We start from the raw sequence: 144,179 nt of genomic DNA, 5'->3' as shown, positions 1-144,179 counted from the left end.
GAAGACATGTACTTGGGGGAACTGATATCTGGGTAAATTGGACTCCCAAAGGCCAATGTCATCTAAATGGTTCAGGTAGTTGTCTCTGCTCAAGCAATGAATTTTGAGCAGGAGCTTTGATGCACTGGTATCTTTTATTTGGAAGTCCCTGTCAGCCAGGGGAAGGTGGTCCAGGTCTAAATGTGGAGTCGTCACAGGTTGGACATCCATGGCAACAGGGGAAACCATTATTCAATTCTTATGGATTTGAATTAGGCGTTGGGGGTTTATTCAAAGGTTTTCAATGGAAAGTGGAAACTTATCAGAGGGTTTGGCTGCAGGTTTCTTTAAATTTAAGGTAATTTTCAATTAATTTGACTTAATGAAAATACTTAACAGGCTAAATTTTTCCAAATGTGAATAGGGAGTGGTATTCTATGGTGAAATACCTGGAATTGGGCGAATTGGATTCAAATTGATGGTTCACGGTAGCTACAAAGGTTTGTATGGTTCTGGTACAAACTGGGAGGTCAATTGAGTTCTCTGTAGCATCTTCTGGAGCGAATTTGGAGGTTTGTTGGTCAATTTGGCATTTGCAGGAGTCACACAAGTTTTCATAGTTTTACAGAGAAAATGAGTGAAAAGGGCGAAAAGAGGGCTTTTTGGCCTTTTGTAGAAAAATGATTGCTTTTGGCAGGTTCATTTACAAATGAAAAGTTGGCGGGTTTTCGATTAAGCGAGGAAGTGGTATTGGAGGGTCGTCGCACCACTTTGTGGCGCAAGTGGTATTCAGGAGGGGTCACCCAATCTATCTTAGAGTGCGACACATAGCATTTGGGGGGTCAGGGAAAACTATTGGGTGTGGAGCCTGATTATCTTCTGTATTAAAAGGTTTTGGCTGGATGTATACCCCAAGAAGACTATACACCCCTCCACGTGAGGGGGGGGGGTAAATCCCCCCCAATTGGGGGGTCCGGGGGCCAGCGGTCCTCGACAGGGGTTCAGGGGCAGCGCCCCTGAAGCTAAAAATAGATGTAAAATGACCTTGTAAATGTCTAGTAATTTCTAGTCAATCTGGGCCATTCATTAGGAGGATGATCTAACGGTAGAAGTTATGTTTAATTTAGGGTTTTTTTCCCTAGAAGGCAACCCCTTACTATATATGAGGGAATTGTATTGCATCTACATCACATCTGTATTCTGAGTGAGCAAGAAAGAGGAGATTGAGAGCGAAGAGGGTGTTACAACAGATCTGCTGTATGTTGTATCTCTTTAGTTTGCTAGATAATATAAAAGGAAGGACTGGTTGTTTCTCTGTGGATGTAGCCCAAACTGGGTGAAGCACGTATATTTGTGTCTCTCTTGTTTTATGCGTTTTCTGTGTTTATATTTCTGCAATATTTTATGTGTTCCATTGCTCTGTAATATATAATTTTCTAACAAAAACCACCTTATCGGGTGGGTAAAGGTCGGCGATTGGTTTCGACCGATATGGATGTAGGCCGTCGGATGAGGGGGCCAATGATCAAATGGGAGTCGGGTGAGGGAATTGCACGGGGGATAAAGGAAAGGCTTTGGGGGGGACCCATAGGTTTAATCTTCAGCGGTATGGGATTAGTTTAGGAATTAATCCTGGGTTAAGTGATCGGGCAAGGCTTAATCGCTGGATTAGGGAATCAAGTGAGGTTAGTGACAGGATTAATAACTTTTGTCGAGATATGGGGTAATGTGTATTGTTTATAACTAAACTAGAGGTTGGATTTTTTACATAAAGGAATTAATTAATACGGGAAAAAGGTAATTATAGGGGATTTATACAATAAAATTAGAAATTAATATGAAATGAGTAGAGTGGGTAATATCCTTTAAGCATAATGTAACATGTAACATTTGCGCGCTTTACATACAATCAATACTTAGTATAATATTCTTTTGTGTGTTTTTGGATGAAATATGTTTAATTGTGGGGGGGGGTTTTACTTTTCATAGGTAAATGAAGTTTAACCTTAAGGGGTTTTATTATAATAATGAGGGGAAATTAAGGGAGATGAATTTTATGAAGGAGATTCTAACACTTTTTGTCCATAAGTCATCAAGCCGAGGGTCTGTCCCTCCAAAAGTCAAAGAAATGCTCTGAGCCTCTTTGACTTGTAGGATTTAAAGTACTAGAACATATTTGTGGGAAATTAGTAAGTAAAGGGGTGAAATGACTGAGGGGATGTTAAATAAACCAAGTTGTAATCCATTGTCCTTGCTTTGTTTATTGCTAATGCATATTTGAAATATGTATTTAAACATGACATAAGTTCTTTTATGTAATCACTTGATATTTATCCAACCTTTCTTCTACTTACCCATTTACTCACCCTACCATTTTTTTTTCATTTTATTTCGGTGCATTTAGGCTAGCAAACCCTTATCAATTCTTTTTCTTTTACAAAGTAGACTATATAATTCGAGCCTTATATCATCCAAGGGCTTAGATTAAACTGATGAGCTCCTTTTATTTTCTCTACCTATCTAATGATCTGCCACTGTTTGGTTAGATTTTATTCTCTAACTATAAACATAAAATTCAAAGCATGGTATAATCAAGATTGAATAGTTTGATTACCATGGATTGTGGCATGAATAACAAGCTGCACACAATCATTATTATGCATAAAATTAAATAATAGTGGCATTTTGACTTGAACACTTTCATGGTCTCTTTTGTTTTTGGGGTTCATATATTTTCATTTTTTGACCTTTTCTTATTCTTTTTGTCCTTTGATTACTCTTTTAGGACATACCCTCTTTACATTTTTAAAATTTTTAATATGGAAAACATTTGCAGAAAGCAAAGGTATGTACAATATTACAAGGCTTAACCTTAGTCATTCAAAATTATGACTCCTATTGGTATAGGAACCTAACAGTCAACATAATGGCGGAATAACTAAATATTAGCTTAAATAAATGTTATATAATTAATTTACATGTTATTGGATGACATGGCAGGGCCAGGGCCAGGGCCAGGTGGCCCTAATAGGGCACCATCCCCATGATTTCATATGGATAAGGGATACCAAATCATCTACCACATGGAAATTACACAGTGATGTTGACATGGTGCCATGGGTGAAAATACTCAAATGGTCATATCCCAATGATCCAAACTTTAATTTTAATAGATTTTATATTGTTGGAAAGGTATTAGTGAGTAATAGGAGATTGTGATCTCAAAAAAGGCTTTCAAGTTGAATTAGAAAAGTAGAAATTTGGTACCCTCTATCCTTAATCAAGTAATAAGGGATTGGGTAGTTTGTAATATGTGGTATCAAAACATAGTTACAATACTACCATATTATAGGATAAAAAAGTTTTTAAAGGTTAAAATATGTTATTGATTTTGTTATGATGGTGACCTATAGCTAATAACTGAATTACCTTCCATATAGCATTGAAGAGAATATATAAGTAGGTGTCAAGAGAGTAGGAAAAGTTGTAGTAATTACAAGATGGTATAATGCGCTCTGGTAGGAACCTCACATATTAGATATGAGAAATTTGAAATGAGGAAGGTGGAGACACTTCCAAATCTAGTAGAAATGGTGAGATGCCTAAATGTAGGGATCCAAAGATGAAAAAAAGATAATGAAAGATTAATTATGGAATAGGAAAAATGCGTAGAATTGAATTTCATGTTATTGCAAAGTTTGTCTAAAATCCAAAAGCATTTATCGCAAGGAATAACTTCCAACAACATAGAGATAAATCCCTCCCAAAAACTTTAAATCATGTTAGATATGCAGGAACCCGGAACATCTACTAATGACATACGAAGAATTATAGAAGAAAAGCGTTAGGTACATCCAATGATAACTCATCCACAAATTCTTCCAGTAAATGGACAACTAGCTCAAATGAACTATTAGGTACTAGTTCTAGGTCTACATCACATAAGAAGAAGAGGAGAAATAATTCTCAAAATACAAGGCATGAAGAACTCAAGAAGGAGAAGAAGCAAAAGCCTTTCTATTGGGAGTAAAGAAGTATTTTTGTGTGCACAACTAATCAAGGAACATGGAAACCTAAGTGGTTATTCAACATGAGTATAAGGGATTCCATATGGTGGGAAGACCATAAGACTATAAAAAGAATCATTGAGAGAATGCCACATAGAAACAATTTGAGAAATACTTTTGGAGGAAGTGCTTGTAAAAAAGACTCTATGATTGGAAGATCACAAAGTTCCATGACTTAGAGCTTCAACAACTGACTATGGATGAGTATGTCAATAGTTTTCTAGAATTTTTCACTAAGTGTCATATATCAAGGAGAAGAAAGTAAAAATTCAATTATTTCTTAGCAGGTTTCCTCAGTCCTACTAGGATTGGATAGAGTTTGATTAGCCCAATACTCTTGATGATACAATGAGAAAGACAAAGTATTTTTATGAGCGATCAAGGCACTAACCAAATCTGTAGAATCATTGGAAGAAGAAAGTCAAAACTAATTTGAAGGAGAAGAGATACAAATCACAAAAATAAAATAATTTTGAAAAGGGTATGAAGGTGAGTTACCTACCCAAAATAAAATTCCAAAAGAGATATCCCATGCAAAGTGGGAGTAATATGATAAATTCCGTGGAAGAAGAGATAAGGGATTAGAAAAGGGAACCCTTGAAGTGTTTGGGCTATGGAGAAAATCATTTTCTTTGAGATTATCCCCCGGAGCAAGGGGATAGCAAGACGATTTACCAAGTGCAAGAAGCTACTACTTTAAATGATGTAGCATGAGCAATGCCTTGAATCCATGTACCTATAGAGAACCGAAAGGCATATGGCCAAGCATTAGTGGTTGAAGTAGAAGGTATAATCACTCACTAGCATATTCTATTTTGATTGACCCTAGAGCTAATCTTAGTTGTGTTGCAACCCAAGTTGTTGATGCATGTGTCCTTTAGATAAATAAGCATAAGAAACCATGATTAGTCTAGTTAGCTATAGGGATAAAAGGAAAGGTGTACAAGTTAGTGGAAACATGTCTAACTAAGATAAGTGGGTTATACACATGAATGATATTGAAAATATTTCCCTTTAGTTCATATGATTCCTTGATCAACATGGATTGGCTGGAAGCACAATAGTTCAAGATGGACTACTAGAAGAAGACTTTAGAATGTGTGGATGACAATGGACATCCTAATACCCTAAGAGGCATATCAAAACCTATGGTTGTAATATGTATCAATGATGAAACCAAATAAATTCTATAGTAAGGGATGTTAGTGGTCTTCCATTCCAGTACTAAAATTAATATATAGAGGTAATGCTTCAAGCCTATCCCATATTCGAATAGCTCAAGGACGTATCTCCAAAAGAGACACTAGGATTTATACCTAAGCAAGATATGTAGTTATCAATATATCTCATGCCAGGAGAAATACCAATATCTTAAGTACCTTACAAGATGAGCACACTTGAGCTAGTGGAAGTTAAAGTTGTAGTTAGAGAGAGATGATGGACAAGGGACATATTATGCCAAATGTGTCCCCTTAGGGAGAACTAGCCTTGTTTGTGAAGAAGAAATATGACACTCGGGTTGTGCATTAATTATAAACAACTAAATAAGGTAAGTATCAAGAACAAGTAACCATTTTCATGGATCAATGATTTATTCAATAAATTGAGGGTGACCATAGTGTTCTCCAAGATAGAATTAAGATTGGGATATCACCAATTTAGGAAAAAATATGAAGATATTCATAAGAAAACATTTCGTACCCAATATGGGCACATGAGTTTGTGGTCATGTTGTTTTGGCTTATCAATATTGTAGCTACATTCATGTTCTCAATGAACAACATTCTTTGATCCAAAATGGATGTTATAGGTTAAGTCGAAATTTGCTTAACGACCAAGATGATCCCATGTAGCAATTTGTTTTGGACTTGTATGGAAAATGGGCAGTCCCAGATCAACCCAAAAACAACATCAAGTTGAAGTTTTCGTCGCTTTGAATTCGATGCTTCTTACGGTTTCTCATTTGGACTCCGGATGATGGATAAATCATCCGTCAAAGTTTATGAAGCACAGACGTAAAAGAGGCCTGGCTGGTCATATGGAGTTTCCATCACTCGACATGGTATTTCCATCATTTGACATGTGGCATCAAGTTGAATCCTATCTCAAGTGCACATCTGCAGATTGAAAGGTAAAATTTGGGTTTATACTTCATAGCATGGGCACATGATATTTAAATGTTGTGGCACAAAACTTTGTCACAAAACCATATCATAAAGTGTGAAGTCAGAATTATTTCAAAAAACCTTAGTGCAAAGGTTGAAATGATAATAGTGCGCATATATAGAACCATGGTGGCAAAGGTTATGTCGCATTTAAAATGTCATATTCAAGTTTATGTGGCAAAACTAAATCATTTTTCTATCTAACTGTATTAGATGTATTCGGATCTTGTTGTAACTTTTGAATGAGTGCCCACACTTGTTCGTCATTCTTCCATTCATCTGTTGCTTCATTTATCCAATCTGGTTGGATAATAGAAATGGCGCAAAGAAATGCTTACACATCCTCATCCTTTCTTGAGAGTGCATCTGCCACAACATTTTGCTTCCCTTTTTTGTAGATGATTTCAAAGTCATAACCCAACATCTTTGTGACCCATTTTTGCTGATGTTCTGAAGATAATCTTTGTTCTAAAAAGTATTTAAGACTATCATGATATGTTTTTACCTTGAAGTGTCTTCCCATTAGGTAGGGTTTCCATTTCTTAAGTGCATGTAGTTTTGCCAACATTTCCTTCTCATAAATATATTTGTGTAAATACTTTCCTTTGATTGGACGACTTTCAAAGGCAATGGGTCTTTCTTCTTGCATTAAAACAACACCAATTCCATTTTATGAGGTGTCACATTCCATAATAAAGGTTTTTGTGAAGTCTGGTGTAGCTAAGACGGGTGCTTGGCACATTGCCTCTTTAAGATGTTCAAAGGCCTTTGTTGCTTCTGGAGTCCATGGAAATGCATCTTTCTTCAATAATGTTGTTAAAGGTGTTTCTATTCTACCATAATTCTTAACAAACTTGCGATAATACCCTATCAACCTAAGAAATCCTCGTAGATGCTTTATGAATGTGGGGATTTTCCATTCCTTAATGGTTTTAATTTTTCTAGGGTCTCCCTTAACACCTTCATGAGATACAATATGACCCAGATATTCCACCTCTTGTACTCCAAAGAAACATTTGGAGCTTTTTGCATATAATTGTTTCTTCTCCAATAGTTTGAGCACCCTATCAACATGTTGAACATGATCCTTCCAAGACTTGTTGTAGATTATTTTATCATCAAAAAATACTAACACAAATTTTCTAAGGAAGGGTTTGAAAATGGAATTCATCAAACCTTGAAATGTAGAAGGTGCATTGGTAAGGTCAAAAGGCATGACCAAAAATTCATAATGACCCTCATGAGTTCTAAATGTTGTTTTTGGAATGTCTTCAGTCTCCATTTTGATTTTATGATATCCTAAATGAAGATCCAACTTGGTGAAGTAAATTGATCCATGCAATTCATCCAATAATTCATCAATGACAGGAATGGGAAATTTACCTTTAATAGTGAGTTTGTTGAGCTCCCTATAATATAGACACATGCACCATGATTCATCCTTCTTATGAACCAATACTATTGGAGCAAAGAAAGAACTTTGACTAGGTTGAATTATACCAGCCTCTAGCATTTTTGGAACCATACGTTCAATTTCACTCTTTTGGGAATAGGGATATCTGCAAGGCCTGATATTTGGAGGAGCACTTCCTGAAATGAAATGAATAGCATGATCATCATCACAAATAGGTGGTAGGTCTATGGGAGTCTCAAATACCTTGTAATGGTTGTCCAATACTTTTTGGAGATCTAGAGAAAAAGATGATTTCAATGTGGGAACCTCTAGTGAACATAATTGTGCAATTATGCCTCGTTGTTCTTTCTTTAGAAGATTTTTCATTCCATTACATCTAATTATCTTTCTTGGTTTCCATGCAATACCCATTAATTCAACTTCCTTTCCTTCTGAAGAAAATTTCATTAAAATTTCTTGAAAATTAAAAGCTATTGTACCCAAGGATTGTAACCATTGGCCTCCTAGTACAACATCAGCACCACCCATTGGAATGGAAAGCATTGGGATATTCAATACATATTCTCCCATGGATAGCTTGATATTATGGCACTTTCCTGAGTAATTTACGGTTCCTCCACTTGCAACCACCACTTGATACTTTGGTGTTGGATATAGGAAGTAATTCAATTCCTTGGCTATCTTATAATGAATAAAATTATGGGTACTGACCGAATCAGTCAACACTATTACATTTTTCTTCTTGAAATTCCCTTCTCTCTTGATAGTTTGAGGAGTGGTAATTCCAGCCAATGCATTACAAGATATGGCCAGATTCATTTCTTATTTCTCTAGGGTTTGTTCCTGGTGTATATCCCCTTCTTTTGACGTTTCTTGTTCCTTTTCTTCCTGCTCTTTACAAGCTATGTAAAATAATTTCTTCTCAGCACACTTATGACCTTTAGTGTATTTGTTATCACAACTGTAATAAATCCCTTTTGCTCTTTCTTCTTCCAATTGTTGTGGTGTCAACCTTGTAGGTTGTGTATGGCTAGGGGAAACAACACTTCCATATTTATGATTATGAGTGGTAGGCTTCCTTGTTGCCATAATTTTTCTTTCCATTTTTCTTGCCAACCTGAATGCCTTCTCTAATGAATCAGGTTCCCAAAGGCGAACCTCATGTTGGATGTTATCCTTTAAAGTCCCTATGAACACATCAATCCTATGCTCCTCTGGAATATCTTTTACCCTTATATTCAATTTTTGGAAGTCCTCAATGTGCTCCATCATTGAACCCTTTTGTTTGAGATTTATCATTTGGCTAAAAAAAGTGTTGCTTTTTGTATCCTCATAATGTGCTATCATTTCATCCATAAAAATAGCCCAAGTGACAATTTGCTTATAAGAGCAAAGCCATCGATACCGTACAAATTGATTTGGTTCCAAATATAAAGTTGCAATGCATACCTTTTGTGTGTTTTGGACATTATGGAGATCGAAAAATTGCTCCATCTATAGTACTCATGTTTTGGGATCCTTGCCATCAAACTTCTTCATATCGATCTTTGTGTAGGTTTTAACCCCGTACATAAATTACCTGCATACGAATTCTAAGAAACAAAAAATAAACAAAGGCGAGAGCATAACACATAAAACACATATACACAGAGATTTTCCCCTGGATCCCAAAACTGGGACTACCAGCTTGATTTCTCATTATGTTCCTCTCATATGTTACAATACATATATATACATGTCGAAGCATCCAATACAATGGACCGAAAACCATCTCGCCCATAACCATGTGCGAAAACCATGCACAAAACCATAGGTAGGTTCGCCCACCTAATATAGGGTCTAAAACAATTTTCCCCGGGGCACTTCCCAGTACCCCATAGAGGGGGGCTACTGACCCCCCTCAAATCGCCTAGATGGGGGGGTTTTCGCCCCCTCTATGACCCACCTTCTGTGTAATCGGCGTAATGAGGGGGGGATCTACCCCCCCTCTAACCCACCGGTTAACTAGGCAGGCTAGTCGTGGAAAGAATATAACACAACCCAACACTTTGGAACATGGTGGTTCTTTGGTCCATTGTTAGAGTCTATGAAATCATGATTAAAATTTATTTTGTTCTCATCATGAGTTTCATTTACTACCCTTTCACCATTAGTAAGCATTTCTTGTAGAAACTTTGTCAAATCTATCTTCAAATCTTCCATCTTATCTTCCACGCCTTTCTTTAAATCATCCATCTTAGCTTCCACGCCATCCATCTTAGCTTCTACACCTTTCTTTAAACCATCCATCTTAGCTTCTGTTACTTTTTGTGTGAGTGAAATTTGTTGCACTTGGTCTCGTAATTTTGATATACCATGTTGCATTTCTTCATCTCTTTCATGAGTCATGCTAAAGCTATTAGGTTGCTTACTAGGTGTTTCCATTTTATTTCATCGGGGCATAAATTACTTATAATAATGCTTCACTATGCCCTTTGAATTCCTTCAAACTAATTTTTCAAACCAAAACTTATGCAAAAATTTAAAAAAACTACACACATTTTTTCACTTTGTAGGAGCTTGATATTGAATTTGATGTATCTCTATAATTTGGGATCTCCAAGGTCTGAAATTGCTTCCTACATTAACCCTCTGAGTACTCTTTCTAACCCCACATGTCTGATCAAGATTGGATTCTCCAATGAAGAGTTATGCCAAATCTTCCACGATGACCTGATTATAGACTGGTTCAGTAGAGAGAGCTTGTAAAAAGTGCCACATGTCATGTTTTGACCTTCAGATCTGAAACTTATACACAGAAAACTAAATTCTGTCCTCTTTCTTTAACTTCTGATGAAATTTCAATCTAATGCTCAGAAAAAAAGAAGAAGTTATGATGCTTTTCTCCAGGTCACCTGTTTGAGATATAATTCGGGATCATGCAAAAACACTAACTTCCTTGGATCATATCTCCGAAAATATAGTGAGACAAGATCTAAAATTTGGACCCGTGGTTCAGAGAGATTTTCGCTCAAATGGGTTTTTTTTTCCGCTTCTGAAACATCGCAAAAAAAAGGTATAGTGAAAATGCCATGATGATCTGTTTGGAGCAAAGAAAACCCTAGAATCCAAGCTCTGATACCAAATGTTATGAAACCACCTCACAAAAATATTGAAAAGAGAGATAAACGCCTTAGAATTTAGCCTCTCCAAGGAGGAAACCTCCTTTACATTACACAAATGAACAATTCTTGGATGATACAAATGGAAAAACCTCCTTTCTATAAATAGGAGTCTAAGGGGTCACAATATAACCAAAGCTGACCTAACAATAATAATATAAGGGCATAAAATTAACAATAGTGGGCTTCTATGGGACACAATAATAACAATATGGGGACAATAGGGCCACAACAATAAAAGTAAGGGATACAATGACAATAGTAATAGGGGAATCACTAGCATTATAGGGACCTAACATATTGAAAATGCATATGACGAAATGTAATATGGAAATGTCAAATACTCATTAGATCATTGATGACATACTCATTTATTCAAAAAACATAAGTGTTAAAGTGTTATATCACCTTAATAATATGAGTAAAGTGTTGAGGGATGATTAGTTATATCCTAGGTTCAATAAGTGTGAATTCTACAAGATGAAAATTCACTATCTAGGTCACATGATCTACAAACAAGGGATCACAATGGATCTTGACAAGATGAAGGCTATCATGTATTGACCCACCCTAAGGAATGTTACTAAAGTGAGATCATTCATGGGATTGGTAGTATATTATTGTAGATTCATCCAAGATTCTCCAATATCAACCACTTGATAACTTCATTAGAAAATAAAGGAGTGAAATTTTTCTGGTCGAAGGAATGTGAAGACATATTTCTGTAGGTAAAGCATCTCCTTACCAATGTGTTAACACCCAGGTTGTTCCCTTTGACTCCTGAGGGAATACGGCCGGGGTAACCACTAACCAAGCTTTGGATTACAGGTTCTAGCCAACCTGTAATCAGAGAGGGCTCTCTCTTTTAACTTTTTAACTTTGTTCTTGAGGATCTTAGGCTAGCTATGAGGTGAAGGTTTGGTTTGAAATTTTGGTTGAGTGATGTCTTTCAGTACCTAAGATGAGATATTTAGACAGTTTTAGTCCATTGGGCAATGGAGTCTGTAGTTGTAGGCTGCTTGAAATGTTGAGTGGGATTGTTTAAACTGCAGGGCCATTTAGATATTTCATGAAACAAACTCGGAATAGTGATGATGACATATGATTAGCCAGTGGAAGGCAATTAAGAGTTTTCCACTAAACTGGTGGTGTGAGAATGAGATGTATTGCCCAGGAGCAGGCTTGAATTCCTGAACAATAATCACTGTGAAAATTATAGTTTGAAGGTGCAGCAATTAAGAATTACACTATCCTAACTATAACTGAGGAAAACATTCATAACAGCATAGATTGAGCTCAGGGTATTCAATGAATAAATCCTGAAGCTATTCTTTTTCCTTGCTATCAAACTATGAAACATAGAACATGAATGGATTATGAAAGAATGAAATACATAACGAAGAGGTTAAAGAAACTTATTGTGTCATGAAATATACAGGAATCCTGTAGCATTCAGCAAACACACCACAACGCATCAAACAACACAGAACTTTCGAAATTCCATCAGCTCTTTGTATTAAACTCTGAACATTTACAGCATAGGATGTCTTGAAGAGAAAATCAACAACCCCTGCAAGCTTATGCGAGGGGGAATATATACAATCGGTTTTACAAAAATATCTGAACCGCTGAGTCATTTGATTAATAAATATGTCCACCAACTTTCAGAAAAGCAGATAAAGAAGTTATTACTGCTCTAAATACAAAATAAATACTCTTTAGTTCTGTCAGAAGTCTTTTTGATCTTTAGAGGCCATTGAGTCGGTTGAGCGTTTCTGCATTAATGCTGAATGATACGTCTTTATGGCTCTGTCATGCTGTAGCTTTCTCGGACCTGTCATCTGTAGCTGTCAGTGTTGCTTTAGTGGCCGAATTGGTTTGCTGAGTTGGCTCAGTCCATTCTTCTCCAGTCATACTGAATGCATTAACTTTCTGAACCTGCTGATTATATATTTTTATGCAAAAACTTGATGGATACCTGTTGGTTCACAGCAATAGTTGTATCGTGCTGGTCCACCATTCCTGTGTAGGCAATTGATGCCTCAAAATTGAGCCTAATGTTTCATCCGCCTCTGTATATTTGAAGTAATTTGGAGGTACTTCAAACAAATGTCTGATTTCATTCATAATAAAAAACAAGTTTTCCACTTTCTCATAGAGGCTCTGCCCAGATGCAGGCCCTGCTTCCTCTGGAGTGCTTGATCCTGCAGTGATCTGATTGGTGGCAAATGTGTTTACCCTTTTTGCATAGTTTTCATGTGATAGTAGCCTTCTTGCGCTATTCAGTAAGCTGGGAAGGCCTCGGGTGTGCAATGCTGTGAACTTAACAGTGAATTTGTTTACTTCTGTTTGCATCTCCTGGCACCTTCTATCTAATGTCTGCACCAGATTTCTCAATGTAAGGACCCTCTTTATCATCAGGATGGTTTCAGTTCTATTGGGGATTCCTATTGCTGCTAGCTGAGGACCTGTGCGGTTATTTAGAACATTGATCATTCTATTGGCTATCTCAGGCATAGTGCCTAGAGATGCCCTTGCTCTTTGGCTTTCCTTGTGTGCCTTGCCTATGAGCTCCATGTGCTCATGAATAGTCTCTATATACTGCCATTGATCTGTTATTGATTGGCCAATGTTGGCCCATAAAACTTTCTTGACCTCAGCCACCACCTTGTCAAGGGTGAGCTCTTTCTCCAGCTCCTTTATCTTCTCCTTAAGGGCCTTCACTTCTCTCCCCTTTTCAGCTACACTTTGCTTAGACTTGTCATATTTTTCATTCAGAGTAGCTAATTTCTCCTTGGCTTCATTCAGCTCTGCCATCTGGGCTTCTAGGACTTGAATCTCATTCATCAACTTCTGCATATCAAGGCTTGGAGCCTGCTCTGATGTTGGTGCTGGTGCTGGTGCTGATGGAGCTGTCTCCACTGTCTGCCCTGTGGGAGGAGTGACAATTTGAGGGGGATCCTCAAGGTTGATTACTTGTTGAGGGGGCTGAGATGTTTGGCCTCCTTCTTTCTGCTGTAGGGCTGCCTGTAATGCAGCCTCTGTCTCTACCAATTTTCCCTCTGTCTGTACCAGTTGCTTATGCAGTGATAGCAGCATGGCTGCTACATCCTGGTCCTTCCTTTGCTGGGCAATGTCTTCTGTTTGAGGGTGAAGGGTTGCTGGGAGCTTCACCATCTTTCTTAAGGCTGCAATATCTGCATCTCTTTCTTTTAGCAACGCTTGTATAGCTTTGGGATCCTTTGGGTCATGCCCAAGCTCTATGATTATATCCTCCAAAGACCTGATCCTGTTGTCTTTGGCCTGAGAGGATGCCTTCTCCAACTCAAGTTGGGTAGTTGTATTGTTCAGGCTATTTTCCAACTTATGTGCCAAGAAGGTCTTGTCTACAAGTGTCGAGTAGACCATCTCACCCGTTTGCTTGTGAAGTTCTATCTGGTCCATAGGGTGGATGTCTTTTGCAAGAACCTCCAGGTTGGTTCTTATATAGTCTGTAGCTGACTGTGGCTGCAACATGGTGGGCATGAAATGACTCATGGTCATTTTCCCCTCTGTTATGTCATAAGCTGACATAAGCCTCTGCTGGTTGGTAGGGGCCATCTTAAGCAAGTGATTGTAGAGCTGGAGCCTGACTGGCTCATTTCTCTTTTTGATGTCAATGAATTGTTGCTTGATGCCTGTTTCAGCTCTCCTTTGCTGACTTGAGGAGCTGACCTCTCCTCCAAGGGTTCTTTCTTGTTCCTGCTGAAAGGAACTGGCAGATTCCTCCATGCTTGGTGGGCCCATACCCAAGGATTGCCCAATAGGCATTTCTTCTTCAGAGAGGGGATTTAATCTCTGCCTTTTCTCCCCTTGGTTTGTGGATGCGGTGAGGGGAGTCTCTTGCTCTCTGTCCCTCTTCTTGCCTCTTTCTTCATTTACTGGTGTTTGGAGCACTGAGGTCTCCACTACTGTTTCCTGCCTTGGAGGCACACTTTGTTGAGCCTACTGCTCAGTAGAAATGGGAGCTTCAGCCGTTTGTTCTTGCTTCTTTGGCTGCTCTTTTTGCTGTTCTGCTGTAGGAGGTGGTTGTTCCTGCTCCATATTCTTTTCTTTACCCTTGCTTGACACCTGATGAACAGTTTTAGCTGCTTGTTGGTGGGCTGTAGAGGATGAGGCAGCTGCTCCAAGTTGCCTTTGATACGAAGTGGAAACCTGCCCACAAGTTTCCAAGTCAGCTTCTTTCTCAAGTTTCTTTGCCTCTCTTTGTAGTATTTCCTCTCTAGTACTTGCCTCTTCTAGAGTGCCTTCTTTCCATCTTAACAGGTTTGCATATTTTTCAATATGAGGCAACCTGACATGATCATAACTAGCCATCTTATATTTGACCCTTCTAAGACTAATGAAGTGATTGGGGTCATAGGGTGACCAGAGGAAACTGGTTTGCAATTGGAGACCCTCTAGGATGCTATCTGCTTCTTTCCATCCTTCTTCCCTTTTGTTATACAGAAAAGGCCCTAGCTGGTTTCTGATTTTGAGCTGTACCTTCTTGTTTTTGCTGTGGAAATGGACCATGTCTGCATTTCCAAACTGCCTGAAGTATTCTAAGGCAAAGAGTCTCATAGGGGCATATCTTGGCAGCCTATATGGGGCCAACTCACAGCCATATATTCTGATTACTGTATGGTTTTGGTAGAAGTACCAATCCCCAATGTTGTAGGCCTTTGAGAGCTGGAGTATTCTCTGCATCTCATCTGTCAATCTTGGAGGGGGGGTGCCCAATAACAATGTCATAGTTGGATGGATGAAGAGGTCTATGAACTCACAGTAGCTGTATGGTGAGTAAGAGGTGCGGTGAAAGACTGAAGTCCAAAATACCACCGACCTTGGGTTTCCCTGAGCATCAAGCTTCTTGAGAGGAATAGGGAAGCCATCAGGTTGATAAAATAGAAACAAATGATAGATGTATGAGGTGTATCTAAACACCTTTTCCCTCTCTAGATTCATCAATTGTTCATGAATCTTGTTGGCAATGTATGCAGCATAATCATAGTGCACAACAGGAGGCATTCCAGGGGAGAAGATAGACATTATTGCCAGTATGGTTTCATCAGCATCCTCAATTGATCTGTAGCCCAAGACATAACTGATCAAATCCACAAGCAACCTGCCCAACTCATTGAAATATACATTTCCTATTGGAGGGGTCCTCAAAGTTTCAGAGCCTGATTCAATGAATAGCTGATTTATCTTTAAGATTTGGGCACTAGATAGCTTGCCTCCTTTCTTTAGTAAGTCCCTCATGGAGAGAGGAGTCAATGGCTTTGTAGAGTGAAAGTTCAGCATCTGATTTATGGCCTCAGGAGTGATATGGAAAAAAAACTGAACCTGAGGGACTGAGAACAGCTCTTTGACATGGGTCATAGCTGGAACAGCATCAATGGATCAAATCTGGAAGGACATTGACTTGGGGGAGGTTATAAATGGGCAAATTGGAGTCCCAAATCCCTAGAATATCAGTTCCACTGAGGTGCTGGGCCTTCAGCTCATTGAGTACATGGATATTATATTTGGTGTTCATTGAGAGTGTCTCTGTCATCTGATAATCTTTATCACCCAGGGCCTTCCACTCTAACTCTCTGTGTGGGGCATTCAAGGGTGGAATGTTCAGCGCTACTGGTGTTTCCATGGCTAATTAGGACTCTGGTTTGTACTAGAACTTGTGTTACTAGGCAGAGCAATGCAGAGGGGTATTTTTGCAAAAGTAAGGCAAATTTCAGGGGAAAACAGGGTAAATTGTGGTGAGAACAATTGAAATGCTCCCCAAGGGAGTTGAAAGAGCAAATGCCGGGACTAGTAAGACTGTTTTCACGGTGAATTAGTGCAGCAAGGTTTAAGTCCACGAATGCGCGAACTAACTGTTAATTGATGGAAACTTGGCTCAATGTGGGTTTCTGTAGGTGGATTTCGCCCTTATAACTGAAGATGAACGCTGGTCACTGGAGAATTGCTGGTAATTACCGTGATTTTTACTCTTTTTATGCTTGCTTGGTAAATTATATTCAAAACCAGGCGCGGAGGGGAAACTCGGATAAATACCTGGTAAAACTTTGGCAATGGTGACCAATGCAGGTGAATTTGCAGGCGCCCACGGTCTTTAAGTCGAATTCTGCAGGTTGGCGGCGAAATGGTCGTAATATGCATGCAGGAGAGAAAAAACAATTCTTATGGTAAAAGTGACAAAAACCGTGAATTTTGGCGAAAATATGGACTTTTTGGGTTATTGGCGCTTTTTTTGGATGACGTCAGCATGACGTCATCGGGTGGGGTCGGGTACAGAAGGGTGACGTGGCGGCCTGTGAGTGGTCCACGGAGACTGGTGAGGTGGCGGACAGGTCGGAGCAGTGGCGGGCCTGGCGCTGACGCGGCGCTGAGTTGACATGACGCGGGCGTGACGTAACGGTGACGTGGGCAGGCGGTATAGGAAGGGCGGTAAGCGGTTCCATCGGACCGCTTATGGTACGGTGGTGGTATTGGCAGGCGGCCTCCCGATAAGATTTGGGAGCGACGCGTGGCAGAGGCCTGACGTCACCCTCTGACACTTTTCGGGAGGTAACGTCCGGTCATCGGGGGCCGCCCGATATTGATATGGGCCATCGGATGGGAAAGCCCAGATCCGACGGTCGACGGGTCGATAAGATGGAAGTACGATACGACAGCGGGGCAGGGAATATTTTATTGTATTCCTTGAAATGCGCGCCCAGGCGGAACTTTAAGCTTTGGCGGTTTTGCGGGTTTTTTCAATGTTTTTTTTTTTTGTAAAAATGCGCATTGCAAATAAACTTTGGACAAAGCGAAAAAATGGGTTTTTAGTGCTTATTGCAAATAGCGCGGGTTAGGGGTAATAGTGGGTTTTTACAAGGCTTTATGTAAGTAAAGTGGGTAAATCATTTCAAAGGTTTGTAAAGGGAAGAAGGGGTAGGGCTTAGGTTATTAAACCAACGTGGGGTCAGTTTAATCCCTGATTTTGAACAAAGCATCTTGTTTCAGACTTGGATTCTGTATGGTTGTCCAATATTTGGACATATGGCTATAATGCCAAGGGGGAGGGAATATACATATTGTTGGGGTTTTATACACCATGGTGTTATAGTAATAGGGAAAGGGAAACATAGGGAATTAAGTGTAGATAGAGTTAGTAGTTAGTATTGGAGGGGAATAGGAATGGGAAGTGATAGATACTAAGTTTTAAAGAAACAAACTTAGTTAGGAAGTAGATCAAAATGAAAAGAATTTTACACAAGAAATGTGGCTCTTAATGCAACAAGAATTAACAAAAGAGTTTGACTTCTTTCATGAACAGAGGTGGTGTTGGGATGTTAGCAAGGAATGTAATGGGGGATGATTGGGAAGTTAGACATGCTTCATTGTATTGCTGCAAAACTACTGAATAAGAGATCTGTACTGGCACCATGTTTTTCCTTTGCTTAGGCCAGTGAACAGTCATAAATCATGCTTCTGCAACCCCATCTACCTACCCACTCTATTGCCTAGCATTTTTTGTTACTTCAAGGAGGGTGCATTTGGACTTGCAAACCCTTATGTGCCTTTTCTTTTCCTTTGGCTTTTTCTTTTGGTTTTCTATCTAAGGCTAGCCTTATCACTTCCAAGGCCCCAGATTAAACAGTTGGGAACCTTCATTCTCTACCTAACTACTTTATTTGCCAAGATTGAACAGTTTGGACAGATTTCTTTCTCTAATCTATAACAAAAAATTGAAACATGGCATGACCCAGCTTAGACTGTTGGATCACCCATTCAAAAGTAGGACATCATCCACCATCTGTAGATATGTGTCTTCCACAAGAATATGAGATCTTTGCATCACCAAAGTAGATCATATTGGCACTTCCCCTGCCAATCATGAAAAATGAAACCTATTGGTATAGGTAGCTAACACAATGCACCAATATTGAATATTATAAATCCATATAAAGAATTCCTAGTGTGCACTCATGCATGCAAAGAATGACTAGGATGATTCCTTATGTCATTAGCAACAAGTCCATGAAGCCGAATTAACAAAAGAAGCATTATGTCACACGTGACTTGGAACTTGCAACTATTATCAACACCCTTAAGATGTGGTGATATTACTTGCTTGGTAGTAGATTTGTATTGATGGCTAACCACAATAGGTTGAAGTATTTGTGTGACCAAACTCAGCTGAATACTAAGAAGGCTAGGTGGTTGGCACTCATAATGAATATGCCTTTGAAATTCAACACATAAAAGACAAAAATATGTCATATGGTAGATGCATTAAGTTGTAGTGTGTAGTTAATACACATGGTAGTGATCAACACCTATGATATTGGTTTAAGAATTCAAATAAAATATGCTTTATAAAATGATGCACAGTTTAAGCATGCCAAAAAATTCTTCATTAGAGAAATTTTGAGGTCTAAAATGAGCCTCCTAAGGAATATTATAAATAATAGTGGAAATAATAAAATAAGATTAGATTACCTCATCAAGTTTTTGAGGGAAAAAAAGAAAAAAACTACTTTTTCAGCTCATATTTTCAACTTATCTCCCTATGATTTTAGTCAAATTTTGAGTCAAGGCACTAGTTTGATGTTGACTTTAATTTTGAATCCAAGGAGTACCCATGCTTCATACTTTCAATGGACCCTACTACACGAAAAATGTGAAATACATGAAAAAACATGATTGCAATAATATTTTTTCATGTATTTCACATTTTTCATGTAGTGGGGTCCATTAAAAGTATGGAACATTGGATGCAAAATTAAATTATGCATCTAATGTGTGCTCCTACTCGAAATTTGAGTAATATTGTAGGGAGATAAGTTGAACATACTAGTTGAAAAACTGGTTTTTTTTTAACCTTTTTACCATTTTACTCCAAAAATGGTGAATCATTTCCCATGGTCAACATCATCATATTGAATCCTATTGGTTCTTATAAAGTTGATTTTTGTTGTACATTTTGTTTCAAGGCCCATATTTGACCTCAAAATTTCTCTAATTTCAATAGCAAATTGATGGACTAAGGTTTGAAGGATATGAGTTGATTGGAGATGGATGACTAATGTACCAAGGAAGGTTGTACACACCAAATGTTGTTGAATTGAAAAACTTCATTGCGGATGAGATACATAAAAATCCTTATGCTAGGTACCCTCATTATTAGAAGATGATTACAGCCACGAGGAAGTTATACTATTGCCTTGGAGAAAGAACATGTAGAATACATTGCTAGATGTTTGCAACTAAGCATATGGTTGGGAGGAAAAGGCTCCTTCCCAAATCAATAAATAGCTTAAATTTTCAAATAAGTGTTAAATATGGTTTCTATTTTTGTTGTTCATTTTCTCTCCGAAGTGTCAATTCCCATCCATGATTTTGGTTAAAATTGTAAATTTGGTGACCCTAGTATTCTATAGTTTCTTCCAAGATGTAACCAAAAATAAATACTACATGCTCATGTAGGAAGAGGGCAATATTATTGCAAAAATTACCAAGTTCTTTCAAATATTCTTCAACATGCCAACATGCCAACATTGCATGTGCTACATCCATAGAAAATTTGTTCTAATCATTTATCCAAGGCCCTCGGTTGATATTTGTATTCTTTGAAGAAAAAGAAGCATTACCAACCCATACAATGGAATTATAAATTATGAAACCTTAAGACATTAGAGGATTACAATATATGGACTTGATAGTAGAGAAAAAAACTCTAGCGTGGCCATGTCTATTCCATGATCAGTGAGGCTTTGAACCCATGGGATCAATACTAAAATAACCAATAAAAATTGTCGATTATAATAAAAATATTATGCTCCATGTCTCACTAAAAAATGGAGTTGCGAGGAAAGGGAATCTGACAATGGGAATTGATGATGAAGGGTGAATGGTTGAAACCCTTGGGATTAGATGAGTGATAAACATGTAGGAATGAAAGGAATCAATACAAGCATATAGTGTTAGTACATTGTAATTGTGATGGTATATGTGTTGCAACTCACATTTAGGGTCTCAACCTCAAATGCTTAGAGTATTTCCTTCACTGCAAGTTTAAATATGTGCATCTTGTTCACACCATTGTTCTATAGCATGGTGACCAATGTCATTCTTAGAAATATATATTTCTCATCTATATTGCACCTTCTCAAATGAGCACCTTAGTTAAGGGTTTTATTTAGTCTCACAAAAATTCCTCCATATTTTTCAAAGAATGAAAATTGATCCTCCAAATGACAATAAAAATCTAGAATGATATATTAGAAAAGGAAAAGCTCTGCTCTATCAGTTGTTAACAATGAGCAATGTGTGCTGTAATAGAATTTCATGCATTCAATTCACAAAAATAATGCTAAACTAGTGTGAAGTTCAAGTCAAACTAGTGGAAATAGAAGTAGATATTACAAATTGGAGTGTTAATGATACATGATAATGAAAATTAGGCAATGGAGAGGGGAACAATAATAATTATCCTGTTCTCCAGCATCTAGTGGTAGAATAGTATCCAACCACAATACTCCATGGAATTTAGTATCCAAACTGTATGCAACCATAGAAAGTGTAATGCGTATGCAATATCGTATGTAATAATCCTTCAGTTGCTTCATTTTTTACAATATACTATGTTGAGCTTCAACTTAAAAAATTCTCTTAATACCTTACTCTACAATTGAATTTTGTTAGGTGGCCATTGTGGGAAGCTATAATAGTGGAAAATATAGCATTTTAGAAGCTTTATTTGGCTAAGATTACTCTAAGGAGCTAACATATGCACTTACAACCACAGGGATTTGATTCTATAGGTCATGGAATAGGAAAGTGTTATGTCAAAGTATTTCAATAATAGTAAATGAAATCATTACTTTTTTTATATAGTTGGTGGAATAGGCCAAATGTTACAACAAGACAATGGAGAATGGATATAGTTTCTAGCAACTAAGATTAGGGTCATTCCTATAAAGCTTAGGCAGATTAGGGATGGAAGCACTAATGGCACAAAATTAACTGAAAGGTGTGGTAAAACTAGATGAGCTTAACAAGATCTGATACCACTATTAGAACTCACACACTGTTATGCTCTTGACCTGCGAGAAGATACCAGAATACCAAATATATGAAGAAATATACCCAGAACACAGAACAATAAGAAATAACAACATGTATTTTATTATTCAGAAAGGAGCGTCGTGTCTTATTTTCTAATTAAGCCCAGCTCTATTGGAGGTTTGTGGTCCCTTCTTTAAATGTGGGTCAACCACTTACAATTATTAATATGGGCTTTATTAACTCTCTAACTAACTATAACTATGACTCGACCCTATTACATAAATAAGGGGGTTATGGTTGGACCCTAACATGCCCTTCCCCATAAAAATAGTCTTGTCCTCAAGGCTGAAGCTCCGGAAACTGCTGAAGGACAGTGGCTGGTTCCCAAGTTGCATCTTCTGCAGAGGTGTCTTTCCACTTGATGAGGACTTCCTTGGTTGTGTGGCTACACAGGTACCATTCTTGCGTGTCAAGAACCTGTTCAGGTTGGAGCCAGATTGAACCTTCTTCATCCAATTTTGGTAGACTGGTTTGAATTCAGCAATGGTTCCCAACCACTTTCTTGAGGCATGAGACATGGAAGACTGGATGGATTTTTGCAGTGGGGGGAAAGCTAGCTTGTAGGCTACTTCTCCGATGCGCTGAAGTACTTGATACGGTCCATAGAATTTTGGAGATAATTTCTGACAACCCTTGTCTTTGAGTGATGTTTGCTTATATGGTTGTAGCCTTAAGAATACCTGATCCCCTTCTTGAAATTTGTGTTTTGAAAGATGTTTGTCTACCTGTTGCTTCATGCGGTTTTGAGCTTGATGGAGATTCTCTTTAAGGTGGGCTAGCATGGTTGCGCGGTTCTGTAGGAGTTGATCTAATGCTTTTACCTTCGAGCATCCCTAGATATAAGAAGTAGGTGAAGGAGGGAGTTGACCATAAAATGCTTCATATGGAGTCATTTTGGTGGTGACGTGATAGTTAGTGTTATACCACCATTCGGCTAGAGGTAACTACTGTACCCATAGATGTTGCTTTTCTAAAGCGAAACACCTAAGGTATTTCTCCAGACATTTATTGACTACTTCCATTTGACCATCCATTTGGGGATGATAGGAAGTGCTGAGTTGTAGTTGGGTACCTTGTAGCCAGAAGAGTTCCTGCCAAAAGTTACTGGTGAATATCGGGTCACGATCAGACACAATGGAAGTGGGCATGCCATGCAATTTGAAGATCTGGTCCATGAAAGATTGAGCCACCAAAGCTGGTGTAAAATGGTGGGGTAGGGCACAAAAATGAGCATACTTAGAAAGTCTGTTCACAACCACCATGATGACTAACTTGTTGCCTGACTTCGGAAGACCCATAATGAAGTTCATAGAAACCTCTATCCATATTGAGGCCGGAATGGGCAATGGATGTAATGTGCCGGGGGATTTGACTGTTTCTCCTTTGTGGCACTGACACACGTCACACTCAGCTACAAAAGTAAGAATGTCCTTTTTCATGCCTGTCCAAAAGAATGAATGTTGAGTGCGAGCATAAGTCTTCTAAAATCCTGAATGCCCTGCGGTGGGAGATGAGTGTAACTCCGCCAAAATGTGACTTTTGAGGGTGGATGTTGGTGATATCACTACTCTATCCTTGTAGCGAAGAATATCATCCTGCCAAGAGTAGCTCACTGTGGAATTTGGATCCGCCCACAATTTATGAATGAGTTGGGAGAGCAAAGGATATGAAACCATTCCTTGCGAACCTCTTCAATCCATTTTGGAATGGGAAGGGAGATTGTGAGTAGGGTGCTTTCCTCCTCAAATTTGCGTGAAAAAGCATATTCTACAACATTTTCGCGCCCTTTCTTGTAAATTATCTCATAATCATATCCCAAAATTTTGGCGAGCCATTTATTTTGTTGTGGCAAGGATAGGTGTTGCTCCAAAAAATATTTAAGGCTTTGATGGTCTATGTGGATTTGGAAATGCCGCCCCAATAAGTATGGTCGCCAGGTGTCCACTGCATGTAAGATGGCCATCATCTCCTTCTCATAGGTAGATTGTCCTAGATTTGTCCCACTTAGTTGTTGGCTAGTGAAGGCCAAGGTTTGACCTTCCTGCATTAAGACCGCCCCAATACCCGTACCTGAAGCATCACATTCAATCACAAAAGATTTGGTGAAGTCAGGTAGTGCTAATATGGGAGTGGAACACATGGCCTGTGTGAGAGCTATAAATGCCTATTGCGCGTCATCATTCCAGAGAAATGATTTTTTCTTGAGAAGGTGAGTGAGGGGTCTAGCAATGTGACCATAATTGCGGACAAATTTGTGATAGTAGCCTATGAGACCCAAAAATCCTCTCAAGCTCTTTGAGGTCTTTGGTTGAGGCCAATCCTGCATTGCCTGGATTGTTTTAGGGTCCACCCTAACACCTTCATGCCCCAGAATGTGGCCCAAATACTCAACTTATTCCATGCCAAAAGAGCACTTGGACATCTTGACAAATAATTTATGCTTTCGGATCAGTTGCAAGAGCAGATCTACATGTTGAAGATGTTTTTCCCAGGTGCAGCTGTAGATCGGGATGTCATCAAAGAAAACAAGGAAAATTTTTCTGAGATATGGTTTAAGCAGGTGGTTCATGAGGCTCTGAAAAGTGGATGGGGCATTACAGAGACAAAATGGCATGACCAGGAATTCATAATGGCCTTCATGAGTTCGGAAAGAAGTATTTGGAATGTCTACTTCTTTCATGCGAATTTGGTGATAGCCCGAGCGAAGGTCGAGCTTGGTAAAGAATTAAGCCTCATTTAGTTCATCTAGCAAATCATCAACAACTAGGATGGGAAATTTATCTTTGACTGTCAGCTTGTTGAGGGCCTTGAAATCTTGACACCTACACAATTCCCCATCTTTCTTGAGCACCATGACCACAGGCGGTGAATAAGGACTAATGCTAGGATGAATGATGCTTGCTTCCAGGAGTTCCTTGATGATTTTTTCAATTTCATTCTTTCGGGTGAAAGGATATCTATATAGGCACACATTTGGTGGTTTTTCCCCTGGGACCAAAGTAATGCTATGATCATGTTCCCCTCTCGAAGGTGGAAGCTCATGAGGCTTATCAAAGACCGGCAGATGGTTATTTAAGACCTATTGCATCTCAGGGTGAATATGAAGAGAAGTGGGTTTGAAGGCCTGGATGGCATTAAATTGGGCTATAAATCCATTGTGGCCCTTTTTTAACAATTTTTCCATCCTATGTGAGCTGATGATAGAAGGAACACCCGCTTGGAGTCCACGAAGGGTATGTGTGTGGTTATTCTGCTTAAAGGTCATATATAACTCCTAGAAATCCATTGTGATTGGGCCGAGTGTGTGGAGCCATTCAGCACCCAAGACAATGTCACACCCACCCATGTGTATGGAAAACATGTGATTTTTTAGTTGATAATCCCCCATTTGAATTTTGACATTTTCACAACAGCCTTCACATTTCATTGTCCCCCAAATTAGTAATTTAGACCAGGAAATTAGAGACTGCTCTAACAAAACAATGCATTACTTCAGTGACTCTTTGATGGATAAAGTTATGCGTACTACCACTATCAATCAAGACTATTATAGGGCAATGCTTAATAAAACATCTGATTTTGAGAGTTTGGGGAGAAGAAATCCCTACCAAAGCATGAAGCGAGATAACCGGTTCTTCAGGTGTAGCTGGAAGCGCATTTTCCAGGTGGTTGTCCTCATCTTCCTCCTCTGGTTCCTCAAATAGTGCGTCTTCCTCCAATTAACTGCGATCAGTAGCATCAATTTGAAAGAATTTGGGTTCCTTGCATTTATGCCCCGGGGAGTATTTTTCATCACAATAGTAACACAATCCTTGCTTTCTTCTTTCTGCCATTTCCGCTAGTGACACCTTTTGAACCTTAAGTGTTTAGGTAGTGCTTGGAGCCTGGGTGGGGCGACCCTTGGCTATGAAATCTGGATGAGTTGACTGAGCCGCTAACGCGTGTTCTACTTCACAAGCTATCTTGCAAGCTTCCAGGCATGAGATTGGGTGTTGTAGTTGGACGTAGGCTTGTATGGCGTCTTTGAGACCACTAACAAAACATTCCAAGTAGAACTCATCTCGTAGACCTCCTATGCGGAAGGCCAAGGTTTCAAAGGCTGTAATATATTCTTGCACTGTTCCTGTCTGTTGGAGCTTAGTAAGATGACCCAAAAAGTTAGATTCATGGTCAAAGAGATCAGAAAGAACTTTTGTGAATATCTGCCAAGTCACGGGCCTTCCATAAAAATGTTGATGCCACTGCCACCATTGCCATCTTTCATGGTCCAAGTACATGCTTCCCACACTTAAAGTGATTCAATGTGAAATATTGCTCCATTTGTGCTAGCCATGTGGTCGGATGAGAGCCATCAAATTTATACATGTCCAGCTTGGGTCGTCGTAGCTGGGACTGTTGGTGGTTTCCATAGAAGTGACGAGAATGGCTAAACTTGCCCTCAAGGTTTACATTAAAATCATATGCCTCTGATTGTTCCCCCGACTGGCCCTTTGTGAGAGTTGCCTGTAAGGTCTAGATCTACTTTATTAATTCATCCAACTTGTGTTCAAGGGTGTCTATCTTCTCATTGGCCATAGCTTGAGCTCTGGTTTGTACCATGCACTGATCCGATGCACTTTTCGTTATTGTGAGAAAAAATTTGGGACCACCCGATATTTTTGACACTGACAAGTGAATGGTACCTCCTTTCTTAGCTCGTCGACCTGATTCTTATGGGCTAAGTCTCCTATAAGCATCACAGGAGGAGTTTTACTCCATGCTTAGGAATACTACAGTAGCCGATTCTATGAAAAGTTACTTTCTACCCCATGTCCTGCGAGAATCCTGCCCAGGTATAGGAGCCACACAAATAGTCATATCTGTTGGTGAAACCCTCAACTGTAGAGAGTAGAAATGTGGCAATGATCAAACCCCTGCTGCTAGATCTGAATGGAGGATCCGATTGTTGTGATTACTACAAAACCCAAACTACTGGATCTGAATGGCGGACTTGATAAATCTGATTGGGCGATCTGATAGATCTGAATGGCAGATCTGAGAGATCTAAATGGTAGAACTGACTATTGCGGTTGTGACAGAACCCAACCTACTAGATCTGATCTGGCAAAGATGATGCGTGATCTAGAGAGAGACAAGGGAACTATGGTCTCAAGGAGTGTCAAGTGCTACATATCGCAATATACATAAGGGTTAGACAATAGTACTCGACCCAATATTTCAGGGCACTAAACAAGGAGGATCAACCATACCCTTAGCCATACAACTTGACTACCCTATCGTATGCGCGAGTAATCTCCTTGAGTGCTATTCTCAGTGTACTATAGCAGCAAGACAACCGACAATTTATTTATGGCGAGGTTTCAAGAGAGCCTAGGGGGCTTTCAATATACGCAAAGGGTACTTGTAAGAGATTCCGTGCACGGTTCTGTCTAATGCACTACTAGTCGAAGCGGTACCCACAAGGGTTACAAGGGAGTCCAAAAAGTGTGACCACCTCTTGTATTTCTTGTGTGAATGCCTCCCCAAATCCATAGGTTTATGCGCTCAATGATAGATACCATGGTTTAAAGATGCCAGAACACATCTCTAGCCAAAAAAAAAAAATCTGCTAAAAATGGAGATCCCACCAGCCCTGGAAAGTGCTCTGATACCACTTGTTGTGCTCTTGACTTGCGAGAAGATACCAAAATACCAAATATACAAAGAAATATACCTAAAACACAAAACAATAAGAAATATCAGCATGTATTTTATTATTTAGAAAGGAAAGCAATGTTCACTTGCCTCTTCGAGGGGGCAACCTCCAATTGAGCTGGGCTCAATTACAAAATAAGACATGACGCTCCTCAAGGGGAGTCTCTATCCTTTATATAGGATTCATACATGTAATACCACGTGTCAGTACCATGGTTCTTACTAATACCATCTATCTAATACCATGGCCCATTTGCAACTAATTGTGGCCCCTTCTTTAAATGCGGGTCAACCACTTACAATTATTAATATGGGCTTTATTGACTCTTTAACTAACTATAACTATGACTCGACCCTATTACATAAATAAGGGGGTTAGGGTTGGACCCTAACACACACAAATGAAAGATATATTGATAAGCAAGAGATGCATTATCATTCATATGATACACATAAATATAATGGTTTACAACCCTTTGCTTCATATTCCAAGAGGTCTCTTGTAATCTCAATGGTTTTTCAAGTTCACTTGAGGTTTTTCTTCTTCCTCTCAAGTGAATAATGCAAGCTAATCCCATAAGGATTACATTTCCAAAAAATATTAGTGTCACGTACATATTTCTTAACTAAGGACACATGGTGTACATTATTTTCTTTTATGGTAGAATGTATGTCAATCATGTATGCTATTTGTCCCACTCTTTTCAAGATCTCGAATCATCCACAATAACATGGTGCAAGCTTCACAAAATATCCCATTCTCAAAGAACTTCTCTTGGGTTTTATCATGAGATATACACATTCTCTTGAACACTTTATGAGATCTATTTTGGTCTACATAGATTTTCTATTCATCTTGTGCTACTTTTGCATTTTCCCTAATTTATACCATTTACTATTCCATATCCTTTAGCATATATTTTCCAAGAATTAACTAATACACTAGATTATCCCTTTTTATTACTACATTCTCTTCCACATAGTGTCTCAAACATACTCATTTTTTAAGACTCAAATAGTCATTATTATAAAAAAAATGTACCAAAGGTAGATAATATTCCCACTTCTTAGGTTGATGCATACATGTATTTTGGACCCTATTTACTCTTTCTATTTCCTATTTGTTTGAGGATGGTACGATCTATTGAAATCCAACTACATTGCAAACCTACAAATAAATATTTATAGAACTTTGAAGTGAATTCAGCATCATGATATGATATGATGACCCTTTTCATGCCATGAAATCTAAAATATTATTTCATGAAAATATTGACAATGTTTATTACTTTATAGGTGGATTTCATAGGATTGCAATGATCGTCATTTCTCAACTTTCCATGACTACCATCATTACCTCATGTTTCTTGGTTTTATTTGTAAACTAGTGATGCAGTGAATGGATATGAATTGCCATTTCCATTCTAGAAATTGAATGGGATTCAACAACACTATTGGGTGCTTATTCTCAACTTTAACTCATTGACATTCCAAACATTCAACATTATAGTTAGCAATTTATCTCTTCTGTAGAAATTATGGTGTATATTTTCAACTGCTCATGAACTTTTAATCAAAATCACAAGAAATAAACCTTCCACTACTCTGTGGAATTCAATCCAAAATTTATAACATAAATAAAAAAAATGCAATGATAAACAACACACTTGCACATAGCATTTTTCTAGGGGAAAACAATCTACTAAAAACCGCTATTCCTGCTTGCATTAACTTGATGAATAGAGATGTATTACAATTTATTTTCTCAACTAAGCACAACCTACAAGTGAATAGCCTATCTCTCTACTCACTAAGAAGCTCTGACCTAGACTTAGTCAATTTCTTCCTCTACTTGAGTCCCTATTACCTTGCGTAATTCCTTGAGAAGTTAGGCCCCTTTTATTTAGGAAATTCCTCAAATTGATTGCACAATTCCCAAGGTTGATCATCTAACGACATGCAACACTTGTACACTCCAGACTAGTCTACAACTCATGTTACACTGCCTTGGAATCTCCACCACAGCTGGGGAACTCAAATTCTCTGCATGAACTAGCTACTTTGGGTTGATTGATCAACTAAATGGATGATCACTGTGTTAGGCTAAAGTCTCACTGCACAACTGACCTTCCACAAGTTCCTCCAATAGTTGGAATTAGTTTAACTGAAAGCAACTTGAAATAACTGACCTTGATTGCTACAAATTAGAAATCACACATGCTTAACTAAAATATAACTCCTCCATCTCGAATTTATTGAGTAAACTGGGTGACATAAGCCATGTAACGCAAGTTAAATGCATCCAAGTTGTCTGCTGATGTGGAAATTCAAATTTTCTCAATTTAATCAAGGCAAAATCAAATTGAGAATTTCTTGCTGTATTTTTAAATGCTCCCTCTTAGAAAGAAAGGGATTATCAACCACCCCTATCCTACACCTGTGGAACTCGAACTTCCTTCTTGACAAGGCCTTTGTCAAAATGCCAACATTTTGTTCCTCTGTCAAAGTGTATTTGTAACACCCTCCTCACACAGCTACCCAAGTAACCAACCAATCGAGGTAAACATGCGATGAGAGGCTACTATGAAAAGACTTAGCCTCCTAGGTAACCTTGAGGAAATGGAGTCGATAAAAAAATGCCTTACAGAGCTCCCTTAGGTGCTTCAGGACCCTCTAAGAGCTAATCCACCACTCCAGGTGCCCAACCCTTGAGTTAACCTAGCATTTCAATGAACTAAACCCAAATTCACTTCGATGACAAGGCATGCATATGATTGGAACCCTATTGTCTCTCCCATAATTCCTACAAGGGAGAGACTACAACCCTTTTAAGCCAGTTATGTGCCAGAGACTGTGCGATTTAAGCCACTTTTTTAGGGCTAGTCTCCAAGCCAATGCCTTCAACTTGATGAGACTTTCCAAGACAAGAAATGAGACCAAGGAAAGCCTATAACACAAAACTTGATCAAGGACTTGGCCTAACCAAGCCAAACCATCACAGACATTTTTTCAAACACTCAGTAAATATGCAACCTATAGGTGTAAATAATAGATCTGAGCATAGTGGTCTCATACTTATCTGAGATTCACCATGAAGCATTGTTTCCTTATCAATTTAATTGCCATTCCATCCATTAGGTCATAGATACATTGTTCATTCATTTACAAGTAAAAAAATGATGAGATCCATACATAGTTGTTGTCATAAAACATATACATAACCAACATAATTGGGACAGAAATATCAATGAAATCACAACCATATACCCCACATATAATCCATCATAATAATCATAGAAATAACAAGAGAAATAACCTTTCATTAATGATGCAAAATCCAAACCCGGGGTGGGACTTCCACGTTCCACCTGACCATAAAATGGCTGAGCCGAATCTCTCTTTAGTCATTCACCCCCGTGCTATATTCCAAGCATAAATGTGGAACTCAAACCAAAAGAACCAACCAGGGCATACCGAGGCTAAACCACCTCACCCTCATCAATAGAAACTAGACTTTACTATAATCCATCCCAGATCACTAGGCTAACACGATGAACACATCATAAAATGCTTTACTGTATCTCCACCCAATCACCAGGAAAAAAAAAGCATGGATGCCATTGGATTTATCCACCTACACTGTGAGGAATTTTCCTTTTCCCTATTCTCTCATCCTTTACTGCAATCCAAACTCGAATCACTAGGCCCTAAACTAAGACCCACTCTCCAAGCTTTATCGCATATCCCAAACCTAGGATTACTAGGCCCAATGAAGAGAAAACCACCACTTGGCTTTACCATATATCTTGCCATTCACCGGGAAGGATTCCTATGCCCACCGAGGAAACACAATCCTAGATTTACGCAACCTACATTCTGGCTTAGGGGTCACTAGGCTAGTGGATTTACCATGATCCACAGTCTGGTTCAGGGAACACTAGGCCATGTGCTCTATTATTCGAAGATCCACCCCACTCGGTTTCGACCATCTACAAATCTATCTCAACCAAAACATGAGAACCCCATCACACCATGACTATCCAGAAATGGAAAGACTAGGTTGAAAACACTGTTACACCTAGAAAATCCCATGGCATAATAGAAAGAACCACTTGCAATACCATGCATGCCAAATCTACCAAGGGAAATACACATGCAAATCGATACCTGTGATGAATCTTGTTGTAGCTGCTTGATCCTTCCTTTCCCTACTTGATCTTTGCTTTCTCTTGCCTTATTTTCCTTTCTTGATCCAATGCCAAAATTTCTCCAAGAAAACTCTAAGTGTCCAAGAGTGAGAGAGAGAGAGAGAGAGTAATGAAAGATCTCAAAAACTAAACTGATCAAGATTGCCAACTGATCCTCAGAAGCCTTTTTATCAATGAGGCCTCTAATTTATTCATTTTACATTATTTTCCTTCAATTTCCTCCTCACGTGAAACCTGTGACTTTTCATCTCCTTTTTCTCCTAATTTCCATTATTTTCATAAATAAATGTGCCAAAATGCCATTTTTCCTTTCCAAAGCCTTAGCCATTTCCTTTACCAATTTTCTTAGCCATAAACAACCAAATGAACACCCCCTAGGATGTCCCACCCAACGTTCAACTTGGAATATGTGTCCCATCATCTTTGGTAGTTATATATTTTTACATGGAATTTTTACCAGGGCTGTTACAAAACCCTCCCCCTTGGGGGAACACCATCCTTGGTATTCAATGACACCTATAACCAACAAGACTGCTGAAAACAAAACATGCTGCCCATGGAGCTTTATAACACAACTCATTGCAATATTTACAATGAACACTGTTGAAACATGACAAACATACCGTTTACTAGAGCTTTATAACACGAATCATTACGGTATTTACAAAAACCACATATACACATACACATTTTCTTCAACCAACAAATAACCATACTATCTGCGGATTTTTATAAACTAACTCGATACAATATTTAGAATAATACACATATATGCACATTTTCTCAACTAGAAAATAAAATGATATGATGCTTGCATCTGTAACAAGGGAATCCAGAGGCTCACACCTCCACCCTCAAAGTAATACCAGGATTCACCTCCTTCCTAGGAAGTCTAGAATCCAATGCAAATTCAAATCTTCAACCAATGTCTAGTGGTACAATCCAGCGCCACTTTTCCTCTTAGAGAATAGTTACCGACTCATTGTTATAGGGTGCACTCCCAATGTGCATCTGATTCCATCTAGCAATGCTAATGACTAAAACAAACATATCCATGGCCTTCCATTCTATGCTACACAATGCCTCAGGAAATCCAGTTACCCCCTTCCATGCAGTCACCCACCTTCCAAGTTCCCCGACATCCCCTATCTTGGGTGATCCATCCCTTGGTAAGGCTTCCTCGCATCGGAAGGTCAAACAACCAAGGCATATACCTGCATAAAAACCATCATACCGGTCATAGCATGCTCATGGAAATCAATGGACACTATTGGGTACTAGTGAATGGCCCTACTCTTGAAGCACTTTACCATCATACTACTGCATGTTCCAATTTCTTTCATTGTTGCTACTAATTCTTGTAGTCGATTTCGACCACTCAACTGGGCATGTTCATGCATTCATGTTCCAAGCACATAATTTCCATTAGATTCAAAATAAATTGAAATAACTTCAAATCATACCTCATTTCTAGTTCGTCAATAAGGTACTATTGCAATCTTGTTCGCTTCCTATCACAATAGGTCATACTCACTGTTTGATCAAAACATCATGTATAAACATATCGCATCTAGTTAGCTCAAAACATAACCATCATAAATCAAAATAATAAATCACATGTAAACATCATAAACTAGAATCATAGATCACATATAATCATCATATATCATAGTCATAAATCACATGGATAAATAAAACAGATAATAAAATGTTGATACTTATCCTTTCATTAATCCTTAGCTTCTACCGTTGTCTTTATTCTAGTCACACTCCGAATTGGTTGCCACCCCAGACAAACACCCAATGCCTTCTCCTCAACCATGTGTACATACACATAGTCTGCATCACACACACACAACTACACATGTCATACAACACCATGAAATACATGCAGCAACACAAGTACCATATGTACCACATGTACACAGTACCACCTGTACACTGGAAGAACCTGCACAACGTGTACATAATGGCACACGTACATTGCACCACTGTAAAACGTGTACACAATACCACATGTACAGAGTACCACACGCACGACATATATGTGACACCATATGTACATGGCGCCACATGCGTGACATGTACACAACACCACCTACACATAGCGCCACTTGTACAACATCTACACAACACCACTTGTACAATCATGCACACAGCTCCATATGTACAACATGCATGTAACACCACCTATACATAGCAATGCATATCCAACATGTACATAACATCATCTGTACATAACACCGCATATGCAATATCTGCACAACACTACATGCACATAACATCACATATGCAACATGTGCACAACAATAGTACCACGCATCCAAAACCACATTGTCTTTACCAAGAAACCTTGCTTCCAGTGTCTTATCCATGCTTATCCTAGCATGTCGCAAACCACAATGCTTTCACTTTTCTGATGTATCCCTCGGTATGCCCTGTCCACAACATAAGCATAGGCATAATACAAGCATACAATATAAATTCATATTCACATGATACTAACCTCATATATTTGTCATGACTACTCTTCCCACTTGATTCCTCATAGCTAGGAACTTCTTCATGCCATTTGCCTGCATAAGAAATCATTATGCCACAAGAACAATTTTTGATGATCTGTTAGACAGTGCCATAGATACATGGATACATGCATACATATATGTAAACATTAGCATAAAAAATCATGATCCTGTTAGACAACGATATGCATACATACATATATATACACATAAATTTTAGCATTAATAATTATGAGTCATGTCGACCCTGTAAAACATGACATACATACACACTTACATGTATACATAGATAAACATCAACATAATCATGATCATAAAATAATTACTGGATATCAAGGTCAACGTTTAAGAGAACTTCCTTTATTCATGGAACACATGCGAAACATTAAGAATAGTCATTCCCAACATAGCCAAGGCATATGATGCCTTAGATCCATTAACTTTACCTTTTTCGGTTACCCTTCTCATTTCTGTACTGACACCAACCATTTACCACAATGGATCCAACCAATCCTACCGACTGTCACAGTCTTACCTTCGATTGTCCTTACTCATGCACAAAGCTTCATCTAAGTCTTACATTACCTATTGGGTACCACACAACTCTGCCTGAGCTCCATTAACTTTCCTCTTTCCTAAACAATTCCCAAGACTCAAAACATAAAAGGCAATACCAAGAAACAACCAAGAAGAAAACCATGAAAACCAATACCAACATGACACCGCAATAAAGTGGCATGATCATGCACTAGACATAACAAAATTGAAAATCAAGTGCAAGAAAATCATAAAATACCAAAGGCACAAGACTAACAACAGACACCATGACTCAATCCCCATGGTTCCCAGTGCTCCCAAATGAAAGCTCAACCTGAGCCTTATTCAAGGTTTCAGGGTAATTTCTTTGCCATGCAATCCCCTGCATGATACCGCCATAAACACATATCTGTCAGTGCATAATTAAACATAAAAATACACCTGATACCTTATCCTTTTGTGTCAAGTATGCTCCCTTGCCATTGAACACATCCCTGCCATCTCTCACGGAACTCCAATTCCTTGACAGATCCACCTATAACTAGGGACTAGCTAACATACCTATCAAGTACATGTTCATGAATCTAGCACATTTCCACAATGTCACACAATATTAAGGTCAAGAAGATTTCTTGTATGCGAAGCACTCATTCACTTGGAATTAGGGTTTCCAAACATAGCCAAAGGAATGATTAGCCCAGCCCTTTCTTTTACCATTCATCTTGCTGCAATTGATTCTTATTACATGCTATCACATCATCCAACTGTTAGTTATATATCAACATCAACTATTACCTTGTCATGCTAATACCACACATGTTACCCTACAACTACTCACACATGTCAACCACATGTTCAAAATATCAAGACAATCATATCTATTAATTTGAAATCAACATTTAGCAAGACTAATAATCATGTCATAATCCATAGTCAACTCATAGTCATTAGACATAATGCTACAACTGTCACCTACTACACTCAAGTACATATCAACTGTCTCAACACACATGTTAGTACAATCATCTTAAAACAAGATCATTTGAATGCACACTCATATCATGCAATAAATTAAACATTAAACAAACTTGCAAACATAGCATGTTAACTAAATTAAATTGATGACCTAATCAAACAATCAAGCACCACATATATGACACAAGCAAACTCATACCTTAATGTATCTCAGGGGAGGATATCTTGTTTGCACAATAAATCTAGGTTAGAATGATACAACTTCACAACATATCAACTCAAACATAAATCATGATATCCATAATAGTAAATAACTATCATGTTCACACTATAAGCCCATAAACATTGGTCATTCATACATATCAATCACAAACTCCTTACTCACCTACATTATTGCTCCTCAGAGACTTCACCTTCTTGTCAGTTTCTTTATCAATTAGTGCCTTGAATTCTATGAGCTTGGAGAATGTCTAATCTTTCTTCCGCATGAGGAAAATCCAACACTTCCTTGAGAAGTCATCAATAAAAATGACAAAATATTTGTGTCTAGTAGTGGAGGATATCGAGAAAGGTCTACAAACATTAGAGTGGATCCTTTCTAAGACTGCATGTGATTTGTTGTCTCGATCATGTAATGTGGATTTTGTGTACTTCCCCAAAGTACATCCTTTGCATACATGTTGTTGCTCAAGCACTCCTTTAGGGAGGATGATGATTATTTGTTGCATAATCTTCAAGGTGTCGTGATACAAATGACCAAGTCTTCTATGCCAAATTTCACTGACATCGCAGATCTACAATTTCTCTACCTTAGTGCTTAATGCAACACAATATTCCACATCTAGCTTATATAGGGTCTTTACATGAACCTTGATTTTCTTCACCTATCCCATGGCTATGTAGAAATTACGATGTACATTTGCAAATTCTCATGAAGTTGTAATCAAAATCACAAGACACAATCCTACTCTACTACTTAGCAGACATTAATTCATAGTTTAGAACAAAAATATCAAACATGCAATAAGAAATCGCACACATGCATATAATATTTTTCCTGGGTAAAGAAAACTGCTAAAATCTCTAATGTATGCTTGCATTAATGTGATGAATAGAAATGTATTACAATTACTTTTGTCAATTGAGAACAACCTACAAGTGCATAACCTCTCCTTCTGCTCACTAAGAAGCTCTAACCTAGACTTAGTCAAATTTTGCCTCTTCTTGAGCCCCCATTTCCTTGTTCAATTCCTTGAGAAATCAGACCCTATTATTTAATAATTCCTCCAAAATGGATTGCGCAATTCCCGAGGTTGATCATTTGACTGAACCCAACACCTATACACTCATGACTAGTCTACCACTGATGTTACACTACCTTGGAATCTCCACCACAGCTGGGGAACTCGAATTATCTACATGCACTAGATATTTTTGGCTGATTGATTAGTTAACTAGATGATCATTGAGTTTGACTGAAGTCCCACCGCACAACTAACATTCCACTAGTTCCTCCAACAGTTGGAACTACTTTAACTGAAAACAACTTGAGATAAATGAGCTTTATTACTACAAATTAGCAATCACACATGCTTAAATGAACTCTAACTCCAACTCAAATTTACTAAGTAAACTACATGACACAAGCCATGTCACACAATTAACTGCGTCCAAGTTGTTTGCTGATGTGGAAATTCAAATTTTCTGAATTTAATCAAGGAAAAATCAAATGGATAATTTCTTGTTGCATTTTTCAACACTCCCTCTCAGCAAGAAAGGGATTATCAACCACCCTTATCCTGCACCCTTGGAACTCAAACTTCCCTCTTGATAAGGCCTTTGTCAAAATGTTAGGATCTTGTTCCTTTGTCGAAATGTACTGCAACAACATTATCTAACTCTGCACACATTCCCGTAAATGGTGATACAAAATATATATATACTTGGATCGATCGTGAAAAATAGGATTCTTAGAGAGCTTGATGCAACTCTGATTATAATAGTTGGATCCATCATCTAACCAAATAATCCAATAAGTATCTTTCTCATCCAGATCACCTCACATGTTGCTTGACTTACATCCATGTATTCTTCTTCTACTGATCTGAGCGCCACGCTTCCTATTGTACTAGAAAATCATTGTAGACCCAACACTAAAAATCCACCTGATGTACTCTTTTGGTCTGATGGAATTCGCACCTAATTTACATTTGTGAAGCCACACATCTTCACTCCTTATGTCCATATGTACCATAGACCAAACGGGGTAGAGCCTCTAAGGTATCGTAAAACATGCTTAGCTTCCTTCAAAAATAATTTGGTTGGCCTAACCATAGCCTGGCTCAGTTGGTTGAATGCATAGCACATATCTAATTGTGTGTTCACAAGATACACATGATGAGCATTATTATTGCAACATGAATGATACAACCTGGGGCTACCAACTTTACTTCATCAACCTGGGGTTCATACAAACTTGGAGATGACAATGTTGTATACACAGTAGATGAATGGTCTACTCTTGTCACTTTTCAACTGGGGTGATAGACCACTAGGGTTTTTCAAACCAGTCTTCTATTAACTAGAAGGATTCTGACTACCGAATGGAAAAGGGAAAATTATCCTTAATGAAAGAAAAGGAATGTTGCCTACTCTAGGGAATGGAAGACTGGATTAGAAGGTGCTATAAAGTGACATTAAATCATCTAGCTACACATTTACACATTTTTCTTGCAAAAGAAACCTAGATTAACCTTGTTTATAGAATGTGATGATCTAGACTAACTGATCATGGAATTTGATCTAAGAAGTATTATGACTATTGAATGCATGTGCTAATTTAGAAATTTCAGAAAAAGCCTTTTTGATGTTTAGTTTTATGAATGTGAATGCTAGTTTTCACTTGTTCTTTGGCAAGGGAGATAGCTATGGAGGGAAATGTATGGACTAGTCTCAAGGGTATGGTGTGGAGGCCTGATCTAAGCTTAGATGACATTTTTTGTTGAATTTGGGCTTAAAAAAGGCCGTTACAGGATTTCTTGTAGTACTATTACAGGATGTCCTAGTTCTACTACAGGATACACTGTTTTACTACAGGAAATAGGCCAAAAGCTTAGGAGATGGTAGAATGAATTGTAGGAAAGGTGTTTGATGGTGAAATAAGGCATGGAGGAGGTGAATACTATCCAACGCTCACTCAGATGCTTCAAGATGGTTGGATTTTCTTAATGGAAATGACAACTTTTATTACAAAACAAGAATTTAGATTTTGGGTTTAGTGGACCTTGGCAGCATGGGTGGATAGGACTTGGATGAGGCGAATGAGATGAGGTCTCCCTGCAAATTAGAAGCTTTTGCAAAAAAATACACTCCTGTCTTCATTTATGCACAAACTCATCTATACATGGAAAATATTTTTCGAATGGAGGAAAACAGAGTTATTATTAGCTAATGGCTAAGTTCAAGAGATTAAAATGAAAATTGAGAATAATTCTAAGAAACTCATAGATAGTGATCTATTCAACAAGAAACCCTATATTATGTAGTAATCAATCAAGAAATATGTTTTTAGGTTGTGTGAACGGAACCCTTAAGTCATCATGATCCTATAAGGAAGATGAGGTGAAATCCATTATCACAAGATTTTCTGAAGTGTTTATTGTCACTATGATACCACTGATATAACTATCCACAAATGGAAGAAAACTAATTAATCACCCAAATACTTACAAATTAACAAAACCAAAATCACTTTAGCAGCTAACTAGGAATGTAACCTAAGCATACATGTACAAAAAAAGGAACCTCTATTACTAGGGTTGGGCCCTAACCCAAGAGCTTCAGCCCTCTGAGTCAACTCAGTGCTAGATCAAGGAAATGCTTCTCATTTTCATTAAAATCTCAAAAATACATGAGAGTCATCAATCACAATGTCTTAGCTCGAAAGTTCCTCTTGGATACAACAAAAAAAGTCGAACCCTAATGAGGCTCTAGGCCTTATCATTTATACAAATGAAGCTACCAACAACTTCTTTAAATTTAGGGAGGCTTGGCTCCCAACTCGAGATCAACTGGTCTTGAACTATCATTGGCTTGGCTTCCAATGACCTTAATGGTTCGACTGCTTGAACTTTGAGCTGATGAGATCTGGTGGAGGAATCTTCGTGTGAGTGAGGAGTTAAGGAGGGAGATATAATCTCCTAAAACCCATCTTGCTTGCCTACTTTGAGTTCCTGCACTTTAATTAACCAAAATTTGCTCCAAAACATGCAATTAATGCACATTAGACCACAAGACGTGACATCTCATCTTTATCCTTCTCACTAAGCCAATTATAACAAAATATGTAAAGAAATGTGAGAAAAATTGATTTTAATAAGCTGGAGAGTGGCATTAAGGTCCATAATTTACCTATTGATGAGCCTCATCATCACACCCTACTGAAATTGTTACTTATCCTCTGAGAAACACAATCTTTGTCCATGTCTTTCATTGCTTTGGTTGCCTCCCAAACATTCTAGGCTTCTGTTGTTGTATCCTCCTCTTGTGGATAAAATCTTGCGTGATTCTCTATTTCCTCCCACTTCTTTCTTTCTTCTTCTTCCTTTCTTCCTTCTAACATACCCAAGAGAAATGGTGGACTAAGTTTGAAGCCAATCTAGTTGATTTTGAGCCTCTGCAGGGCCTTCTTATACAGTGGGGTCCTCTCTAGTGCATCCCTCATTATTTAGGGGAATGATACTCCCTGATATTTATGCCATAGGGTAAGGTGCTCCATCTCCTTTGGAATGATTGCTAGTTTTCATCCCCTAGCAATCTCAAAGTTTCCTCAAAATGAGTGACTACTTACTCTTGTGTAGCTAGGTATATTGTTGCAAGTTAGGGGTCATTGGCAATGAGGTTGTGGGTGCTAGTGACAACCATGGAGTTAATCTATTTTTCTCTGATGTAAAGGGGCTTAGTTTCTTCTCTTTCTCATACTCTTTTTATTTCCTTATCCCTAGCCTCGACATGAATCATCCATGATGCCAAGGCCATCAGTTGTAAGTTCCCCAGCTTTGGATTGGGGTCCCACACATTCAAGTCTGTTAAGGCCAAGTTATGTAAGTAGAATTCAGATATATTGGCCCTGTCCTCTAGGGTGCGTTGGTCATGGATCTCAATGAATTTCATATAGCATTAGGAAGGAATAGTCCCTTGTTGTCCTAGGGTTTTTAATGTGAAACAACAACCATTGTTCTTCGAGGTACAAGGCATATTATTTTGCTGGCATCCTGCACTGGAGTGCCTCCATGGAGAGACTTTCCATGGTTTCCATTTGCCTCTCTTTTCCATGTACTTGCCTCCTCAGCCATGCGTTCTTAACCTCTAGTTGATATTTCATTACTCTTTCCTTGTCTCTTATCTCGCTCAAATCTCTTCCCATATCTAGCAACTTCTCTTCCATATGACCCACATCCTATACACTTTTCGATTTAGCAATTTGCATCCAACGATGTGCCCTTGCTCTCCCCTTTTCAAGTTCAATGAATAGAGGGATGGAAAATTTTTGTGCTATCACTCTACCTCCCTCAATGAATCTATAATAGGAGCTGAGATTTGACTATGGGCTACGTTCTCACAACTCTTAGGACTCTCCCTTTACTATCATTGGAGTATATGTCTTCCCTTGTACTTGTGTTGTTTCTTCCTTTCATTCCCTTTATCCCTTCTATCCTTCCTGCTCCTGTTTATGTGTTTCCTGTTGTTTTAATAGAGTTTCTTGTAGGATTTTCTGTGGTTCCTATAGGCGCCCTTTCCCTTTTTGAAAAGGGGGCAAAGGTTCTTTAATTTGTTTTGTTGAGGTTGACCTGGTGATAGACCTCCTAACATAGGTGATTAGCGACCTTGGGGAATCCTATTTTGGTGTGCCCTCTTCACCTCTCATTCCTAGAGAGATTAGCTTTTCTTGTTCTCTTGGTGAGTCTTCAATGATTATAGGAGTCTCGGTAGGTGTTTTAGGTTTCCATTGTTTTATCCTAGTGCTCCTCCTCGTTTTGAAGTATAGGGGAGTCCGCCTTTGCCTCTTTCCTGTTGATTTTATGGGTGTACTTAGAGCAGTCAAGGAAGCAATTTCCTCCTTCTCTGTGGGCTCATGAAACACTCTTGGGGATTCCTCTCCTTCCTTGCTATGTATTTCAGGACTTGATTCTTCCTTTTGTGTTTCTTTCCTACTGTCCTTTTTTTCCTTTGTCTCATTTATCTCTTGCTCCTCTTCTTCCTATGGTTTTTCTTCTTCTTCTCCATGCTCCTCTTATTTAGGCTCTTCCTCCTCTTCTTCAAGTTCATCTTCCTCTTCTTCAGAATCTTCTTGCTCTTCTTCTTTTGGTTCTTCTTCCTATTCCTGACCACTAGAATTTGGGTCTCTTTCATATTCAATAGCATGAATTCCATCTCCTCTGTTCATGTCTGCAAATGTTGACCACATAATAGGAATTCTTAATTGGCTTAGGGCATCTTCTAGTATGACCTTGATCAGTCCATAATGTGCCAACTACTGATGCTTCCCTTCTTGTACCTTGATGCTCATGTCTATCATTTATTGCAACAAAAATTATGGCACTCTAATTCTTCTATGAGGAGGTAACTCTTCTCCAAATCTCAACTCATGGAGGAGTCTAAATTCGTAACCATAGACTGCACTCAGCCTTCCCTCACAAGAAATATACTTTAAAATGTGATAGCTTACTTCATCCCAAGGATATGGAATTCTCTCTCTTCTAATCCCATTTTTGTCCATAATTGGTTCCTCACCTTCCAGAAAAAATTTCTTCTTGGAAAGAGTGCTACTATCTTTATCCTCTTTTCTCCATTGTAAACCTAGAGGAAGTGTAGTGATCCTGCTAATGCTTCTAGGGGTAATTGTTATTAACAATCCCCTCACTACAGCAGTGGCACTGACTCTAGCTTGAGGAATGAGTGACATTTCAAATTCCCTAGCTATATCATCATCAAATCCTCTAAGTAGCTCGAAGAATCCCAACCATTGATGCCTTTTAAAGATCTCTACCATAGGAGGATGTTGATGTATTCTAGTTGTTCTGGTGGGTTCCCTTCTATTGAAACCCCCTGTCATCTTCTCTCTATGTCAATATGATTGTATGAAGTTTGGTGGGTATATCTTAAGAGCTTTCCCAGGTGACTGAGGGTTTAGAGTTTAGGAGGGTGATGACTACAATTCTCCCTTTACTCTACACAATCCTCGACACAATTATTTCTACCTCTGTGCACATTGTAATTACTAAAAGAAATGACAATTTCTTTTCTTTTTCTCTTTACAAATGAAAGCATTTAGGATATGGAACCTACCTTTCTTTGCAATGCCTTGGTTGAGGATAATTCTTGAATAGCTAGGCCAAGGATAGCTCTTGGAGAAGATAAACAGAAAGAGACTGAAGGAAATCTTGAAGAAGAAACTATGTTAGTTGAAAGCATAGTAAAAGATCATCAATTCAGCATGATGATAGGCAAAGTGGAAATAGCCATGAATGTTGTTGAGGAAGAAGGACATCTATTGAGGGATGTTAAGGAAGAGGAAACCTATGCAAAGGATTTAGCAAAGGGAGAAAGAACACTAATAAAAGAGTGTTTTGCAGTGGATAAACAATTTGTGGAAGCTGTCAGAAGTATGGAGAAGTATCTTTTAGAAGATAAAAACTCTGAAGTAAAGGAGGATGAAGAAAGTCTCTTAAATGAGAGAAACAATGATTTATTGCAGTAGAAGGAACTTAACAATGTATGGATGTGTGAAGATGTGACAACAAAGGAACAAGTTCTTGTGGAAGAACGAGATGAAGTTTAGTATGAAGAGCTGATATGTGAAGAAACAGTAGAGACTGTTGAACCTTATGATTCCCAAACTAATAATTTGTGTGTAAATGCAGGAAACATAAGTGATGATGAAATACTAGCAAAATGTCATAGAGAAATTGCATTGCTGGAATATTTGCTGGAGAATTCAGAGTATGACAGTATGATTGCAGAAAAAGGAGTTCACTACAGTGGACAAGAGCAGGAAGATATCATTGAAGAAAATGATGTGGAAGAGAGACTAATGAACAATCTCATGAATTCTTTTGAGAATTCAAATTAGCATACTGATGTGCTGACAGAGGAGAAAGAAATATTGCAGCAAACTGAATTGTTGCCAGAGGAAGATAAGGCATAGTAGCCTTGTGTCTTTAATTTTAGCAAGTGTTTTATGAATGCAGGTTTTGTTGCAAATGCTGAAGGAGATTTGGCACAGCTGAACAATCAAACGATGGTGAAAGAAGAGAATTCTATGGAAGAAATCAATCCATGGAATAGAGAAATTAATTTGCTGGAGAAAGTGCTGAATAGTCATGATTTAATCATGAAAGAGGGTAAGGATGATAGGGAGGCAGTTGACATAACAACCAAAGCAAAAGTCAGCATAAGAGTCAACATAGAAGTCAGCAAAGCAACCAAGACAAAGGTTGGAGCAAGCAAAGTAAAAGTTGGAGAAAGAAAAGTAGAAATCAACAAAGCAAGCAAAGCAAGAGTCAACATAGAAGAAAACAACAACAACCTAAAACAAAATGAAGGAGGCAGAAATACAAAGCAGAACATGAACCAGTTCAAAGATGTACTGGAGACAGAGATTGAAGAAATGTGGGAGCTGATGATGAAGAAGTCGAAATGGAGGAAAATGGTAGCAACAGGAAGCAAGATCAATCAGAACTTGAATTTGATTGACAAGAAGAAGAAGATGGAGCAAAAGATAACAGAATTACAACAACAACAAGGAAACAAAGCATGTTGAAAGTTACAAAACAAAGTGTGGGATCCAAGAAGACAAAGACCATAAGACACATGATCAGGAGATCATGAATACTTTCTACTTTGGGTGTTTGATGTAGAAGCATTCACCCAAGGGAAAATCGTTGTAAATATTAGACATAGGGGGTCATGTATTTTAGGAAATAGTTTTCCTAAGTCTCAAGTTAATGCAATATTTATGCCTTTAAGTGTGATTTAATTAGATAATAGAGAAATCTATAAAAGCTCTCAAATAAATGAGAACATGAGTGGGAATAAATGACAAAAGTCCAAAGTCAATCATAACTCTTAAAACAGTCCATGATTCGAGGGACAAGAGAGGGACTTTAGGAATTAATGGAAGTAGAAGTGGGCAAAAGATCTAGGAGTCGGTTCAATAGATTTAGGAGTTGGTTCAAGATAGTTCAACAGAACCAATCATGGCATATATGTAAGCCTACAGGTAGAGTCGACAGGGAGAGAGGCCACTGATAGCAAAAGATAAGGCCTATGTGAGACTAAGGAGTCTCGAATGTAATCTTGTGTTTTTACATATATATACAGAGTTTTATCCTAACTGTGTTAGTATGTGTTGAAGATTATTTCATAAATGAATTACTTGTGAATTTGTAGGCTCTGTACAAGTACAAGAAGAATTATGAAGGACACAAAGGGAGAGAATCATTTATGGGAATCATAAAGGGATCATTGAATCCAAGTGAAGATTCAGAGTGTAGCTTTGGAGAGAAGTTACGAAGCAAGAGTTCGTTGAGGAGTTCAGCTTAGAAGAATCTAGACAGTGGAAGCAAAAGGCAGAGTTTGAAGAACTGCAGAGGAGAAGAACGATTTGAGGAATCGTAATGGATGGTTGAATCCACTTGAAGGATCAAGAATTGTTTTGAAGCAATAGAAATCAAGGGAGCATGCAAAGCTAAGCCCAAGAGGAAGAGTGAGCAGCAAAACAATAGAAGAACAAGACCTTTAGAAAACCTGAACCACAGAGAAAACTTGAAAAAATGTGAAAGAAACCAAGTAAAAGGGTCATGCAGAGAAGTGAAGTGCTAGATTCTCAACAACCATTAGATCTCATAGATCAACGGCTGAGACTTAATCACATATCAGAGTAATATCAGAAGCCAATCGTAGAGGAGTGGAACACCGATAGGCCGATCAGAAATGCACCAATAGCCGTTGGATCAACAATTGAAATGGACGGCATAGATTAAATATCGGCATATCACATATCAGAGAGGCCAAAGGGTTGGCGACGGTGTATAGTGAAGGGACGATAGCGATATTTCAATATTGCCGAACCCGATATAGCGATCGCCGATTGGAGTTCGAAGGTGTCAGCTTATCAGAGGTCGGAAGAGTTGCGCTGTTAGTGAGTATAGCAAAGACCCAGATCCAACGACATTTATAAGTGGCGGCGACGCATAAGATTTGAGATCCACCTTATATGTGTTCGAGCAGGTTTTCCTGTGTATGCAATATATTTCATGTTAAAGTGTTGCGAGTCCTTTTAGGCTAAAAGGGGATGATTAATGATTCTGATAGTCAGATATCGGAAGTCAGAGGGATGATGAACCACATATGTGGTAAGGCCTGCACTTACCCACAGTACACAAGAATCTGCATAAAACCACTATCCTAGGTATTTGACTTTGCAAAGAAGTCAAATCTTCATACATAAAATGGTCTAGGCCCTCTTATACATAGCTCCTTTGTATCATAACCAATCACCCTGCCTGAACCTTCCTATCAGGACTTATTAACCCATGAACCATAGTTTATGTCTTTAGTCAACTCATCGGCCGCATATATATAACTTTCCCTCTTAACCTTTGGTTAATACGTATTTAGCGTATAACCTTCTCATCGGCGCTTTAATTCCCTTTTAAACCATTTACCAAGGAAAAATATGCATAAACTTACCTTTCTCCGCTTTTATAAAGCCTTCGCACATTTTTCGAGGCTAACCTCATCGCAATCACAATCAGGTTCTTCATGGCCTTACCACATATGTGGTTCATCACCCCTCCAACTTCCGATATCTGACTATCAGAATCATTAATCATCCCCTTTTAGCCTAAAAAGACTCGCAACACTTTAACATGAAATACATCGCATACATGGGAAAACCCGCTCGAACACATATAAGGCGGATCTCAAATCTTATGCACCGGCACTTATAAATGTCATCGGGTCCGGGTCTTCGCTATACTCACTAACAGCGCAACTCTTTCGATCTCCGATAAGCCGACACCTCCGAACTCTGATCGGCTATCGCTATATCGGGTTTGGCAATATCGAAATATCGCTATTGGCCCTTCGCTATACATCATCGCCAACCCTTTGATATGCGATGTACCGATATTTAATCTCTGTTGTCCATTTCAATCGTTGATCCAACGACTATCGGCGCATCGCTGATCGGCCTGTCGGTGTTCCACTCCTCTGTGCTTGGCTTCTGCGATTACTCCGATATGCGATTAAATCTCAGCCGTTGATCTATGAGATCTAACGGCTGCTGAGCATCTAACACTTCACTTCTCCGTGCGACCCTTTTACTTGGTTTTTTCACATTTCTTCAAGTTTTCTCTGTGGTTCGGGTTTTCTAAAGGTCCTATTCTTCTATTCTTTCACTGCTCGCTCTTCCTCCTGGGCTTAACTTCGCCTGCTCCCTTGATTGCTATTACTTCAAAGCAATTCTTGATCCTTCAAGTGGATTCAACCATCCATTACGATTCCTTCGAATCGTTCTTCTCCTCTGCAGTTCTTCAAACTCTGCCTTCTGCTTCCACTGCTCAGCTTCTTCTGAGCTGAACTCCTCAGCAAACTCTTGCTTCACAACTTCTCTCCAAAGCTACACTCTGACTCTTCACTTGGATTCAATGATCCCTTTATGATTCCCTTGAATCATTCTCTCCCTCTGCGTCCTTCAGAATTCTGCCTGTACCTGTACAGAGCCTACGAATTCACAAGTAATTCATTTATGAAATACTCTTCAACACATACTGACACAATCAGGATAAAACTCTATATACATATATATGTAAAAACACAAGATTACATTCGAGACTCCTTGGTCTCGCACAGGCCTAATCTTCTGCTATCAATGGCCTCTCTCCCTCCTTAACGCGTAGGTCCATCACACATATATTTATATGGAAACATTGGATCGAATCACTATGAAGGATCCAATCACATCGTTTCCTTGAATCACTCAACTAAAGTCCTAAAGCTCGCTACAGAATACATATGTGGTAGTATAAATATCCTTGAGACTTTTATCCATTCCATCTTTTTCTCCATTTAATGCCTAAAAACTCTCTCTCGCTCCTAGAATCATGAACTGTTCTAAGAGTCCTAATTGACTTTAGGCTCTTTTGTTATTATTGCCACTCATGTCCTCATTTATTCGAGGTTACTTACAATTTCCTCTCACATATCTAATTAAATCACTTAAAGGCCTAGATATTACATTAATTTGAGACTTAGGAAAACTATTTCCTAAAAATACATAACCCCTCTATGTCTACTTAATTACAATTATTTTCCTTGGGCTGAATGCTCTTGCATTAGACTCCCAAAGTAGAAAATATTAATGATCTCCTGATCATGTGTCTTCTAATCTTTGTCTTCCTAGATCCCACACTCTTTTCTGTAACTATCCACATGCTTTGTTCCCTTGTTGTTGCTGCACTTTTGTTGTCTTTTGCTCAATTTTCTTCTTCTTATCAATCAGGTTCAACTCTAATTGATCTTGTTTCCTTCTGCTACCATTTTCTCCCATTTGAACTGCTTCATCATTAGCTCCCACATTTCTTCAATCTCTGTCTCCAGTACATCTTTGAACTGGTTCATGTTCTGCTTCGTATTTCTGCCTCCTTCTTTTTGTTTCAGGTTGCTGTTGCCGTCTTCTATGCATATTCTTGCATACTGTGGGTATGTGTGGGTTTTTACCCTACACCATTAGTGGTATCAGAGAAGATCTGTAATCACAGCAGATTTGTATCAGAACAGAACTGAGGTTAGAGTAGAATTGTAAGTGAAACAGTTGGGGTTAGACAGAACAAAAAAATTCTATGTGAAAGAATTAAAAGCAGAGTTATGTGTAAAGATGTTTACATAGGCAAGAGGAGGATCAGATTCTAATCTGATAGAAGAAGACACGCAGAGATGATGTGTAGCAGTTCCAGCAGAGGCTTGGAATAGGCAGGAACAGAGAATTCCTTAAAGGAAAGAAAAAGCAAGATTGCTTAATGCAAGTTCTAAAGGAAAGAGGACTTGGAGACAAAATAGAGGAAAATCCATTCAAGTGCAGAAGAATGGGTGAAACAAGATCATGTTGAGGTCTTGAAGGAGAGGTAATATGTTATGTTTTGTTTTAAATTGAGAATGTGTGTTTTATACTAATGCACAGGTGACAGCAAGAGAAGTTGTGAGAGAAGAACCAGATGAGTTCTTGAAGAAAACTTGAAGAATATACTTAATGTTATTGATGAAAACCAAATGCAGGAGAATGATAATACAAATGGTAAGACAAGGATAGCTCTTGGAGAAGATAAACAACAAGAGACTAAAGGCAAGCTTGAAGAAGAAACTATGTTAGCAAAAAACATCGTAAAAGATCATTAATTCACCATGATGATAGGCATAGTGGAAATAGCCATGAAAGTTGTCAAGACAGTCAGTGAAGAAGAAGAACATCTACTGAAAGATGGTAAGGAAGAGGAAGTCCTTCGGGTTCACATTTCTTCAAGTTTTCTCTGTGGTTCAGGTTTTCTAAAAGTCTTGTTCTTCTATTCTTTCGCTGCTCGCTCTTCCTCTTGGGCTTAACCTCGCCAGAATACTTGATTCCTACAATTTTAATCATATTCGTACTTAGGAGAGAGTTTGGATGAGGTGACATACATGTGGCTTCCTTTGATTTGTTGACGCATGCTGGAGGGTGGCTCTGCTATGCTTCTTGTGGTTCAGGTACATCTTCAATTCTACTCTTGTTTTGTTGATTTTATTCTGCTGATAGCTTATCTTCTTGTTGTGATGTGCAAGTGTTGGCCTCTTCTATTGTTGCTAAGCTTTGGATAGGTTCCCTAGTGCCTACAGGTGTGCTGCTACTCTTCCAATGCATGGGTGTTGAAGGATGAGCCTAGAGACTATTGTTGTTTCAAAATAGGTTGTTATAGAGTTTCCTGTAGTACTACATGAAATCCTATAGCTGCCTTTTTTTTTAATTTCATTGGTCTTTCTTTTGCTTGGAGGGTGAATAGATATTGAAGAAGGAATGGAAGGTGTGTCCATGTCGTGGTAGGTGAGGAAGGATGATAGTGTTGTGGCCCTTTGATTTTTCATTGTTTCCTCTCTTTTTGTTTTTGTTTTTGTTTTTTTTTTCTATTTTTTCCTTCTTCTAAGTGGATTTCTTGATGGACATGGAGAGTGACATGGTCATGAAATGGTGTTGGTTAAGATGTGGTGAAGTCAATGGCCTTCATTTTCAACCCAAAACAGTTCTGCATCATGATTTTTCAATCGAAATTTCTTTCATGTAGATTTTCAAGACTTCCTATGGTACTACAGGAAACTCATGTAGTAGCTACAAGAAATCTCATAGAAGTCAGAGAATTGCCTGAAAATTGGATTTTTGATGGTTGGAAATGAGTATGGATGGATGAAACATGGGGGTCATGGAGGACATGAAATGAATGAAGGAAAAATGGGTTTTGCATGGATTTCTGCCCGTTGAACTTGGTGTCCCTTATCTTCTTGAAAACCTGCAAAAACTAGAACTGTTATGAGTGGTCAGGTTTGAGGTTCTTCCCATTATTTTTGTGCTATTATTTTTTTATTTTTTTTTAAGACAACCAGGTTTCCTCAAAGGAGGTTTTCATCCTAGTTGCCTACACTAGGCTCCTCAAAGGAGATTTTCACCGAGGGGTCTTTTATTTTTCTCTTTTCCTTTTCTTCACTCTTGGTTTTCAACCCAACAGTGGGCCTCAGGTGCCTCATGGAGGTTTTCACCTAGGTTTCTTATTGTTTTTTCTTTTTTCTTTTTTTCCAAAAATTCAACAGTCTTAAAGAATTTGGTGAGGTGGTAGCCGAGACTCCTTTAATCACCATTACTTCCTTATTGATACTACCGATGAACTCCTACTTTGACAAAGGATTTTTGTAGGCTTTCAATCTATACCCATTGAAAATCAAGGGGACACCTTCTTCATCAATGGTTCTTATCTGAACAACATCGTTGTCATGGAACGTTTCTGTCACATATGGGCCTAGTCATTTGGTCATAAACTTGCCTCTGAAATCCTTGAACCTGGAGTCATACAACAAAGCCAAATAGCCTTCTTGAAACAATTTTTCTTTGACATTTTTGTCATGCCAGACCTTTCATGGTACTTGAGTCACCTCTTTGTGCAAGAGGGCCTACATCTTGAATTCATCTAACCCATTGACATCTAGGTCCAAATGTGTTGCCATCCTTAAAGTGTTATGCTCAAACTCAATGGAGAGTAGATCCTTCTTCCCATAGACCAAATCATAAGGGGTGAAGCCAGTGGTTGTATTCCAAGTTGCATTATAGGTCCAAGTGGCCTCCACTAGTCTGTCAGTCCAATCCTTCCCACTGCTCCTCACCACCTTGGTTAGAATGCTTTCTAATGCTCTGTTGGTAACTTCTACTTGTCCATTGGCCTAAGGTTTGTAAGGAGTGGACTTCCCATGCTTGATCTTATGCTGGCTTAATAGATTCTGAATCTTGTGTGAGGTGAATTGAGTGCCCTGATTAATCACTAGCTCTCTAGGGTATCCAAACTTTTAAAACTCATTTTCCCTCAAGAATTAAACCATTTTCTCCTCTTTGGCTACCTTGAAAGCTTTGGTTTCAGCCCACTTTGTTAAGTAGTTAGTGCACACAATCATGTACTTTTTTTGTCCTGATGGAGGATCAATGGGCCCAATGAAATCCATGCCCCACTTGTCAAATGGCTCAAAAGTCACTTGAGATTGCAAAGGCATTTCATCCCTGGGAGTAGATTTCCCAATTCTTTGGCACCAGTCACCTTGGATGGTATATATTCTTACATCTTGGTGGAGAGTGGGCCAATAGTATCCAGCTTGTAGTACCTTGAAGGTTGTCCTTTTCACTACAAAGTCACATCCATAAGGCCCATCATGACAAGCTAGAAGGATGTCAAAAACTTCCTCCTTCCTGACACATATTATCAGAATTTGATCTGGGCCCAACTTGAGGAGATCGCCCCCAATCCAAGTGAATGGGGCACTTTTCCTTATAATTATTCTCTTTTCCTTGGAGGACAGATTTGGAGGGAACTATGCAGCTACTAAGTAGTTGGATATGTTAGCAAACCACATAGAGAGAACTGAAATTATGAATAAATGCTCATCTGGTAGCTGATCATCAACCATTCCTTCCTCACCTACTAGTAAAGCCAATCTGGACAAAAGATATGCAACTACATTTTCTCTGCCAAGCTTATCCATGATAGTTAGATCAAACTGTTGTAACAAAATAAACCATCTAATAATTTGGGCATTCACATTAGGTTTGTTCATTGAATATTTAATAGTAGCATGGTTAGTATGTACAAAGGTCTGGTAACCAATAATATAATGTCTAAATTTATTCAAGGGATGGACAACAACTAGGAGCTCCTTTTTAGTCACAGTGTAGTTAAACTCGGCTTTGGACAGATTTTTGTTGATGAAGTAAATGATATAAGGTAGGTTGTCATCTATCTAGCCCAAATATTCTCCTATAGCTTTGTCATAGGAATCAACAAGGATGTGGAAAGGAAGATCCCAATTTGGTCCTCGGAGTATAGGTGCAGTAGTCAACTTGTCCTTTAGGGTTTCTAGGGCCTCTTGGTAGCTTTCAGACCATAAAAATTTGGAGTCCTTGGCCAATAGTCCAAAGAAAGATGAGGCTACCTTGTTGAAGTCTTTTATGAATCTCCTGTAGTATCCAACTAAGCCTAAGAAAATTATGACATCCCTCTGCTTTTGAGGACTAGGGACCCTCTTTATGATAGCTATCTTATTTGGGTCTACTTGCAATCCTTCCTAGGATATTGAGTGACCTATAATAGTCCCTGCAGTCGTCAAGGACTCACACTTCTTAGGACAAAGGGGTAAATTCATGTTAATGCATTATTTTAATACCTTTCCCAAGTTAGAGAGAGCCTCCAGGAAATCACACCCATAAGGGGTGAAATCATCCATATAAATTTCCATAGAGTCATGGACTAGCTTTGCAAAGATGCATGGGACTGCCCTTTGAAAAGTGGCAGGGGCATTACATAACCCAAAAGGAAGGACCCTATAAGTAAAGGTACCCCAGGGATAGGTGACAGTGGTTTTATCCTAGTCCTCTAGGCTGATCTAGATCTGATTGTAACCACTGAATCCACCCAGGAAAGAGAATAACTTCATTCCTGCCAGTCCATCTCATACTTGCTCAATGAAAGGTAGAGGGAAATAGTCTTTTCTTGTGGCTTTGTTTATATTGTTTTAATCCACACAAATCCTCCACTACCCATTTGTATTTGGAACCAGAACCAAAGGAGACGCCCACTCACAATTTGAGATGGGGTAAATGAACCCTGCATCCAACAACTTATGTAGTTCTTATTTGACTATATCCTTGAGGGTTCAGTTCATTCTCCTCTGAGGTTGGTGTAATGGATTGTAGCCTTCCTTGATGTAAATGTGGTGAGTACACACCGAAGGGTGCACTCCCTTCATTTCCTTGTAACTCCAGGCAAAGGCATCCATATGCTTTCTTAGCATGTCACATAACTCCTCTTCCTGATGTATAGAGAGAGGGGTTGATTTTCAATGTTCTTTCTGGGCCAAATTCTATCATCTTGACATGAGTAGGGCTTGAGTCAATTAGGCACATATCAATCCAAGGGTTATCTTCATCTTTCTTCACTAACTCCTCAAGAGACATGGTGTTGGGGGGTTGATTCTGGAGGATTTTCTCAATCATGTCATCTTCATCAGGTTGCCCCCCTCCTATAGTAGCATCTAGGGTACAGATTGGGGAAGAGTAGACTTCATCTTATTCTTCTTATTCTAACCATAAAGGTAATTCATGCTCTAGAGATGGTTGAGTAGGAGGGTACAAGACCAATCATTTGGAAAAATGCCCATTTTTAATGGTCATATTCCTGGCCCTGCAACTTATGTAAGCATCAACAGTGGCCAACCATGGCCTCCCAAGGATGAGAGGATAATCATTGAACTTGGGCTTAGGTTGGAGAAATAAGAAGTTAGTAGGGTATTCCCATGAATCAATGGAGACCATCACATCCTCAACAACTCCCTCAGGAGCTACTTTGGACCTGTCCGCGAGCTACAAGACTATTGTGGTCTTTCTTAATGATCCCTGGAGATTCAATTTAAGCATGGTATCCTTAGTCATCACATTGATGGCAACCCCAATATTGATCAAAATATGGGGGAAAATGATTCCATCAATGTGTACATCTACCACAGGACTTCTAGGATCTAGATACCTTGGGAAAATCAGTCGCCCCAACATTAAGTTGGATATTTGTCCAATGACATTAATGGTAGGGGTATCTTTCTTTTGTCTCCTAGGATGTTTGAAAAATTTCTCCTTGATTAACTTGTTGTAGATGGGGACATCCTTGATAGCATGGAGAAGTAGGATTTACACAAGTTTTTCAATTCACCCAGAAGTTCAGTCTCTTCTGGGGTGTGTTGCACAAGATGGATTAATCTCTCAGGAAAAGGAGGTGGATTTTCTTGAGGGACACTCTCATATTTTTTCTCTTCAAGCTCCTCAGGTGGAGATGGAGGTTGATTATCTGGAAGCACTCTCCAAGACCTCAGGTTAATGTGCTGAACTTCCACCGCATAGGCAGGGTAAGATGCTTCTCCACTGTAGACCTGTTGTGTTGGTTTATTGTTCAGGTTCAAATTTAGTTAAGCAGACATCTGAGGTTTCTTAGGTGGAGCAGGGTGTAGGAGTTGTGGCTGAGATGTAGGTGGAGGTAGTAAAGCTGGAGCTTGGTTGTATGGGGGCCTCCACCCCTAGGATGGTGCATTTCACTGAGGTTGTGCAGGAGCATATGGCTGAAATGGTTGGTCTGCAGACTGGGAATGGTATTGATGTGGAAAAGACCAGGGAGAAGGTGTGGACCATGAAGGATGAGAAGGAGGGCACCAAGGAGGAATGGATGTATTCTGGTTAGGGTTGTAATATGAATAGGATTCCCCCTGTATGCCTTGTTGGTATGGTCTAGATCCTTGGGGCCTCCTTTGGTTGACATAGCATAGTTTTTCAGTCACCCCTTAAGTTCCTTGATACACAACTTTTAATCTAGGCAGTGAAGGGCACTTGTTTGTGGAGTGGTTTTCCTCATAGCCTAAGCAGATTTCTATAAGATTTAATGGACATTCGTTCCTAGGGTGCCTCCTGGTGCATCTAGGAAGAAAGATAACAAAGGTTCTCTCTGCTTGCTCGTGCTTCCTATTGATCTGCATGGTGTCCATTTGTAGAGCAAGGGCATGCAAAATTTCACTCTTAAAGTCTTCCAAGATGTTCCCAATTTCACATTTTATGGATGTGTTGGAGGAGGATGAACTGGCCAAAGCTTGAATAGCCCTACCCTTCTTTCTAGTTGTCCTAGAATTATTTTTGAAAACTATCTTGATATCATCATAGGGTAACTAATAGATGTCCCCTCCTGACAATAGGTTTAGGGTTTCTAGGAGATCTTCCCTGATCCCTCTAAGATAGACTAGCTTAAGAAATTCAGGATCAATGGTGCGCCTAACCCTTTTGTAGCTGAGTTGGAATATTTCCTCATAATCTTCTAAAGATTCATCATGTCCCGAGGTCATTCTAAAAATCTCCTCCTTGGTATCTTTGGACCTACAGTAGTCCTTATACTTACTGTTGAAGGATTTTTGCATCTGAGCCCAGGTGGTGATGTTGTCCCCAGGTAAACCCATGAACCACCGCATGGTTGCATCGTTGAGAGTGGATGTGAATAATTTCAACTTTTGGTCATCATAGGTGTAATCATAAGTTCTGCATATGACAACAAATTCAAACAAGAAGGTATCTGGGTCCTCTGAGGTTAGGCCATGATGGTGAGGAAGGGTAGAGGGGCTTATGTTTTTCATCTTATCACCCCCATTAGTTTCTCTGATGGGAAAAGCACCTCCAACTCTATTCTCATCTCCTTCTTTGTCTCCAATCCCATTTCTATTTTCAGCCATGGTGTAAGTTGGTGGAATGGTCTCTTCTTCTTCCCCGATAGGCTCTTCAAAAATATCTGGTTGTTTGCCTAGTGGGTCCTCTAGCTCATAACCACCAAAGAAGAGGGAAGGCTAGTTGTTTGATGCAGTGGGGGTATTTGGAAAAAATTTCCCTAAGTTTTCTCTACTCCTACGAGGCATGAAAGGAGTTTGTTTTTTCCTTTTTAGGTTTTTTTCAACACTACTTGCAGAATTGGAAAGAAAACAAAAGATTGCGACTATTTACTGAATGGAACTACTTGCATAATTAGAAATAAATAAATAAATAAAGAATTCGTAAATCACATATACTTAGACACCTCCCTAGAAAGGACACTAAAAACTGATGAGCACCAGTATTGTAGCAAGAATGTTGCAACTCCTAAGGCCACCAACTTTACTTCATCAACCTAGGGTTTGCACAAACTTGGAGGTGATAGTGTTGTATACATATCAGATGTGATGGTATAATCTTACCACTTTTCAACTCGGGCAACAAACCACTAGGGTTTTTCAAACCAATCTTCTATTGACTAGAAGGAATCTGACTACAAATTAGAAAAGGTAAAATTATGCTTAATGGAAGAAAAGGAATGTTGCCTACTCTAGGGAATGAAAGATTGAATTTGAAGATGTTATAAAGTGACATGAAATCATCTAACTACACATTTACACATTTTTCTTGAAAAATAAACCTAGTTTAACCTTGTTTATAGCCTGTGATGATCTAGACTAACTGAGCATGGAATCTGATCTAAGAAGTATTATGACTGTTGCATGTATGTGCTCATTTAGAAATTTTAGAAAAATCCTTTTTGATGTTTAGTTTTATGAATGAAAATGCTAATTTTCACTTGTTCTTTGGCAGGGGAGATAGAGATGGAGGGAAAGGTATGGACCGTCTCAAGGGTATCGAAGCCAAGTGTAGGCTTTCTCTAAGCTCAGATGAAATTTCTTGCTAAATTCGGGCTTTAAAAAGGCTGCTACAGGATTTCCTGTAGTACCACTACAGGATGTCCTAGTTCTACTACAGGATGCCCTGTTTTACTACAGGAAATAGGATGAAATATTAAGATATGGTAGGAAAGGTAGAATGAAGTGTGGGGAATGTGTCTAATGGGGAAATAAGGCATCAAGGAGGTGAACACTATCCAAGGCTTATTTAGATGCATCAAGATGCCTGGATTTGCTAAGTGGAAATGAAAACTTTTCTTAAAAATACAGAATTCGAATTTAGGGTTAGTGGACCTTGGTAGCATGGGTGGATAGGACTTGGATGAGGTGAATGAGATGACTTCTCCCTACAAATTAGAAGCTCCTACAACAACATTGTTATGAAACCAGCTCAAGAAAAGATAGAAACGATAGATCAACGCCTTAGAATTCAGCCTCTTCGAGGGGGCAACCTCCTTTACATTACATAAATGAACAATTCTTGGATGATACAAATGAAAAGACCTCCTTTATATATATAGGAGTCTAAGGGGTCATAACATAATCAAAGCCGACATAACAATAATAATGTAAGGGCACAATAATAACAATAGTGGGCTTCTATGGGGCACATTAGTAACAATATGGGCACTACATGGGTACATCAATATAATAATTGGGTTGTACTAATAACAATAAGGGGTTATATTAGTAGTATAGGGGCCTAACATGCCCCTCTCCTTCAAAAAGTGTTGTCCTCAACGCTTGAGTAGTTCTTTATGCTTCTGTATAAAATTCTTGTCCTCCCATGTGGAATCTTCAGTGGGTAAGTTCTTCCACTTGATGAGATACTCTGAAATTGATCGATTTCATAGTTGTCAGGTTCTTGTTTCTGTGACTGCTCCAGGTTCCAGTATGATTTTTCCTTCCTTTTCAATATCTGGCAATATTGTTTGAATTGGGATCTTTTGAAACTTTTTAATAAGTGGCCATACTTCTTTGTCCTTCTTCCATTCATCCCTTGCTTTGTTTATCCAATCTGGTTGGATAATAGAAATAGCACAAAACAATGCTTCCACATCCTCATCCTTGAAGAGTCTTCCCCTTCGGTAAGGTCGCCATTTTTTAAGTGCATGTAGTATTGCCAACATTTCCTTCTCATAAGTAGCTTGCTTTAGATGTAGCAGTAAAAATACCCAATCACCTACGTCAAAACATTTTTCACTATGATGTTGATATACATGTTGTTTCATTTGATTTTGCATCGAAGTGGCGTTATCCTTTAAAAGTTGGAGAACTTGTTGTTGATGCTCGATGTGATCTTTCACTGCTTGAACCTTTTTCTTCTTGATATGTCCTTCTATCTTTAGAGTTTGAGGAGTGGTAATTTCTTCCAATCCTTTACAAGATATGGTCAGATTCATTTCTTGACGCTCGATGTGATCTTTCACTTCTTGAACATTTTTCTTCTTGATATGTCCTTCTATCTTGATAGTTTGAGGAGTGGTAATTTTGACCCGTGAATTACAAGATATGGCTGGATTCATTTCTTCTTTCTTGATGTGATCTTTCACTTCTTGCACCTTTTTCTTCTTGATATGTCCTTCTATCTTGAGAGTTTGAGGAGTGGTCATTCTTGCCAATAGTTTACAAGATATGTTCTGATTCATTTCTTCTTTCTCTGGGGTTGGGTCTTGGCATATGTCCTCTTCTTTTGATGTTTCTTGATCCTTTTCTTCCTCCTCTTCATACTCTATGTAAAATAATTTCTTCTCAGCACACTTATGACCTTTAGTGCATTTGCTATCACAATTGTAACAAAGCCCTTTTTCTCTTTTTTCTTCCAATTGTTGTGGTGTAACCCTTGTAGGTTGTGGAAGGCTAGGAGAAACAACACGTCCATCTTTAAAGTTGTGAGGGGTAGACTTCCTTGTTGCCATAATTTTACTTTCAAATATGTCACAAAGCCCTTTTATTCTTTCCAATTGTTGTGGTGTTGCTCTAAAGAAGGTGTTGCTCTTTGTATCCTCATAATGTGCTATCATTTCCTCCGTGAGAATTGACCACGTAACAAGTTGTTTACAAGAACAAAGCCCTTTATACCATAAAAATTGATCTGGTTCTAAATATGAAGATGCAATACATACCTTTTGTAACAGTGGTACACCATGTAGATCAAAATATTGCTCCATCTGAAGTATCCAATTTACCAGATCCTTGCCATCAAACTTTCTCATCTTGCTTTTTCTTGATTTTAGGACCTCGATCTTGAAACGATTGTAACTATGTACTTGTGGATATTTAACTTCTAAAATTGCTACCTGTAGTAGCTCTCTATGTCCTCTTTCTAATGACACCAGTCTGATCCAAACTGGATTCTCCAAAGAAGAGTTATGCACAATCTCCCAAGATGACCTGATTATAGACCTTTCCAGAAGAGCGAACTTGTATGAAGTGCCACGTGTCAATTTTTCTACCTATGGATCTGAAAAATGCATACAAGAAACTACAGTCCGTCCTCTTTCTGTATATTCTTACGAAATTTCAATCAGATCCTCAGACATAAAGTTATGACGATTTTACCAAGGTCACCTGTTTTGAATGTAATTCAGGAGTCTGCAAAAAGACCAACTTCCTCAGATCATATCTCCGCAAGTATCCTGTGAAAAGCTCTGAAATTCGGACCCAAGGTTTAGCACGATTTCTTCTCAAATGGGTTTTTTTGCGACTTTTGAAACATCACAAAAAAAAAGTTATAGCGAAAATGCCACGATGACCTGTTTGGCGCAGCGAAACCCTAGAATCCAAAGCTCTGATACCAAATGTTGTGAAACCAGCTCAAGAAAAGATAGAAAAGATAGATCAACGCCTTAGAATTCAGCCTCTTCGAGGGGGAAACCTCCTTTACATTACATAAATGAACAATTCTTGGATGATACAAATGAAAAGACCTCCTTTATATATATAGGAGTCTAAGGGGTCATAACATAATCAGAGCCGACATAACTATAATAATGTAAGGGCACAATAATAACAATAGTGGGCTTCTATGGGGCACATTAGTAACAATATGGGCACTACATGGGTACATCAATATAATAAGTGGGTTGTACTAATAACAATAAGGGGTTATATTAGTAGTATAGGGGCCTAACAAACATACACTCTTTTCTTCATTTATGCACAAACTCATCTATACATGGAAAAGATTTGTTCAATGGAGGAAAACAAAGTTATTATTAGCTAATGGCTAAGTTCATGAATGGAACTAATTTTAAACCATAACAGAACTCAAGAGATCAAAGTGACAATTGAGAATAATTCTAAGAAACTCAAAGGCAGTGATCTATTCAACAAGAAACCCTAGACTATGTAGTAATCAACCAAGAAATCTATTTTTTGGTTGTGTGAATGGAACCCTCAAGTCATCATGATCCTATAAGGAAGATGAGGTGAAAGCCACTATCATAAGATTTTATGAAGTGTTTACTATCACTATGATACCACTGATCTAACTATCCACAAATGGAAAAAAACTAATTAATCACCCAAATACTTACAGATTAACAAAACCAAAATCACTTCAGCAACTAACTAGGAATTTAATCTAAGTGTACATGTACAAAAAGAGGAAAATCTATTGCTAGGGTTGGGCCCTAACCCAAGAGCTTCAACCCTTTGAGTCAACTCAGTGCTGGATTAAGGGAATGCTTCTCATTTTCATTAAAATATTAAAGATACATAAGAGTCATCAATCACAATGTCTTAGCTTGAAAGTGCCTCTTGGCTACAATAACAAAAAGTCAAATCCTAATGAGGCTCTAGGTCTTCTTATTTATACAACTAAAGCTACCAACAACTTCCTTATATTTAGGGAGGGTTGGCTCCCAACTCGAGATCAACTCATCTTCAACTATCACTGGCTTGGTTGCTTGTAACTCCGAGTTGATGAGATCTGGTGGAGGAATCTTGAGTGAAGAGTTAAGGAGGGAGATCCAATCTCCTAAAATCCCTCTTTCTTGTCTACTTCTAGTTCCTGCACTTTAATTAGCCAAAATTTTCTCCAAAACCTGCAATTAATGCACATTAGACCATAAGACATGACATCTCATAGTTTCCCTTCTCAATAAGCCAAATATAACAAAACATGTAAAGAAATGTGAGAAACGTTGATTTTAATAAGTTGGAGAGTGGCATTAAGGTCCATATAATTTACCTATTGATGAGCCTCATCATCACCCCCTACTGAAAGTGTTGCTCATCCTTTGAGCAACTCAATCTATGTCCATGTCTTTCATTGCTTTGATTGCCTCCCTGACATTCCAGGATTTTGTTGTTGTATCCTCCTCTTGTGGATAAAATCCTGCATGCTTCTCTATTTCCTCCCACTTCTTTCTTTCTTCTTCTTCCTTTATCCTTTCTAACATACCCAAGAGCAATGATGGACTGAGTTTCAAACCAATCTAGTTTAGTTTGAGTCACTGTAGTGCCTTCTTATACAGTGGGGTCCTCTCTAGTGCATCCCTCATTCTTTCAAAGGAATGATACTGCCTGATCTTTAGGCTCTAGGGTAAGGTGCTCCATCTCCTTTGGCATGCTTGCCAGCTTTCATCCCCTAGCAATCTGAAATTGTCCTCAAAATGAGTGATTGCTTGCTCTTGTGTAGCTAGGTATCTTGGTGCAAGCTGGGGATCATTGGTGATGAGGTTGTGGGTGCTAATGATAGCCATGGATTTGATCTCTTCTGCTCTAATGTAAATGGGCTCTGTTTCTTCTCTTTCTAATAATATTTTTACTTCCTTAACCTTGGCCTCCTCATGAATCATCCATGATGCTAAGGCCATTAATTGTAAGTCCCCCAGCTTTGGATTGGGGTCCCATACATTCAAAACTGTTAAGGCCAAGTTATGTAAGTAGAATTAAGATATATTGGCCCTATCCTCTAGGGTGCTTTGGTCATAGAGCTCAATGAATTTCCTATAGTATTGGAAAGACATAATCCCTCATTGTGGTAGGGTTTTTATCTGAAACTGCTGTTATAGACATTTTTGTGCCCTACAACCCCAAGCAGGAAATGTACATAAACCAAGGGCTCCTAAGTCCCTAAAAGTGTTTTTCTAACCCCTAAAGGAACAAGGTCAAAAGATTACAGCTTCTCCCAGAAGTTCTCCATGAGAAACTACTCAGAATTGGTCAAAACAGGATCATTGCAGCTGCTCCACTGGCTAAGTGCGTTGCATCTCACCTAAATACACTGTGAGGGTGCGTTTCATTTCAAGAGTCCCTTCTGTGGGGTGCGATGGGTGAGAAATGACAAATGGCAGTGTCATTCCGCGAGGTGGAGAGGGAATGGAAGCTTCCAGAATCTTCTCCTGTGACACTTGCCTCACTGAATTCGACCAAGGATGAGTAAGAGGCCCTCAGTCTCCAAGTGGAAGCAAGAACTGTCAGAGAGAAGACACTAATCAAATCACAAGCTGACTCATCCCCCTTACAGATATCTATATATGGATCCCTCATCCCAGAGATCTGGGGGTTGGAATTTTGGATATTGTAAGGAATTGTTGTTGGTTTCCAGAGACAAACATCAGATTGTTGGGTGATCTAAGCTTTGTTTGAGGTGAAGAGGGGCTTCTTTGCTAGGAAGTTGATGCTGGGTCGAAACAACTAGTTGTAACTCCTCCTGGATCTTTTCTTGTTTATCAATAAAAGCTATTTGAGTTTTCCTCCATGCTTTTGTATCATTGATGCTTGTTACATTTATATGGTCAATTTACATCTGATCCTAGATTGTTTATGATTATAGATCCATGTCTTTGTATAGAGCTATGCTTCTGTGATCTTACAGGTACTTTGTGAAGCCGAGCGTGCAAGGGAACAGGTAGCTGGGGACTATCAAAGAAGAGAGGGATCGAATCGAAGGATTAGCGCAAGACAAAGGTTGGTCTTTCTGTTCCTCTCTATCTATAATTCATAAAGGAAAAACAAAAGTAGTTTTTCTCTATTTGTTTCTAAGGCAGCTGTCACACCTTAGTGGGATAGAGCAGTTCTAAATAGACACTTTTCCCTGTAACAAAATGGCGACTCCACTGGGGAACTAATTAGTTTGTTTGTTTATCATTCTTTGTTGTTTATTTCATAAACTTACAAGTAGCATTCGAACTGCATTTTCCATAACAAATGCAAAGTAGACAACTGCTACTTCAATCCGTCTACTAGATCTGTTTATGATTTAAACAACTGATTCACAAACTATCATATTGCCCTTGTGATATCTCTTAGATTCTCCTTAGATCTACCCCTGATTGTTGCATTACTGATTGCTTTTTACTCGGCCAAACCCAAGAACTGAACTGCAAACTGTGACCCGGAACCCGAACAGAGTCTTGTTTCTGGCCCAGCACAGGTACTGTTCAGAGGTTCTGAATTTCAGCGCACTTCCCGAGTGGACAACCTGTGCTGCATTTTAGATTCTCTGTGTTACAGGTGCGCTGATCAGACTAGCTTTGTGCAGTTGTGGCTTCTGTGATTCATTCTTTCCAGTTCTATTCCTGAATTTTGCTGCCTGTGATCAGTATATGTCTGTTTGAAACCCCTTTTCCTTACTATTATTCCGCCTCCTTTGTACAAAAGAACTGTAGATGTTTTTGTGTGTTTGTTGAGTCGTTTACAGTTCTCCTTTGCAAAAGTAGCATAATCGTACTGTCGCCCTTTGATTTGAAACTGTCGCAAGTGTCGATTTCAGTCCTAGGAAAGAGTTTGATTGCTGTTGATGGTCGATTATCCTGTTACTATTGCTTTTGGTCTGAATTTGTAATTTTCTAGTGTTAAAAACAAGTATTCATTTCAAAATCGTAAGGTGTCCTAATCGTCTCCATTTTTGAATCCGAAAAGAAGCTTGTTTATATTTGTTGCTTGAAAAGAAATTCAGATTTGTGCATCAACTTTCTTTTTAGCATCCATATACTAAGAAAGTCGAAAACAAATACATGCATGTGCATTTGCATATAGACAGAGGTTGGTCTTTCTGTTCCTCTCTATCTATAATTCATAAAGGAAAAACAAAAGTAGTTTTTCTCTATTTGTTTCTAAGGCAGCTGTCACACCTTAGTGGGATAGAGCAGTTCTAAATAGACACTTTTCCCTGTAACAAAATGGCGACTCCCTGTAACTATTTAGAGTGAGTAGTTCTAAATAGTCTGATTGGCTTGATTTAGGAAAGTGCATTTAGAGTGTGCTCTTTGCTCTTTGTGAAAAGATTCTGTCTTTCTTTTCCTAGTAGCTAGGATTTTCATTGCATAAAGAAGATAAAAAGTTTGTTTATCATATTAGATTGCATTTTAGGAATTACATCTACATCTCATGGTGAACTCGAAAGGCAAACTTCATAAACAAGATCAACTTAAAATAAATTCAATGAATCTTTTAGAAGTCTAGGCAAGAGACGTATTCCGGTGTCGTAAAGCCTGGTAACTGTTGTTCTCACTGATGGTTGGGTGATTCCTCCACTTTGAGACGATAAGTGCTAGTACGGACTTGTGCTCCCACGTACCGTCGACTATATTTTGGGAGACCCCAATAGGCTTAATCCTTTATCCATAGGAAGCCGTGTCTGCCGCCCTATCGATCGAAATGCACTGAACACAGCATTCGGGAAGATTGACTGTTGTACCGTAAAAAGTATTCTGCAGTTTTGCGATTGGTTTGGTACTCCCTCTACCTAGATTTCCAGAGCAGTCCCTTTCGTTCCTTTTCAGACTCCTTAACGGAAAAGGTCCATCTGAGCACTTGTCACTTCAGGCTCATTAAAAATCGAAGGAAACTAGAGTCATCTTTTGTTTTTTCTCTTAAAAACTGAAAAAACAAGTTGTGTCAAAGCGTCTAAAATTCATTTAATTCGAAAACATACTACCCCTTTATTTTAGTTGATCGAGTAATCCGAAATCATGGAAGAAAGTCAATTGAAACCCCGTCGTTCGCGGAGGCTTGCGAGTCAACCGTCTTTGTCTTCGGAATCGAAGCCAGTACGGACAAAGCGAACTCGTTTAACCAGTTCCAAATCTCCTATTAAATTTAGAACAAGTGTTCCAATGACATCAGAGACTCCGGTTACTCCAAACATTTCTGGAATCCCTGCCTCTACAGAAGAAGTTCAGTAGCCACAAAAGGACAGTGATACTGATCCTAGTCTGAGAGTAAACACTTGTGTTACCGAACTAGTCCCACTTTTGACCGGTTTGGAGAATCTTGCTCTTCAAACATCTGTCGCTGTCGATTCCATACCTTCTTCGGCACCAGAAATATTTTACGGACCTGACGGTCTTCCCCTTCCACCTGGTTTGATTGCCATAGAAGAAATTGTAGAAGATCCTCCAACAAGTACTCCGTCGCAATTTGGAGTCAGGATCACTCTATATCCTTCTTCGTCAGAAGTTAGTCTACCACCAGCGGAAGCTCCTGTAGAATCACTAGGTAATCTTTTGGATAGACTACAAATGTCTGAACAACCGTCAACATTTAGGACTGTTTTGTCTGACACAGCGACGAAAGAACTCTCTGCTATCACTCTGATAATGTTCGTTGGTATACCATCTGTCCCGACTAGCTCTCAACCGCTAGAAGGAGCCCACTCAGGGGCCATTTCGACAGTATGGTCGGTTCTTGTTTGTTCATCCGGAATAACATCCGGAAACTCTTATGTTGAGTCTCAACAAATTGATCCATTTGGAGGTCAATTTGGGTAGTCCGGTCCCCAAGGGCAAACAATTCCCTTGAGTTCTGGATTACCACCTTATGGGGGGCAGTATACCCTTTCATTATCCCCTCTGGGAGGATATCCATACGGGAGTTCACAACAACATTCAAGTTATACTGGAATTACCTCAAACGGTTGGGTACCTATACTACCTCAACAACCAAGAGTTGTATACTCGATGCAACAATGCTTACCTATGTCAAATATCCCAACTACGCTAGCTATTGTGACGGTGTCGCAAGTTCAAGCGCTGCCTATTGTATGCCAACCTCAGGTTTCTCAGGTTGTAATGCAACAGCCCCTTGACCCTGCGACTCAACCACAATCGCCGACCGGTGGAACGACACAGGTTTAGACGGGTACAATTACCCCTCATCTTGGTCAAACTATTAGTATCGGGCAACAGCACATGGCTTCACAACCACGGCTGGTGCAATACCAACAACTGCAATTCCAACAAGTATACCAAGGTTCTGAGCAACAAATCTTTGCTAATAGTGGACAACTGTACATTCAAAACGGTCAAAATCAACCATTTTACAATGGCCATGCCCACCAACCTTACCAAACATACCAGCATCAAATGCATTATGCCGGTATGCAAAGACCAACTACTCAGGCAATCCCATATTATCCTGGGTATGCTTCACCTAACCTGAATCAACAGTTACCCTTTGTGGCAACTTTGGAGTTACCTAATTTAAACCGGTTAACAAACGATCCAATCGCTTATGCCCCTTGGTGGCCAGCGATTCCGCATAAACTTCCATCAAATATTCCTAAATTCAATGGAAATCCGGGTGAAGATCCATCGAATCACGTGATGACCTTTCATCTATGGTGTTCATCAAACACCCTAAATGATGATTCGATAAGACTTCGCCTTTTTCAGAGGACGTTAACGGGTCCGGCAGCAAAATGGTACATCGAATTGCCTAGAGCTTCGTTCGACAACTTCAGTACCTTAGCCACAACCTTTTTAACCCATTTTCAGTTACCAATAAGGTACAAAATGGGAACAGAACTTCTTACCAACTTCAAACAGACAACGGCCACTCACATATCTGATCATATACATGAGTGGCGACGTCGTCGTAGAATGGTAAAAACATATGTCCCTGATCAGCTCTTAGCTGAATGGTTTATCAAGTCATTACTACCTTCCATTATGGAAGATGTGGCAAAGGGGGGAGTCGTAACAAAAGAGCAAGTCATCGCTCGTGCACAATATCTGGACTTGATTTACACTCAGTCCGGTACGCTCTATGATAAAATACCTGATGCCCCTAGACCGGAATTCTCAATTCCTCCTCCTCCTAAATCAAACAATGAATCTCATGCCGACGATGGCGTGATTGGAACAACAGACACGAAATCGACAAAGGCTACATCCAAAAAGGCCCGTAAGATTTCAAGTCAAAATGCAAAAGATGAACTTCTTGCTTCGGAAGTAAATGCCGTATCGACAGAAAAAGGCAAAGAAACCAAACAACCAGGGAGCAAGAAGAAAGGCAAAGGGAAGAAGAAGAAACATGAGGAATCATCACCTGAAAAATCTTCTTCAAACCCTCCTGGAGATAGGAAACCAAAAAATCCATGCTTCATATGCGATGAGGATCATTGGACCGCAAATTGTCCACACAGAGCTGAGCTTAAGAAATTCTTGAAGAATTAAAAAACCTCCGTAGTGTTAATTGATCCGTTTCCAAATCCAGGAACAAATATGGTTGAAAGTGGAAATGCTTCCCCGTCTCAAGTGCTAATGTTGTCGGTTTCAAAACAGCTAAATGATGCTTTGATATCGACAAGGAACAAAGATTATGGGAATCCACAGTTGTTGAACAACAAGGATAAAGATCAACCTAGTAGTTCGACAACAACTTCGACAGAAGTTGCGCCACCCATCATTCTTGAATTGACAATAAAACCGCCAAAGGGAGTAGTACACAAGTCGACGTTTAATCCCCGCGCTAGAGTGGCACAACATTATAATATAGTGGAAGATTTGGCCCAATCGCCATCCGTTATGTCAACTCTTGAAGTATTGCAGAATTGCCCATCCCAAAGGCAGGCTTTGTTATCAGCCATTGGTGGGATTGACCCAAAGGATTCCAATCTTGTATCCTTCGACCATAAAGGATACGATCCTCAATTACCAGCTCAACTAGCTTTCCTTGTTCAAGTGAAAGCCCTCAACAAAATTGTTCATCGAACAATTATTGATGAGGGGGCATCTACATGCATTATGTCGATGAGTTGTTGGAAAACTTTAGGATCTCCAACCTTGTCGCGATCTTCGACTTCATTAAAAGCATTCAACGGAAGGACATATACCCCATATGGTATTCTAAGTAACTTGAAAGTTGAACTAGGAGGGAAAACGGTAGAAATAGATGTTGAAGTCATCGATGGAAATCTTGATTACAACATACTACTAGGAAGACCATGGATATATGCTATGGCGGCTGTTGTGTCAACCTATTTTAGGAAGATTGCATTTCCCTTTCAAGGAGGGATTACAATCATCGATCAACAAAACTTCTTCCCCAATGGTTCTCAAGTTACAGGAAGCATTCCCATGATCCATGGAAGACCCCATTCGCTTCAAAATATCAGAGTAGGCCTACTAAAAGATCCTATACTAATGGGAACTTTCACCCTTCCACCTCCAATCAACCTGGCGGAAGTAGCATCGATAGGAACCTGCAATATTATATCTTCTAAAAAGATCTCAGAAAACGATATCAACATGGATCATGCCATGGTTTTGCCTCCAAGTCAAATGGAAATATTGTAGCAATCAATGTTCCTAGCATGGGGAGCAAACCCAAATCAACGCTCATCAAGCGTTTGGATAAATAGGTCTAAAGAATATGGTATCCCTTCGGATCCTTGGTCGCAAGTGCATGTCACCGACGAAGGAATTGTCCAATCAATGGTAATCGAAGGGGCACCTTGGAATGATTCCCACCATCGTTCCCTTCTCCCGGATTGTGGAGAAGATACTCAAGATGACCTTTATCATCCTTTAGTCTTTGATTTCCTATCAAATACTGTAAACACGGTGGATTCCGAGCGAAACTTGTCCAACATTGAAGAGACTATCGCCATAAATATCTCGACCAAAACAGATGTTGTAGAGAATATTTATGTTGGCAAATGTTGTTCTCCTTCAGAACTGGAGATATATAACGCTCTTTTTCGCGAATTCAGAGATGTCTTTGCTTGGTCATACAGTGAAATGCCAGGCATTGACTCGAGTATCATTGAACACAAAATGAAGATGTATCCAGATGTCAAACCAGTATGACAACGGCTAAGGGAGGTGCACCCCAAGAAAGCCGCGGCCATTAAGGCAGAAGTTGAAAAACTTCTCCATGCTGGTTTCATCTACCCGGTTCCTCTAACCGATTGGGTATCGAATATTGTCCCTGTTATGAAAAAACAAGGAACAATTAGAGTGTGCGTCGATTATAGGGATGTAAATCAAGCTTGTCTGAAAGACAACTACCCTATGCCCTTCATTGACCAGATAATTGATGAATGCGCCAGATGCGAAATATTTTATTTCATGGATGGATTCTTCAGGTATAATCAAATAAATATCCACCCACAGGACCAGTCAAAGACTGCATTTATTTGTCCGTGGGGCACATTCGCATATCGAAAATTACCCTTTGGTTTAAAGAACGCAGGGGTGACGTTTTAGAGGGCAATGAATTATGCCTTCCATGACATCAAAGACATCGTTCAACCATACCTCGACGACCTTCCGGCTCATTCGCGAAAGCAGACTGATCATCCGTAGCATTTAAGAGCGATATTTCTACGTTGCCGACACTACAAGATACGACTCAATCCACACAAATGTGTATTTTGTGTCAGTCCTCGTCATTTACTTGGCTTTGTAGTCTCGAAGGACAGAATTCGTCTCGACCGATGTAAGGTCCAGGCAATCATAAATTTGCCTGCACCTTCGAATTTGCTTCAGATTTAGAAACGCCAAGGGAAAGCAAACTTTCTGAGGAGGTTCATTCCAAATTACGCCGAACTTGCTAAAGGTTATACACGTCTTTTGAAGAAGGAAGTACCCTTTGTCTAGGATCAGGTTACGCAAGCTTCCTTTGATGCTTTAAAAGAATCACTAATGAAAGCATCATTAATGTATGCTCCTGATTATCAAAAAGATTTTAACCTGTATCTGGCTGCAGCGGATACGACCATCACAATGGTTTTAGTTCAAGGAGTCGATGGAATTGAACATCCTATATATTATTTAAGTAAAAACTTAAATGATACAGAAAGCAAATATTCTTACGTTGAAAAGCTAGCACTTGCAGCTGTTCAAGCGATACAGAGATTTCGACACTATGCCCTCATTCGGAAAACTACCATTCTGTCAGATTGCAACCCCATGACTTATATATTGTCGCGACAGTTGCTGGGGAGCAAATATTCAAAATGGATAGTAATCCTACAAGAGTTTGATCTGGAATTTGTAAAATCCAAGTCAAAGAAAGCTCTAGTTTTCACAGAATTATTGTGCGATCTCCCATCGTCGTCCAACGATGACACATCCGAAGAAACAATCGTGGATGAAAAATTGTTTCTGATAACTGCAAGTAATGAGTGGTATGGAGATATAATCATTTATCTCCAAACCCAAAAATACAGGCCAAGCACCTCCCACTCCGAACAAAAATGTATTCGATACCAAGCAAAAGACTACATGATCGTCGGTGATACACTTTACCATCGTGGTATCGATACAGTTCTGAGAAGGTGCCTCACCCATGAGGAGGCCGAAAAAGTCCTGAATGATTGTCATTCAGGCGCGTGTGGGGGGCATCAATCTGGATATGCTACAGTGCAAAAAATCTTACGAGCAGGATACTTCTGGCCAACAATGTTCAAAGATTGCATAACCGCAGTCAGAAGTTGCCATGCTTGTCAAATTTTCGATAGCAAAACCAGAAGACCACCCGCACCTCTGCAGCCAATAGTGGCTGTTGGGCCATTCGCCAAATGGGGCATCGATTTCATGACATGTAACCCCACCTCGACCGGGGGGCATGGGTATATCATAGTCGCAGTTGACTATTTTACCAAATGGGCCGAGGCGATGCCTACATTAGATAATACTGGTGAAACAGCCGCCCTCTTCTTTTTCAATCATGTAGTCGCCAGATTCGGCGTACCATAGGCTATAGTTACAGTTCATGGATCGCATTTTCAAAATCACATGATGGTCGAATTAGCTGCCAAACTAGGGTTGTCTCACGACAGCTCTACTCCATATTATCCGCAAGCCAACGAACAAGTTGAAGCAATCAACAAGGTCCTAAAGCGCATGCTGCAAAGGATGATTGGAGTTCACAAAAGAAGATGGCACCTAATCCTGTACTCAGCTTTGTGGGCTTACCGAACATCGGTAAGGAATGCAACTGGGTTTACACCTTTCCAACTGGTATATGGCCTGGAAGCAGTCTTACCAATCCAGTGTGAAATCTCGTCTCTCAAACTCGCAATTGATCTCCTCCCCGGAACTTCAGAAGAAGAAGCTCATTTCTTGGAATTAATCCAATTGCATGAAACCCGTCGTGATGCCGCTTTGGCTAACGAAGCCCATAAGAAATGAGTCAAGGCGCAGTTCGACAAAAATGTCAAACCCTGTGTCTTCTCAGAAGGTGACTTGGTCTTGCTTTACGACCAAGAATCCGATAAATTGGGAGCAGGTAAATTTAAGTCTTTATGGATGGGCCCCTATATTGTTAAACGAGTGTTAGCAAAAGGAGCCTACGAGTTAATGGATTATGACGGAATTCCACTGGCGCAACCTCGTAATGGGTTGTACCTCAAGCGTTACTATGCGTAATGGTAACCTCTATGCCTTTTGTTATGTTTTTATTTTCACTAAAGTGTTTATTTTGGTCAAGTAATCCACTTTTTATATTTATTACAGATGTCGAACCTATTAGAGTCATGTGTTGGATATGCCGACGGAGCAAGTCGTAGTTCGCGGAACCTATCTTCCGTAGCCTGGGCTATTTTTGATCCAAGTGGCGAGTTAGTAAGTTTCAGAGGGGTATGTATTGGTCAATCAACAAATAACATCGCTGAATATAGCGCGTTGATAGAACTTCTCTCTGATGCCATCACACATGGTATACACCGATTAATTGTCAGGCTAGACTCACAACTCGTAATACTACAACTCAATGGTATATATTCCGTCCGAAACCTAGCTATTTATCGCATGTTCCTAAGGGTTAAGATTTTGGAAAGACAATTTGATTTTATTCAATATCAACACATTTCCAGAAACTTAAACGCATTAACTAACTCATTAGCGAATTATGGGTTAGATAGACATTTGCAACATTTATAAAAAGAAACATATCATCAATATTTGCATTTGGATCATGTAACTTAACCAAAATAAAACTTCGAAAATCAAAAATATATACAACTGTTTATGGTTTACACATAATGTTCTATAACCAAGACAAAATCGGTCAAATGGCCAAAAAACTCAAAATGCTAGGGGGCACCCTAGTCTTATGATGCTCATGATAGCAAGTCACAGCCTGTGCGATCATGTGTAAGAGACGATTCCATCGTCTGGGCACACCAGTAGTATGCCGTTGTAACCTCAAAGGTAGCTCGTCAGTCCTCACATCTGGAATACCAAGAGTGAGGTCCTCAACCTGCTCCTGTAATGCTGTGAGAGTCTCGGCCATGTCGAGGTCACGAAGGATAACCCATCCGACGGCCTCTCCTACTGGGGTAGCAGTTGGTACGCTTAGGCAAACTACTGGATGGACAGGACCAACATCTGCATGTACACATGAGTTTGATTAAAGTCTTGATAGAATAAAGCACAAGGACATTATAAACGAAAAACGATAAACAGGAATATGGTCAAAGATTTTACCAGTGGCACCCCACTGCTCGCCATCCGGCAGTACTAAATCTGGATCACCCCAGAAGTCCATGCCAGCGTATGGATACTCAGAATAAACCATCTCCTGACGATCAAACCACCTGAAGAAGGTATCAGAAAATGAAATCTGAGACTGGCCAGCATGCCTAGACATATGGTCAACCCATCTCTGCATACGTGGTTCAGTAGGAGAAGGTAAATCGAGTGAAATATACTGCAGCTGCATCAGTGGTATCTTCTCCAAGGCAAAGGCGGTCAAAATAGAACCGTACCCAAAGTTCTTCAACTTCCCGCTCTTTATCTTGGTCAACTGTTCTTTCATCACAAGAAGTACGGCGTCGCACCAGTTGAACACCTTCGATTGGAGGCATTCCAAGGCATACTGCATGTAAGATCGGTTGGCTACATGAAGAGCCGCACCACCGGCCATCCTACCAAAAGTAAACAAAATAGTCCTGAGGGACCTGTCAGTGACATCACGGATGATGATCTTGCCGTCTTTACTCGGCTAAAATCCTTCTCTGCAATACCGGCAAACATAATCTCTCACAGAGTCGCCTCCTCGGGCTGAACCTGATAAAGAGATGGGGGCACCCCGCCTCGACAAGCCAGTCAAGAAATAGATGTCTACTACAGTCAAGGGGATAGATTTGCCCCTGATCTGGAAAACCTGATTGGTAGGATCCCAAGCATCGAGCAAATACTGCAGTAAGTTGATCTGCTGTCTCATGCTAGAAATGCGGAAGAACTTCAGCAAGCCACAGTTCTGCAGTGCGTTCACTGTAACTGGATCATGTAGGGCAAGCATGTCCTCTTCTTCATGCTCACATTCTCGCCATGTAATGGTCATCTTACTCCAAAGATCTCTGAAAAACAAACAAGAGAAGAGTTAGATCCTAATTTTGGTAAGAAATAGGCAAAATTTCCATCAAAAATTGTGCATTAAATTCCTTTTCTGCACCCAACGCACCTGCAGCAGTGTTCTAGGTGCGTTGAATGTCAGATAGCCTTTAGACAGGTCAACATTCAATGCACCTTTCGATACACAGAGGGTGCACTGAAGGCAGAACGAGTTCTTCAAACCCCAGGGGCTCAGAAAAGCTAGGAATCAAGCTCAAAATGCAAAATGGAAACCATGAAATGAAAGAGCTCAGGTTTAGCTCCTACCTGGTCCAGACGGCGCCGAGAATCGTCCACAGAATCTCCTGAAATCAGCTGATGAAAATCAAGGGGGAAAAGCACCTCCAAAGCTCCAACAAACCAAAGTTCAAATGAAATGGTAAAATGAGAGGTAAAAACGCTTTTTCATTACTTTTTACATAGTTCAAAGTAAACTATTAGTGTTCTAACTCGTTTTCAAACATATATTGTTCATTTCTGACTAGTTTGATGAAGCAGTTAAAGATACAATACAATCTTTGAAAGAACATAGCTATTTATGGTAAAATAAAAAAGGGACCATTCAATCGAGCAGTTTTAGCACATAGTTCAAGCTCGTTAAAAAAAATAAACATAAGACATGAGCAAATGTTTCCCCCCGCATTTAAGCTCGTTAAAAAATGAACTATTCCCCGGTAAATAACCATCTTGAATGTAGTACTTCAGCCGTTAAAGTCTTGGTCGTGTTTGCACCGTCACCTCCACTTTTTCATTGGCCGATCATTCACCTCCATTTGATTGTTTACCCATTTTGAGGAACAGCTGCGAAGAGTGATTTCACTAGCCATCCTTGTGACACTGCCGTGATTGGAAAATTCCAAACCTTACCTGGAATCAGCTGCTACCCGTTTTATCACTCGTTCCTCAAAAGACGAGTCTCCTTTAAGCTCTTTTCAACTGACTCGTAAAATATGAAAAGATTGCTGAGCCATTGGCCTCTCTAGCTCGTTAAAGGGACAGGAAGTGCTATCCCTCCTCTAGATTTTAATCTTTTTGGACCTGAGGGATTATTACACAAAAAGATCGAGTGCTTGTTTTGTTCGGCTCGTTAAAAGTATCGAAAATTCATCCCTTCTGTATTGTTTTATACTTTTTCGGACTTAAGGGATTAGATGACGAAAAAGGAATTTTGGAGTTACCTTTACGCTCCTTTTCAGACTCTCTAAAATTGAAAAGGACTGAGTTATCTTTGTCGTTAAACTCGTTAAAAAGATTAATAGCGATAAACTTGTCTATAGACGAGAATGAGTTTCACTATCTCTAGGCTCGTTAAAACATAGCGATGGGTTTGCCCGAAGGGAAAATTATAGAACAAGCATATGTTATCCTCCTCAAGCTTGACAAAAATAAAGAGGTACTAGTCAGCAATGACTGGGGAAAAATTGGGAAGAAAACTCAAAGAAACTTTGTTGGTAGCAAGTCACTCTTGAACATGACACTTCCACTTCGTGTTCGAGTCGGGTTGGGTTGTTTCATTCACCGGTCACATCACCATGGTCACGCCATACCATCCACATTTGGGGTTAATGCTACCAATCCATCACATCAATGTCGCTGATATGTTCAAGAGAAGTCATTCAGATAATTCACCTGTGTCTCACCCACTACCATACATTATACTCCATTATTTCATGACCGCCACCCTGAACCTTATATCACCAGATCATTTTCACCTCCATTAAAATCATTTGCTCCATTCCGTGTCATTGATGTGGGATTCATTAAGGCCCTCCTGTGATGGATCACTTCTTGTCGACATCAGCTCATTATCCAAGAAGTTGATCTAGGAACACCCCATTCAGTACTTTGAAGCTTGCATGCCTCAATGGCAAGTTTCTCACTTCCGGCGACAGGTTTACATCAATGGCCTTCGACCGAAAGATTTTGCGTGGTGTTCGACGCCAAGTCCTTTATTCACACCACGTGAATTGTACTGCAGTACCTTGAGGGTCATTATCATTATCAGTGATTCCTCTCGCGCTTGTTAACAGTTTACATCATTGACTGGTAATCAAGCGATGTCTTTCCATGTTCGACTTCAGAACATTTCTCACATGGATCGACTTGTACTTCGAGTGAAGATTGGACGAGATTGAAGACCCCAGATCTAGTTTCATCCATCCGGGCTGCGATATATATTCAGGGAAATAAAGACATTAAATGTACATCATTGCCACACAGATAATCATCCACTCAAAGGGATGATGGCTCTATCAGAATCATCAGTCTACACTCGGACGATTGTCTATCCTATGTACATGAAAATGAATTTATAAAGCTGAGCATGGGAATGCCCGCCTCATCTAGATCATGAAAATATTATGAAGATAATGTATTGTATTGTATCTTATTACAGGTCTCCTCCCAGCGTTGAAAGAACTTTGGATCCTCATAATAAAGCATTTCACCCAACACCAAAAGGTTAACGGCCTCATACTTTAGGGGGCAACTGTTATAGACATTTTTGTGCCCTACAAGCCCAAGCATGAAATGTCCATAAACCAAGGGCTCCTAAGTCCCTAAAAGTGTTGTTCTAACCCATAAAGGAACAAGGTCAAAAGATTACAGCTTCTCCCAGAAGTTCTCAATGAGAAACTACTCAGAATTGGTCAAAATAGGATCATTGCAGCTGCTCCACTGGCTAAGTGCGTTGCATCTCACCTAAATACACTATGAGGGTGCGTTGCATTTCAAGAGTCCCTTCTGTGGGGTGCGATGGGTGAGAAATGACAAATGGCAGTGTCATTCCGCGAGGTGGAGAGGTAATGGAAGCTTCCAGAATCTTCTCCTGTGACACTTGCCTCACTGAATTCGCCCAAGGATGAGTAAGAGGCCCTCAGTCTCCAAGTGGAAGAAAGAACTGTCAGAGAGAAGAAACTAATCAAATCACAAGCTGACTCATCCCCCTTACAGATATCTATATATGGATCCCTCATCCCAGAGATCTAGGGGCTGGAATTTTGGATATTGTAAGGAATTGCTGTTGGTTTCTAGAGACAAACATCAGATTGTTGGGTGATCTAAGCTTTGTTTGAGGTGAAGAGGGGCTTGTTTGTTGGGAGGTTGATGTTGGGTCAGAATAACTGGTTGTAACTCCTCCTGGATCTTTTCTTGTTTATCAATAAAATCTATTTGAGTTTTCCTCCATGCTTTTGTATCATTGATGCTTGTTACATTTGTATGGTCAATTTGCATCTGGTCCTAGATTGTTTATGATTATAGATCCATGTCTTTGTATAGTGCTATGCTTCTGTGATCTTATAGGTACTTTGTGAAGCCAGGCGTGCAAGGGAACAGGTAGCTGGGGACTATCAAAGAAGAGAGGGATCGAATTGAAGGATTAGCGCAAGACAGAGGTTGGTCTTTCTGTTCCTCTCTATCTATAATTCATAAAGGAAAAACAAAAGTAGTTTTTCTCTATTTGTTTCTAAGGTAGTTGTCACACCTTAGTTCTAAATAGACACTTTTCCCTGTAACAACTGCACCCATTTTTCTTTGAGGTACAAGGCATATGATTTTGTTGGCATCCTACACTAGATTTCCCCCATGGATAAACTTTCCATAGTCTCCAATTGGTTCTCTTTTTCATGTACTTTCCTCCTCAACCATGTGTTCTCAGCCTCTAGTTGGTATTTCATCACTATTTCCCTGTCTCATATCTCACTAAACTCTCTGCTCATCTCTAGCAGTATCTCTTCCATATAGCCCACATCCTCTACACTTTTTGATTTAGCAATTTTCATCCAATGATGTGTACTTTCTCTCTCCTTTTCAAGCTCAAAGAATAGAGGGATGGAAAATTTTTGTGGTATCACTCTACCTCCCTCAATGAATCTATAATGGGCGTTGATATTTGGTTGTGGGTAAGGTTCTTGTGGCTCTTGGGACTCCACCTTTACTGTCTTTGGAGTATCTGTCTCCCCCTATACTTCTGTTGCTGCTTCCTTTCCTTCCCTTTGTCCTAGCTATCCTTCTTTCTCCTTTTTCTGTGTTTATTGTAGTTTTGACATAGTTTCCTATAGGACTATTTGTATTTCCTATAGGAGGCCTTTCCATTTTTGAAAAGGGATCAAAGGTTCTTTAATTTTTTTTCTTCTGAGGTTGACCTGGTGACAAGCCTCCTAACATAGGTGATTGGTGACCTTGGAGAAGCCCGTTTTTATGTGCCCTCTTCACCTCTCATTCCTAGAGAGACTATCTTTTCTTGTTCTCTTGGTGAGTATTCAATGATTATAGGAGTCTTGGTAGGTGTTTGAGGTTTCCCTTGTTTTATCCTAGTGCCCCTCATTGTTTTTAAGTATAGGGGATTCTACATCTACCTCTTTCTTGTTGATTTTATGGATGTACTTAGAGCAGTCAAGGCAACAACTTGCTCCTTCTTTGTGGGCTCATGAGACACTCTTGGGGATTCCTCTCCTTCCTTGCTATGTATTTCAAGACTTGATTCATCCTTTTGTGCTTCTTTCCTACTTTCCTTTTCTTCCTTTGTTTCATTTATCTCTGCCTCCTCTTCTTCCTCTAGTTTTTCTTCTTCTTCTCCACGCTCCTCTTCTTAAGGCTTTTCTTCCTATTATTCTGGATTTCTTTATCTTCTTCTTCTAGTTATTCTTCCTCTTCCTCACCACTAGAAGTTGGGTCTCTTTCATATTCAATGACTTGAATTACATATTCTCTATTCATGTTTGCAAATTTTGACCACATAATAGGGATTCTTAATTGGCTTAGGGTATCTTCTAGTATGAGCTTGATCAGTCCATGATGTACCAGTTGTTGATTCTTCCCTTCTTGTACCTTTATGCTCATGTCTATCATTGATTGCAACAAAAAGTAGGGAACTCTAAGTCTTCTATGAGGAGGTAACTCTTATCCAAATCTCATCTCATGGAGGAGTCTAAACTTGTAACCATAAACTATACTGAGCCTTCCCTCACAAGAAATATACTTGAGAATGTGATAGCTTAATTCATCCCAAGGATATGGAATACTCTCCCTTCTAATCCCATTTTTTTCTTCAATTGGTTCCTCACCTTCCAAAAAAAATTTCTTCTTGGTAAGAGTGTTGCTAGCTTTATCCTCTTTACTCCATTGTAAACGGAGAGGAAGTGTAGTGATCCTACTAGTTCTTTCAGGGGTAATTTTTACTGACAATCCCCTCACCACAACAGTGACATTGACTCTAACTTAAGGTAACTTGTAATGTAATCTAAGCATACATGTACATAAAGAGGAACCTTTGCTAGTTTTGGGCCCTAACCCAAGAGCTTCAGCCCTCTGAGTCAAATCAATGTTGGATAAAGGGAATTCTTCTCACTTTCATTAAAATATAAAAACTACATAAGAGTCATCAATCACAATGTCTTAGCTCGAAAATTCCTCTTGGCTACAAAGAAAAAGTCGAATCCTAATGAGGCTCTAGACCTTCTTATTTATACAAATAAAGCTATGAACATCTTCCTTAAATTTAGGGAGGCTTGGTTCCCAACTCGAGATCAAATGGTATTCAACTATCACTCACTTGGTTGCCAATAACCTTAATGGCTTGGCTGCTGGTAACTCTGAGCTAATGAGATCTGGTGGAGGAATCTTCGAGTGAGTGAGGAGTTAAGTAGGGAGATCAAATCTCCTAAAATCCCTCTTGCATGTCTACTTCGAGTTCCTACACATTAATCGGCCAAAATTTTCTCCAAAACCTGCAATTAATTGACATTAGACCACAAGACATGATATCTAATCTTTACCCTTATCACTAAGCCAAATAGAACAAAACATGTAAAGAAATGTGAGAAAAGTTGATTTTAATAAGTTGGAGAGTGGCATTAAGGTCCATATAATTTACCAATTGATGAGCCTCATCAACATGAGTGAACCCACTAGCTATAGTTATATGGTATCATCCACTTCCTCACCTGTAGTGGCATCCTCCTTCCTCTAGTTGGTCGCTAGAGTTGTCTCCATGGGTTTGCAACTATCCATGTCAAATCTTTGAAGTATCTCATTTACATACTTGCCTTGAGAGACAAACAATTCGCCATATCCTTTCCATACTTCCAACCCGAGGAAGTAGTTCATGAGACCCATGTCTTTCATTTCAAACGCCCTTGCAAGATCCTCCTTACCATATCCGATCATCTGTTCATCACTAGTTAAAATCAAATCATCAACATATAAGAAAATAATAATCAATTTAGGTTCTACTAAGATATGTTAGAGTTTTGCATCTACCTCATTTTTGTGAAGCCCAAACCGGTGAGATAACTAACGATCTTGGTGTACCAAGCATGGGGTGCTTGTTTGAGACTGTACAATGCTTTCTTGAGTCTGCACACCTGAGACTCTCGATCAAAAGTCTCAAAGCATTCTAGTTGCTCGATATACACCTCATCCTCAATAACCCCATTTAGAAATGTTGTTTTTACATCCATTTGGTGGATCTTCCACCCGATCTGTGAAGCCAAAGACAAAATTGATCTAATGGATGAGTACCTTGATACAGGAGCAAATGTCTCCTCATAGTCAATTCCTTCAACTTGATAATACCCCTTAGCTGCAAATCTAGTCTTATAATTCTTTATGCTTTCATTTGCTGCCTGCTTAACCTTCAAGATCCATCTCCAACCCACAACTGATTTATCTACTATTCTTGGGACCACTTCCCAAACACTTTTCTTTACAATGGATTTGTATTCCTCCACCATTACATCAACCCATATATGTTTCTCTACTGCTTCCTCAAAACAGGATGGCTCAGTACCTACAAGCTCAGTCATTGGAGCCATGTAACCAGTGTACTGGTCTAGTGACCTTCTTTAGCTACGCTAATTTGGAGCACCCACATTCTCCCTCACATCCTGCACAAATCTCTCAGCTTCCCTACTTCATTTTCTACCTTCTCTGGATGGTTCTTCTTGAGTGGTTATTTCCACTCTCTACTTCTCAATTTTTAGCTTCTCCACAACTTCCTATGGTTCCTCATTTGGAGCTAAAATCTCCTCCTTTAGTGGGATCTAAATCTCCCTCTCAAGAGACCACCACTTCACATTATCCTCATAAAACTTTACATCCTTTTGTACAACTGTCATTCTGAGGGATGGATATTACACACTGTAGTTATGGGGAGTTTCTGTGTAACCCAGAAATACCCTTAATTTTTTTGTTGAATCTAGCTTCTTCCTTGATTCTTTGGAGACATGGCAGTAAAAAAATGCTCAAAAAATCTTGAAGTGCGACACATCTGAATATCTCCACAAGAAATAATTCTTTGGTGTAATCATGCCAAGAATTCGATGCGGAATCTAGTTATGCAAATAGATCATTGTGCTGCATGCCTCAACCCACAAATGAGGCCTTGGTCATGCAACGTCGCCCCTGCTTCTCCCACAATGCTACAGTTCTTTCTCTTAGCCACCCCATTCTATTGTGGTTTGTGTGGTGTTGTCAACTCTCATTAAATTCCTTCTTTTCCACATAAAATTTAAAATTCATTCAACACGTATTCACCTCCATTATCACTTTTGAGAGCCTTCACCTTATTGCCAATTTTTTTCTCACCCAGTTCCTTGAATTCTATGAAATTGGAGAATGTCTCATCTTTCTTCCACATGAAGAAGGTCCAACACTTCCTTGAGAAGTCATCAATAAAAATGAAAAAATATTTGTGTCTCATAGTGGAGGCTATTGAGAAAGGTCTATAGACATCAAAGTGGATCCTTTCAATGAATGCATGTTCATTGTTGTCTCGATCATGGAATGTGGATTTGTGTACTTCCCCTATAATAGCCTTGGTGAAAAATCCATGTAAAAGTTAATAAAGGAAAAATAATAACCACGGTTGATGGGACACTTATTCCAAGCCGAATTTTGGAAAAATCATAGTGAGGGGGATCATTGGTGATTAAGTAATGGCTAAGTAAATTGGCAAAGGAAATGGCAAAGGCTTTGGAAAGGAAAAATGTCATTTTGGCACATTTATTTATGAAAATAATGGAAATTAGGAGAAAACAGAGGTGAAAGGTCACATGTTGAATGTGAGGAGGAAAATGAAGGAAGATAATGGAAAATGAAGAAAATAGAGGCCTTATTAATAAAAATGCTTCTGACGATAAGTTCACATAATGTTTTTAGTTCAGTTTTGGATCTCTCTCTCTATTAACTCTCTCATACTCTTGGACACTTAGAGTTTTCTTGGAGCACTCTTGGAGAGTGTGTCATACTTGGAGTTTTGGAGCAAGAAGGAAAAGGAACAGAAGGAAAGAATAAGAGGACATCGACATCAAGAACTACAACATGTTTTTCTTGCAGGTACCAAGTTTCATGTATATTTTCCTCACTAGTTTTGGCATGCATGGCATATGCATGTGGTTTATTGGGCATGATCTTTCATGGGCATGGAGGATTGCCTTGATTGATAGTGGAATTTCCTAGCCTTTCCATTTCATGGATAGCCATGATTCTGTGGGTTTATTTCTTTGTTTTTCTGGTTGGTTCTCATGTTTCCTTTAGCTTCGTTTGAGTTACTAGTTCCTAGAAGCTCTAGTTGGAAAAAATATATGGAAGCCCTGTAACAACTTCAATTGAGTTACTAGTCCTAGAAGCCTTGGTTGGACAAATGCTCTGGAAGCCCTTGGTGGGTTGAGTTACTAGTCCTAGAAGCCTTAGTTGGAACAAATTCTCTAGAGCCATGGAAGGCTTGGATAGAGACCAATCTGATGATGGTTTTGTGATGTCCGACTGTGAGGTGGAATCACTATTTGATGGGTTGAGGCGGTTTGGCCTCTAGAAGCTTTGGATGGTTTTGATTGATGTGTTCTATGAGATCCCACATTCATGCTTGGAATATGACACGAGGATGACTGGCTGATGAGATGTTTGGCTCATTCATGTCTATGGTTGAGTGGTTCATGGAAGTCCCACAACTGGTTGGCCTTTACATTAGTATTATGATGTTATTTCTCCTTGTTATTTCATGAGTATTATACTGGTTTATATGTGCATTATATGGTTGTTATTACCTTGATATTTTTTTTGTTATTATGCTAGTTATGAACATCTATTATGATAGTGGTTATGTATGACTCTCATCATGTATTTACTTGTAAATCAATGAACAATGTATCTATGGCCTAATGGATGAAATTACAACTATTGTCTTGAGGCATCAATGATTCTTAGCGATTATTAGATGAGTACGAGACCCCTATACTCAAATCTATTGTTTAAACATATGGATTACATATTTGTGACATGTTTGATGAAATTCCCATCATGGCTAGTAGGGGTCTAGTCAAATCCTTGTTCAAATAGTTACATTTATATCATCGTTCTATTATTAACTTTCAGTTCTTAAAGTGTCATTTAGTTCTCGGTAAGGACTTGGGATCAAGTCCTGAAAAATTAGCTAAAATCACAGAGATGCACACACAACATTGGGAAGAATAGTCCTGAGATGCATGCATACCCATGCTATGGGAGTGTCTAGAGCCTCTTGGACGCATGCTTGTCCATATCAAGGGAGATTTCGGGTTTTATGGTCTAAAAACTTAGTGGGACCTAGGGGCTGATTACCTGAGTGGTTGTGATGGCTCCTGGGAGTTTTGTTGCTGATATGGAAGGTTTGTATGATGTGTTTCCATCGGTTCCACTTCCTTAAATGACACATAGGGAGTCGAATCATATCATAGTAAATTCTCGTCACCTGTTTACCCCAGTTGCTCTATTTCTTGGGTAGATGTTGGAGGAGGGTGTTACATTCCCAAACTACATCCTTTGCATACATACTACTATTCAAATGCTCCTTTGGGGAGGCTTGTGGTTATCTGCTGCATAATCTTCAGAGTGCCATGATGAAAATGACCAAGTATTTTGTGCCAAATTTCATTGACATCGCGGATCTGCACCTTATCTTCCTTTATGCTTAATGCAGCACAATCATCCACATCTAGCTTATACAGGTTCTTCACATGAACCCCAATCAGCTTCACTTTTCCCATGACTATGTGTCTTAGGAACACCTTTCCTTTGCTGAATATCACACCATAACCATGGTCTTCCAAAACCTGCAAACAATATGATATTTTTCTTTAGGCCTGGAACGAGCATGACATCCTTCAACCTAAGGGGGGAGCCTGACTCCCTCTGAAAGGTGATTGTATGAATCCTAGTCATGCTATACCTTCCATTGTCCCCCATCTTGATGTGCATTTACAAGTATTTTTCCTTCATGGCACTGAGCAAATCTCTACACCTTGTCATGTGGAACAATGCTCGTGAGTCCAAGTACCACACTCTCCCCACCATTGTGCTAGCCATGCATTCAATGAGGGTAAAGTCAAGCTCGAAATGTGAATCCAAGGCTTCACCTACCACTCCTCTTGAGGCCTTCTTTCTTTCCTTTTTGTGTTGACACTTCGTGGCATATTTCCTGAATTCATGGCAATGGAAGCATTTAATTTTGGACAAATATTTCTTCTTTCCCCCTTGGCTTGACTCTGGTTTGGATTGAGATTTCTTCCTTTTTCCCTTCTTTTCCTTTCCAACCAACGAAAAGTTTTCTTCATCCTCACCCTTGGATGAAGTCCCATCTCTGGTATTCCACCTTATTTGTTATGCTCTTAACCTGCAAGACGATACCAGAATACAGAATATGCGAAGAAATATACCAAGAACATAGAATAGTGAGAAACAATAGCAAGTATTTTATTATTCAGAAAGCAATGTTCACTTGCCTCTTCGAGGGGGCAACCTCCAATAGAGTAGAGCTTGATTACAAAATAAGACACGATGCTCCTCGCAGGGAGTCTCTATCCTTTATATATGACTCATACATGCAATACAATGGATTAATACCATGGTTCTTATTAATACCATCTATCTAATACCATGGCCCATTTTCAACTAATTGTGGTCCCGTCATTAATTGCGGGTTAACCACTTACAATTATTAATATGGGCTTTATTGACTCCTTACTTAATTATAACTATGACTCGATCCTACTACATAAATAAGGGGGTTAGGGTGGGACCCTAACATGCCCTCCCCCTTAAGAATAGCCTTGTCCTCAAGGCTAAAGATGTGGAAACTGCTGAAGAATAGTGGTTGGTTCCCAGGTTGCATCTTCCGGAGAGGTGTCTTTCCACTTGACGAGGACTTCCCTGATCATGCGGCCACGCAGGTGCCGTTCTCGTATGTCTAGGACCTGTTCAGGTTGGAGCCAGATTGACCCTTCTTCATCCAATTCAGGTATATTGGTTTGAATTATGAAATTGTTCCCAATCACTTTCTTTAGGCATGAGACATGGAAAACTGGATGGATTTTTGCAGTGGGTGGCAAAGCTAGCTTGTAGGCCACTTCTCCAATGCACTGAAGTACTTGATATGGTCCTTAGAATTTTGGAGATAGTTTATGACAACCCTTGTTTTCGAGTGAAGTTTGCTTATATGGTTGTAGCCTCAAAAATACCTGATCCCCTTCTTGAAATTGGTGCTCTGAGCGATGCTGATCTACCTGTTGCTTCATGCGGTTTTGAGCTTGATGGAGATTCTCTCTAAGATGGGCGAGCATGGTTGTGCGGTTTTGTAGGAGTTGATCCACTGCTTGTACCTTTGAGCACCCCTTGATATAAGAAGTAGGGGAAGGAGGGAGTTGACCATAAACTGCTTCATAGGGAGTCACTTTGGTGGTGGCATGATAGTTGGTGTTATACCACCATTCAGCTAGAGGCAACCACTGTACCCATAGATGTCGCTTTTCTGAAGTGAAACACCTAAGGTAGGTTTCCAGACATTTGTTGACGGCTTCAGTTTGACCATCCATTTGTGGATGATAGGAAGTACTGAGTTTTAGTTGGGTGCCTTGTAGCCTGAAGAGTTCCTGTCAAAAATTACTAGTGAAGATCGGGTCACGATCAGACACAATAGAAGTGGGCATGCCATGTAATTTGAACATCTGATCCATGAAAGATTGAGCGACCAAAGTCAGTGTAAACGAGTGGGGTAGGGCGCAGAAATGAGCATACTTAGAAAGTCGGTCCACAACCACCATGATGACTAACTTGTTTCCTGACTTTGGAAGACCTGTAATGAAATCCATAGAAACCTTCGTCAATATAGATGCTAGGATGGGCAATGGCTGTAATGTGCTTGGTGCTTTGACTGTCTCCCGTTTGTGGCGTTGACAGACATCGCATTCCGCTACAAAAGTAAGGATGTTCTTTTTCATGCCTTTCCAAAAAAATGATCTTCTAGTGTGAGCATATGCCTTCTGAAAGCCTGAATGTCTTGCAATGGGGGATGATTAAAATTCTGCCAAAATGGGGCTTTTGAGGGTGGATGTTGGTGATATTACGACTCTGTCCTTGTAGCAAAGAGTCTCATCCTGCCACGAGTAGCCCTTGGTGGAATTTGGATCCACCTGCAATTGAGTAATGAGTTGGGAGAGCCAGGGATGTGAAAACCATTCCTTGCGAGTCTCTTCAATCCATTCTGGAATGGGAAGGGAAATTGCGAGCAGGGTACTTTCCTCCTAAAATTGGTGAGATAATGCATCTACTACACTATTTTTGCGCCCTTTCTTGTAAATGATCTCATAATCATATCCCAACATTTTGGTGAGCCATTTATTTTGTTGTGGGGAGGATAGGCATTGCTCCAAAAAATATTTAAGACTGTGATGGTCTGTGCGGATTTGGAAACGTCGCCGCAGTAAGTAAGGTCACCAGGTATCTACTGCATGTAAGATGGCCATCATTTCCTTCTCATAGGTAGATTATCCCAGATTCCTCCCACTTAGTTGTTGGCTTGTGAAGGCCAAGGGTCGACCTACCTACATTAAGACCGCCCCAATACCCGTACCCGAAGCATCACATTCAATGACAAAAGATTTTGTGAAATCAAGTAGTGCTAAGACTGGAGTAGAAAACATGGCATTTTTGAGAGCTGTAAATGCCTGTTGTGCATCATCATTCCAGAAGAATGAATTTTTCTTGAGGAGTTGAGTGAGGGGCTTCGAAATGCGACCATAATTGCAGACAAATTTGCGATAATAGCCTGTGAGACCCAAAAATCCTCTCAAGCTCTTCAAGGTCTTAGGTTGAGTCCAATCCTGCATTTCCTGGATATTTTTGGGGTCCACCTTGACACCTTCACGCCCCACAATGTGGCCCAAATAATCAACTTCTTCCATGCCAAAAGAACATTTGGACATCTTAACAAATAATTTATGCTTGCGGAGCAGTTGCAAGAGCAGATCTACATGCTGAAGATGTGCGGCCCAAGTGCAACTATAGATGAGGATGTCATCGAAGATGACAAGGACAAATTTCCTGAGATATGGTTTGAGAAGGTGGTTCATAAGGCTCTGAAATGTAGATGGGGCATTACAAAGACTGAATGGCATGACCAGGAACTCATAATGGCCTTTATGAGTTCTGAAAGTAGTCTTTGGAATGTCAACTTCCTTCATGACAATTTGGTGGTAGCCTGAGCAAAGATCCAACTTAGTGAAGAATTGAGCCCCATTGAGTTCATGCAAGAAATCATCAACAACCGGGATGGGAAATTTATCTTTGACTATCAAGTTATTGAGGGCCTTGAAGTTTGGACACGTCCGCCATTCCCCATCTTTCTTAAGCACCATGACCACCGATGATGAATAAGGACTAATGATGGGTCGAATGACACCTGCTTCCAAAAGTTCTTTGATTATTTTTTCTATTTCATTCTATTGGGTGAACGAATATCTGTATGGGTGCACATTTGGTGGTTGGGCTCCTGGAACCAAGGTGATGCTATGATCATGTTCCCCTCACGAGGGTGGAAGCTCATGAGGCTTGTCAAAGACTGGGAGATGTTTATTTAAAATCTGTTGCATCTCAGGATGAATCGGCAGAGAATTGGGTTCGATGGCCTGGATGGCATTAAATTGAGCTATAACTCCATGATGGCCCTTTTTTAGCAATTTTTCCATCCTATGTGAGCTGATGATAGAGGGAGCTCCTGCCTGGAGTCCATGAAGGGTATGTGTGGAGTTGTTTTGCTTAAAGCTCATATATAACTCTTGGAAATCCATTGTGATTGGCCCAAGAGTGCGAAGCCATTCAGCACCGAGGACAATGTCGCACCCTCCCATGTGTATGGCAAACATGTGGGTCTTCAACTCATAATCCCCCATTTGAAGTCTGACATTTTCACAGCGGCCTTCACATTTCATTGTTCCCCCATCCGTAATTTGGACTTGGAAGTTAGAAATTGCTCGTACAAAACAATGCATTGCTTCCACAACTTTTTGATGGATGAAATTATGTGTACTTCCACTATCAATCAAGACTACTATTGGGCAATGTTTAATAAAACCTTTTATTTTGAGAGTTTGAGGTGAGGAAATCCCTGCCAAAGCATGCAGCAAAATAACTGGTTTGTCAGGGACATTGTCCTTCTGGTTGTCCTCTTCTACCTCCTCCGGTTCCTCAAGTGGTGGGGCTTCCTCCGATGAGCTGTAATCAGTGGCATCAATTTGAAAAAAATTAGGCTCCTTACATTTATGACCTGGGGATTATTTTTCATCACAGTAGTAACATAATCCCTTCTTTCTTCTTTTGGCCATTTCTGCAGGTGACACCTTTTGAACCTTAAGTGTTTGAGTCGTGCTGTGAGCCTGTGGGGGTGACCCTTGGTGGTGAAATTTGCGCGAATGGACTGGGCTGCTAACGCATGTTCCACATTACGAGCTACCTTGCAAGCCTCCGACCATGTGGGAGGGTGGTGTAGTCGGATGTGGGCTTGTATGGCCTCTTTAAGACCGCTGATAAAACATTCTGTGTAGAACGCATCTGAGAGATCCCTAGTGTAGAAAGCTAAGGATTCAAAGGCTGTAACATATTCATCCACTGTGCCAGTCTGTCGAAGCTTAGTGAGACGACCCAAAAAAGAAGATTCCTGGTTAAAGCGCTCTGTAAGAGATTTCTTGAAGGTGGCCCAAGTCATAAAACTTCCATTGCAACATTGATGCCATTCCCACCATTGCCATCTTTCATTGTCGAAGTACATGCTCCCCACCATAAGCTGAGTCTCATTATCTATGATGTTATTCAGATTGAAATACTACTCCATTTTTGCTACCCATGCGGCCGGGTGAGAACCATCAAATTTATGCATATCCAGCTTGGGAGGTCGTTGACGGGATTGTTGGTGGGTGCCCCAGAGGTGAAGAGAGCGGCTAGACTCACCCTCACTGTGTCCATTGCCAATATACGCCTCCTCGTGGGCTTCCTCCTTGGCCTTAGAGAGTGTGTCAGTTAGTTTTTCAAGTTGGGCTTAGATGGCTTGCAAGGATTATTCAAGTTTGTCGATCTTCTCATTGGCCATAGCTTGAGCTCTAGTTTCTACTATGCACCGATCCGATGTACTTGAAATTTGGGACCACCCGAATTTTTTTCACTAACAATTGAATGGTACCGCCTTGCTCAGCTCGTCATCCTGATTCTTATGGGCTAGATCACCAATAAGCACCCTGGGGGGTCTCAGACTACAGTAGCCGAATCCCCAAAATGTCAATGCTGCCAAAAGTCCTGCGAAAATCATGCCCCAGTATAGGAACCCCACACAACTACTCAGATCTAGTGGATCTGAGAGATATGAATGCCTGATTGGATAGCTCTGAGTGGTGGCACCGATTGTTGCTGCGGATCTGATGGATCTAATAGATCGGAAAGGCTGGTCTGCTAACTCGGAACTGCGGGACTGATGTCTGCTGCTACTGCAACCCTACTTGCGAGATCTGATCTGGCAGAGATTATGCGTGATCCTGAGATAGAAAAGGGAACTATGGTCTCGAGGAGTATCAGGTGCTACAGATTGCAATATACATAAGGGTCTGACAGTAGTACTCAGCCCAATGTTTCAGGGCTCTAACTAAGGAGGATCAACCGTACCCTTAGCCGTACAACCCGACTACCCTATCATATGGGTGAGTAATCTCTCCGAGTGCTGTTCTTGGTGTATTGTAGCAGCAAGACGACCGACGGTTTATCTATGGCAAGGTTTCAAAGGAGCTAGGGGGCTTTAGATATACCTAGAGGGTACTTGGAAGACAGTCAGTGCGCGGTTCTTTCTAATGCGCTACTACTCGAAGCGGTACCCACAGGGGTTACAAGGGAGTCCAACAAGCGTGACCACCTCTTGTATTTCCTATGTGCATGCCTCCCCAAATCCGCAGGTTTATGCGCTCAACGATAAATCCCGTGGTTTAAAGACGCTGGAACACGTCTCTAGCCAAAAATTTTTTTTGCTAACAAATGGAGATCCCACCGTCCTTGGAAAGAGCTCTGATACCACTTGTTATGCTCTTAACCTGCAAGACGATACCAGAATATAGAATATGTGAAGAAATATACCCAGAACATAGAATAGTGAGAACTTGCTCATATACTGCAGAATAGTGCCATTCTTCTACATCTTGATACTTCGAAGTTTATCCTTGAGCACCAGCTTCCGGTGGTCACTATTATTCTCAAACAATTATGTCGGTGCTTTCCACATTGTGAACGAAGTTGATTTTCTATGGAGATTTGAGACAATGTGATCCTGTACTCCCTCCAAGATTATTATCCTTGCCTTGGCTACATATTTCTTCCACTGAACAAGGTTTTGGGCATCAAAATGTAGAGGTTTTTCAACATATATCTTGATGTATTCTAGAAATCCATTGTAATCGAATATTAATTCCATGTGATCCTTTCATGCAACAAAATTAGAGGTGCCTTCCAAGGCATACTCTAGCCTTAGCCCAAGGTTGATCATTTGAGTGCACGCAACACCTATACGTTCAAAACTAGTGTACAACTAATGTTACACTACCTTAAAATATCCACCATAGATGGGAAAATTGAATTATCTGGATGCACTAGCTATTTTGGGCTGATTGATCAGTTAACTAGATGATCATCGATTTTGACTAAAGTCCCACTGCACAACTGAGCTTCCACTAGTTCCTCCAACAATTGGAACTAGTTTAACTAAAAACAACCTGAGATGACCTTGATTGCTACAAATTAGCAATCACACATGCTTAACTAAACTCTAACTCCTCCAACTTGAATTTATTGAGTAAACTAGGTGACACAAGCCATGTCACACAAGTTAACTACATCCAAGTTGTCTGCTAATGTGGAAACTCGAATTTTCTCAAGTTAATCAAGGAAAAATCAAATTGAGAATTTATTTCCGCATTTTTCAACAGGCTATGTGTCTCAGGAATTATTTTCGTTTGCTAAAGATCACATCATAACCACAGTGTTCCAAAACTACAACATAGATGAGATTCTTCTTTAGGGCTGGAAAAAACATGCCATCCTTAAGTCTGAGAGGGGAGATTGACTACCTTTAAAAGGTGGTTGTACCAATCCCGGTCATGCTTTACCATTCATCGTCCCTTAACTTGATGTGCATTTGGAGCTCTTTCTACTCCAGATCACTGAAAAGTCTCTACACCTTTTCATGTGGAATGAGGCACTAGAGTCCAAGTACCACACGCTCCCCATCACTATGCTAGCCATGCATGCGATAAGGGTGAAGTCAAGCTCAAACTATGAAGCCAAATTTTCACCTGTTGCTCTTCTTGAGGTATTCTTGCTTGAATTTTTGTGTGAACACTTCATGGCATAGTTCCGAAATTCAAGACAATTGAAGCATTGAATTTTGGAAAAATCTTCTTCTTGCCCCCTTGGATGGATTCTAGTTTGGTTTGAGATTTCTTCACTTTTCCCTTCTTTCCCTTTCTAACGAATCTAAGTTTTTCTTCATGCTCGCCCTTAGATGAAGTTTCATCTCTGGTATTCTGCCTTATTTCCTCTTGTACTAAATTGGACCATAAGCATTCCAAATTCGGTAGTTTCTCTCTCCCATTCACTGAATCTTGGTAGCTATGCCAGCTCTTGGGAAGGCCAATAAGGGCTAGGCTTACCAATTCATCATATGAAATAGTAACACCAACTCCTGCAATCTCATCATGAACTTGTGTGAACCTGCTCAAGTACTACTGAATAGTGTCATTCTTCTTCATCTTGATATTTCAAAGTTTATCCTTGAGCTCCAGCTTCATATGGTTGCTGCAATTCTGGAATAGATCTGTTATTTCCTACCACATTGCATAAGGAGTTTCTTTCCCATGGAGATTTGTGAAAATTTGGTGAGGCACTCCCTTCAAGATTATTCTCATCACATTGGCTACGTCTTTCTTCCATTCAGCTAGGTTCTGTGCATCATATTTCGTTGGATTTGCAACATATCTCTTGATGTATTCTAGCAATCCCTTTTCATCCAAAACTGCCTCCATGCAATCGTTCCGTGAAATGAAAATATAGTTTCCTTCCAAGTCATACTCTAGTCTCAACCCATTGAAGGTCATATTCCCAATTCTGAAAAGATCCTGCTACACTAAACTGCAAATTTGAACCTCTTGAGAAATGAATTTGAAATTCCTACTTTAATGTGAATCTTTCTTTGATGCCATGTAAAAAATAAGGTGTAGATTTGAAACTACTTGTGAAGTTTTAATCAAAATCACAAGACACAAACCTACTCTACTACTCTGCAGAATTCAATTCACAATTTAGATCAATCATAAACACACAATGAGAAATAACACACATGCACACAATATTTTTGTAGGAGAAATCAATTTGGTAAAAACCCCTATGCCTACTTGCATTAATCTGATGAATATAGATGTATTACAATTTCTTTCCTCAACTAAGCACAAGCTACAAGTGAATAGGCTATCTCTCTTCTCACTGAGAAGCTATGACCTAGACTTGGTCAATTTCTACCTCTGCTTGAGCCCTTATTATTTAGGAAATTCCTTAAATTGATTGCGCAATTCCCAAGGTTGATCATCTGACTACATGCAAAACCTGTACACTCAAGACTAGTCTACAACTGATGTTACACTGCCTTGGAATATCCAACACAACTGGGGAACTCGAATTCTCTGTATGCACTAGCTACCTTGGGTTGATTTATTAGTTAATTGGATGATTACTGAGTTCGACTAAAGTCTCACTACACAACTGAACTTCCACTAGTACCTCCAACAGTTGAAACTAGTTTAACTAAAAACAACTTGAAATAACTGGCCTTGATTGCTACAAATTAGCAATCACACAAGCTTAACTGAACTCTAGCTCCTCCAACTCAAATTTACTGAGTAAACTGGGTGACACAAGCCATGTCACACAAGTTAACTCGATCCAAGTTGTCTGTTGATGTGGAAATCCAAATTTTCTCAATTTAATCAAGGAAAAATCAAATTGAGAATTTCTTGCTACATTTTTCAACATCTTCATCCCAGGTCAATAATATAATTTTTATGTGGATGTTATTATTTTGAAATAACCTAGGTGGCCTTAGTAAGGCCTCTTATGTAGTTCATCCATTATAAGTATTTTCAGCTCTACTAGATCGAGTATGTATGGTTTGCTCTTATACATCAATAGGATGTCCTCTGTTAATTGATCATTTTCACATTTTGATCCCTTGGGCTCTTTCTCCAATAATCCTTTTACATATTCGAAGTGTTCATTACACTTATGGATTCTTTTATTCTATCTTGTTTATTTGGTTCAAAAATTCTAACCATTTCTATATTTATTACTTATGCACTTCTACTGAGAGCATCTATCACTCAATTCTCTTTTCCTTTAATGTCAAATTTCAAAATCAAAGTCATTGATGAGAGCCATCCCCTAAGATTGTGTGACATTCAAACTGATAAAAAACAATATCTCAACCTATCATGATATTTCAATATTACAAATCATCTTCCTAGTAGGTAGTGCCTCCACATCTTCAAGGCATGTACAATGGTTGCAAACTGTAGATAATGTTTCACATCACACTTTTCATGTTCATTTAGTTTTCTAGAATCATAGTTGTTCACATGTCCCTCTTGCATGAGAACTCCTTTGATTCCTTCCTTTCATGCATATTTACAAATTTGTAAGTCCTTACATGGATTTGCAACTCTTAAAATACGTGTGTTAGTTAGGAGATGATTCATTTGATAAAACTTGTTGCACATTTTTTCCATATAAATTTCACCCATTTCTTTCAAAATTAAGTGATTTGATGAATGGTCCATGAAAATCCTTGAATAAATATTCTATAATATCTATCCAACCCCATAAATGATCTTACCAATGACACATTTCAAGGTGTCGACCAATCCATCATTGCCTGGATCGTCTCAGGGTCCATTCCAACCCATTCCTCTAAAACTAAAACACCCAAATAGTGAACTTATTTATGAAAGAACTCACACTTACTAAAATTGGGATTAAATTAGTATTCTTTTAGTACTTACAATAATATTTTGAGGTGCTCCTCATGCTCCTTCTTGGTCTTTGAATACACTAGAATGTCATCAACAAAAATTAAAACAAACTTGTCCAAGTATTTTTTGAGGATATTTTTCAACAAACACTTAAATTTAGTTAGTGAATTGGTAAGCCAAAATGGCACCACCACAAACTCATAATGACCATACCTAGCCTTGAATTCAATTTTGTATATATGCTCATCCTTGATCCTTAGGTGATGGTATCTATACCTCACGTTGATCTTTGAAACCACCCAAGATCCTCTTAGTTGGATCAATTACATCATTTATCCTAGGAAATGGATGCTTTATCTTTATGTTCATATTATATAGCTAGGTATAATTGATGCATAATATAAGTGTACCATATTCATTATTAAGAATTTGTAGTGCTCCCAACAATGGAATACTAGGCTTGATATACCCTTTTTCCATCATCTAGTTCAACGACATTTTTATTTCCATGAAATTTGGGTTTGCTAATGCTATAAGCTCCTCTAGACACAAGCAATTGCCCACGCATAAGCTCTATCAAAAAATCAATATCCCTCTTGGGAGGAAATCTTGGTATCTCTTTTGGAAATACATGCCTATACTCTACAACATTGGATGGCCTTATATTTTTAACTTATTATCTTCAACTAAATCTAACACATGTATATGATTTAGTGGACTTCCTTTTCTTCTATGCTTCTTGAGTTGTAGTCGCAGGGGCTTCACTAAATGAACCTCTGACATATCACGTGCGTTCATGGCATACTAAGTAATACCCTTAGTTTGACTGCATATTGCAAAATACCTCTAAAAATCACATTCTTTAACCCCCTACCAATACAAACCCAATACACCTTTTCACTTCAAAAAACCCCTACTTTCACTAGATATTGTAGGTATCCATTTTCTCATTAACATAATTTATACCCCTTTATATTTTTTCATTAACTTTAAGCTCCATTTTTTATACCTACCAATATGAAATCCCTTTACCCCCTATTATATGATGCAGGTTGTATGGTATTTCTCCCATAGTGAAGCTCCTGTGGTTTTAGCACTAAAATCTATCTAATTGAAACTGGCTTTTCCACACACTATAAGGTCCTTTGAATTCCTTCTTCATCCTCACATTCCGCCATTTTATTAAAACAATACAATTTTTCATTTAATACTACCAACCAATCCATGCTAATAAGTATGTTGTATGATCCCTGTGGTAGACATTCAAGGTTGCTTGACTCCACTCATTTTAAATTTGCATGGTTCAATGACTTCAATCACTTTTGTTCTAGTTCTTGTAGTTAGTTAAACCAACCATGAAATTGTGTGCTTCTTTCTCTGTAAAACACATGCTTAAACAATTTGTGGTGCAATGTAACTAACATTAGAACCTAGGTAAACTAAAATTAAAATAGATCAATTGGATATTATACCTTTCATATCCACCACTAAATCTTGGTGGTTTAATTGTCTATTAAGTTCAATAGCTTTATAAATTCAACGTACATTTCTTGCTACATCATTGATAGTAGTAACTTCTTGGACATTGTATACCCATCTATTATCATGTTTCCTATAATGGAAATATCATAATAGGTTCTCATTCCCACACCCCAAGCACTTTAGTGATCCTTTCTTTGGTTCTTCTATTTTATCCTTTTCTAGCCTGATTGGATTATCCTCACTTTCAGTGGGTTAATCCTATTGCTTCTTCGGGAAAAGTGAACTTGAAATCTCTTCATGGTTGTTTGTATGTGATGAATTATATCCTTTCCTCTTAATTTTTAGTTTTATACTTCTCCTTCCACGCTGTCTAGGATTCAATTTATGCTTTGATTGGTCATAAGAATACTTAACCTTTCAGATAGTGTCATCAAGTGTCCTAAGTTCATCAAACTCAATACAATCATGAAATGACTATGGAAACCAACTAATAAAGTGTTGTATTTTCACTTTCTCATCCCTAATGTATGGTTTATACCCAAAAAAAACTATAGATATATCTACATAGGAATCCTTAATGATCTGTCCCAATTTGTATTTATGGAATTCTCTAATTTATCCATCATAATATATTTATTATAGGTATCTTCCTTGAAGTATATCTCAAATTGTCTCCATGTCAGCTTCCTTTCCTATATTTCCTTGACATTATTGCAATCTTCCTACCAAATGTCAAATTTTCCAATCAAGTTGAATATGGCCACTCTGGCCTTCATGTTTTTAGATTAATCATAAACCTTGAAATACTTATTTAGTCCTATCATCCATTCATTTGTTCTTCATTTTTCTTAATCTCACCATAAAAGTAGGCACTTTTTCCTTTTCAAATTCCTCAAGTAGAGAACTCTTTTCAGGCCTTTTTTCCTTTTCTATGCAAGGCTAATCTAGTTGTATTATTGGGAAGATTGTTTGAATTGTCTATCTCCTCACCAGAGGTATCTATTTAGGTTTTATCATTGGATGTATCTTTCGTGGCACTCTTGTGCCTCTTCCTTGAAATTTATTTTCTTGTATTGCTAGTATTTTGCCCATGTTTCTAAATTTCTAATGCACTTAGTACCTTCTTTGACTAATGTCTTTCCATGTTACTAGAAATTGGTCCATGTTGTAGTTTGATTTATATATTAGATAGACTATGTAGAAAAAATACAATTATATCATTCTTATTATTTTGTGCTTTAATGAGCCTCCCATGATAAACTTTATAACTCCCAAGTATATCCTTAGACTTCTCACTATATCCACCATATATAGAAGGGTTTCAACAACTTTTATCTCATCTAACTCATCATCCCTAATGTATGAAGTTTGCTCCACATTGAATTATAACCAATCATAATTTATTCATTCATTATTGTGTCTTATTATGTGTTGAAACAACACCACTAATAGTTTACTGAAACAAAAACAAAAATCAAAATATATTGATTCCTTAGCAATGTATGCATTGGCCTATAATTCCCTAAAATTAATTCTTTTCTATGATTACAAGTCACACTCAGAACTTGGAAAGTATTCCAATTAGTGAAAATTCTAAATTTAACAATTCACTACCGTGTTCATTTCCTTTATGAAAGAAAATTTCTCATCATGAAATATCAATCTCACTCTCTCTCAATCCCATTCATCTTGAGTTTCTAAACATAGCTCTAATACCACTTTATCATCCATCCAATCCTCTAAAGTATTTTCTAAGGGTACGAAGTGTATATATCCAACCTCCCAAGTACCCTTAAGGAGGTGAGTCTATCAAAATTTCTCTTCATTCAACCACGCTAAATCTCTTTTTGAAGATCACCATTGTCTTATGCTTGTTAAGAGTTTTTTAATGATATAAATTTCATCCAATTTTGAGCTCTACACACAAAGTTATGGACTTAAAAATATTTAACATTATTAGTGCCATGTCAACATCTATAACATTGACATGTTGTAGTATTCTACCCACATCTCACCATGACACAATTCCACATATGATAACACATGGCAGTCTTTTTCCCATGTGTAACCACCACACACTGTCATGATAAGTAACATGTGTTTGACATGTGGTAGCCCCTACCCATGTGTAACCATTGTGTAGAGTGATGTCCATAGCTAAACATGTTGGCATATCCAATTCACATATAGATTTTGGAATTTCTATTAATCCTTTTTATTAAAAGTTATGGATCTCTTATTTTCCCAATTTCCGTCAAAATTTCTCTTCATTCAACCACGCTAAATCTCTTTTCAAAGATCACCATTGTCTTATGCTTGTCAAGAGTTTTTTAATGATACAAATTTCATCCAATTTTGAGCTCTACACACAAAGTTATGGACTTAAAAATATTTAACATTATTAGTGCCATGTCAACATCTATAACATTGACATGTTGTAGTATTCTACCCACATCTCACCATGACACAATGCCACATATGATAACACATGGCAGTCTTTTTCCCATGTGTAACCACCACACAATGTCATGATAAGTAACATGTGTTTGACATGTGGTAGCCCCTACCCATGTGTAACCATTGTGTAGGGTGATGTCCATAGCTAAACATGTTGGCATATCCAATTCACATATAGATTTTGGAATTTCTATTAATCCTTTTTATTAAAAGTTATGGATCTCTTATTTTCCCAATTTCCAACTTTTCCAAATTCATTCGAAAATTCCAAATATTTTCAATTTGGGATTTTATTTTCTCATTCTAGCACTTTTTATAATTCTTCTATATTGGATCTTAGTCAATGGTCAATATCCAAATACAAGAAAACTAAAAAAGTCCCATTTTTTTATTATAAAAATCTAGATTTCTAGATTTCTAGATTCTAAACATATACTAATCCATGTCACCACCATGGCAACCACCAATTGGCCTCCACCTCTTCACTACCATACTCCAACCTCCACATTGTCATCATGCCACATAAAATTAATCAATGTAGTCAAACTTCCGCTCATCTATATATTTGAATTTATCCACCTTTTTGGATTAATATGAAAGTTCTAAATATTCTAGATTCACCTAGATCTAGAAAAATATAGAAAGGTTATTTTTACAAACACTCTAAATTTTTGAAATTCCATATTCAACAAAATATCCACCACATAGACACCATGTTATCTCCTCCACACTACAATTCCATTTCAATGCACCGCATCAACATTCCATTTCATCATGCCACATTAACATTACACGTCATCCAAACATGTCCTTCATGCCATGTCATCATGACATGTCAACGTGCCACATCACACTACCACATTATCATGCAACATCACATTTTTTTTTCACATTTTGAAGATGAGTCACATGGAATCCATGTTTCAACATATGTGCTCATGCTTCATTGGAACTTGTATATGGGATTTTCAATAAGGTAGGCATTTTTTTTTGAATTTCTAGATTCCTTGTAGCCATGGCATCAAGGTTCCACCTTCGCTAGGTTATAATGTTGTGATTTCCTCCCACATGGATCCTCATACATCTATATTTTTCCTAAATGATCTCTTATTCAAATTTTCATATGCATCATGTAGCTATGCCAACAGGGTTTTTCCATGTCAAGTTCCATTACCATGGGGTTATGCAAATTCAGTCCTCCAACATACAAAATTTTCCATTGCTTGGAACTTAAATAAATCCTAAATGACCATATGTCTACATATTTGGATATCAAAACATCCCAAAATTCCTACTACATAGTTTTAATGAAAATTCTAGATCCCACTACCACCGTATTGAAGAACATAAAATGTTTGGTTATCTAGATTTTTGAATAATGGGACTATTTTCTTATGTAGAAATTTTTTCCCTTTAGCTCCTTTTTTGCTAAGCCCTTGATAATGGCTCCCATAAACACACGTGACCAGGGATTGAGGCTAGAATCTCTAATCCTTGAATTTTCCAGGTTACAATAACTCAATAAATAATTTTAAACCTACTTTCTAGGACTAAAATTGAATTTAATGGGAAAAATACTTACCGAGAAGAATTATCAAGATATAAAATTCCTCACTAGCATATAAAGGAATCCAAATCACTACCATTAACAAGTATTTTTCTCAAATGAAGCCAAATGGAGGCTCAATGGCGAAATCCCTGAACTTGGTCCAAATGAGTGAGATACCTCTCACTCCTCTAAAGGTTAAAACTTCAAATGTCAACTCTAAACACTTACACTCAGAGGGCTAACATGTGTTAATTTTTCTTAGTGTAATTTTTTTATTTGCTTTGATAATTCCATTTCTTCATTAACACATTCATTTCACCCCATAACATCATAACATTATTAATATTTACATCATTATTCAACATCATATGCAACTATATAGAAAGAAAAATATCATCATCATCAATGCAACAAAACATAAATGGATAACAAAAGAAAAACATTCACACATAGAGACATAAGGATTGGTTAGAGACCAGGGAAAAACCCACTATGGGGAAAACCATTTCAAATTATTCTTCTTATTAGATAGGCATCAAATCATTCATCAAAATAGAGTATATTGATCCATATCTTCATCCATACAACTATCTAGCTAAACAACTACACAATTTCCATGAAATGAACCCAACAATGCTTATACTCAAAACTTTGATTCTTAAGCTAGTAATGAATTTTCCCTATCTACGGTCAACTATTGAACATTGCAGTAATTGAGAAAAATAATTAGACAATTGAAATTTCATCATTTATGTCCCGATCGCATAGAGGTGGAGTCATGCGTGCAACTAGGAAGGTTCCAGTCGCTCCCTAGAGCCTATAAGCCAGTGACTGTAGTCTGCAACTGAGACTCAAAACCATAGATGTCGGTCGCATGGAGGAGGCGTTGAGTGTGAAAATTAAAATATTCAATCAGATGGATGAGCCAATTATCATGCAATTGTCCCGTGTCATTCCTGCCACTACCATAAAACCAAGATACGAGCTTCAGACCCTACAATTTCATGTTCGAGCGAACCCATTCCTTCGTGGAAGTGACTTAGACATGTGCGAGACAAAAAAAAAGAAAGAGAATAGAATAATTATGTCCAAATTGGGTTTAGGTCACTTGTATTTGTAGCCTTCCAAGCGTGTCCAATTTTCTTTTGGGTCGACCTTATAAAATATGCACACGTGGGCTTTCCTTCATAAGTACACTTTCCCTTATCCAATTTGAGTGATCTTTAGGTATATTTTTGTCCTATCGAAAATAGGAATTTAATGCAATCATGATCTCCATAAAATGAGCTGTCCAAAGTGGAATTTTACCGTAGTTTCATATTTTGATAGTCCCTCTCAACTAGGGATAATTCCACCTGCATCAACTTTCGTGTATCTATTCATCAAATCATATCCAATCACAAGTATCTCATCATCATGTATCGTCAATGTTAATATCAATTCATCTCTTGCTTATTACTTCTTATCTCTTTATTGTCTTTGTTCATATGTTGACCATTATCAAATCTAATAGAAGAAGAATTTGACATCCATTGGGGAGCCACTACTACCACCCAGAATTTATGATAGCGGGGAGCCCAGTTCTACCACCCGGGAAAGATTAGCAAGGATCTAAATCTATGAATTGCATCATCATTGGATAACATATCATCATGGAGTATATCTCAACCCTAAACCACATCGGGGAGCATATCTCAACTCAAAATCTAATGAGGAAGCCCATATTGAGCAATAGGTGATATAGGCGAGCTACTACTCAAGCCAACCTATTTCCTACCAATCTTCCCAACGGTGACCCTCAATATTCATGTGGTAGAACACCTGAATCATAATCATCCTGGGTTGTACACCCTAAGTACACTCTCAACCTATTGGCCAAATGAGGAATAGTAATCCCAACAAGCCCATATTATGGGTATAATGTGAACTAGGGCATACTCTGTAAAGATCGAGATAGGGGAGAAACATCTCCAAAACTATGGGTAATAGATAGGGGAGCAACATCTATGACCTTATTTTCTAGAGATCCCTCAACCCTAGGAGACCTCTATCTAATTTCCTCACCCTGGGAACTCAAACAGGGGAGAAGAGTTGGCTAAGTGTTCTCGATCAATGGCGCTCTATGTAGATCAACAACATATCATCATGCTCATATTTGATAGTCATCGTGTCTCAATAGTAGTTGTCTCTTTTTCATATGGGACATTAAATCAAATATCATATTAGAACAACATATCATAAAAAGGATACCATAGTCATCCTCCCTCTCAAGGAGGTTCCAACCACAAGCCTAAGCTTGTCTCAAACAACAACTTTGCCTTAATATATGAAGGTATCTCAGTCTCAACTATATATGTTATTCTCTACTAATCTAATCTCACTCTTTTTCATTGCATTGTATCCATGTCATATTCATCCTGCCTCATAGCTAGCCATGCTAGCAACATCATACTCAACATCGGTTGTTCTTAAAGATACAAACTTCTCATTCAAAGTATCATGGAAGATGTCATACTAAGGAAACATTTAGATGTGCTAGAAAATAACTATCTCAATCATCATCAATACATCCATGCAGTCACATATCATAGGAAGAATATCTCAGATCATAAATTATTCATCCCATTCAAATATCTTGAAGGGTTCTTGGTGGAAACTCAATGTGTATGAAGCAATTATGAACATATATGTATACAAACGGGTGTTCAAATGGAACATCAATGCTTCAATCAATTTTTAGTTTCCAAGTTGAGTTGAACAATATTTCTTCACAAATTATTGAAATTCAAAGAGAATATTCAAGCATTTGCATTTCCATTTTCCAAAAATTATTCAATAGCTTCACAATATAGATTTTATTTTCCAAAATTCAAAATGTAATCCATCATGCCATTATTCTTCATTTTTTTTTTAACTTCAGAGGCCATCTCCCTCTTATTTTGATCATCATATGCTCATTACCTATCAAGAATAGACCATCTTTTATATAAAACAAAAAATCAAAGTCATACCTTGGACCACTTTTGAAGTAGAGGTTTGGCACATCTTCCTCGCTTTACCAAATAATTATCAATGTGGACATGTCAAGATCAGAGAGATTGCTTCATACAATGCTTTCTACAATCATAACACTTGACCAAAGAAATTTTTTTGCCTTACACAAATCAATACTATGCAATAAAATCAACTATGTCAGCTTATCAATGTTTAGATGCAAAATCATAACTAATATCAAAATCATCAATATCACAATATCAAATATTTAGACTAGGTGACAAGTAGAGATTTCATTTTTTTAGCAATATGTCATCAAGTCATATTGATGATCATAATATAAGTCACTAGATGCAAATGAATACACAAAGAATAAGTTATGCAGGTTCCATCCATTTATTGTGAGATTGCTTCATATTGAATCAAAATTCTTTATACTTCAATCAATGTGTCACAACTAATGATGTCAACACATAATACCAATATACGTCACCAAAAGTCACTATGCCCACATAGCATTGTTTTCAAGGCAAATAATCAGTTTTCAAATCAAATCATTAGTCATCAGGTCAAATCCCAAATTTTCTATCACACTCAGATCTGTTTTCATTTGGTATTTTTGAGGTTGAGGGAGTAAACACATAGGGCAACATCAAAACCACTTTGGAAGTTCGGATCTAGCCCCACCAGCTTTAGAGAGGGATCTCTCTGTAAAATTTAGCTTTGTTTCATGTAAATTTTAGGCTAGTTATGATTGTACTTGTTTGTTTTGATTTGATTGCTTTGGTTGATTTAAGTGTTATAATTCCATTAGGCTATGGAGTTTATAAATTAAACTGTATTTTTGCATCAATTTTTAAAGGAGTTCTCATAGAGAAAGATAAGTTGCACTATTTGGATCTTTTCATAAATTAAATGGATGGTGAAATAGCAGAAGTGTAAAGTGTTATACTCCTATAGTTATAGGTGTCATATTTCATGATTGACTAGTTGAGATCTGTAATATGTTCATACCTTTCCTTGCTATAAAGGTTTCCATATTATCAAAAAATAAAAAAAACTAAAAAATGTAAAGAGGGTATACCCTAAAAGAAAAATCAAAGGGTAAAAAGAATAAAATGGTCAAAAAAGAAAAAATGAAAAGAAATGAACCCCAAACAAAGAAAGACTAGGAAAGTGTGCAAGTCCAAATGCCACTACTATTTCATTTTCCGTAATAAAGCATTATGTGCAGCTTGTCAAAACTTTATGCCACAATTTATGAATGGCCAAACAGCTCAATCTTGGCTAGTTCATGTTTGAATTTCATGTTTTAGAGATAGAGAATAAAATTTGTCCAAACTATTTAATCTTGGCAGATAAGTAGATAGGTAGAGAAGCAAAGGAGCTCAACAGCTTAAACTAAGCCCTTGGAAGCAATAAGTGTAGACTTACGTAGGCTTATCATGCAAAGAAAAGAAAATTGATGAGGGTTTGCAAGTTTACGTGCACCCAAGAAAGAAGAAAAAATGTTAGGCAAAGTAGGCTGGGTAGGTAGATTGCTGTTGCAGAATGAGACTTCTGGTGAATCATGTCTCTCAAATGTGTTAACTTTTATTGATCACAAGTGCAAGGCAGGTATTTCATCTTGGAGCAGCTCAAATGAGGCATGACTAACTCCCCTTCACACTTCCCCCAACCACTTACTAATCTCCCCCCAAAGATATTGACATATGCTTAATATCACTAAAGCCACTTTATCTTATTTCACAAAGTGCCTAAGTGGAAACCCCATTTCTTACTTAGGAAAATGACAAAATTCTCCATATAAACCCCTGTTTGTCCCCATTTTCCTAAGTTTTGTAACATTATACTTAGCGCATTCATTTACATTTCTTCCACATTAACAATTAACTTTATTATATAAATCCCCGCCGCATCACCCTTTCCTGTATTATGTATATATAACATCAAAAACCCCATGTATTAATATTTCCCACCCCGGTTTAATTATAAACCATAGTACTACTTAAACAGGGATTAATTAACCCCCGGTTAATTAATGACCTTCCCCCATGCCATTCAAAGGATTAATTAACCTTTGGTTAATTAATAACTTAACCAAAACCCTGGGAACCAATAAAATCGCGCCTGAAGTGATTTATTAAACGTTAAATATGTCGGCCACGCACATTAAACCTCCGCTACTTTCCATGAGCGCCTACTGTCCGATTTGGACCTATACATCCAGTGGCTGGTATCCATTTCACTAGCCCTCCATCTGCCAAACGTTAAGCTGCGGGGAAACGGTGGTATTTCTCTCGTACAAATGCCACGCATCGAGATCCCGCGTTGTTCGCTGCCCCTCCTCCCAAAAATGTCCAAGCCCGAAAGCGGTGCGGGCAAAACAACTTACCGCCCTCCCACTGACCCTTCGCTGATGTCATCTACTGACGTCAGTTGTCCTTTGCTGACATCACTTGCCATATCACCATCCGTACTGCCACATGACCCTCCATGTCACTTGTCTCGTACTCCCCGCTGATGTCATGCTGACATCATCCATCCTTCGAAACAAAATTTCCCGCCAAAAATCATTTTTGTTCAATAGAGGGTAAAAAGGTCATTTTTTGATGTTTTTCGCTGCAAAACTGTGTTTCGGGCGCAACAAGCGACCGAATCAGCTCCAGTTTCTGATGGCCTCTTCATCAGAAGAGCTCCATCGACGAGCTTGGCCTCAACAAACCCACCATTTTACAGTTTTCTTACTCTTTGATACAGTTGAAAGCAAACAGAGGAATTTCTAAACCCGCAGAAGGGAAAAATGAAGATAAACAGGGATATTTTTTGTTACTCCGGCCAGTGGATCTTTAGGGACATGAATTTTTCCATAGGTAAGGTGGTGAAAAAACATGTTGCAGTCTTATTTTGCTAGAAGGTAGTCAGCAAGGTCAGTTCATCATTAAAGAAGATGAAAACAAGTCAAAGAGTATCAGAGGAGCGTTAAAGAGTATCAGTGCAGAATTAAAAACAAGTCAAGTCAGAATTAATGAATATCAGAGCCAACTAAGAGAAGCAGATTAGAAGTTAAAGAACAGTTAATACAAACAGTCGACACAAAGCTACAAAGGACAGCTGCAAGCCGAACCCTAAAGAGCCAGCCTCCAGCACAGTATCATATATCTTTTCCGATCTGTTTCTATCTACTTTGCTTGTAAATTACTTTAGGTTAAACTTAGATATTATCTCAACACTTTTATGAGATACCTATTGTACATATTTTGTTTTATAAATACCCCCTTCGTCACAGTTTTAAAGAGGTTGGGTATGTGTAGATTTCTTAGACTCTGTTGTAAGATTGAAATTTGGAATAAGGAGCTGTTGGAACCAACTGTTGTCTGACCTACTGGATGAAGAATTGATGCAGAGGACTTGTCACAGAATTCTTGAAATCAAACTTCGGATCAATAAGTCCCCTATATCTTATGTTTAACAGTTTTTCTTGTTTACTATATCGTTTGTGTTTCATGATCTGAATGGTAAAGAAAAAGGATAATTCAGAATTTTCTTAACTACACTTTGTTTTCAATCTTTATTATTATCTGTGTTTTCTTCAGAATTAGAATAAACAGTGAATTCTTAATTGCTCCTGTTTCTTGATTCTCTCATATTGATTATTTGATAAAGAATTCTTAATTGCTTCTTATCGGTAAGCACCCACTTTCCCTCTTTCAATATGATGAAGGATTCTTAACTGCCCTTCATCCATTTGAGTCCATTCCATCTGTTTTCAGCTCTTTAATTGTTCCTTGTTTGACTACCTTGCTCTGTGATGCCATCCTCTATTAAGAAACCAAATCCAGAAAGCCTGGTTCTTTGACTCCATCATGCCCAACGGACTAAAACTATTCTGTCTTACCTCTCCGTTCTATGGAATCTCAACACCCAAAGTCAAAACAAAAACTTTGAACTTCATAACTAGCCTAACACCTTTAAAAAAAAAGCTAAATCATAAAGAGAGAGCCCTCTCTTGATGCAGATTGGCTAGAATCTGTATCCAAAAGATTGGTCTGTGGTTACCTCAGCCGTATTCCCTTTCTCACAACTTTTGGGAACAACCTGAGTGATAACATCATTGGCGACTCCACTGGGGACCTGAATAAATTATTTGTCACTACTGTTTTCTCTATAAGCTACAGATGGAGCCTGAAGTTAGCCAGGTAGCCTTTGAAACCACTTTTGCTTTGCAATTGTAGAAGTAAATAAATGCTGCTTCAGTCTATCTCCGGTCTAGTTTATGTTTTGAACAGCTGGTTTCAAATACTTGATCAGTTCCTCTTTTCAAATAAAATCTTTAAGAAAATTTAAAACTCCCACATCTAAAATTCGTAGAGGAGACTATTAAAGTTGTGTTGATAAAATATTCCAAGAAAAAACCAAAAACATACCTAGAAACTGGCTTCAAAAGAGATTCATTAGACTAGGTCAAATCCGGATCCTAATCCCCCACCTGTGTTTGAAAATCCTAATCTGATTTCTAGGATCCTTAGAAGCCAAGAGAGCCAAGAAAATTTTTCTAGTTCACACCTTGACAAACATTTACAGAACCTTACTCAATCTAAGCTTACCTCTGGAAAAGCACAAAACCTTTCTGTCATTACTACCGCTTCTCCAAGTCCACCTCAAGCCACCCTTTCCACTCCTCCATCTGCAACCCTCATTCCCATTGTTATCCCTACTCTTCCAGCTGTCACATTTATTTCTGTAATCAACCGATATACTCCCCTAAACTTACCTGCGAATCCAGGGGCTATGCCTCAAGAGTATCAAAGCAAAATCACCTATTTTGACTACACTGGCACTTACATAGCTCAACAACATACCAAGAAAATGACCGACTATTTTGAAAAGTATGAAATTGATGATGATGATGTTAGAATGAAAGTTTTTGTTCAAAGTTTAACTGGAGATGTTAGAACCTGGTTTAGAGCCCTCCCTGCAAACAGTATCAATAACCCACAAGCTCTTTATCAGACCTTCTTGAACAGATGGGAAAGGAAGAAAGATCCTCTCCACATTTTATCAAAATATGAAAACCTAAGAAGAGGCACACAAGAAACTATCCAAGATTACTGTACCAGATTCAATAATATCTACAATGCTATTCCTCATAATCTCAGAAATCCACCAGATTTGGCCTTGATTAAATTCCCTGATGCATTTGACTCTGATATGGCTTATCAGCTTAGGGAAAGAGCTCCCCGAAACTTAGAAGAGATGCAGAGTATAGCTGTCAGTGTGGAGGCCAATCTGATATCCAAACGATCTAGAGCCAGAGCTAAAAGAAGAACACCTTTCAAAGAAGAACCTTCTGCCTTTGAACAGAAATTAGATGCTATTATTAAAGGAATGGACAAACTTGGAGGTAGAGTAGAAACAATCGAGAGAAAATCCCCGTGGGATGGTCAACCAAGCAATACTGGGAGAAATCCAAATTTCAGGAAGAACCAAAATCCTAACACTAGAAAGAGAGGGCCTGACCAAAACATCAGGCCCCCATTTCAAGAAAATTATGCTGAAGCCTCCACTTCTGATGAACCAACAGAAGAAACTCAAATTAATTTGATGGGACTCGACAATCAACAATAAGTTTTCTTGACCCAAGAGGATCAAGAAGCTCATATTGTGAAACAATTCCAAACTCAATCAGGTGAATCATTTGACTTTAGGGAGGGATATGATACAACCATTTATGAAGTCCACAAAAAATACAAACTGAGGAGCAGAAGGATAGATGTTCCTAAAATCAACAAACAAAAAGATATCAAGCAGCCTAACAAAGGTAATATCAGTAACCCTCCTGTACATATTCTTTCTAACCAGACCCTAACCCAACTAATCTAATTGCTGAAGACATATCAGAAAATCATCCACCTAACAGACAACCTTCCACTGCCATTTCCTCTGAAGAAAAAGAAGAGAAGCCTATAGATCTTGATTTGGAAACAACTTCAGCCCCTAATCCCACTCCTAAAAATGAGAAAAAAGCAGAAAATTCAGCTGTCCGAAATACAAGAAGTCAGACAGATAAACCTTTCAATCTTGAGACAGAAGTAGGCAAACTAAAGATAGTTGTTCCATTATCATAGTTAGCTAAACATGATGTCTACAGAAGTCAAATCAGTAGATCACTCAAAATTTCTGTTAATGAAGATTTAGTAAATGCTTTTGATAATCAACCTGAGTTGATATTTGGCCCTGAAGTAAATGGAAAAATAGCAGAGGTAGAAATTCCTCCTTTCTATGTGGGTTTGAAAATACATGATAAGATACTCCATAATGCCATGTTTGATTCTGGTGCTTCCCATAACTTAATGCCTAAATCTGTAATGGAAAAACTTGACCTTGACATCACCAGGCCATATAAAGATCTTTTCTCTTTTGATTCAAGTCAGGTCAAATGTTTGGGTTTAATCAAAGATTTGTGTGTGTCACTTGTCCAATATCCTGCCAAAACCATCTTAATGGACATAGTAGTAGCTGATATTCCTCCAAAATATGGTATGTTATTGTCTAGATCTTGGGGTGAAAAACTTCAAGGATCTCTATAGTTAGACATGTCTTATGCTACTATTTCAGTGTTTGGTCAACCCAAGAGACTATACAGAAAAACCTTAATGAAGTATGTAGTAAGTAGTCAAGAGAAACCTCAAAATTTCCCTATCTACTCAATACATTCTGATATGGATTCTTTTATCCTTTACAACACTGAACTTGATCCCCCACATGCAATAAAAGTTCTGGTAGGTGAAATAGAAGAAACAACAAATGACAAGTCTAGGGTCCAAATCCAAGAAATTGCTGAAAATCATGAAAAATCAGATGAACCTAAAGAAACAAAAAAACCAGATCTCCCTGTTGAACAGATCCGTAAAGCTTCAGATACTAGTTATAAACAAGAAATTCTTTGGTACTTGGAATTTGATGGTTCAGTGAACAAATTAGGAGCAGGGGCAGGAGTCTGGGTGCACAATCTTGAAAACAATCATGCTGAAGGCCATGCCTACAGGTTAAACTTTAGGTGCACTAATAATATGGTTGAATATGAAGCTCTGCTGCTAGGTCTGAAACTAATCAAGAAGTTAGGAGCAACTAGAGTGTCAGTCCTAGGAGATTCTGATTTAGTCATTCAATAGATAAAAGGGAAGTTCTTGACAAATGATCCTAGATTGAAAGAATACAGAGGAACATCCATAGAAATTCTCAACACATTTTTGGAAACTCAGCTTGCCAAAATCCCAAGAAAACATAACTTGCAAGCTCATAGCCTGGCAATGTTTGCCAGCACTTGTAAATTGCCATTTGAACCAAATCATCAATTCACAGTAGAAATTAGACACAGGCCAGCCATATTTGATAATTTGAAGAACTGGCAAGTGTTTAAAAGTGATGAAAAAATCAACAATTTTTTGACACTAGAAGAGGAATTTTCTAGCACTAACGCGGATGTAGATACAGTCAATGACTTTGATCCAACAAATCAGATAGAAACAGACATTTCAGTAGAGAATGCAAACCAAATTCTTCATCCAACAAAATTCATCAAAGAAGAAATACAAGAGCTCAAACAAACAGATGTTGATGAGATTATTGAAGGAGAATCCGAAATAATCAATTTGAAAGACAATCATTTACCCAAGGGATTAACTCCATTGGAAGATCTCTTTGATTTCAATGACATTCCAAAGAAACCTCAGATGGAACCTCCAAAAGCAAACATTGAAGGCTATAACATAGGAAATGAATAGAACCCAAAAATGATTAAATTGTCCAAAACTTTGCCCCTTGATCAAAAGCTTAAATATTGATGAGCCCCAAAAATGGATAATTATATGGGCTCATTCAACCTCCGAATTCGACTTAATTCACCATTCTCATTAGTTTATTGCATGTTTTTTATTATATTTATGCTAATAGAGTGAATTGGGTTAGTCATTATGCCAACAAGTCTAATGGGTGCTTTATGCAGTTAGTCATTATGCTTAGAAATTAGGGCAAGGTGTCCCCTTCATTTATGGGCCCTTACCTTAAATTCTCCACCATCAACTCGGAGTTCAAGGGCCACCACATCAATTATCACAAGGGCAGCCGAGCAAGGGCTAGTAAAGGTGCTATTAACTACAAGTTTTGGCAGCCGAGTTCCTAAAATTTAGGAGGGCTGTTGGGGTCCTCACTTTGTATAAATAAGAAGTATTAGGGCCTCATTTCAGTTAGTCACTTTGTAAGCAGAAGTTAGCTAGATTGTAGTTCGATTTTAGTCATTCTTTTAGTCATTTTTCAGGCAGTAGATTAGCTCTGCATTTCAGCACACTTTCAAGCTTTCCCTTGTGGACAATTTTTGATGTAACTATTATTTCTTGCTCAATAAAGATGAATCCAGTTTTGCACTAGCTCTAATCTCTCTTAGGAGGTTGTAGCTCTTGGGGTTGGGCCCAACCCAAGTGCCCAGTACCTCCTTTGTTTACCTTTATGTGTTTTTGCTGCATTCTTAGAATAAAATCTGCTATTTAGATTTAAATCTTGTTTTGTTATTTAGGTTGCTTTTGATGATTAAAAAAGGCTTTTCATGTTCATATTGATTTGATAGGTTAATAACAGAAAAGGTTTTCAGAAAAATGCAATCAAGCACCTCTGATCTCATGGTTCCTCAGTGGTACCATGAGTTGGGACCAAGGTGTCCTTGCCGCCACCAAAAACACTGCCTTTACTTCATCATGCAATTATTAGTGTTAGATTCTCATTTGCAGAAGTTGATACCAGTTGTGGTTACATGCTCAGGTTCATGATTTCTTAGTTTTCATAGCTATTTCACATGATTTCGTTGCAAATAAACTGTTGTTCATTTTCTTTGCTGTTATTTAGGTCAGATTAGGTTAAAGTAGCTAGGTCCTTGATTTTCCAAGTATTTGTTTGTTCAGATTGAGAATAACTTGCATAGAACCTATATTACCTCTCTATCTACCTTTCCTCCATCAGATAGTCTACTCCAACCCTAAATCCATGATTCCTACCCTTCATTTGCCATACTTTTCCCACCTTGCCCTAATTTCTACATTCTTGTGCATCATCGCTTCCTCCATCCTCGAAAAAGTCCAATCGCTCCTTAGCCTCATTAACCAAGTCCTAGACCCCTTAACATCCTTATCCAACCTCCATTTCCACTTTCCCACCGTTTTTCCTCCATTAACCCTCCAAAATCCTCTTTGTGGAACATCCTGTAGAAATTACAGAACATCTTGTAGAACCCCTGTAGACTTCCCGTAGAAGCTCACGAAAGTGATTTCTTGAGATCCGATCACTGTGAAACTCTCTAGAAGGATGATAGGGACCCCTTAGGCCCTCTTCTAACCTTCCCAACCTCCTGCAAGCATTTCCTTTCGCCAATCCACCTCTGCACAGTAAAAAACAGTTAAAGCACATGCACAATAATTCTGCCAACTTACTCAAAAATACGAAAAGATGTTTCTTTTCAGATTTCACTTCAGAAGTAGCTTAGTCACATGAATTTTACCTTTCTAAGAGTCAATGGCATTCCTTTATGTAGCTTTCATCATTTTTCTTGCACCAATAGGGTTAGTTGCTAAAACTAGGGTTTGCTAGGGTTTGCATTTCCTTTCTGCTTTCAGTTTCTTTCTGCAAGTAGATTAGCCTCCTTAGAGTTAGCTTTCATCCATCAGTTAAAAAGATTCTTCTAAGAGCTTATAGAAGTTGGCTTAAGCTCATAGTGTACTTGCGCCAGCTGATCAAATGACAGCTGCGGCAAGAGCTAGTACTTGTGTATACAACACCGTCGCTTCCAAGTTTGTTATGAACTACTGGGTTATAAAATTATAGAAGGGAGTTCCAAGAGTTGTAGCATTATTGCTACAATACTGGGGCCCACCATCTTTTTGGCGTCGTTACCGAGGAAGCATCAGAGTATTGGTGATTGCTGCTTTTCTTCTATTTTCTACTACAACCTTCTGCTAAGTAGTTTATTTCATTTCCATTTTGCAATTTCATTTCCGCAAAAGTAGAATAGACATTTCCTGCTTTCATTTCATTTCTGAAAGCGTAGATTAGCATTTTAATTCCGCAATTTCATTTCTGCAAGCGTAGATTAGCATTTCAGTTCCGCAATTTCAATTCTGCAAGCGTAGCCTAGCATTTCATTCCTGCAATTTCATTTCAGCAAAATAGATTAGTCCTTTCCTGCTTTCATTTCAATTTCACATTTTCATTTTAGCGTGATAGTTAGTTGCAGTTCAATCTATTTTAGTTTTTGCAGGTACAAGCAGAAAAACAAAACAAAAATCAACGAAAAAGATTTCATTTCATGCCTTGTAGGAGTAGAGATAAGTCAGAAAAATGTTTGCACAACGCCCCCACTGCTTCACACAGCCAAACTTCTCTCCTCTTCGATGGTTGTGATTAAGAAGAACCCCTAGGTGGACAGCAAGACATATTTGAAGAACCTCTACAGGAGAAGAAGAAGAAAACATTCCTTTGGAGCGAATGGCTACAAGCAGAAATGTTGGGAGCAGTACCTTATCCAAAAATGAATTTGCAAATCAGATGGAAGATTTCAAGAGCGAGGTAAGGCAGTTTCTTGCCATGCAATTGGATACCTTGCGGATCCAAAAGAAGCAAGAAGAAGCCAAGAGGGCTTTGGCCATCTTTTGTCCCAGGTGCACTAGAAAGCATCCTAGGAATGAATGTCCATTGCACTCCATAGAAGCTTGTTTTGTCTGTGAAAAATACCATCCTACAGATCAGTGCCCTTCCTTAACCAGAATCAAAGCTACATATCAGAGGGTTAAAGGAGCCACTGAACCACTTTATTATATGAACCAAAGGAGGCCACATGGATCCATACCTTACCAGCAGGGAATGCAAGTGACATCACAGACCTATTACGACCCCTATCAAACCACTTCCATGCCTTCTTGGGGTCAACCTACTCATCCTTCCTGGTCCACACCCCCTCCTTGGTCGTATCCATCTCAATATCTTGCTCAACTAGCTACTCATCCATTTCACTCTTATGCTCAGCCACAACCTCATTGGAATGCACCTCATCAGGGGTGGCAGCCCCAGTACCACTCTTCTCCTGCTCATTTGCCTCCACCACCTGCCCAACCACAACCCCATCCACATCCATCTCAAATATACACCCCCACTCAACTACCCATACCACCATTTCCAAACCCACACATTGGAATAGCTCAACCCAATTGCAAAGCTAAGGCACAACATGTCCAAATGACTCCTCTTGAGCTCAATGATCTTCACCATAGCTCAGGAAGAGTATTGCAAAAAAGAGATTATCCTGAAAGCATTGAAGGACCACATCCAGCAAAAGAAGATTCAAAAGAGGAGATCAAAGAACCATGGGCTGCACTTGATGAAGAGAAGATATCAGAATTAGAGATCGAGAGAGATCCCTCATGGTTACCATCAAATCCTCCATGTATTCAAGAGAGAAATCAACAAAAAGAGGAAGATGAGAAGGTCATGGTAGAAGGTGACATGAAGAATGATCCAGATCAGCAAAAGGACCAAGGATATCAGAGCTGTATTGAGATATAGTTCCAGATGGTCACTAAGTTGCAGCAGTACTCTCTTCCTCAGTTGTGTTTGATTCCTTCAAAGTCAAATCATTCAGTCTTTGAAATCCGGATCGCTGTCAAAGCATGCATTTCAAGCCTCCACATCATTTTGTCTCTAATCTCGATGTGCACATGGCTCCATTGGAAGTATTCTTATACTTGAAAATGATTTTGTTTTTCAAGTAGGGTAGGGTAGAAAAAAAAGAAAAAAAAAGAAAAAAATAGAAAAAATGAAAATAAGACGAAAATAAAGATCTAAGGTGAAAACCTCCTCGGAAGCGCCTCACATCGGCTCATTGATTGAAAACCTCCATAAGGCGGTCAATGGGTTGGAAAAAAGAGAAAAGAAAAGAGAATAAGATCCCTGGGTGAAAACCTCCCTTGGAGGCACCCAGGGCAGGCAATTAGGGTGAAAACCTCCATGAGGTGCCCTAGTTGTTTTCAAAAAAAAAAAATGAGAAAAAGGAAGAAGAAAAAGTAAACCTAATTTCCATTAAATAATTTCATGTTGCAGGGAATACATTGCAGGTAAGGAGGGTCACGCAAAACGAGGATAGGGGTCTGTACTAGGCTACAGGACATCCCTACAGACATTCCTTCAATGGCCACTCACCTTTCCTAAGATTTCATCATATTCAGGTCGAGATTCCACCTTCTACAGGAAGTTCTGGGCTTTCTATGGGAAGTTCTGGGCTTTCTACAAGATGTTCTGTAATTTTCTATAGGAAACATCCTGTAGAACCTTCAGGCGAGCCAAATTCGATTTTGGAAGGGAATTTGAAGCTTGGAATCTATTTGTTAGGCATGCAGCCACCCCTCTATTCAACCCATCACCATATGGCACCCTGTTCCGTCTCTTTACACCTCCGTCACCCACCTGGTTATGTGTTCCTGCACAGTCATACAAGAAACCTTGTTTGCCTCAGATTGACAGCAAGAATTCTTAAGTGACAAGTCAAGCAATGAAGCCTCACACACTCTACCTGACCAAGCTCCATCTAGACTCTGCATCAACGAATTCCAAGTCTGCATTATAGCCCAACCTCATTTTTCTTACCATGCAAAAAACTGCAGAATGCTTGGAAGCAAAAATACATAGTGGTGAATTTTTTTTTTTTCCCTAGCTTGAAAATAATGCATCCATTTGCAAAACTATTACATGGGAAGTTGTATAGGGGTGATGACAGCATGCCCGAGCAATTTCAGCCAATTCTGGTGCACGGTTTCCAAGAAATTAGCCCCTATCACCTTCAGCCATTTTTGCATTTTCTCCATATCCGTGCATCCATTTCAAAACCTGTTTCATGGGGAGATGCATATGGGTGATAGTAACCTACCCAAGCAGTTTCAGTCGATTCTGGTGCACAGTTTTCGAGAAAGTTATCTCTGTAATCTTTAGCCATTTTCCATTTTTCTCGAAATCTATGCATCCATTGATCGTAATTTTGCTATGGGAGGTGCATAATGATGATAGGAACATGCTCAGAAATTTTTAGATCGATCTGGTTTATCGTTAAGGAGAAATGGAGAAAATAAGTCGCTACCTTATAAAAATTCAACATCAACAGCTTGAGGGTGCAAGTCTGAACGTGGAAACAAATTCCTGCATCTTAGATCTGGCCAGAGGACACCTGCACAAGGAAAACAGCCATGAATCAGCAACCAAGCCATCATGCAACCATAGAAACAAATGCATGCAGCAAATGAAAGGCCACAACACCTCACAGCACCCATGCTCGATTTCCAGGTACGTGACTAAACTCGTTCCTCTGATTGCATGAATGTAATTCGAAAACTACGTGAACAATGAGATGATTGTGGTTAAAAAAATTGGTGGCCAGCCAACTGGCTACCCTCATCCAGTTCAACAGCACTCGGCGGGTGAATACGACATGTGTGCTCAGCCATCTCAAGAGGAAATCTAGAAACAGGTAGTGGTGACTGTTTAAACTTCAATCTAATTGATGGAAGTGATCATAGGTAGAAAACATGAAGTTTCGGGACAACACTGCCATCTGCATGGAGCCAACGCACATTTTTCCACCTCATCTCCTCACCACGAATCACGCTGCAATTAAAAAAATGCTCGATTGAAACCACCTGCTATTCATTTGCACTCAACTGAAGTATGCATCCTCCGCTTCTACAAAATGATTAACTGGTCGTCCTCCACCGGTTTCTACCTATCTTCGAGATTCTGTTGCGTATCGGGCTCACTTAGAGGCGCAGTGGCATTCTACAGGAACTGGGGTGGTCTTCTACAGGAATACGACACAACTTTCTGGAGCAGAGAAGCCTGGACTTTTCTTCATTGAATTTGGAGTTCTGAGAGAGGTAGGCTCAAAAACACTCTTCCATGCATGGTAGGTTTCGAAAGGTGGTGAATTGAATTGTCTTTAATAAGATAGTATGAGACAAGTCTACCTGTGAGTCAAAAATAGCAGATGCCTGTGTGTAGCATAGAATTTCTCAGTCGGTTTTGTGTCCAAATTCTCCTCCACGATTCCCATTAAAAAGTTTTCTCTTGTAGAAAAGATAAAGCACTGTGAGGGATAACCTGTGCATGAAGAATTCGAATTTACATGGTTGTATGTATGCTGGGGATGAAAATTGAGCTATGTGCCATGTCTGTGGAAACCTAATTCTTCCTTTTATACACGGACAGCCGAGTTCTGGGTAGCAAAGGCCTTAGAACCAGGGAATTGGTGCAATTTAAAATTTAAACACCGGAGAGATCCTTTCTTGAAGTTCAAAGGAGGAAAACATAAAAAGCATTCCCTTTTCTGATCAGAGCATAAAACATAGCACTCTCACCATGCTAGGGGGATTCATAACTCAGCATTATCCATGGTTATCGTTTCAGGTTGCTGTGTGAACTTAGACATGGATTTGATTTACCTCCAGAAATGAAACTAAGCATTCCCTATTTTTTTCTTCAGTCACTGGTTGAATATGGGACAAAAATGAATGAAGGGATTCCAGACTAGTTGGCCCATCATGGGCTCATCAAATTATTAGTAGAAGACGCCCTGCACACGTACACTGTCCCCATATCATGGGAAATTTTTCGAAACATGTCCCAAGATGACAATATCAGAGTTTTGGCTGAAAACATCACCCCATCCTGCACTGAGGAAGAAGAACACATTGAAAAAGGTGAGAAAACCAGTGATGAAGAAACGCAAGACATTCAGGCACAGCAAGAACAGAGAGGAAAAGGAGAAATGGGCCAAATTGCTGAGCCTAAAACTGTGGGAGGAACAATGGCACAAACACGCAGGGAGAAATTGCAAAGTAGAGCAGAGAGGACTGAAAAAGTCCACAGAAAGGAGGGCACAACCAAGGCAACCACATAGAAGCTGAAAGGGAAGACACACCCAGCCAAGCAGACTGAAACAATCGAAACAATTTCTACAGGAAGCATGAAAACAGTTCACACAGGACTTTCTACAGGAAGCATGGAAACAGAGCAGCAAAAGGATAAATCACCTGAGGTTTTGGCCAGGGAGGCAATAGTTGTGCTGGCTGCCTTAAGCACATCTCCAAAGCAAAAAGGGAAGCGAAAAAGGGAGCCTTCCATGTATTTTAAGGCAAGAAGGAGCATGCAAATAAAAACTGGCAGAGGCAGCCACAATCAAAAGATCCAATTACAATTGTGGACACCCCAGCTAAACAAAAGGAAAGGTCTCCTTCAAAGGCATCCATCACCTATGAACGGGGAAGCCTGAAAACGTCTATCTGGAGAGAAAGGATTAAAATGTTGGACACAAAGACCTCTCTACAGGATGCTGAGACTGTTCTACAAGAAACGTTGGCTAGGCTAAAGGAGACCGAAGAATTGGAAGGAAAGGAAACTAAATCATCACAGGAGGAAGAAAAGGCTGAGAACATTGTGGAACCAAGCCCCCAGCCCAAGTTGGGCTCCTACTATAACTTGTTAGAGGCCGGAAAGATCATTCCCCAAAAAATCGCAGGTGCCACTTTTCTTTGCACTAGAAGAAGAGAGAGTGAGGACCCACACTTGGATGAAGATCACCAAGTCCAAGGGTGTGGCAGATATAGGTCCCCTGGAGGAAAAACTCAAAGAGGCGAGAAAGGAATTGGCTATGGTACGGCATGTGGAAAGCAACCAGCGGGCCAACCTACAGGAAGAAAACGAGCTGCTTAAATAGCAGCTACAACTACAGGGACAGTATAAGGAAGTCAGGCCCCACATCTTGGGAGAACAATAGCAATGGGAAAAGCCTCCAATAGACAAGGAAACATCTAATGAACAACAAAGAGAGGACAAGTTGCAGGCTTAGGTTGAGGTTCTAACAAAACTGCTACAAGAAAAGGAGCACAGACAGTGGGAAGAAGGAGAGAGAAAAGCATGGTTTCATGACCGAGAAGAGGACAACACTTCAGAATCTTGGCATGACAGGGAGGCCACCAGGGCCATCAAAGATGAAGAGATAGATTAGTTGCTCAGAGGATGAGCAACACTTTCAGTAGAATGTGATGATGAACCCCAAAGAAGGATAATTATATGGGCTCATTCAGCCTCCTAATTCGACTTAATCCACCATTATCATTAGTTTATTACATGTTTTTTATTATATTTATGCTAATAGAGTGAATTGGGTTAGTCATTATGCCAACAAGTCTAATGGGTGCTTTTTGTAGTTTTTTGGTCAATTTTGAGACAAAATCAAAGGTTTTAATGAGCACTTGGCAGCCAAATTCGTGGAAGAACAAAGGAGAGGATTTGTAGGAAGGTGTCCCCTTCATTTATGGGTCCTTACCTCGAATTCTCCACCATTGGCTTGGAGTTCAGGGGCCACCACATCAATTATCACAAGGGCAGCCGAGCAAGGGCTAGTAAAGGTGCTGTTAACTACAAGTTTTGGCAGCCAAGTTCCTAAAGTGTAGGAGGGCTGTTGGGGTCCTCAATTTGTATAAATAAGAAGGCTTAGGGCCTCATTTCAGTTAGTCACTTTGTAGGCAAAGTTAGCTAGTTTGTAGTTCGATTTTAGTCATTCTTTTAGTCATTTTTTAGGCAGTAGATTAGCTCTGCATTTCAGCACACTTGCAAGCTTTCCCTTATGGACAGTTTTTGATGTAACTATTATTTCTTGCTCAATAAAGATGAATCCAGCTTTGCACCAGCTCTAATCTCTCTTAGGAGGCTGTATCTCTTGGGGTTGGGCCCAACCCAAGTGCCCAGTACCTCCTTTGTTTACCTTTACGTGTTTTTGCTGCATTCTTAGAATAAAATCTACTATTTAGATTTAAATCTTGTTTTGTTATTTAGGTTGCTTTTGATGATTGAAAAATGCTTTTCATGTTAAAATTGATTTGATAGGTTAATAACAGAAAAGATCTTTAGAAAAAGGCTATCAAGCACCTCTGATCTCACCTCTCCCTCAGTGGGACCATGAGTTGGGACCAAGGTGTCCTTGCTGCCACCAAAAACACTGTCTTTGCTTCATCATGCAATTATTAGTGTTAGATTCTCATTTGCATAAGTTAATACCAGTTGTGGTTACATGCTCAGGTTCATGATTGCTTAGTTTGCATAGCTATTTCACATGATTTTGTTGCAAATAAACTGCTGTTCATTTTCTTCGTTGTTATTTAGGTCAGATTAGGTTAAAGTAGCTAGGTCCTTGATTTTCTGAGTATTTGTTTGTTCAGTTTGAGAAATAACTTGTAGAGAACCTATATTACCTCTCTATCTACCTTTCTTCCATCAGATAATCTGCTCCAACCCTTAATCCATTATTCCTACCCTTCATTTGCCATACCTTTCCCACCTTGCCCTAATTTCTACATTATTGTGCATCATCGCTTCCTCCATCCTCAAACAAATCCAATCGCTCCTTAGCCTCATTCACCAGGTCCTAGACCGCTTAGCATCCTTATCCAACCTCCATTTCCACTTTACCACTGTTTTTCCTCCATCAACCCTCCAAAATCCTCTTTTCAGAACATCTTGTAGAAATTACAGAACATCCTGTAGAACCCCTGTAGACTTCCTGTAGAAGCTCATGAAAGTGATTTCTTGATATCCGATCACTGTGAAAATCTCTGGAAAGGTGCTAGGGACCCCTTAGGCCCTCTTCTAACCTTTCCAGCCTCCTGCAAGCATTTCCTTTCGCCAATCCACCTCTGCACAGTAAAAAACAGTTAAAGCACATGCACAATAATTCTGCCAACTTACTCAAAAATACAAAAAGATGCTTCTTTTCAAATTTAATTTCAGAAGTAGCTTAGTCACATGCATTTTACCTTTCTAAGAGTCAATGGCATTCCTTTATTTAGCGTTCATAATTTTTCTTGCACCAGTAGGGTTAGTCGGTAAAACTAGGGTTTGTTAGGGTTTGCATTTCCTTTCCGCTTTCAATTTCTTTCTGCAAGTACATTAGCCTCCTTTGAGTTAGCTTTCATCCATCAGTTAAAAAGCTTCTTCTAAGAGATCGTAGAAGTTGGATTAAGCGCCTAGTGTACTTGCGCCAACTAATCAAGTGAAGGCCACGGCAAGAGCTAGTACTTGTGCATACAGCACCGTCACTTCCAAGTTTGTTACGAACTACCAGGTTGATAAAATTAAAGAAGGGAGTTCCAGGAGTTGCAGCATTATTGCTGCAATACTGGGGCCCACCAAATATGTTGAATTGATCAAATAATTCTAGGATGTTTTTGCCTGGAGCTATGAAGACCTGAAATCTTATGACACCTCTGTAATTCAACATACAATACCCCTCAAGGAAAATCAAAAACCATTAAAACAAAAACTCAGAAGAATCAACCCTGTGTTGCTTCCTTAATTGAAAAAGAAATCAGACAAATGCATGATGTAGAGATAATTGCTCCAATCAAGTTTTCAATGTGGGTATCTAATTTAGTGCCTACAAGGAAGAAAACATGAGAAATCAGATTATGTATTGATTTAAGAAATTTAAACAAGGTTTCTTTGAAGGACAACTACCCTTTACCCAAGATGGATCACATTTTACAAAGGGTATTAGGTGCTTCTAGTATTTCACTTTTGGATTGGTTTTCAGGTTTTAATAAGATTCTGGTTCATCCTGATGACCAAGAAAAGACTGTGTTTACAACACCATGGGGTACATTCAAATATGTCAAAATGCCATTTGGACTTAAGAATGCAGGGGCAACCTTTCAACGAGCAATGGACATACCTTTTACAAAAGAGATTCATGATTTTCTGGTTGTATATCTAGATGACCTCACTGTGTTTTCCAAAACAGACCAGCAACATTTAGACATTTGAAACAAGTGTTTTTAAAATGCAGAGAATATGGTATTTCACTGAATCCTAAAAAATCTCTGTTTGGTCTAGAAGAAGGCAAACTGTTAGGCCACATCATCTCCAAATATGGCATCAGAATTGATCCTGCTAGAATAGAAGCTATTTTGCAAATACCTCACCCCAGAAACGTCAAAGAACTTCAAGGTTTCCTATGGAAGATTAATTTTCTGAGAAGATTCATACTTAATTTGGCTGAATTAATTAGACTGCTGAACAACATGTTAAAAAAGGATTCAAAGGTTAAATGGACAGAAGAAGCCAAGCAAGCTTTTGAAGAAATCAAAATGGCTTTGACCAGAACCCCAGTCCTCACAAGTCCAAAGTTTGATAGAGACTTCATAATTTTCTCATTTGCATCAGAACACACTATAGCAGCTGTTTTACTTCAAAAAGATGATCAAGGATGTGAAAAACCCATAGCCTTTTTTAGTAAAGCACTCAGAGATGCACCTCTGAATTACAAAGTCATGGAAAAACAGGCTTATGTACTTGCGAAAGCCATTCAAGACTTCAGAGTCTACATACTATACTCACATGTAATAGCTTATGTGCCAAATGCTGCTGTCAAAGACATCCTAGCTCAGGATGGAATTGAAGGAAAACGAGGTAAATGGATAGCTAAAATCTTGGAGTATGACATTGAAATAAAACCTACAAAGCTGATAAAAGGACAGGGATTGGCTAAACTCATGACTGAAACAAACTTTCAAGCCATAGATATTAATGAACTAGATAACGAACAGGAGACAATGACTCCATAAATTAGCTAGGCCTTCTTAGAATCACCTTGGTATGCTGATATAATTCATGTATTATTAAACCTGTAGGCTCCTACAGGGTTATCCAAAACAAAGAAAAGATTTGTAAAGATGAAAGCTTCAAAATTTTGTATTTTAGATGGTGCTCTTTTTTGGAAAAGTCATGAATGTATTTTGTTGAATTGTTTGATGAAAGAAGAAGCTGACAAAGTTCTCAAAGAATTTCATGCAGGGGATTGTGGTGGACACCTTTACTGGAAATCAACTACTGACAAAATCCTAAGGGCTGGATTTTATTGGCCAACCTTATTCACTGATGTAAAGAAGTTTGTCACTACTTGCCACAAATGCCAAATTTTTGAAGGAAAAAGAAAACTGTTACCCTTACCCTTGAGACCAATTTCCACTGAAAAACCCTTTCAGCAATGGGGTTTGGACTTCATTAGAGAAATCCATCCTCCCTCTTCTGGCCAACATAAATGGATTCTTACTACCACAGACTATTTCACTAAGTGGATACAAGCCATTCCTGCTAGACAAGTCAATGATACAGTGATCATAGGATTCTTAGAGACCAACATCTTGTCTAGATTTGGCTGTACTGAAAAGATCATAATTGACAATGATGCTACCTTCAAATCCAAGAAACTGATAAATTTGTTGGAGCAAACAATGTGCAGCGGAAATTTAAAATGCATACACAACACATAAAAAATCATAAAAAACCATAACACAAAGATTTAACGTGGTTCACCCAACCAATCTGGGCTACATCCACCAAATAGAGGCCTCGGCAATCTTATTATTCAACATGAGATTACAACAATTTAATTCTTCACTCCTACTCTCAGCTCACCCTACTTTCTACATACATATCCTCTACAGGCTTACATTTACTTTATAGCTGGAGTATAAAACTGAATCATAAATTCTCTCGCAACAAATATAGGATGTATTAACTCCTCCTCAAGAATAATGGATCTAATATAGCAACTAATCCTATTGTTGTCACCTACATGAGATTTTTTCTAAATTAAATAAAACAGAAAATCGCAACAAGCTCCACCTTGACAACAATTAGCCTGATACCCTGTTCATTTATTATTTTATCTTTTCTGCAAGCCAAGAGAAGCTAGACACCAACGTAGCTTCTCTAACAAAACTGGTTCCGTGAACATGTCTACACAATTTTCCTTTGTATGCACTTTTTCAAGAGAGACTCCCCTTTCAGTGATAACCTGTCTTACAAAATGGTACTTGATAGGTATATGCTTTGATTTACTATGATAGGCTGGATTCTTAGCCAAATGAACTACACTTTGACTATCACAAAATAGCTTGATGTTTTCCTGCAACCTACCAAACTCACCAAACAAACCTTTCAACCAAACTTCTTCTTTGCAAGCATGTGAAGCAGCTATGTATTCTGCTTCAGTAGTGGATAAAGCAACAATATTCTGTAGCTTTGACATCCAGCTAATAGCTACACCTGCAAGAGTAAAGACATACCCTGAAGTTGATCTTATCTTATCCAAATCACCTGCAAAATCGGAATCAACATATCCACAAACAAATTCACTACTCCTGTTATAAGTGATACAATAATCACTTTTGCCTCTCAAATACCGAAGAACCCATTTCACTGCTGACCAATGTTATTTTCCTGGATTTTCCATATACCTGCTGACAACCCCAACTGCATGTGAAATATCTGGTCGAGTACAAACCATCGCATACATCAAACAACCTACTACATTGGCATATGGAATTCGAGACATATATTCCTTTTCTTCATTTGTATTAGGACATCAACTAGATGAAAGATTAAAATGGGAAGCTAAAGGGACTAAAACAGGCTTCACATTGTTCATACCAAACCTCAAGAGTATCTTCTCAATATACTTCTGTTGTGATAGCCACAGCTTACCATTGCTTCTGTCTCTGAAAATCTCCATGCCCAAAATTTGTTTTGCTGCTCCTAGATCTTTCATATCAAATGTCCTAGCCATCTGAGCCTTTAACCTATTGATCTCTTTTATGCTTTTGCTTGCTAAAAGCATAGCGTCAACATACAACACTAAGATAATGAACATGCCATTACTTAATTTCTTAAAGTAAACACAATGATCATATTCACTTCTTATATAATTTTGACTCATCATGAAAGAATCAAATTTCTTGTACCATTGTCGAGGCGATTGCTTCAGACCATACAATGATTTCTTGAGCCTGCAGACAAATTTCTTGTTGCGATTTTGAACAAACCCTTCTGGTTGTTCCATGTAAATCTCCTCATCTAAATATCCATGTAAAAATGCAGTTTTAACATCTAGTTGCTGTAATTCTAAATCAAGTAAAGCAAATAATGCTAATACAATTCGAATTAAAACAATTTTTACAACTGGTGAAAATATCTCATGAAAATCAATGCCTGCTTTCTGAGAAAAACCTTTTGCGACCAGCCTTGCTTTGTACCTGTCCTCTGTATCATCAACACCCCTTTTCAATTTGTAAACCCATTTACATCCCACAGTTTTTCTGTCTTTAGGAAGTTCTACCAGATCCCATGTGCCATTCTTGTCTAATGCCATCATCTCATCCTTCATAGCTTCTTTCCACTTTTCACTTTTAGAACCTTCTATAGCTTAATGATAGCACAAAGGTACAGCTTCCTGATAGCACAAAGGTTCATCATCGTTAGCGGTTAAAGCAACTGAAGTAACATAATCATCATACCTTTTAGGAGGACATTTGATTCTTGTGGACCTCCTTAAAGATGTTTCTGGTACTTCCAGAATTTGCTGATTATTATCTGTAGGAACTTCTTCATGATCTGCATCTGAAACATGTTGATGATCTACATATGGAACTTGTTCATGATCTACATCTAAAACCTGTTCATGACTTACATCTAAACCATGTTCATCTTAACTATCATCAGTATTTGAACTAGTTTCAAACTGAATGTGTTGAAGCTTAGATACATTATCATGTTTCAATTTATCATCTACATCTAGATTTTCAAGTGAGGATTCATTAAATTTAACATCTCTGTTAATGATGATCTTGTGAGTAGTAGGATCCTACAATCTGTATCCCTTAGTCCCATCGCCATATCCAACAAAGATATACCTTTTTGATTTAGCATCTAATTTAGAACGCTGACGTTTTGGAACTAGAGCGTATGCATCACAACCAAAAACTTTCAGTTTAGAATAATCACAAGGATGACCTTTCCATACCTCTTGAGGAATTTTGCATCCTATTGCAGTTGATGGTGATCGATTTATCAAATAGTAAGCTGTAGCAACCGCTTCTATCCACAATTCCTTCTGCAAATTTGCATTACTCAGCATACTTCTTGCTCTCTCTAAAAGTGTCCTGTTCATACGTTCAACAACTCCATTTTGCTGAGGAGTATATATAGTGGTTTTATGTTATGAAACCAGCTCAAGAAAAGATAGAAAAGATAGATCAATGCCTTAGAATTCAGCCTCTTTGAGGGGGCAACCTCCTTTACATTACATAAATGAATAATTCTTTGATGATTCAAATGACAAAACCTCCTTTCTATATATAGGAGTCTAAGGAGTCACAATATAATCCAGCCGACCTAACAATAATAATACAAAGCCACAAAAATAACAATAGAGGGCTTCTATGGGGCACAATAATAACAATATGGGGGCAATAGGGGCACAACAATATTAATAAGGGGTATAACTACAATAGTAATGGGGTAATCACTAGTATTATCAGGGATCCAACATGCCCCTCTCCTTCAAAAAAGTGTTGTCCTCAACGCTTGAGTAGTTCTGGATACTTCTGCATAAAATTCTCATCCTCCCATGTGGAATCTTCAGTGCATAAGTTCTTCCACTTGATAAGATACTCTGAAATTGATCGATTTTGTAGCTGTCGAGTTCTTGTTTCTGTGATTGCTTCCGGTTCCAATATAATTTTTCCTTCCTCGTCAAGTTCTGGCAATATTGTCTGAACTGGGAGCTTGTTGCCTATAACCTTCTTTAAACATGAAACATGGAAAGCTGGGTGCAATCGAGAAGCTGCAGGAAGCTCCAATTTGTATGCCATAGTACCAATCTTTTGCCACACCTTGTACGGACCATAATACTTTGGTGATAATTTATTATCCTTCTTAGCTTGCTTGAGGGACATTTGCTTATATGGTTGTAGCCGTAGGAATACCCAATCACCTACATCAAAACTTCTTTCACTGCGATGTTGATCTGCCTATTGTTTCATTCTATTCTGTGCCAACACGAGGTTATCCTTTAAGAGTTGGAGGACTTGTTGTTGATGTTCGATGTGATGTTCCACTGCCTGAACCTTAGAATTTTCTCTTAAATATGATGTGATGGATGGTGGTTGATACCCATAAAGTGCCATAAATGGGGTCATTTTTGTTGCTGTATGAAGGAAGTGTTATACCACCATTCAGCCAGAGGCAACCATTTGACCCATTGTGTTTGTTTATCAGATACAAAGCAACGAAGATATCCTTCCAAACATTTGTTTACTATCTCAGTTTGCCCATCAGATTGAGGATGATAAGATGAGCTATGAGCTAACTGAGTACCAAGACAAGAAAATAATTCTGTCCAAAAATTTCCAGTGAAAATGGGATCTCTGTCACTTACAATAATCTTTGGGTTTCCATGTAGCTTTTGAATTGTTTCCATAAATGCAGTAGAAACTGTACTGGCTTTAAATGGATGTGATAATGCACAAAAGTGTGCATACTTGGTAAGTCTGTCAACTACCACCATGATGACACTCTTTCCCTCAGACTTGGGTAAACCTGTGATAAAATCCATTGAAACCTCCTCCCAATGTTGGCTTGGAATGGATAAAGGTTGTAATAGACCCGGTGTCTTAATTGTTTCAACTTTATTTTGTTGGCAAACCAAACATTCCGCCACAAACTTTTGAATATCTGATTTAAGGCCATCCCAAAAAAATTCCTTCTTAACCCTGTGGTAAGTTTTTAAAAATCCTGAGTGCCCTCCTAAGGGAGAAGTGTGCAATTCCATAAGAATCTTTTGTTTTAGCTGGGAATTCTTACAGAGGTATAAGCGATCTTTGTACCATAACAAATCATTTTACCAGCTAAATGTATCAGACGTACTGGAATCTTGTTGTAACTTTCGAATAAGTGCCCACACTTCTTCGTCATTCTTCCATTCCTCCCTTGCTTCATTTATCCAATCTGGTTGGATAATAGAAATGGCGCACAACAATGCTTCCACATCCTCATCCTTTCTTGAGAGTGCATCTGCCACCACATTTTGCTTCCCTTTTTTGTAGATGATTTCAAAGTCATAACCCAACATCTTTGTGACCCACTTTTGTTGCTCTTCAGAGGATAATCTTTGTTCTAAAAAGTATTTAAGGCTATCATGATCCGTTTTTACCTTGAAGTGTCTTCCCATTAGGTAGGGTCACCATTTCTTAAGTGCATGGAGTATTGCCAACATTTCCTTCTCATAAATAGCTTTGCTTAAAAACTTTCCCTTGATTGGACGACTTTCAAAAGCAATGGGTCTTTCATCTTGCATTAGAACAACACCAATTCCATTTCCTGAAGCATCACATTCCACAATAAAGGTTTTTGTGAAGTCCGGTGTAGCTAAGACCGGTGCTTGGCACATTGCCTCTTTAAGATGTTCAAAGGCCTTTGTTGCTTCCGAAGTCCATGAAAATGCATCTTTCTTCAATAATGTTGTTAGAGGTGCTGCTATTCTCCCATAATTCTTAACAAACTTGCGATAATACCCTGTCAACCCGAGAAATCCTCGCAGATGCTTTATGGATGTGGGGATTTTCCATTCCTTAATGGCTTTAATTTTGCTAGGGTCTACCTTAACTCCTTCATGAGATACAATATGACCCAGATATTCCACCTCCTGGACTCCAAAGAAACATTTGGATCTTTTTGCATATAATTGTTTCTCCTCCAATAGTTGTAGCAACCTGTCAACATGTTCAACATGATCCTTCCAAGACTTGCTGTAGATTAGTATATCATCAAAAAATACTAACACAAATTTTCTAAGGAATGGTTTGAAAATTGAATTCATCAAACCTTGAAATGTTGAAGGTGCATTGGTAAGGCCAAAAGGCATGACCAAAAATTCATAATGACCCTCATGAGTTCTAAATGTTGTTTTTGGAATGTCTTCAATCTTCATTCTGATTTGATGATATCCTGAACGAAGATCCAACTTGGTGAAGTAAATTGATCCATGCAATTCATCCAGTAATTCATCAATGACAGGAATGGGGAACTTATCTTTAATAGTGAGCTTGTTGAGCTCCCTATAATCCGGACACATGCGCCATGATCCATCCTTCTTGTGCACCAATACTACTGGAGCAGAGAAAGAACTTTGACTCGGTTGAATTATACCAGCCTCTAGCATTTCTGCAACCATACGTTCAATTTCACTTTTTTGGACATAGGGATATCTGTACGGCCTGATGTTTGGAGGAACACTTCCTGGAATCAGATGAATAGCATGATCATGATCACGCATAGGTGGGAGACCTTTGGGAGTCTCAAATACCTTGGAATGATTGTCCAGGACTTTTTGGAGATCTGGAGAAATAGATGATTCCGATGTGGAAACATCTAGCGAACATAATTGTGCAATTACACCTCTTTGCTCCTTTTTTAGAAGCTTTGTCATACCATTAGAGCTGATTATCTTTCCTGGTTTCCCTGCAATACCCCTTAATTCAACTTCCTTTCCTTCCGTAGAAAATTTGATGAAAAGTTCTTGAAAATTAAAAGCTATTGTACCCAAGGATTGTAGCCATTGGACTCCTAGTACAACATCAGCACCTCCCATTGGAATGGAAAGCATTGGGCTAGTCAATACATATTCTCCCATGGATAGCTTGATATTATGGCACTTTCCAGAGCAATTTATTGTTCCTCCATTTGCAATCATCACTTGACACTCTGGTGCTGGATATAGGAAGCAATTCAATTCTTTTGCTACCTTACAATGAATAAAATTGTGGGTGCTTCCTGAATCAATCAACACTATTACCTTTTTCTTCTTGATTTGTCCTTCTATCTTGATGGTTTGAGGAGTGGTAATTCCCGCCAATGCATTACAAGATATGGTCGGATTTATTTGTTCTTCATCTAGGCTTTGTTCCTGGAGTATATCCTCTTCTTTTGACCTTTCTTGCTCCTTTTCTTCTTCCTCTTCACAATCTATGTAGAATAATTTCTTCTCAGCACACTTATGACCTTTAGTGTATTTTCTATCACAACTGTAACAAAGCCCTTTTGCTCTTTTTTCTTCCAATTGTTGTGGTGTCAACCTTATAGGTTGTGGAAAACTAGGGGCAACAACACTTCCGTCTTTATAGTTGTGAGTGGTATGCTTCCTGGTTGCCATAATTTTGCTTTCCATTTTTCTTGCTAACCTGAATGCCTTCTCTAATGAATCAGGTTCCCAAAGGCGAACATCATGTTGGATATTATCCTTTAAAGACCCTATGAACACATCAATCCTATGCTCCTCTGGAATATCTTTTACCCTTATGTTCAATTTTTGGAACTCCTCAATGTGCTCCATTATTGAACCCTTTTGTTTGAGACTTATCAATTGGCTAAAAAAAGTGTTGCTTTTTGTATCCTCATAATGTGCTATCAATTCTTCCATAAAAATTGCCCAAGTGATAAATTGTTTACGAGAGCAAAGCCATTGATACCATACAAACTGATTTGGTTCCAAATATAAAGTTGCCATACGTACCTTTTGTGTGTTTTGCACATTATTGAGATCGAAGAATTGCTCCATCTGTAATATCCATGTGGCGGGATCCTTGCCATCAAACTTCCTCATATCGATTTTTGGAATATGGTGAGTCTTCGATCCAACATTAGAGTCTATGGAATCATGATTAACATTTATTTTGTTCTCATCATGAGTTTCCTTTAGTACCCTTTCACCCTTAGTGACTATTTCTTGTAGCAACTTATTCATATTTATCTTCAATTCTTCCATCTTATCATCCATGCTATCAATTTTAGTGTCCATGCCATCAATTTTAGTGTCCATGCCATTCACCTTAGCTTCCATGCCATCCATCTTAGCTTCTATGCCTTTCTTTAACCCATCCATCTTAGCTTCTACATCTTTCCTTAAACCATCCATCTTAGATTCTGTTGCTTTTTGTGCAAGTGACACTTGTTACACTTGTTCTTGTAATTTTGATATATCATATAGCATTTCTTCTTCTTCTTCATGAGTCATGCTAGAGCTTTTAGGATCCTTACTAGGTGTTTGCATTTTCTTTCCTCGGGGCATCAGTTATCGATAATAATGCTCTATTATGCCCTTTGAATTCCTTCAAAATAAATTTTCAAACCAAGCTTAAGCAAAAATTTAAGAAAGTCTACACACATTTTTTCACTTTGTAGGAGCTCGATATTGCCTTTGATGTATCTCTGTACTTTACAATCATATAGTTTTGAATTTGTGACCTGCAGTAGCCCTCTGTGTCCTCTTTCCAATGCCACAAGTCTGACCCAAATTGGATTCTCCAAGGAAGAGTTATGCGAAATCTCCCACAATAACTTGATTATAGACTAGTTTAGTAGAGTGAACTTGTACAATGTGCCACGAGTCACTGTTTCGACCTTTGGATCTGAAAAATGCATACAAGAAACTACAGTCCGTCCTCTTTCTGTACCTTCTTACGAAATTTCAATCAGATCCCCATAGAGAAAGTTATGACGATTTTCCCCAGGTCACCTGTTTGGAATGTAATTCAGGAGTCTGCAAAAATACCAACTTCCTTAGATCATATCTCCGCAAATATAGTGCAAAAAGCTCTAAAATTCAGACCCGAAATTCAAAGCGATTTCTTCTCAAATGGGATTTTTTTGAAACTTCTGAAACATCGCAGAAAAAAAGTTATAGCGAAAATTTCACGATGACCTGTTTGGAGCAACGAAACCATAGAATCCAAAGCTCTGATACCAAATGTTATGAAACCAGCTCAAGAAAAGATAGAAAAGATAGATCAATGCCTTAGAATTCAGCCTCTTCGAGGGGGCAACCTCCTTTACATTACATAAATGAACAATTCTTTGATGATTCAAATGACAAAACCTCCTTTCTATATATAGGAGTCTAAGGAGTCACAATATAATCCAGCTGACCTAACAATAATAATACAAAGCCACAAAAATAACAATAGAGGGATTCTATGGGGCACAGTAATAATAATATGGGGGCAATAAGGGCACAACAATATTAATAAGGGGTATAACTACAATAGTAATGGGGTAATCACTAGTATTATCAGGGCCCAACATTTTATGTCTTTCGATCCCAGCGCCCTTGCAATAATTATCAAATTCCTTTGAAGTAAACTCACCTCCATTGTCAGTTCTTAAACAATTAATGGTTATTCCAGTGATGTTTTCAACTAATGCTCTAAACTATTTGAAAATTGTAAACACATCAGACTTCTTCTTTAACATGTAGACCCACACTTTTCTAGAGAAATCATCAATAAAAGATACAAAATATGACAAACCTCCATATGAGGTTGTAGGAGATGGACCCCAAACATCAGAATGGATATAATCAAGGATTCCCTTACTAGTATGTTTTCCAGTTTTAAACTTATACTTGCTTTGTTTCGCAAACAGACAATGTTTGCAGAAATCTAACTTATCAGACTTTAAATTAGGAAGTAACTTACGATCAGATAAAATCTTTAAACCTCTTTCGCTCATACGGCCCAACCTTTGATGCCATAAACAAATAGAATTACCATCGTTTTCAGACACTGTAGAAACATGATCTGACTCTGTTCTTCCTTCTAGCTGAAAAAGATTTCCAACCTCCTTTGCTTTCATTACTAGTAAAATTCCTTTATAAACTTTCATTACTCCACCTTGAATAAAAGTTTTATATCCATTAGTGTCTAGTACTCCTAATGAAATGAGATTTTTCCTTAGTTTAGGTACATGTCTTACATCAGTTAGAATTTTATTTGTCCCATCAAACATTTTAAGCTGGATGCTTCAAATTCCCACAATGTTACATGTGACATCATTTCCCATGTAAACTACTCCATCATTAACTGATTTATAAGTTTTAAACCATTCTCTATGAATGCACATGTGATTTGATGCACCAGAATCTAACAACCAATGTTGATCATGGTTAGACAAATCAACTGATAACACTTCATCATTCATACCTGTCTTGGATGCCGAACCTGTATCTGTCGGGTTTGCTTCTTTCTTCTCTGTTGAAGAGTCTTCTTTGGATGTTTGCTGTCTCTTCCAACAATCCTTCTTCAAATGTCCCAATTTGCCACAAAACCAACACTTTATCTTACTCTTCTTCCCTTTCGATTTTGAACACGACTCGTTGTGCTTACTGAAGCATCTTTCTTTAGAACGACCTCTGATCATCATTGCTTCTGATGTAGAGGTTTCTGAATTTGACCTCTTCCTTGTCTCTTCGGACAACAACGCTCCAAAAACCTCATCAAATTCAAGGGTTTCTGATATACTAAGACTTATAGAAGTAACAAAATGATCCCATGACTCAGGAAACGAGCATAATAAAGTTATAGCTTTATCTTCTGACTCAAATGTTACTTCTATACTTTTTAATTGCACCAGGAGAGTATTATAAACATTTAAATGATCAGTAATAGTTGTACCTTCCTTCATGCACAAACTGTACAATTGTCGCTTCAGAAGAATCCTATTGGTTAAGGATTTTTTCATGTTTAGCTTCTCCAGCTTTGTCCACAAACCAGCAGTAGTTTTCTCTGACACGATGTTAAACAAAACATCATCTGCCAAACACAGTCAAATACCTCTCAGTGCTCTTCCATCCAAATCGCTCCATTCATCATCTGTCATGGTGTAAGGCTGTTTGGATTTTCCCAACAACGCCTTCGCCATGCCTTGTTGCACAAGCAGATCATGCATATTCACTTTCCAAATTCCGAAGTTGTTTTTCCCATTGAACTTCTCGATCTCAAAACGAGCATTTTGAGTTTTTTCCATGTTGTAACAAACAAACAATATCCAATTCCAACTTTTTAATAAATAAAGTTAATATTTAAAAAATGCCTTTGCCTTATCATAAAATCCCTCTGCTGTACAAATTTCAGATTACAATTAAAAAAAAAATTGCAGTTTTACCAAAGAGAAAAATGCTTGGCGCACCGAAAGGGACTTGGCGCTTCCTTGACAGCAGAAGATCCATGCCAGAGACAAAAACGGTATAAGTCACAAAATCGGCGCGAGTATACCTATCATTTCCGTGCCAATTGGGATCCTGGCGCACTGGCGCGAGTATTACACTCGGAACCACGTCAATTGGCGCGCCTGTTCCAAAATAAATCGCGCCAACCCGTTCACTGTCAAAAAATTGGCGCGACTGTTTCTGACGAAACCGCGCCAACGGCAAAGCTCCACCTTCCGCAGCTCTGTCACACGTACCAGCTCCACAACATGCTCTGATACCAATTGTTGGAGCAAACAATGCGCAGCGGAAATTTAAAAGACATACACAACACATACAAAATCATAAAAAACCATAACACAAAGATTTAACGTGGTTCACCCAACCAATCTGGGCTACATCCACCAAACAGAGACCTCAGCAATCTTATTATTCAACAGGAGAATACAACAATTTAATTCTTCACTCCTACTCTCAGCTCACCCTATTTTCTACATACATATCCTCTATGGGCTTACATTTCCTTTATAGCTGGAGTATAAAACTGAATCATAAATTCTCTCACAACAAATATAGGATGCATTAACTCCTCCTCAAGAGTAATGGAGCTAATATAGCAACTAATCCTATTGTTGTCACCTACATGATATTTTTGCTAAATTAAATAAAACAGAAAATCTCAACAAAATTTCTGTAGCAAATACCATATCACTTTAAGCCATTCCACGGCCTATTACCCTCAAGGTAATGGTCTAGCTGAGTCCTCTAATAAAATCCTGATCAATATTATTAAGAAATTGTTGGAAGAGAACAAGAAAAACTGGCACAAAAAACTTACAAATGCACTATAGATAGACATACTTACTACAAAGAGATCTATTGGAATCAACCCTTATGAGCTAATCTATGGCATGGAGGCTGTGTTTCCTTCATCTTTATGAGTTGCTGTAATGAAATCGCTGCAAGAAGCTCAGGTGGAACCCAATGACATTCAAAGGAGAATAAATCAAACCATCCATTTGCAGCAGACCAAAGAAGAAGTGCACCAAAGATCTCAAGTGTTGCAAGAAAAACTCAAGAAAATATTTGATAAAAGGACCAAAGCAGAAGACTTCTATATTGGAGACAAAGTTCTAAGGTGGGATTCTAGGAGAGAAGACAAAGGAAAACATGGGAAGTTTGACTTCCTGTGGAAAGGGCCATTTATCATCCACGCATTGCAAGGAAACAATACTTACTTTCTGAAGAGCCTGGATGGTATAGAAATAGAAGAAGGACCAGTGAATGGTCGGATGCTAAAACATTACTTTGATCCAGGTCTTTGATATATTATGACTCTAACATGTACATAAGAAATTCAGGATCAACATCTTGAAAGAAGTAATCAACTTGTTTATTACAGCAATGAGACTGAGGAGGAAAGTGCAGAAAGTTTTGAAAACAATGAATGAACTTTACCATTTTGTTTTGCCTCATTTCAGTTTGGCAGAGATTGCAGAAGAAGATTTGGGAGCAGAAAACATAAGATCAGATAATCCAAGCAGACTATCCAGCAGATGTACAGTTGTTTGAATCAACTAAGAATAATGTATATATTTTACATAATCCTTTTGTACAGTTTCTACATTCAGTAAAGGAAGATTTCAGAGCCCAGTAAAAGATATTCATAAGGCCATCTAACCTGTTGTTCTTGACTTTCCACCAGGGAAAGCCATCCCCAAGTGGAGCCAGTGTTATACTCCTATGGTTATAGGTGTCATATTTCATGATTGACTGGTTGAGCTCTGTAATATGTTCATACCTTTCCTTGCTGTAAAGGTTTCCATATTATCAAAAAATCAAAAAAATTAAAAAATGTAAAGAGGGTATACCGTAAAAGAAAAATCAAAGGGTAAAAAGAATAAAATGGTCAAAAAAGAAAAAATGAAAAGAAATGAACCCCAAACAAAGAAAGACCAGGAAAGTGTGCAAGTCCAAATGCCACTACTATTTCATTTTCTATAATAAAGCATTGTGTGCAGCTTGTCAAAACTTTATGCCACAATTTATGAATGGTCAAACAACTCAATCTTGGCCAGTTCATGTTTGAATTTCATGTTTTAGAGATAGAGAATAAAATCTGTCCAAACTGTTTAATCTTGGTAGATAAGTAGATAGGTAGAGAAGCAAAGGAGCTCAACAGCTTAAATTGAGCCCTTGGAAGAAATAAGTACAAACTTAGGTAGGCTTGTCATACAAAGAAAAGAAAATTGATGAGGGTTTACAAGTCTAAGTGCACCCAAGAAAGAAGAAAAAATGTTAGGCAAAGTAGGCTGGGTAGGTAGATTGTTGTTGCAGAATGAGACTTGTGGTGAATCATGTCTCTCAAATGTGTTAAATTTTACTGATCACAAGTGCAAGGCAGATATTTCATCTTGGAGCAGCTCAAACAAGGCATGACTAACTCCCCTTCACACTTTCCTCAACCACTTACTAATATCCCCCCAAAGATATTGATATCTGCTTAATATCACTAAAGCCACTCTATCTTATTTCACAAAGTGCCTAAGTGGAAACCCCATTTCTTACTTAGGAAAATGACAAAATTCTCCATATAAACGCTTGTTTTTCCCCTTTTGCCTAAGTTTTGTAACATTATACTTAGCGCATTCATTTACATTTCTTCCATATCAACAATTAACTTTATTATATAAATCCCCACCCCCATCACCCTTTCCTATATTATGTATATATAACATCAAAAACCCCATGTATTAATATTTCCCACCCCTGTTTAATTATAAACCATAATGCTACGTAAAAAGGGATTAATTAACCCCCGTTTAATCAATAACCTTCCCCCGCACCATTCAAAGGATTAATTAACCTTTGGTTAATTAATAACTTAACCAAAACCCCGCGAACCAATAAAATCGCACCTGAAGTGATTTATTAAACGTTAAATATGTCGGCCTTGTGCATTAAACCTCCGCTGCTTTCCATGAGCGCCCACTGTCCGATCTGGACCTCCACATGCAACGGACGATATCCATTTCGCTAGCCCTCCATCTGCCGAATGTTAAGCCGCTGGGAAACGGTGGTATTTCTCCCGTACAAGTGCCACACATCGAGATCCCGCATTGTTCGCTACCCCTCCGCTGAAAACTACCCAAGCCCGAAAGCAGTGCGGGCAAAATAGCTTACCGTCCTCCCATTGACCCTTTGCTGACGTCATCTATTGATGTCAGCTGTCCTTTGCTGACATCACTTGCCATATCACCATCCATACTGCCACATCACCTGCCATGTCACCTATCCCGTACTCCCCGCTGACGTCATCCATCCTTCGAAACAAAATTTCCTGCCTAAAATCATTTTTGTTCCATAGAGGGTAAAAAGGTCATTTTTTGATGTTTTTTGCTGCAAAACTGTGTTCTGGGCAAAACAAGCGACCGACTCAACTCTAGTTTCCAACTGCCTGTTCATCAGAAGAGCTCCATCGACGAGCTCGGCCACAACAAACCTGCCATTTTACAGTTTTCTTACTCTTTGATACAGTTGAAAGCAAATAGAGGAATTTCTAAACCCGTAGAAGGGAAAAATGAAGATAAACAGGGATATTTTTTGTTACTCCGGCCAGTGGATCTTTAGAGACATGAATTTTTCCATAGGTAAGTCAATGAAAAGAAATGTTGCAGTCTTGTTTTTTCAGAAGGCGGTAAGCAAGGTCAGTTCAGCATTAAAGAAGATGAAAACAAGTCAAAGTGTATCATAGGAGCGTTAAAAAGTATCAGTGCAAAATTAAAGATAAGTAAAGTCAGAATTAATGAATATCGGAGCCAAATAAGAGAAGTAGATCAGAAGTTAAAGAACAGTTAATACAAACAGTCGTCACAAAGCTACAAAGGATAGCTGCAAGATGAACCCTAAAGAGCCAGCCTCCAGCACAACATCAGATATCTTTTCTAAGCTGTTTCTATCTACTTTGCTTGTAAATTACTTTAGGTTAAACTTAGATATTATCTCAGAGCTTTTATGAGATACCTATTGTACATATTTTGTTGTATAAATACCCCCTTCTTCATAGTTTTAAAGAGGTTGGGTATGTGTAGATTTCTTAGGCTCTGTTGTAAGATTGAAATTTGGAATAAAGAGCTGTTGGAACCAACTGTTGTCTGACCTACTGGATGAAGAATTGATGCAGAGGACTTGTCATAGAATTCTTGAAATCAAACTCTGGATCAATAAGTCCCCTATATCTTATGTTTTATAGTTTTTCTTGTTTACTATATCATCTGTGTTTCATGATCTGAATGGTAAAGAAAAAGGATAATTCAGAATTTGCTTAACTGCACTCTGTTTTCAATCCTTATTATTCTTTGTGTTTTCTTCAGAATTAGAGTAAACAGTGAATTCTTAATTGCTCCTATTTCTTGATTCTCTCATATTGATTATTTGATAAAGAATTCTTAACTGCTCTTTGTCGGTAAGCATCCAATTTCCCTCTTTCAATATGATGAAGGATTCTTAACTTCCCTTCATCCATTTGAGTCCATTCCATCTGTTTTCAGCTCTTTAATTGTTCCATGTTTGACTACCTTACTTTGTGATGCCATCCTCTGTTAAGAAACCAAATCCAAAAAGCCTGCTTCTTTGACTCCATCATGCCCAATGGACTGAAACTATTCTGTCTTACCTCTTTGTTCTATGGAATCTCACCACCCAAACTCAAAACAAAAACCTTGAACTTCATAACTAGCCTAACACCTTTAAAAACAAAGCTAAATCATAAAGAGAGAGCCCTCTCTAGATGGAATTTGGCTAGAATTTGTATCTAAAAGATTGGTTTGTGGTTATCTCGGCCGTATTCCCTTTCTCACAACTTTTGGGAACAACCTGAGTGATAACATAAGGTTCAATAGAAATCAAGGAGCAATTAAGAATTCCTTGATTTGACTTCAGTGGAAAACATTAAAATTACCAACAACCAAAATAGGGTGCTCTAAGTAACAAATCCTATTTATCACAGTTTCTATTGAGTAATTCAAATATTCAGAATAACAGAGAAAGAAAAACAATGTTTAAATAAATAAATAGAAGGAACACATCACCATTTGGTACACCACATGAATCCTGTGAAAGATCCTTGTATTATTGATGCTCTAGTACTTTGAAAATTACAATATGTAGAAGAAATTACATTCAGAAATCAACCCTTAATACTTCAAACAGTGAAGTATTTATACTAATAATTACAAAAATCATTTAGAAAATCGTTGTCAAACTGACAATGTATTATTAGCCTAATTACAAATAATATGATTATCTCTGGAAGAGAAATAGGCCACACAGAAATATGGAAGGGAAGGTGGCTCTCTTTTGATGGATTTGGTCATTGAGTCAGCCTAAAATTATGCTAGTTGATGAACTGACTATCGTGCTAGCTGATGTGCTGGCTGTTGTATTACTTCTCCCGAATTACCTTTTTAATCTAGTAAATCGACCAGTTCTTCCCATCTCTCTTCATTTGGTACGATCAGTTTTATTACTCTCCAGTAAATCTCATCTACCTCTGTGTATTTGGAAAAAGTCTGTTGCACTGAAAAATGTGTTTTACTTCATTCTGTACGTAGAAATCATTTGACATGGTTTCCAAAAATGCCTTTTCTTCCATACAACCCTTAATCCCACTGAATTTGATGCTGCTTCTAGCCATTTCTTTCATCTTCAGTACATAGTCTTCCTGAGTGATCAATTTGTCATTTATTACATAAATGTTGGGTAGTCTGTTCTGGATCAATGCTTCAATTCTATTGGTACACCTATTTGTTACAGCTCCAATGTTTCACATCTTTCTTCTAACTGACCAATAAGGTTCCTTTTGGTCAAAACTTTCTTGACCTATAAAATAATAATAGTTTTTTGATTGATTCCTAATTATTCAAGCTCATATTTTGACTTAGAATTCAGGAATCTGATAATGTTGGAGGCTTATGTGGGAATTTCTCCAATCTTCTCCCTTCCCTTCACAATGGTTTTTCTAGCTTTTAAATAGTACTACGAAAGTTCCGTTGAAAATGGCGCGGGACCGTTAAGCCTGAACGGTAACCCGGGAATTATGAATTAATGTGGAATGGTTATTTTGTCGGGAGTGCATTTAATTGGCCAACAATTAGGCGATGTGGCGGGAGATGAGTGGTAGAGGATAGGCAATTTTTGAGGGGGTAGTGAACGGTAAGTGGTTTCGCAATCGGGGTTTGCGAAATCGTGAGAGGCTGCCACACAAGGGATGGGGTCTGATGAGGAAACAACCTTTTTGGCCCCCCCTGGCGGTAAAGGTAGGATGGAGAGGGGGGGGGGGAGACGAATGAAACAAACCGTGGACGTTGAGTGGGCCGATGCCGTTGACTAAGATGTACTTTAACCATAATATGAAAAACTGAATTTGTCCCATGCCTTTTATGCTTTTGTTTTCTTGACTTAGGATAAAGGTGGATAATGAAATATATACAAAAATAACTTTAACCCATCATGCATATTTTCCTTTTAGCATATGGTTAAAACTTTGGATAAAAAGATGACATAGGAAAATATTTATCAAACCATCTAATCTACCTACCCATAACTAAAGTAACATTTTTTATTCTTTAGGGTGCACTTAGACTGGCAAGCCCATATTATTTTGTTTTACACAGAATGAAAAACTATCTAGCCTATCGCTTATATCTCCTATTGATTCAGATTAAACAATAGAATCGATGTCATTTTCTACCTAACTACTGACTTACCTAGATTGAACTTGTTATCACCAAAATAGGACCCTGATAGGCTGCTAATCAGACTATCTCAGTGTAACTATTTCAAACCAATCTTTTAGCTAAGGCTTAACCTCCTTAGCCTGAGAGGGCTCTCTCAAAAGGTTAATGATTTTGATTAAAGATATGGATAGATGGCTAACTCTATGGTTTGTGATTGTATATGTTTATAGGTTGAAAGATGAAGGCTGGCTACCATTGGGCTATGGAGTCAAAGTATGTTTCAGTACCACAGCAAGATCATCTTAACATGAAGTCAGGGCATAGAGAGTTTTTATGCATCAGAAAAACAAAGATACAATGCAAGGAAACATAGTTTATAAATATATGAAGGAAGTTAGAGCATCATTGATGAGTTCTAAATAACATGTATTCATACCACTGCAAGTAAGTGAAAGAGTAAATCCATGAGACAATATGACATTAAAAACTCTCTTTGAATCCTGAGCAGTGAAGTCAAAACATTCTACCTAGCATGGAAGTTAAGGCATTATAGAGTTCAAGTGCAAAAATGAAAATATAAAACAGTGAAACATAGTTAGTTTATCTATGAAGGAAGTCAGAGCATCATTGATGAGTTATGAGTATCATAAGTAAACGCCACTACAATATAAGTATTGGAAGATGCCATCAAAACAAGAACATACAAGAACTCTTCATGAATCTTGAGTTGTATAAGTAGAAATCTGCATTAGGTTAAAAATATACATAGTCTGCACATAGAGCAGCAGCTGAGCCAAAAAGTCTCCAACCTTTTGCTAATTCGACCCCTTGCTCTATATAAAGAATTTACAATTAGTATTCCATCATCTCTCATCAAGAGAATTCGAATTTTCCATCAGTGACACCTATTCTAACCATAAAACAAACCATTAATTAGAACTCGCTGTTAACTAGGAGTGTAACTCCTTATCATGATTACAACAACCTTATATAAGAATTTAAAGCATTATTTGACAACTTGAAACCTCAAGAAGTCGAATTTGATGAAGCCTCCCACGTGGTCATCTGACTGCTAAAGACAAACCCTAGAAATTAGGGAACATGTTTCCCTGCTTTTAGGTTTAGGATCCCTGAAAATATCACGTGGGACAGAGCCTTTATCTCCTCATGCATGACACATTTTTCGAAACTGAAGGAGGTTTTTTTATTCCATGATGTCTAGAACAAAAACCTCTCTTTTTTTTTTTAAATACTTCTCCATCTGTCCCAAATCTATCCTTGAAAAACACGTCAAACAGGAAAAATTCGTTCTCTGAATTTTGGGTTTCAAAGAAAGCTTATTATCTCCCAAATAAAAACACTTATGAATAAAGTGAGATAGGTTATTTTATCTGGAGAGTTTATTAAGAGAAGCCTCCTTCATAATTCCAAAATACCTTTTCATGTGACCAGAAACTGATCTTGAAAAAGACTGCTAAAACCAAAAGACCAAGCTTGACTTTCAACAGTTTCGTAGCACACGTTTAACCATAAATTCCTACCACCTCAGAATGAATTTGAAGAAACTAAAAGAGGTTTTTGTATTTAAACATGTTAGGAAGAAAAGTCTCTTTTAGTTTTCAAAATTGAATTCTCAGTTTCTCAGGAAACCTTTTGGAAGTTAACTAGTAAAAACCATTTTTCTGCTGAAACAGGCTGCTTCAGGGGTTTCGTAGCACGCTATGAAAACTCCTAGTTCAATGATTTTGCAGCGCAAAATTGGTTTTTTACACTGTCTATGCTATGAAAACACCTAGAGTGAGTTTTTCACTATGAAAACCTTGACACAAGTTTCACACATGGAATTTTAGGTGATGTGGGACCAGTGATGGGCAAGAACAGAGTGTTGACCTTATTTAACCATACCAACAAGACTCTTTTATAGATCTTAGACACGCAAACAACCATGGAAAGACTATACCAAGACTAACATGAATCATTTGGAATCAAACTGATGTCAAAACACATGGTGAGGCTTTTAGGACATGGAATGAGGCTATGAAACTTTTTGGAAAAGAGAACGACACTTGTTGAGATGAGATGACTCAAAACCTATAAGACTATGACTGGAAACAAGGCAAGCTTTCCAAAGCTTAGAAACAAAAATTTTAGGGTGATAAGAGTGACTCCACTAGGGGTAGTGTGCCCTTGTGGTATACTAAGAACTTGTAGCTCCAGTGCCGCTATCCATCCTCTAGAATAAAACTCTGAACTTCTGCCCAATCTGCTCCTCAAGCCTTTAATGATTTCTGAAAGAAGAATTCAAACTGCACCTACTGAAATAGATGCTCAATCAACCTACCTTGAGCTTATTTTCACATTCTTGCCTACCCTATCAGCTGCAATCTCCACTTGTAGCTCAAGGAACATGAAACTTCCAATGAAGTTAGTCATCGATCTGATCTGACACTTGAATGTCTTGACTGTGCTTGAAGCAAAAATAAGCAAGATACTGAAATAACCAAGGCAGCATGAGGTGTAACTGTTCTTCAAGATGAAAATATAACTGGAAGCCTGAATAGTAAATCTTTTCCATGTAGTCAACTATAGGGTCAAAAAACACATGGTTAGTTTGATGATTCCCATAAGATTCTATATCTTCAAACAACTGATCCTCAACTACACAAAATTTATTTGACAAGCTATCCTACTACTTTTCTGAATGATTCCAACAAACAATGTAATTTTCCTCATTATTATCATCATTCTTTGGTGTAAGCTGCTGCAAGGAATTACAAAAATGAACAACCTTTTCCTCTGCCTGAGTGTCATAAAAAATTTCTTCCAGCATTTCTTCTTGGTGTTTGTAATCATTTTCATCTTGATAATGATCTAAAGACTGACAAGTCTGCTGCATCTCTACATCAATCTCAAAGGATGTAATATGATTTTCATAAGTAAACCCTTGCTGATATTCATGCTGCATTTCATGGGATGTTATACTTTCTTCTTGGTGTTGAAATGTATTGTTATGAAGAGCCTCTAAAATTTCTTCATCCATAAATTCATCATCATCATAACAATCCTCCAAATACTGAATAAGACTTAAAGAATGTTTACAGCAATCTTTGAGCAGCAATAAGGAAGGATGACATTCTTTATACATCTCATAGAATTCATCATGAAAATTAGCAAGCGAATATATTGAACCATTTTCCAAACTTTTATACCAATACCATGCTTTTCCTTCTAAAGTGGTCATAAACATCCTCATGAGACAATCTTCAAGAAACTGAACCTTAAGATTGTGTACATGCATATGAAACCTAACCAAATGAAGAGCAGCATTGTCTTTCTTTTCATCTTTGAATATCGGAAGATCCTCTAACCAATCAACCTTTGGCATAGGATTTGGAAAACCAGGGATATGAGACCGATTCATAGGAGCATACCTGGCATTCATTTTTGCAGTGGAACTCATCTTGAAAGTTCATCAAGCTACTGATCCTCTAACAGTGGAGTCACCTTCCAATTTCTTATTTGATGTGTGGAGTCGCCAAGGTAGTTTTGCAGCCTCAAAAAGATGTCTGAGCTCCAGCTACCTTCAAAAGTTCAGCCTCTTAATTTCGGGAATGAATAGACTTCAGGCTCCCGGCAGACGCACCAAAATGTTATCACCAAAATAGGACCCTGATAGGCTGTTGATCAGACTATCTCAGTGTAACTATTTCGAACCAATATTTTAGCTAAGGCTTAACCTCCTCAGCTTGAGAGGGCTCTCTCAAACGGTTAATGATTTTGATTAAAGATATGGATAGATGGCTAACTCTATGGTTTGTGATTGTATATGTTTATAGGTTGAAAGATGAAGGCTGGCTACCATTGGGCTATGGAGTCAAAGTATGTTTCAGTACCACAGCAAGATCAACTTAACATGAAGTCAGGGCATAGAGAGTTTTTATGCATCAGCAAAACAAAGATACAATGCAAGGAAACACAGTTTATAAATATATGAAGGAAGTTAGAGCATCATTGATGAGTTCTAAGTAACATGTATTCATACCACTGCAAGTAAGTGAAAGAGGAAAGCCATGAGACAATATGACATTAAAAACTCTCTTTGAATCCTGAGTAGTGAAGCCAAAACATTCTACCTAGC

This window comes from Pinus tabuliformis, chromosome 3_1, assembly GCF_031772625.1.
Source record: "Pinus tabuliformis cultivar Carrire ecotype Pingquan chromosome 3_1, CPIR1, whole genome shotgun sequence".
Taxonomy (NCBI): domain Eukaryota; kingdom Viridiplantae; phylum Streptophyta; class Pinopsida; order Pinales; family Pinaceae; genus Pinus; species Pinus tabuliformis.
Note: the sequence above shows the minus strand (reverse complement) of the source record.